This window comes from Hemitrygon akajei, chromosome 25 (assembly GCF_048418815.1).
Source record: "Hemitrygon akajei chromosome 25, sHemAka1.3, whole genome shotgun sequence".
NCBI lineage: Eukaryota > Metazoa > Chordata > Chondrichthyes > Myliobatiformes > Dasyatidae > Hemitrygon > Hemitrygon akajei.
The window spans coordinates 52,159,043-52,303,221 of record NC_133148.1 but is presented as its reverse complement, the minus strand read 5'-3'; the positions used below and the strand labels follow the sequence as shown (position 1 = coordinate 52,303,221).

General features: G+C 42.6%; 1 long non-coding RNA gene across 1 annotated transcript; it reads right to left on the bottom strand.

The window, feature by feature from the left end:
• Nucleotides 1–34,296: 34,296 nt before the first annotated feature.
• LOC140716630 (uncharacterized) lies at nt 34,297–131,722 on the bottom strand. The gene is made up of 3 exons (XR_012096335.1): nt 131,624–131,722; nt 47,105–47,206; nt 34,297–35,051 (listed from the first exon to the last, which is right to left on the bottom strand). It is a non-coding gene; the product is annotated as an uncharacterized lncRNA (long non-coding RNA).
• Nucleotides 131,723–144,179: the final 12,457 nt, after the last annotated feature.

Sequence of the window (144,179 nt, the reverse complement as noted above, 5' to 3'; positions counted from 1 at the left end):
GAGGTGGATTTAAAATGTGATGAGGCCAACTCCATCATCAAGACTTCACTGGTTCCCTGAACAGTGGAGGAAACACAGGAAACTAAAGACAATGTGGCATCGTATCACAGAGGCAGAAGTGAGAACCCTGAAACACACCTGGGGCACAATGGAGAAGATGGCCAAGTACAGACAGAGATGGAGGACCTTCATTACGGCTGTAAACATCAGCAGCATAACGGGCAGTAATTAAATGAATTTCTGTCCAAATTGTCATCTGAGTTACAACACACAGGATGAAATTGTCACTGAGGGAAACTAAACGCATATGTTGCAAATCAGAGACCAAACTCATGAAAATAGATGACAAGCAGTACCTATGGAGAGAGAACCAAAGCAATATGTCAGGTCAAAACATTTCTCCAGACCTGAGGAAGTTAGAGATTTATAAAGGTCAAAATAAATTTATTAAGAGACTACATGTATGTCACCATATCAAATTAAATCAAGTTTAATTATCCTTCAACCGTACACAGATACAGCTGAATGAGACAGGGTTCCTCTGGGGCCAAGGTGCAAAACATAAGCACATTGAAAATAGTGAGAAAGAAATAGTGAGTTCAAGACCCTGAACGAAAATTCCAGCAAATTGTTGATTCCCAGAAACCCAACCTGTTATTCCACTGATTCAACACTAGAGGGCTTCAACTGAGCATGGATGCCACGCTACACCACCCTTATCTGGACTGCAGCAGCAGGCAAGCCTGCATCTTGAGTACTATTCCTCACTAAAACTGAAGCTACACTGCTACTTTCCTGTCTGTCTCACCACCAAACAAGGGAAACAGGCTTGAGGCAACCAATGTTTAACAGGCTCTTACAATCGCAAGAGAAACATTCAAGACAGTCACTCATGCTTTCACTGCACGCTGCCTTTGTGCCCCAGTGTCTTTGAGTAGCAGGCAACAGCACAGTCTGCATCCAGTTCAAATCCACTAAACTCAATCCAGCTCCTCCAATCCGCTGGCCTGCTCCTTCCTGGACCCACCAACAAGACTCTCCTGCTCCAAAGTACTGGTCGGTTCCTATGGCACCCTGGCTGGCTACTCTGAACAACAAGCAGCTCCCTGATGTGATAGACCTGCTGTACACATAGTTCATGGAGTCCAGTATAAACATATACAATCCTGAGATTCAATTTCATGCAGCCATACTTAATAAATCTATAATATAATAGCCATAATAGAATAAATGAAAGACCATAACAACTTGGGCCTTCAACCAGTGTGCAAAAGCCAACACACTGTGCAAATACAAAAAGAAAGAAGTACCAATAATAAATAAACAGTAAATATCGAGAACATGAGATGAAGAGTCCTTGAAAGTGAGTCCATAGGTTGCAGGAACATTCAATGATGGGGCAAGAGAGGTTGAGTGAATTTATCCCCTTTGGTTCAGAGCCTGATGGTTGAGGGGTAATAATTGTTCCTGAACCTGATGGTGTGAGTCCTGAGGCTTCTGTATGTTCTTTCTGATGAAAGCAGTGAGAAGAGAGCATGTCCTGGATGGTGGGAGCTTTCCTGCAACAACATCTTATGCAGATGAGTTCATTTGTGGGGAGGACTTCACCCGTCATGGATTGGACCATACCCACTACTGTTTTTAGGATTTTCCATTCAAGGACATTGGTGTTTCCATACCAAGCTATGATGCAGCCAGTCTGTGTGGATTTAATAGTTGAAAACTAAATACAGTAGCAGAAAGAAATCCATCTCATTCTGATCTCCACTCCCCATGGAGAAGAAAAGACAATGTGAATAAATTCATACAGACGCTGTTGCTCCAATTTCCTGAACAAAATTTTCTTAGCAGAAATAAACAATTCTCCAGAGAAACTGATTACATTCTATGTTTCTGTGATAAAGTTTATTGATACATCCTCGAGTAAACAATGAACTTGGAAATGCTTTTCTACACCAGTCCCTTCTAATGTCTCTCTGCTGTTCTTTATATAATTTGGACAGGGTCACCTCCTGTGATTGTTTTCCAAAGTAACACTTACAATTGATTTTCTTCTCTGGCCCTGTAGAGATGGAGACATAGAATGATACAGAAATGGAAAAAGTCCCTTCAGCCCAGAGTCCACACCAACCATCAACTACACAGTTACATTAATCTGACATTAATGACATTATTTAAATTCTCCTCACATTCCCATCAATGTCCACCTCAGGATTACCAACCCCTTCCCCCACCTTTCTATCTTCAGAACACTTCACCTGTACACCGAGGGTGATTTGCAACATCAGTTAACTGACCAACCAGCACATCTTTGGGACATTGCAAGAACCCAGAGCACACTGGGCAATCAGGAGCAATCACAGGGTCAATGTGCAAACTCCATATAGACAGCAGCTTCTTGTTTTGAGGACCAAGCAGAAAACCCATCAGAAAAGACAGCCGTTGACACTATTTCTACGTGACAGTATTACCATACTCTCTTAGAAATTCGTGAGTCTATTCTTCTAGTCTAACACACTACGAACTGCTGTGTCTCCATCCTGTGTTCAGGGACAATTAGAGATGGATAAAGAAATTGCTTGTTTTGGTGGTGATGACAATATCTGTAGCAGGATAAAACTTCTAAAAATCACTGGATCCTGCTAGTAAGTCATGGCCACTGGCTCTCCATGACTTAATTCCTTTGAATTTTGCTGCAGTAGAGTTGATCCCGAGGATGACACAGAAGGTCACTCACTTGAGGGCTGTACCATTATTCAATATTGATCTGGCCTGGCAGAGTTCATAGCACATTGTAAACAATTTCATAAATTGGGTGAGTCTCAGGACCCGACCTTGGAATTTCTTCACTTGCTTCTTGATACGGGTGTTGGAGGGGGGATGAATCACTGTACAGCTGAAGACTGATTCTGTCTTCCACTCCTGTAAACTCACGGTCAGAAAGTGTCTGGCACTGAACATCCAGCCCTGCTCCAGAGCAGTCGGTGTTGCACTGGTGTTGGATCACAGTGGTGCCTTTCTCCCAGGTAAAATTTATTTGGCCCGGGCAGAATTCAGAGACCACAGACTCCAGCGTGACCATTTTCCCATTCTTGTTCTCTTCCTGAGGTGGAGGCTGTCAGGATTTTGAATAAAGTCTGACAGTTCTGTGGATTAGAAATGGAAATGCTCAGAATCTTACTGGAGATATTTCTATTGGTTGAGTTAGGTCAAGACAGATCATCAGTACATGACAGCTGCATTTAATGCAAATAGAATAACAGAAACACCCAGGACTGAATCATGTGTCTCATATTCCTGTTAGTTTTGATTGAGAAAAGAAAATCAGAATAAAGGATGTGCTCACTAAGTTTCGAATCCCTTTCTACTTACTGTACCAGTTGGTTCACTGTGAGATGGAGCTCTGTAAGACAGAGAAGCATGCAGATTTCTCAGCAGAGACACACCTCAGTATATTCTTTGCTTGGAGACTCAGTGCCATTGATCAGTAACAATGAACACTGTGAATCAATGAGAATCCCTTTCTCCATCTGGGATGAGCCTGGGATTCACTCAGTTTAATAACTTCACATCCCGACATTCCAGTCTTACCGTGGTTGTGCCTCTCCCCATCTCTGCAATCTTCAAACCCACACATACTTCAGAAAACATCGTATTCTTTCAACTCTACTTACTCATATACCTGCACTATTTCTGCTGGTGCCTGTGGCTTTAGCATTCTTGCTGACAAACTCTGAATCCTCTGCCTCTCTTGAAATGAGCAACCATGGTCAGAGTGTATACTTCAGTTAGCGACTGATGATCTGGTTTTATGTGTTTCAAGCCCAAGCTAGCAGATGGTACTTTAAATTCCAATAATAAATGATTTGGGATTAAAAGAGACCATTGAAGGATTTGTACTGTTATAAAACCCATGCAGTTTGCTGTTGTTCCACAGGGCAAGAGATCAATCATCCATATCTGGTCTGTGACTCCAGACCTGCAGCAATACGGCTGAACCTGAATCACCATCAGAAATGAGGCAGCAAGTCCCTCAGTTCCAGAGCGATCAGTGATTGATAGGAAATGATAAATGAATAAAACATCTCTTTGATCAGGCTTTGGGTCACCTGTCCTCTGGCAAGTTGTGAGAGGACTTTTTTTGGGGAATGGTTGTTGCAAGACCATTCATACATTTCAGTGATGCTGAACCTGAAAATACAGAAGCCTAGTCTGTGTTCAGTAGCTCACTGGTTGAGATTGGAGTGGAGGACAGTGTGTTCAGAGGGGGTAAGTTTCAAAGATGAGAGGGGTGTGTGCTGACTTCGAGAACGTTCATGTCTCATTGGATGACTGTCAAGCCTTTTAACCAATGGTGACAGGATCAGAGTCAGGTCAGGCACCGGGTGGTTCATTGTGTCTGCCTTCCCTTTATTCTGATTGTTCCCCTCTCTTCCTTCGGCAAGGAGCCTGTGGTGGGAATGGCCTTTGTGTGTTTGATATTGCTGCACTCTGGGAAATGCCACTGTGCTGTTTGAAGGACAGTTTACATTCCGGGTCCATTTTAGTTCTGGTTTCCTGCTCCATTTACTTACTGCCCGTTATGCTGCTTGTGTTTGGAGAAGCAATGACGGCCTTCCATCTCTGTCTGTCTTTGGCCATCTTCTCTATTGTGCCCCAGGTGTAGTTCAGGGTCCTCATTTCTGTCTCTGTGGTATGGTGCCAAGATGTCTTTGGTCTCCTGTGTTTCCTCCGTCCTTCAGGGATCCAATGAAGTCTTGATGATGGAGTTGGCCTCATCACGTTCCCAATTCATCTCCAATGTTTCATCATGGTAATTGTAGCCATGTCATCCTCATGACACTGAAGGAGCAGGACATTGTTGGAGGTCTTTCTTGCTCAGAAAATACAGACGATCCTCCAGAGGATCATGGTGTGAAAAGAATTTGGTACCTTGTAATGATAATCTGCAACCACTGGGTGTCAGAGGAACACCTCCAGTTATTGACACTTCATCAGTCTGGCTGCTCATAACTGAAATCTGGGTCTCCGTGTAATAGATTCATCAGAGGCGGCGCCGCACAGCAGCAGCGGCCTTTCAGACCTGGTGTTACTTTAACTTAATTTTCTATTTTAAGTTTGATACACAATTTCCGATTAGGGCATATGGATAACAGAGCGGCTATCTACCATCGCCAGATACTACTACAATACAGATATCACCCAAAAACAAACCTTCACAAAGATCTGCTGGCTGAATTACGTGATGTCGGCTTGCTGAGGGGAACGGGCCTACAATCCTCGGACTTGCCTGATGCTGGGAGCCGGAGATGGAGATGGAGACGTCGAAAGCGTTGTGCGAGGAAGCAGAAGCGAGGCAAACGGGCAGGGGTCCGTGCCAGGCTAAAAGCAAACCCTAGCCGGCCGGCACTCCCGTCCATTCTGCTCTCCAATGTCCGACACTAAAATGGACTACATCCAACTCCAACGTAATACTCGGCAGGAGTACAGAGTTTGCTCCGCGTTTGTCTTCACAGAGACATGGCTCACTGATGGGATTTCAGACGCTGCCATCCAGCTAGATGGGCTAGCCTTGTTTCGTTCGGACAGAGATGCAGCTGTCTCCGGTGAGATTCGCGGTGGCGGTGTCTGTGTGTACATCAACACGGAATGGTGTAAGAACTCTGTTGGTTTCCAGACACTGCTCACCGTTAGCGGAGTTCGTGGCAGTTCGGTGCAGACCATTTTATTTGCCACGGGAATTCACCTCTGTCCTTATATTCGGTGTGTACATTCCCCCCAGCGCTAATGCTAAGGAGGCGCTCTGTGAACTGTACGGTGCTATTAGCGAACCGCAGAACGCACACCCTGATGGTCTGTTTATTGTCGCCGGTGATTTTAACCAGGCGAACCTTAAGTCAGTGCTCCCCAAATTCCATCAGTATGTGGACTTTGCAACGAGGGGGGAGAACGCATTGGACCTGGTTTACACAAACATCCCCGACGCTTACCGGGCAGAGCCCCGCCCCACCTCGGATACTCAGACCACATCTCTGTTATGCTAATCCCAGCATGCAGACCACTCGTCAGGCGTTTTAGACCAGTTCAGAAGCAGGTGAAAACCTGGCCAGCAGGAGCAATCTCTGCTCTTCAAGACTGCTTTGAGAACACTGACTGGCACATGTTCAGGGAGGCTGCAACCGATGGTGACTACCAACTTAGAGGAGTACACAGCATCAGTGACCAGCTACATCAGCAAGTGCATTGATGAGGTTACTCCGTCCAAGACCATCACTATACGCGCCAACCAGAAGCCATGGATGACCACAGAGGTGCGTGCGCTGCTGAGGTCCCGCGACTCCGCCTTCAGAGCAGACGACACGGCAGCTTTAACAACAGCAAGGGCCAAACTGTCCCGAGCCATCAGAGGGGCAAAGCGCGCACATGCACAGCTAATCCACAGTTACTTCCAGGACAGCAGCGGCACGCGGTGCATGTGGAAGGGCATCCAGGACATCACCAATTACAGGACAACATCACCTGACTGCAGGTGATGCCTCCCTCCTAAATGCGCTGAATAACTTCTACGCCCGGTTTGGGGCGGAAAATGATGTGGCGGCGAGGAAGTCCATCCCTCCTACGAATGACCAGGTGCTGTGTCTCTCCGTGGCCGATGTGAGAAGAACCCTGTGTAGGGTCAACCCACAGAAAGCTGCTGGACCAGACAACATCCCTGGTAGAGTGCTCAGAGGATATTCAGACCAGCTAGTAGATGTTCTCCCTGACATCTTCAACATCTCCCTGAGCAGCACCACCATTCCAACGTGCTTCAAGGCCGCCACCATCGTCCCCGTGCCGAAGAAGTCTTCAGTGTCCTGCCTAAATGACTACCGTCCCATTGCACTTACATCCATCATCATGAAGTGTTTCGAGAGGCTCGTCATGAGGCATATCAAGACCCTGCTGCCCCCCGTCACTGGACCCCCTGCAGTTTGCGTACTGTCCCAACCGCTCAGCAGATGATGCCATTGCCATCACCCTCCACCTGGCCCTAACCCACCTGGATAAAAAAGACACATACGTTCGGATGCTATTCGTAGACTTTAGTTCAGCATTCAACACAATCATCCCTCAGAAACTGATTGGAAAGCTGAGCCTATTGGGCCTGAACACCTCCCTCTGCAACTGGATCCTAGACTTCCTGACTGGGAGACCTCAGTCAGTCCGGATCAGGAGCAGCATCTCCAACACCATCACACTGAGCACGGGGGCTCCCCAGGGTTGCTTGCTCAGTCCACTGCTGTTCACTCTGCTGACCCACGATTGTGCTGCAACACACAGCTCGAACCATATCATCAAGTTCGCCGATGACACGACCATGGTGAGTCTCATCAGCAAGATTGAAGAGTCAGCTTACAGAGAGGAGGTGCAGCAGATAACCGACTGGTGCAGAGCCAACAACCTGTCTCTTAATGTGAACAAAACAAAAGAGATAGTTGTTGACTTCAGGAGGGCACGGAGCAACCACTCCCCGTTGAACATCGACGGCTCATCAGTAGAGATCGTAAAGAGCACCAACTTTCTTGGTGTTCACCTGACGGAGAATCTCACCTGGTCCCTCAACACCAGCTCCATAGCAAAGAAAGCCCAGCAACGTCTCTACTTTTTGCGAAGGCTGAGGAAAGTCCATCTCCCACCCCCCATCCTCATCACATTCTACAGGGGTTGTATTGAGAGCATCCTGAGCAGCTGCATCACTGCCTGCTTTGGAAATTGCACCATCACAGATCGCAAGACCCTGCAACAGATAGTGAGCTCAGCTGAGAAGATCATCCGGGTCTCTCTTCCCGCCATCACGGACATTTACACTACACGCTGCATCCGAAAAGGAAACAGCATCACGAAGGACCCCATGCACCCCTCATACAATCTCTAATCCCTCCTGCTGTTTGGGAAAAGGCTCCGAAGCATTCGGGCTCTCACGACCAGACTATATAGCAGTTTCTTCCCCCAAGTTATTCAAAGAATTATATAAATAAGACTTCAAAGGGCGAACGGGTCGAAATTTCCTTCGTACTTGGGCTCGCGACTGACTTTTTTTTGCTGGACGGGGTAAATAGATTGAAGGAGGATGGGAAGTAGTAATAGTAAAATTGATGAGAGAGAGAGAGGGGGAGAGGGAGAAGGAGAGAGAGAGGGATGGAAATGCTACGGGGACGCGACGCGACTTATTAGGCTACTCTCTACTGAATTTACACACCTATTTCCGATGATTACTGGAGATATGAACTCCCATCACACGATTCAAAGTCCTCGGTGCTAACCATGATACCTCCTCAATTAATACAATTCAAACTTATCAACGATTCAAGAAAAAACCTTGAAATTCAAAAACTTCTTTAATGCATTGAGACAAATACGAATGAATGACTTCAGCTGCTTTTTATCAAAATGCGGCTTTTTGAAATTTTATAATTGAATTATTTGCCTACTGTCTGCGGGTTTGGTTTAATGCGAAGTCATTACTGGATGGTTGATTCGGGATGTATAAAGATTTTGGCATAAGTTGATTTTTAACTCTGAGATGTAACCTTCTAGCTAACATTGATGAGACTCCTCAACTCTGAGGTGTAACTTCCCAGGTAACACTGATGAGACTCCTCAACTCTGAGATGTAACTCCCAGGTAACACTGATGATACTCCTCGACACTGACTCGGGCAGCGGGAGACTGGAGTGTGCTTGGGACAAACGTTACTACCACTTCTCAAGGCTCACTGGCAGCTGGCTGAGTGATGACTCGTGACTCGTCACTCAAGGACACAAGCACTCTTTGTCGCACCCCCTGAAATTCCATCTCTCACCCCCTGCGGGTGCAGGCACCCCAGGTTGGGAACCCCTGCCTTAGGACATATTACACGTCCATCTGGGTGAGGCAACAAGTCAGACTCTGTGTGCAGGCAGGAGAAATCCATGGGCGGGTGCTTGTGTTGCCCAAGCGGAAGGCTGAGTGAACGAGTACTAATGCTGCCGGGACATAACTAACCACAGAGGTCTGGTTTATTGCAGCTTCCTTAGCAGCAGCTGCGGCCGCGGCATCACTGCCGGAGAATTCATCTTTTCCCTTCACACTTGACAATTGCCAGTTGTGAAGGTAATAGAATAGTTTGGAGTAAATTTGTAATTAATTGAGAATAATCAACAGGTTTATCTGAAAATATGAGAAATCCTTTGTGTTGCCAAAATCACGTGGCACCAAAAATATCAAGAAGCAGTATCCCTGTTGCACGGGTTAGGACAAACAATACAGCTGCAACAATACAATGTGTTGAAGTAACGGTCGTGTCTCAAAGGAATCCCCAGAAAACGGCTGTGTATCCGATGGAAGAATAGAAGATCCGTCAGTAAACAGAATTAGGCTTGGGTTATGAAGAGGAGTACTGTGCAGGTCAGGACTGGCAGATGTGGTGACTTCCACTATTCGCTACAAAATCATGTAAAGGTGTGTTATTCTCAGTCTCAGGTAATGGAAGAAGAGAAACGAGGTTTAGTGCAGGGTCACGGTGGAAAGAAAGGCTGCGTTTAGAGTACAACATGGCCGCATAACCTGTACACCTTACTGCTGTAAAATGTTTCGTAGCTGCTGAATTTAAAAGACGCAACACTGCACGGGGAGCCAAAACTGTACAGAGATCATCGGATTGGGCTTTTCTTCCATAACTGAAGTGGCGGCGCAGACCTTAAACAACCAGGCAAGCCTCTTCCAACTACTGGTAATTGTACAGAACAACATGCAATGGGTCATGCACGTTGTTGCGTTAAAATGCCGCCCGCAATCTCTTGGTGTTCATGAAGAAATAATTGGAAAGGAACGGAAGAGTCAGGTATGCCCAAGGCTTGGGCAGTTGACGAAGCTGCTTTAAGAGCATTAAGGTCTGCGTTCATTTTCAGAGTGCATTAAATTTCGACAGACATGTCAGTTCAGGAGGTTGGCGAAGAGGAGATCCATTATTCAATATTCAGGAATCCACTGTCTACAATAAGACTAGATGGGATAGAGTACTTCAAAGGTGTTGAGGAAAGTTTCCTTCATCTGTACATAGAAGTCCCAACGAGAGAGTGTGTGATACTGGATCTGCACTCAGATTAGAGAATGAGACAGGGCAGGTGACAGAAGTTTGTGTAGGGGAACACTTTGCATCCACTGGCCACAATGCCATTCTTTTCAACGTATATATGCAAAAATATAGGTCTTGTCTGTGGATTGAGATTCTAAATTGGAGAAGGGTCAATTTTAATGGTATAGGAAATGATCTGGCAATTGTAGGTTGGGACTGGCTGTTTTCTAGCAAAGGTGTACTTGGTAAGCAGGAGGCCTCCAAAAGTGAAATATTGAGAGTACAAAGCTTGTATGTGCTTGTGATAATAAAAAGTAATGATAACAACCGCCGGGAACCTTGGTTTTCAAGAGATATCGAGGCCCTGGTTAAGAGAAAAAAAGGAGGTGAATCGCAGATATAGGCCAATAGGAACAAATGGGGTGGTTATGGAAATACAAGACAACGCTTAAGAAATAAATCAGGAGGGCTAAAAGAAGGCATGAAGTTGTTCTAGCAGACAAGGTCAAGGAGAATGCCAAGGGCTTCTATAGATATGTTAAGAGCTAAAGAATTTTAAAGGACAAAATTGGTTCTCTGGAAGGTCAGAATTGTAATCCATGTGTGGAGCCAGAACTGATGGGGGAGATATTATTATTATTATTATTATTATTATTATTATTATTATTATTATTATTATTATTATTATTATGCATTTGTATTTACTCAGGAGATGGACAGAGTCTATAGAAGTGAGGCAAAGTTGAATCATGAACCCTGTACAGTTTAAAGAGGAGGAGGTGTTGGTAACCCTGAGGCAAATCAGGGTGCATAGATTCCCAAGGCCTGATAAGGTGTCTCCTCGGATCCTACGGGTGGCAAGTGCAGAAATTTCTGGGGCTCTAGAAGAGATATTTAAATTATCCTAGCGACAGGAGAGGTACCAGAGAATTGGAGGATAGCAAATATTGCTCAGCTATTTAAAAATGATCTAAACATAAACTATGAAATTAAACTGCGGCGAGTCTGACAGCAGTCATGGGAAAGATATTGGAAGGTTTTTCTCCAGTCCTGATGAAGGGTCTCTGCCCAAAACGTCGACAGTTTACTCTTTTCCGTAGATGCTGCCTGGCCTGCCGAGTTCCTCTAACATTTTGTATTGACTATTGGAGATGGGATATTATGTTGAAGTTGTATATTATAAGACATTGTGAGAGGAGATTTGATAGAGGTATTTAAAATTATGAGGAGTATAGATAGGGTAAGTGCAAGCAAGCTTTTCCCACTGATGGGTTGGGTGGAACTACAACCAAAGATCACGGGTTAAGTGTGAAAGGTGAAATATTTAAATGGAACATGCGGGAAAACTTTTTTACTCAGAGGGTCATGAGAGTGTGGAGTGAATTGCCAGCACAAGTGGTGCATGCAAACTGTTTTTCAACGGTTAAGGAAAGTTTGGATAAGTAAATGGATGGTAGGCCTATGGAGGTCTATGGTACCGGCGCAGGTCGATGGGAGTAGGTAGTTTAGATTATTTCAGCATTGACTAGATGGGTCGAAGGGCTGGACTCTGTGCTGTAATTCTCTATGACTCTAATAATTGACCCTTCCCAAAAGGGAAAGCATTTCATTTCAGGTAGGGGGAGGCGATGTATTAATAATAATGCAATTCGTTCTTTGGCAAGTTGCCGAGTTCCTTGATGATGCATATACCCCAAATACAGTCCAGTGGGTTAAAAAAGCTTATTTTGGGATACCTTATGTCCCTTTTCAGCCACGGGTATGACTAAGCCAACAAGTGTCTCTTTCATTATCGATTCGGGTGGGAGAGGAAATAAGCAGATCATCGGCATATTATAGAATTCTACTTTCCCCGGTTGGCGGAGGATGCTTAAATCTTGTCTGACGGCTGCGGCGTATATCGAGGGCTCTCGGTATACCCTTGAGGCAACTTGGTCCAAGTATATTGTCTAACAGTGGCTGTAAACACAAACGAATACTGCCTATCCTTATGTAATGGGATGGAGAAAAACAGGTCAGAATAGAGATCTTTAACAGAATAACATTCAGGTGCGGCAGGAATCCTGAAGATTAGAAATGGGTACTACGGGAGAAAGATTTACAACTACCGTGTTGATAGCCCTTTGTTCTTGTACAAAACTCCACTCAGTATCACGGTCTGGTTTCAGAATTGGTAAGATAGGAGGTGAACAGCATTGGTCTTCAAACGTACTTTGCGTGTACATTGCAGAATGTACAAGTTGCTCGAGATTTTAGACTCTTGGTTGGTCAGGACATGAGGGGATATGGCGTGGGGAGGCAGGGGATTGGGGCTGAGAGGAAAATTGCATCAGCCATGATGAAATGGTGGAAAAGCTCGATGGGCCAAATGGCCTAATTCTGCACCTATATCTTATGGTCTTATGATTCTTGTGTATCAGCCACAGGGAGGAAGGTACCTGCGAAAGCAACAAGGGTGTGGAATGCTCAGGAAGGTAAGGGGAAGCAAACAATTTAAACTTTGGAAAGGGGCAAAGATTACACATCCAGCTTGCGCAGAATAAAGCTGCAAAGGAGCATTAGTATTATTCAGAGCTATACACTGTGTGGGGGTTAACTCCTGTAAACTCGTAAGAATTGGTCTTCGTAGTTCAAGAGTCGCAGTGGGGAGTTTGATGGCAATAGTGACATGAGGCGTTGAACTTGGCAATTTAAATTTCCTTTCCTCATTCATTGACAATGCCGACGCTCTCCCTGCTGGACCGTAATAGATGTGTCAGATTAAAGAACGATTTTCTGCTCTATTAAGTACAAAGAGGACCTTTAGATAATGATCCGACCGAGATGTTTTAATGTATTGGGCGATGCAATGTAAATGCATCGGAGGTTTTCATGTCAGAAGATGTCGTAGGCAGTTTAAGAGTGTCTGTACTGCTGGAGCAGAGCTGTCCTGCAAGTCTATTCTGACTGAAGACTCCCGTGTGTCACGGAAACGGAACTCAAGTTATATTTTCTCCCGGTTTTTATTTTGCATACACACAGTGACCTCTCCAAAATGACTACTTGACGGGTTGCCCATCAATGGCAGCCATACACTGTCCCATTAACCACGTTTCCCAGGTAACGTTATCGGTGTCACTATTACTGGGGATTTCAAAAGTACTTTCAAAAACATCTGAATATCTCCAGGCAAGTAGATAGATAGATAGGCATCCGTTAGTCTCGTGAGACCATGGATTTGCACCTTGGAAGGTTTCCAGGGCGCAGGCCTGGGCAGGGTTGTATGGGAGACTGGCAGTTGCCCAAGCTGCAAGTCTCCCCTCTCCATGACACTGATGTTGTCCAAGGGAAGGGCACTAGGACCCAAGCAGCTTGGCACCGGTGTCACCATAGAGCAATGTGTTGTTAAATGTCTTGCTCAAGGACACAATACGTGGGCTCAGCTGAGGCTCAAACCAGTAACCTTCAGATCACTAGACTGATGCATAGACACGCCCCAAGGCAAGGGTTATAAATTTCTCAGATTTGTCCCAACCAATTATGGACGGCGCGAGGTTTCTTGATGGGATTAGGGGCAGCCTGTATCATAGGCTGCACTTCGGACGGGGTTCACGGCCGGATTACCTCCCTCTCTTTGACTTTGGAGGAGTTTTGGTGTGCAGCACTGGATATGTTCCCAAGACTTGGTGGAAAAGCATTCCGTGTCCTCATTCCATTTGCAACAACATACTTGTGTGAATCTGGATTCAGTGCTCTTTCATCAATCAAGACAAAATCTAGGAATCGCCTGAATCCACAGGCAGACCTGCGGATCGCAGTCAGCAAGAAAGTTCCACGTTTTGACAAAATCATGAATGAGAAGCAGGAGCAAAGAAGTCATTGAATTTTATGTTCACAATTGGGATTGATATTACTGTTTACATTTTTTTCTGAATAAATTAGAATCTAATTGCTCAATTTATATTTGCATTTTATGCACTGAGATAAAAGCTTTTTTTTTCTTCAATTTGTTCACCCGCAGAAGTGTATGTGGTTCAATTTGTGGGTCAAAAATTAGAAATTAGACTTCTTCATCTTCAAATGTGATATTACATTTGTAGGGGTTGCAAACATTAATCAAACATTTCCTAGGGGTGTGGGGCATAGAAAAGGTTGGGAACCACTGGGTTATGTGACATTATGTCATGTTTAGATTTAGAGAAGATTCATTGTTCAATTTCTGAATCTCATCAAGACCTTCAAACATAGTGGGGACATTTTCTGAATTATTTTCAAAAACTTCAATTCGCTGTTTAAACTCAGATGTTGGCTATTATTAATTTGTATTTTATGAAAAGGTATTTTACCTTCTTTTCTCCTTAATTAACAGTTTTGGTCTTCTTTTGGATTCTTTTTTTTTTTGTAATAAATTAGTATAGTTCAATCTAACTATTGATTAAATTATATGAATACGGGATAATGTAATTGTAATTATGAACAGATATAATGTAATTGGCAGTCTTAAAAAATCTTTTTTGGCCTTTTCTATAAACTTCCTTGTACTCTGTATTCTTCTATGTCGAAACTAATAAAAATATTGGAAAATAAAGGAGTATAAAGCGAGTTGAGCAGAGGGCTAAGCATGCAACTGTGCTGATGGAGTTTGGGAGGAGATGACAAGGTGGTGAAGAAGGCATTTACCATGCTGGCCTTCATCAGTCAGGGAGATTATGTGGCAGTTATGTAAATCGTTAATGAGGTCACACTTGGAGTATTGTCAACGGTTTTGGTCACTGATATAGGAAAGACATTGTCAGGCTGGAAATGGTACAGAAGAGATGTACAAGGATGCTGCCTGGACTAGAGGGCCTGAGTTATAGGACGAGGCAAGCCATGCTGGTTCTTTATTATCTGGAGCACAGGACAATGTGGGACAACCTCAGAAGTTTCTTAAATCATGAGGGGTATGGAATGCTGGACGGTCATAGGCTTTTCCTCAGGGTTGGGGAGTCCAACACAGGAGGGTACAAATAGAAGATAAGAGGGCAGAGAGTAAAAAGAGATCTGAGAGTTAACTTTATACCGAGAGTAGTTAGTACCTGGCAGCTTCAATGGACCTGACCTGCTGAGTTCCTCCAGCATTTTGTATGTGTTGCTTATTGATTTGTCAGGATTGTAAACAGGTTTTGTGCTTCTATTCCCTGAGAGCTGTGGAGTTGATAGATAGATAGATAGATAGATAGATAGATACTTTATTCATCCCCATGGGGAAATTCAACTTTTTTTCCAATGTCCCATACACTTGTTGTAGCAAAACTAATTACATACAATACTTAACTCAGTAAAAAATATGATATGCATCTAAATCACTATCTCAGAAAGCATTAATAATAGCTTTTAAAAAGTTCTTAAGTCCTGGCGGTAGAATTGTAAAGCCTAATGGCATTGGGGAGTACTGACCTCTTCATCCTGTCTGAGGAGCATTGCATCGATAGTAACCTGTCGCTGAAACTGCTTCTCTGTCTCTGGATGGTGCTATGTAGAGGATGTTCAGAGTTATCCATAATTGACCGTAGCCTACTCAGCGCCCTTCGCTCAGCTACCGATGTTAAACTCTCGAGTACTTTGCCCACGACAGAGCCCGCCTTCCTTACCAGCTTATTAAGACATGAGGCGTCCCTCTTCTTAATGCTTCCTCCCCAACACGCCACCACAAAGAAGAGGGCGCTCTCCACAACTGACCTATAGAACATCTTCAGCATCTCACTACAGACATTGAATGACGCCAACCTTCTTAGGAAGTACAGTCGACTCTGTGCCTTCCTGCACAAGGCATCTGTGTTGGCAGTCCAGTCTAGCTTCTCGTCTAACTGTACTCCCAGATACTTGTAGGTCTTAACCTGCTCCACACATTCTCCATTAATGATCACTGGCTCCATATGAGGCCTAGATCTCCTAAAGTCCACCACCATCTCCTTGGTCTTGGTGATATTGAGACACAGGTAGTTCGAGTTGCACCATATCACAAAGTCCTGTATCAGTTTCCTATACTCCTCCTCCTGTCCATTCCTGACACACCCCACTATGGCCGTGTCATCAGCGAACTTCTGCACATGGCAGGACTCCGAGTTATATTGGAAGTCTGATGTGTACAGGGTGAACAGGACCGGAGAGAGTATGATTCCCTGCGGCGCCCCTGTGCTGCTGACCACCGTGTCAGACCTACAGTCTCCCAACCGCACATACTGAGGTCTATCTGTCAAGTAGTCCACTATCCAATCCACCATGTGAGAGTCTACTCCCATCTCCGTTAGTTTGTGCCTTAAGATCTTGGGCTGGATGGTGTTAAAGGTACTAGAGAAGTCAAGGAATGTAATCCTCACAGCACAACTGACCCCCTCTAGGTGAGAGAGTGATTTGTGCAGCAAATACGTGATAGCATCCTCCACTCCCACCTTCTCCTTATACGCAAACTGAAGAGGATCCTGGGCGTGCCTGGTTTGTGGCCTCAGATTCTGTATTAAATTGTTGGACTTCCTCCTCAGGACACTCCCCATCAGGTCAAGTGAGGGGATTCTGTGCAACTTGCTAGGGTACTGCAGACTTTCACAATGTACCTGGACCAATCCTTCAATGTGTGTACGCTAATTCCTCACCAGTGGCTGGCTTTGGACACAGTCTCTCTGTGTTCATTTGGCTGAAAACAACAGTTCACTGTAGCATGTTTTTCCAGTTAGTTTGAAATTGCTGTGAACAATTTTTTTTCAGGCACTGTAGCACTGACTTTGTAATGGTAAAAGAGAGGGCAGGTAAGTGATCCAGAGAAATAGATTGCCCTTATACAAAGAAAAACATTAGCAATCTTGCAGACATCTGGGACCTTTCTTCACTAACGGAGATCCAAAGATAACTAGCTCTGGTTCCAGCTCACTCTCTCACCTCTTTATACTGGTGATCTCTGTTCTACTCTCTCAGTTAGCATGAAGAGCATTTATCCAAAATGCTGATAACCTATTTCCCTCCAAAATCTCAGATTCACTTGGACCATTTACGACACCATCTTCCGCTTTCTAGATCCATTTACAATTACTGCAAAACGACTAACTCCCACAACTACCAGAACAACACTTCTGATCAAATTCTTTCATGAAAGGATGCCATTCCTTTCTCTCAGTTTTACAGTCTCTGCAGTATCTGTTCTTCAGAACATCTGAAATGTCATCTTTTCAGAAAGAGCAGCAGCTTTCAACTCACTCTCATGCTGTGGTTGATAGAGACTTGACCCACATCTCCTCCATTTCCAGCAGTTCTGCACTGAATCCATCTCCCTCAGACAGAACAGTGAGAGAGTTTCCTCACCTTTCATCCCACCAGGCTTCACCTCCAGCAAATCACTCTAAACATTTCCAGCAGCTACAATGTGATCCCACCATTAGCCACATCTTACCCTCCCCAACTATTTGTTCTCCACGGGGACCACCCTCTCTGTGATTCACTGGTTTGTTGATAACTCTCCCTTCCCAGGCATTTCCCGTGCAATTGGTGATGGTGTAACACCTTTCTCTACACCTCACCACCATTCAATGACCTAAACAGTCTTTCCAATGAGGCTCAGATATCCATGCACCTCATCTATTGTTGACTATTGCATTCACTGCTCTCAAGGTGACCCAAGTACTGAGTAGGGAACCACTTTAACAAACACCTGCACTCCAGCCACAATGGCCATCGATAGCTCCCATTTGCAAGCCATTTTAATTCCTCTCCCCATTGCCACAGCAAACCATCTGGTCATGGCATCGTTCAGTGCAACAGTCAGGCTAAAAGCAAGCCAGAGGAATAGAATCTCATATTCTACTTGAGTTATCTACAATCCGATATCAAGAATATTGAATTCCCCAATTTCAGGTCAACTTCTCCTCCTCTGTCCCCTCTTCTCTCTCATCCTGATCTACCCAGATCCTCTCATGCACATCATTAATTCCAAACTCTCAAACACCAACGAGACCACAGGGAAATTGTTTATTTCTGACAAGCAAATTTTAAGGGAGATCAAGCAACAGTGCCATGGTCTCTTGTTCATCGTGGAGAGTGGACATTAGAGAGAGATGGATTTTTTTCTGATACCGTACTTTTTTTCATTTTTTTGTAATTTATTTTTTATTGAAGTTCATCATCAAACAAACATTTCCATAAGATGTATTTCAGACATTGTACATATATATCATATAATCATATATATCACAAATCTCCACAAAGTATTTATCTGAGGTATACACTTATAGAAAAGAGTGGAAAGAAAAAACAAGCAAAAGGAAAGAACTATGTATAAGTAGGGAGTGATCTTTTTTTTTACAACAGATTCATTGATTTGTGAGGATACAATCAGACCTATGAGGCATTATGCAGTTAAACCATTTTTTCCAGTATGAATCAAATTGTTCCAGCTTATGGTTAACAGATGCTGTTATCTTCTCCATTTTGAAATGTCTATTGTAATTTCCATCCATGTATTTAAAGTTGGGCTATCCTGTGATAACCATTTCCTAGTAAGAGTCTTTTTACCAGCCAACAACAGTATATTCATTAAATATTTATCTCTTTTCAACCATTCTTGAGGTATATATCCAAAATATATGGAATTACTCTCTAAGGGTATTTCACATTTAAAGATGTCTTGTAGGGCATTGTGTGTCCCCCTCCAATAGTTTTTGATAACAGGGCAGTCCCAAAAAATATGATAATGATTTGCATTTTGATTTCCACAATTTCTCCAGCAAACAGGGAGGTTACTATCATAATGGGATTTGTGAGAGGGTGTATTAAAATATCTTATCAAGTTTTTCCATCCAAACTCCCTCCATTTCTGTGAACTGTTACACTTCCATTGATATCTCCATATTGTTGTCCATTCTTCCTCAGATATAATTATTCCTCCTTCTTTCTGCCATTTTGTTTTAATGTATGAAGTTGAATGTGTTTTAAGATTTGACAACCCCTTATACATGCTTGAAATGATTCTACTACCATTATCTGAATTATATGCTTTTCTAAAGAGCTCTATCAAGCATGTGTTTGCCTTGGTTACATTTTTAAGTGTCTTATTAATATATTGTCGCATTTCAATCTTAAAATGTCTAATTTCCTCAGCTCTGGTGAAAAATTTGTGATATTAGTTTGTTTCTCTGCACAGATAGTGGCTGTCCAGTAATTTCAGTAATTTTTTTATCTCTTATTTGCAACATCTGTAGTAGTTTGTCTTTCAGTGATGATTTCATTCTTTCTGTTGGAGTTCAGATGCCAATTTTGTCTGAAGCCAATATGATCCGAAAAATTTGTTGCCCTGCAGTAATACCAGCAACCACTAGGGGTCAGAGGAACATCTCCTGATATTGAGCCTTCAGTTAAACTGGCTGATGTAATAGACTCCGAGTGTCAGTATAACAGTCAGGCAAATAGACACTGCCGGACGGTGTGGATGAAACAGTGCACAGGGGGATTCCATTGTGCCAGAAGGTCCTGAGACTACAGGAGCTCTTCAGATGAATTTGTCACATTGAAAGTGACAGACAGGGAAAGGAGAGGGTTTTCATTCATCAATTAGTATCTCACAGATGGGACATTTTACACAATCCCTGCTTTCTCTCGCTGGCTTTTTCGTCAATACATCATAACCTTGCAATAATTTGCATTTATACAGAGTCTTGATTTGAGCTCTTGTTCATTGGACTCTATTTTTGCTATTTTACGGTTGTTTCGACGATCGTTGACATACATGAGTTGGCATATTCGGTGATGTATATAGTCTACTCACCGACAGTCCATTTCTTTCACTCCACCACTGATGTACAATGATAAATTGCCTGTACAGTGCTTCCAAGAGTTCCTCCTTCTGATTTTCAACATGAGCAGGTTTTGCTTATTTATTCTATCTGTTGTAACCCAGATGCTCATGGACTATACTCATTCAGGGATTCAACAGCTTCTTTGACAATTTGAAGACAATTTGACCGGAAGCCTTTGTTACCTTGCAGTGATAAACTGCAACCACTGGGAGCTAAAGGGACATCTCCAAATATTCAGGCTTCAATCAAACTGATTGTTGTAATATTAACCAACAGCCAATGGGTGTCAGTGTATCAGTCAGACTGAGAGGGTGGAGAATGTGGATGAAACAGTGCACAGGAGGATTCCAGAGCATCAGGAATTCTTGAGTCTGCAGGAGCTCTTCAGATGGATATGTCACATTGAAATATGTCTTTCTTCCACATACTAAATGCACGATTGTTGTTAGGTTAATTGCCCATGGGAAATTGCAGTTGCATTTGTAGAGTCAGAGAGTCAAGGATTATGGAAATAGGCCTTTTGGCCCAACTCGTCCTTGTTTACCAAAATGCCCATCCAAGCTAGTCACATTGACAGCATTTTCTATCCATGGGAAAGTTTTCTATCCATTGCCCTCTTGATTTTATGCATCTCTATAAAATTACCACTCAATCTCCTGCAATCCAGTGTTTTTCACCATAAATAAGATGGAGATTGCTAGAGATTTAATAATCAAGTACAGTAACAAAAGTACATCCCATCTCACTGTTAGTTTGACTCCTCACAGTGATTGTGAATAAATTATATGTTCTGCAGTTTGTATATTCACACCAATGAAAGTCCTAGTCTAGACAACCTCTCCCTTTAACTCAGTCATGGCAACATCCTTGTAAATCTTTTCTGCACTCTTTCCAGATTAATAACATCTTTTCACCAGCAGGATGAATAAAAAAAATGAACAAAATACTCCAAATACAACCTCACCAGCACCTTGTACAATGCCACCATGTGCTCCCAATTTTACACACAATATCAACAGTCTTCTACACCACCCTGTCTACATGTGACTCCACTTTCAGTGACCATATAGACCATAAGATTTTGGAGCAGAACTATGCCATTCAGCTGATTGGGTCTGATCCGTCTTTTGATCATGGTCAATCTATTTCCCTCTCAGCTCCATTCTCTTACCTTCTCCCCATAATCTTTCACGCCCTGACTTATCAAGAATTTATCAACCTCCATTTTAAACACACTCAGACCAGGCTTCCATAACTGCTGAAGAAATTGTTCCTCATCTCTGTTTTAAATGGATGTCTGTCTGTTCTGAAATTGTACCCTTTGGTTGGTTGGTGGTACGGTGACATCAGTGCTGGACTCCAGAACAGAGGTCCCCGGGTCCAATTCCAGTTGGGGCTTTCCCAAGTATGCTTTCTATCCGTGCCAGGTTGAGTGTTGAGTTTGAAACTCGACCTCGTAAAATAAAGGAAAATATTGCGAAATGTCTGTGTGAGGAGTGGCTTGCCACACAGTCTTTCGTTCTGCGCCTTGTGAGGCAGGAAAATGCCTGACACTGGCCTCTCAGGCCTGAGTCGACGTCATCGTCGTCATCATCATCATCATCACCCTTCGTTCCTAGACTCCCCCACCATGGAGAACATCCTCTACACATGCATTCTAATCTAGGCCTTTCCATGTTCGATAGGTATCAATCAGATCCACCCCGCCCCCATTCTTCTAAATTCCAGTGAGTACAGACCCAGAGCTATCAAATGCTCCTCATACAATAAGTCTTTCAATCCAGGAGTCGTTTTCATGAACCTCCTTTGAACGCTGTCCAATGTCAACACATCCTTACTTAGATAAGTGGCCCGAAACTGCTCTCAATCCTCCAAGTGAGGCAACACCAATGCCTTATAAAGCCCCAGAATTACATCCTTGTTTTTATATTCTTGTCCTCTGAAATGAATGGTAACATTGCATTTGCTTTCCTCAGCACTGACCTACAATTTAAACTTTGGGGAATTCTGCATGAGAACTCCCAAGTCCCTTTAAAGCCCCTTTGTATCTTGGATTTTTTGAGTATTCTCCCTGTTTAGAAAATAGTTTACACTTTTACTCCTTCTACCAAGGTGCATGATCACACTTCCCAACAGTATATTCAATCTGCCATTTCTTTGCCTGTTCTCCTAATCTAAATCCTTCTGTAGCCTACCTGCTTCCTAAACACTACCTGCCCCTCCAGCTATCTTTGTATTGTTTGCAAACTTAACCAAAAAGCCATCAATTCTGTCATCCAAGTCATTCACACAATGTAAAAAGAAGTGGTCCCAATACTGAACCCTGTGGAACACCATTAGTCACTGGCAGCCAATCAGAAAAGGTTCCCTTTATTCCCTCTCTTTGCCTCCTGCCAGTCAGCCAATGCTCTATCCATGCTAGCATCTTTCCTGTAATACAATGGGCTCTTATCTTGCTAAGCAGCCTCATGTGTGGCACCTTGTCAAAGGCCATTTAAAAATCCAAGCACAGAATATCCACCGGCTCTCCCTTGTCTATCCTGTTTGTTATTTCCACAAAGGATTCCAATGGATTTGACAGACAAGATTTCCTCTCATGGAAACCATGATGACTTGGCCATTTTATTACATGCCTCCAGGGATGTTGAAACTTCATTCTCAACAATCGACTCCAATATCTTCCCAGCCACTCGGGCCAGGCTAACTGACTAACCAGGCTAATTGATGAAGAAATAGCAGTAGATGTAGTGTATATGGATTTCAGCAAGGCATTTGATAAGGTACACCATGCACAGCTCATTGAGAAAGTAAGCAGGCATTGGATCCAAGGGGACATTGCTTTGTGGATCCAGAACTGGCTTGCCCACAGGAGGCAAAGAGTGAGTGTAGATGGGTTATATTCTACATGGAGGGTGGCGACCAGTGGAGTGCCTCAGGGATCTGTTCTGGGACCCTTACTCTTCGTGATTTTTATAAGTGACCTGGATGAGGAAGTGGAGGTATGGGTTAGTAAGTTTGCTGATGACACAAAGGTTGGAGGTGTTGTGGATAGTGTGGAGGGCTGTCAGAGGTTACAGCAGGACGTTGATAGGATGCAAAACTGGGCTGAGAAGTGGCAGATGGAGTTCAACCCTGGTAAGTGTGAAGTGGTTCATTTTGGTAGGTCAAATATGATGGCACAATATAGTATTAATGGTAAGACTCTTGGCAGTGTGGAGGATCAGAGGGATCTTGGGGTTCGAGTCCATAGGACACTCAAAGCAGCTGTGCAGGTTGACTCTGTGGTTAAGAATTCATATTGTGCATTGGCCTTCATCAATCGTGGAACTGAATTTAGAAGCCGAGAGGTAATGTTGCAGCTATATAGGACCCTGGTCAGACCCCACTTGGAGTACTGTGCTCAGTTCTGGTTGCCTCACTACAGGAAGGATGTGGAAGGTTGAGTGAACTTGGCCTTTTCTCCTTGGAGCGACAGAGGATGAGAGGTGACCTGACAGAGGTGTATAAGACGATGAAGGCCATTGATCGTGTGGATATTCAGAGGCTTTTTCCCAGGGCTGAAATGGTTGCCACAAGAGGACACAGGCTTAAGGTGCTGGGAAGTAGGTATAGAGGTGATGTCAGGGGTAAGACTTTTACTCAGAGAGTGGTGAGTGCATGGAATGGGCTGCCAGCAACGGTGGTGAATGCGGATACCATAAGGTCTTTTAAGAGGCTTTTAGATAGGTACATAGAGCTTAGTAAAATAGAGGGCTTTAAGTAAGCCTAGTAATTTTTAAGGTAGGGACGTGTTCAGTACCGCCTTGTGGGCCGAAGGGCTTGTATTGTGCTGTAGATTTTCTATGTTTCTATTATATTCTTTCTTCTCCCTCTCTCCTGTCTTGAAGAGTGGAGTGACATTTGCAACTTTCTAGTCCTCTAGAACCATGCCAGAATCTAGTGAGTCTTGAAAACTCATTGTTAATATCTTCACAATCTCTTCATTTGCCTCTTTCAGAAATCCATCTGGTTCAGGCGGCTTATTTACCTTCAGACCTTTCAGCTTCTCAAGCACCTTTTCCCTTATGCTCCATTACACCTCTGGCAAACTGCTAGTGTGTTCTACAGTGAAGACTGATAGCAAATATTTATTCATTCCTTCTGCCATTTCCTTATCCCTCATTACTACGTCTCCAGTGTTATTTTCCAGTGTTCTGCTGTCTACTCAGCTCACTTTCACACTTTCTATATCTGAAAACTCTTTTGGTATCTCCTTTGGTATTATCGGCTTACCATCATATTTCAACTTTTCTGTCCTTATGGCTTTTTTAGTTGCCTTCTGTAGGTTTTTAAAGCATCCCAATACTCTCGCTCCCCACTTGTTGTTACTCTCTTATATGCCCTTTCTTTTGCTTTCATGTTGGCTTTGACTTCCCTTATCAGCCATGGGAATGTCATCCTGCCTCCAGAATACTTGTCATTGCTCCTCTACCATCATCTCTGTTAGTGTCCCCTTCCATTCATCGTTGGCTAGCTCATCTCTCATGAGTCTGTAATTCCCTTTACCCCAGTGAAATACTCCACTGGGGCAGGAGCTGACTGTACTCAGGATCATCCGGGAGGCTGAAGACATTGTTGATGAGACTATTGAAGAGGTGGTCACATCCAGCGTACGGGCTTCACACAGTAGATGGGTGACCACTAGGCAAGATAAGGGGATTCAGCAGTCGTTGTAAGGTTCCCCTGTGGCAGTTGGCCTCAGCAACAAGTATACTGCTTTGGATACTGTTGTGGGGTATGACCCATCAGGGCACAGCAGCAGCACCCAGGCTAGTGGCACTGTGGCCGGCTCTGAGGCTCAGCAGAGAAGGGTAAATTCAGGCAGTACGAAAGTGATGAGGGATCTGACAGTTAAGGGGATGGAGAGGGGATTCTGTGGCAGCAAAAGTGACACCAGGGTGGTGTGTTCCCTTCCGGATGCTAGGGTCCAGGATGTATCAGAGAGATGGCAGGATATTCCCAAAGGGGATGGTGAGCAGCCAGAGGTTATGATCCATATGAAATATTGGTAAATGTTAGTATGTAGGGTTATGTAGGGAAAGAGGCTGAAGAGATGGACCTCCAAGATAGTAATCTCCAGATTACTCCTGATGTACGAACTAGTGCAGGTAGGAATGAGATGATAGCACAGATGAATGAGTGACTGAGGAGGTGGTGCAGGGGACAGTGTTTAAAGTTCTTGGATCATTGGGACCTTTTCTGGGAAAAGCCTGAACTGGATAAGAGAGACGGGATCCACCTGAACTGGAGGGGAATGAATATCCTGGCCAGGACGTTTTCTAATGCTATCTGGGAGGGTTCACAGTGTCTGGAAACCGAGCACCAGTTCAGTAACTGAAGTATTGGACAAGAAGGTAGATGTCAGGGAAAGTATTGATATGCAAAATCAAAATAACCTTGGTATGATGAGACACATAGTTTGAAGTGTCTGTGTTTTAATGCGAGGAGTATTATGGGTAAAGGGGATGAACCTAGAGCATGGATCGGGACACGAAACTACGATGTGGCCAATACAGAGACTTGGTTGAGAGAGAGGCAGGAATGGGTGATTAATGTACCAGCTTTTCAAAGTTTTAGAAAAAATAGGGAAGGAGGTAAAAGGTGGGGTGTTTGCCACTAAGGGACAATATCACAGCTGCACTGAGGGGAAACATAATGGAGGATTCAGAAACTGTGTCCATTTGGGTGGAACTCAAGAATAGGAAAGGTGCAATCACAAGACGGTCAGACAAGAGGAGGAGCTGTACTGGTCCTGGTGTTGGGTAATGAGTCTGGCCAGGTGTTCAGCCTCTCAGTGGATGAGCAGTTTGTGAACGGTGAACACAACCCCTTAACATTCAAATATAGTTATAGATAAGGACAGGTATTGTTATTGCAGGAGATTCTTAAACTGGATAAAGGCAAATTATGAGAGCATCAGGCGGAACAAAGAAGAGCTATTTGGGAAAACCTTTTTTAATGGCAAGTCCACATCAGACGTGTGGAAGGTGTTTAAAGATCAATTGCACAGAGTACATTAAATGTATGTTCCTGTTAGAAGGAATGTCAGAGATGGAAAGATAAGAGAACTTTGGATGTCATGAGAGGTGATGAATTTTGTCAAGAAGGGAGAAGCATGTAGCTTCAAAAGTTTGGATCAAACGAAACACTTGAGGAGTATAAGGAAACCAGAAATGAACGAAAGAAAGGAATTAGGAAAGCTAGGAGGGGCCATGAAAAAGCCGAATCCCAAGGTATTCAACACATACATCAAGAACAAGAGGATAACTGGGGAGAACACAAAGTACATTGCAGATGCTGGGGCCAAAGCAATACATACAACACGTTGGAGGAACTCAGCAGGTCGGGCATCATCCGTGGAAATGAGCAGTCAACATTTTGGGCTGAGACCCTTCATCACAACTGAAGAGGGAGGGGGCAGGGGCCCTATAAAGAAGGTGGGGGGAGGGTGGAAAGGAGAAGGCTGGTAGGTGCCAGGTCAAAAACCAGTAAGAAACTGGGATGGGGGAAGGGAGAGGGTGGGAAATACCGGAAGTTGGAGAATTCAATATTCATGCCAAGGGGCTCCACCACTAAGCATCACTAAGCACATCTTTCTCTCTTTACCTCTCTCCGCTTTCCACAGGGATCATTCCCTCCATGACTGCCTTATCCCTGTAAGCATAAGTGCTACACCTGTCCCTACACCTCCTCTCTTACCACCATTCAGGGCCCCAAACAGTACTTCCAGGTGAGGCAACACTTCACCTGTGAGTCTGTTGGGGTCATCTATTGCATCCGGTGCTCTCGGTGCAGCCTCCTCTACATCGGCGAGCCCCGACGCAGATTGAGGGACCGCTTCATTGAGCACCTCCGCTCCGTCCGTCCGCCACAACAGGCAGGATCTCCCGGTTGCCATCCACTTCAACTCTGCTTCACATTCCCATTCAGATATGTTCATACATGGCCTCCTCTACTGCCATGATGAGGCCAAACTCAGGTTGGAGGAGCAAAACTTCATATACCGTCTGGGTAGTCTCCAGCCCTTTGGCATGAACATTGAATTCTCCAACTTCCAGTAATTCTCTCCCCCTCCCTTCCCACATCCCAGTTTCTTACTGGTTTTTCACCTGGCATCTACCAGCCTTCTCCTTCCCACCCTCCCCCCACCTTCTTTATAGGGTACCTGCCCCCTCCCTCTTCATTCATAACGAAGGGTCTCGGCCCGAAATGTTGACTGCTCATTTCCACGGATGCTGCCCGACCTGCTGAGTTCCTCCAGCGTGTAACTACAGAGAAGGTAGGGCTACTCAAGGATAAAGAGGGGAACATTTGCTTGGATGTGGAGAAGGTGAGTGAGGTACTTAATGAGTACTTTGCTTCAGTATTTCCTAGAGAAAATGACACGAAGGTCCAGGAGATCAGAGCTGAGTGTATAGATATGTTATGGCATTTAGAGATTAAGGAGAAGGAAGTGTTGTACATACTAATGAGTATTAAAGTGGATGTCCCCATGGCCTGATGGGATTTACCCCAGGTTATTGAGTAAGATTGCTCGGCCCTTAACCAGTATCTTTGTTTCCTCTCGAGGCACAGGCAAGGTCTCTGATGACTGGCAATTAGCTAATATTGTACCTTTATCTAAGAAGGGAACAACGGAAAATCCTGGGAACTATGGAACAGGGAGTCTCGCATCAGTTGTAGGGAAATTGCTGGAGAAAATTCTTAGGGATAGGATATATGAGCATGTGGAAATCCATGGCCTAACTAGGGAAAACCAGCATGGCTTTGTGCAGGGCAGGTCGTGGCTTACCAACTTGATTGAGTTTTTTGACAAGGTGACAAGACTGACTGATCAAGGTAGAGCAGCGGATGTTGTCCACATGGGTTTTAGTAAGGCGTTTGATAAAATCTCTCCTGGGAGGCTAATCCAGAAGATTCGGATGCAAGGGGTCCATGGCAAATTGGATGTTTCAATTCAGAAGTAGCTTGCGCAGAGAAGAGTGAGGATAGTGGTCAAAGGGACGTATTCGAGCTCCAGGTCTGTAACTTGAGGTGTTTTGCAGGGATCTGTGCTGATACTTCCGTTGTTTCTGATGTACTGTATATAAATGACCCGGATAAAAATGTAAATGGGTGGGTTAGTAAGTTTTCAGATGATGCCAAAACTCGTGGAGTTGTTGATAGTGTAGAAGACTGGCAAAGAATAGAGCATGATATAGATATGGGCAGAGAAATTGCAGATGGAGTTTAACCCAGATAAATGTGAGGTGTTGCACCTTGGTAGGGTAAATGCAAGGAGACAGTACACTGTTAAGGGCAAGACCCTTAATAGTGCTGCTGAGCAGAGAGATTTTAGGGTGCAAGTTCATAACTCCTTGAAAGTGGCTACACAGGTGGATAGGGTGGTTAAGGGTGCTTATGGTATGCTTGCTTTTATTAGTCGAGGCATTGAGTTCAATAGTCAAGGGGTTATGTTGTAATTTTATGGAATTCTGTTTAGGCCACATCTGGAGGAATGGACACATTTCTGGTCACCCCACTATAGGAAGCGTATTGAGGCTTTGGAGAGGGTGCAAAAGAGGTGTAACAGATTGCGGTCTGGTGTTGAGTGAATGTGCTATCATGAGAGGCTAAACAAACTTAGATTGTTCTCTTTGGAGCTGTGGAGGCTGAGGTTTACAAGATTATGAGATGTGTATGTAGAGTCGACAAAGTATCTTTTTCCCAGGGTGGAAATGTCTAACACCGGAGAGCATGCATTGAAAGTGAGAGGAGGAAGATTCAAAGGGGATGTAAGCAGTAGGTTTTATAATCAGAGAGTGGAGGATGCCTGGAATGCACTGCCTGGTATGGTGGTGGAGGCAAACACATTAGAGACTTTTACGAGACTTTTGGATAGGTACATGAATATGAGGAAAATGGATGGATATGGACATTGTGTAGGTAGGAGGGATTAGTTTTAGGGGATTTTTGATATACATTTTAGCTGGCTCAGCTCAACATTGTGGGCTGAAGGGTCTGTGCCTGTCCTGTACTGTTCAATGTTCTGATAATCTGACTTTAGCTTCTCCCTTTCAAATTGCGGCATGAATGCTATCATAATTTGATAACTGGCTCCTAAGCGTTCCTTTACATTGAGCTCCCAAATCAAATCTGGTTCATTACACAACACACAATCCAGAATATTTGATCACCTAGTGTGCTTGAGCACAAGCTGTTATAAAAATCCATTTCATAGGCATTCCACAAACTCTCTCTCTTGGAATCCAAATTCAGCAACAAACCTGATTTTCCCATTCAATGACTATCATAACTTTGCTCTTTTGACTTACAGTAATTTGCAGTCCACATCTTGGCTGCTGTTCGGAAATCTGTATATTACTCCCTTCAGGATGTTTTTACCTTTGCAGTTCCTTAACACTACCCACAGTGTTTCTACATCATCCATGCCACTCCCTCTGCCTACTTACCTATCCTTTTGATATCCTTGGATGTTAAGCTCCCAGCTATAATCTTTATCCAGAAATCTGAAATCCAGCCCCCTCTACTAGTTTCTCAACCATACTTTCATCTGCCAACTCATTCTATTTTTATCCTCACAGGCATGTGGCACAGGCAGAAATCCAAAGATTACTGCACTGGAAGTCCTGTTTTCAGCTTTCCAATTGAATTCCAAGGCCCCTCTGTTCCACAACACCTTCCAGGACCCTATCGTGGAAGTCCTACCTGGTTTAAATTTCCAAAGTATTACACCTTGCACTTCCCTGAATAGAACTCCATTTGCCACTCTTCAGTCCACTTATTCAGCTGATCAAGATTCCACTGTAATTTTGATAACCTTCGCTCCTGACTTTACCGTTTATTGTTCAGCGGGCTGCAATCATTGTGAGAGGTCATTCATTAGTAAAACAGCACAAGGTTTAAAAAGAGCTTGGGTGTTTTCAGCACTTTACAATGGTTTGTGATCAACACAAGACGTCATTCATTGGTGACGCAGTGTGACGTTTAAAAAGAGCTCAGATGCTTTTGGAACTTTTTGTTGGGCTACAATCAGTGCGAAAAGTCATTCGAGGGTGACACAGCAAAAGGCTTAAAAAGTGCTCAAGTTTTTTGGGACTGCAATCATAACAATTTGTGAGGCACTTCACAGGATGAATAAAAAGAAGAAAGGTGAAAGTGGATTGGCCCCTGTGGATTGGCTGAGTGAACAGTGTTAGAGTGGTCAGGCTTTGACGAAACAGGCTTCCTTGAAAACTGGCGTGGGAAAACACAGTCGGATATTCTGAGTAAGTTTATAGTAAGTTTATTTTTTCTGTTAGTACACACCACCAAATGCTCTTGACAATAGATCCAGAGTTATAATAATAAGTATAATGCGCTGGAAATAGTCAGAGGGGATGGCCTACCAGGATGCAGCCACAGTGACCTGTTCTCTGGCACTGAGTCTGTTCCAATGGCTCAGAAGGGAAGGTGAGATTGTGGAAGAGGAGTGAAGCAGTGATAGGGGATTCCATAATCAGAGGAGCAGACAGCAGATTCCATGGATGTGAAAGAGACATCCAGATGGTGTGTTGCTTCACAGGTGTCAGGGTCAGGGATGTCTCGGATCAGGTCAGGAGCATTCTAAAGGGGAGAGTGAACAGCTGGAAGACACGGTATATATTGGTAACAATGACATAGGTAGGAAAATGAGGGGGTCCTGAAGAGAGACTATAGGGAGCTAGATGGAAAGCTGAAGAACTGTATCTCCAGGGTAGTAATCTCTAGATTGTTGCTTGTGCCATGCACCAGTGAGGGTAAGAATAAGATGACTTGGCAGTTGATTGTGTGGCAGAAGATTTGGTGCAGGGGCAGTGTTTCAGATTTCTGGAACATTGTGATCTCTTCTGAGGAATGTAAGACCTGTACAAAAAGGACAGGTTACAACCTGAACCCGAGAGGGACCAATATCTTTGCAGACAGGTTTGATAGAGCTGTTTGGGAGGGTTAAAACTATTTTGGCAGGGGGTGGGAAGCAGAGTGATAGAGGTGAGGATTGGGCAGTTGGTATACAACTAGATGTGGTGTGTAGTGAGGCTGAGAGGAAAGGACAGGCAGACGATAGGCAAAATTGAAGTCATGTGAATGAGTTAAAGTATAACAGGGGGCCAAAATCAAAAAGAGTGATGAATACAGGACTGAAGGTGTTATGTTGGAATGCACACAGAATATGGAATAAGGTCTTTTAGCGCAGTTAGAGATTGACAGGTATGATGTTCTGAGCGTCACTGAGTCATGGCTGAAAGAAGAGCATAGTTGAGAGTTTAACATCCAAAGATACACATAGTGTCAATAGTATAGGTAGGTAGGCGGAGGGAATGAGGTGGCTCTGTTGGTAAAAAATGTTATCAAAGCGTTACAAAGAGGTGACATAGTATTGGAAGATGTAGTATCATTCTAGGGAGTGTTAAGAAACTGCAAGGGTAAAAGGATCCTGATGGGAGTTGTATACAGACCCCTGAACAGTAGCCAGGATGAGGGATATAGGAAGATAGTAAAGTCATGTATAAAGGGAAAAGTTACAAAAGTCATGGGGATTTCAATATGTATATAGATGGGGGAAATGAGGTTGGTGCTGGATCCCAAGAGAAGAAATTTGTAGAATGCCTATGAGATTGTTTTTAGATCCACTTGTGGTTGAGTCCAAAAGTGGAGCAGTAATTCTGGACTGGGTGTAGGGTAATGAACCAGATTTGATTTGGGAGCTTAAGGGAAAGCAACCCTGAAGTAAAATTATCATAATATAATAAATTTCACCCTGCAGTTTGAGAAGGAGAAGCTAAAACCAGATGTATCAGTATTATAGTGCAGTAAAGGGAATTACAGACACATAAGAAAGAAGCTGATTACAGTTGATTGGAAGGAGTCAGTAACAGGGATGATGGCAGAATTGAAAAGGCTCGAATTTCTGGGAGAAATTTGAAAGGCATAGGAAAGATGCATCCCAAAGATGAAGTATTCCAAACGAAGGATGAAACAACCATAACTATGAAAGGAAATCAAAAACAGCACAAAGGAAATGAAAGGGCATATAACATAGCAAAAACCAACAGAAGGCTTGCTAACTAATATGTAGCTTGTGCTGTGTATGACTGTTTGTACTGTGTTTTGCACCTTGGCCCTGGAGAATCACTGCTTTGTTTGTCTGTATTGATGGGCATTTATGCCTGGATGCATCACAATAAATGAACTTCAACTTGAAAGCAACTAAAAAAAAAAGACATAAAGAGAGGACATGAAATATAAAGGTAAGCTAGCCAATAAATTAAAAGATGGCAACAGTTTTTTCAGATATATATCGAGTAAATGAGAGACCAGAGTGGACATTGGACCACTGGAATATTACGCTGGAAAGGTAGCAATGTGGGCAAAGAAATGACAGGAGATCTTAGAAAATATTTTCTGTCAGTCTTCACTGTGGAACACACCAGCAGAATGCCAGAAATGCAAGAGTGTCGGGGGGCAGAAGTGAGTGTCATTTCTATTACTAAGGGGAAGGTGCTTAGGATGCTGAAAAGTCTGAAGGCACTTAAATAACCTGGACTGGATGGGCGACACCTCAGGGCTCTGAAAGAGGTAGCTGAAGAGACTGTGGAGGCATCAGCAATAATCTTTCAACAATCACTAGATTCTGAAATGGTTCCAGAGGACTGGAAAATTGCAACTGTCACTCTATTCTTTAAGAAGGGATAGAGGCAGAAGAAGGGAGATTATAGGCCAGGTGGTTAATAGTTAGTGCTGACTCAATGGTTAATAATGGTTAGTACAGACTCAGTGGTTAATGGTTTGTACAGAAGCCTTGTAAATGTTCCTGGGGTTAAACATCAAAAGAGATAAGTGTGACCCCACTACAATCTGAAGGGGAATGCAGACCTGAATCACCAGTGATTAATGTTCTTTACCAGACACTGTCTGTCTCACTGTTTTCTGATTTTATTTTCTATGCTCTTGCACATTCTAATAGAAAATGTGACTTCCTTGGGACTCAGCCCCCGTTCATCATTAAGAACTTTTGTGGCTCACTTGTGGACGTGGTCAGCCTGCAATGCAAAATAATTGGACAATTTTACCCAAAAGCAACCACTGGCATTTACAGTGTGGCTTTAATATAGGAAATCATCAGAAGGTGTTTCACTGGAGCATAAATCAGATGTCAGGTCATAGAAGGACAGAGATGGCAGGTGAGGAAATGTCTGGTCAGAGGAGGAATCTGGAAGCAATGCCTCAGTCCAACGGGATGATGTGCTGAAATGGTTTACACCACAATTTACTGACTCATTGAGACGGCTGACACAGAGTGATGGAAGAGTGAAGGGAAGGGAACTGGCATCCATAAGATGGATTTAAATTAAAGAGGAAGAGAAAGACACGGACTGCAGGTTTAAATTCATTAGAATGAATCTGTGGACTTTGAAGAAGCTCCACAGACAGAGTAATTGACAGTAGGACTGGACTCCCATATGGAGGAGGGTGAGAGGAAACTCAAGAATAATTTTAGAATGAGTTCATGGGAAAACATCAGTAAAGTCCATGTAAATTATTTAATTCATTTATTTATTTCTTGGCACACAGCGTGGAATAGGCCCTTCTGGCTCTTCGAGCCACACTGCCCAGCAATCACAATTTAATCCTCGTTTCATCACAGGACAATTTACAATGACCAGTTAAAGCACCAACTGGTATGTCTTTGGACTGTGAGAGGAAACTGGAGTACCCAGTGGAAACCCACACATTCTCGGGGAGAAATTACAAATTCCTTACAGGCAGCGACAGGAATTGAACCCCAGGTCGCCTGCACTGGAAAACATTCTGTTAACTACTACATGACCATGCCGCCCCAAATGCTGGGTTCCCCAGCCTGTCTGATGGATTTGTTGATCAAAACTTAAACTTGTGTTGGGTCCTGATGTTTTTTCAGCCTAAAGTTCTTCAGAAGTCAGAAAGGGCATTAAAACCCATTTCTTATGACTGATGATTACTGGTAGCAGACATTCCATTCAAATTCCATTGCTTAAATTAACCAACAAAATAGTCCCTATTCGAGCAATGTGATACCTGCCACTGAAACTGGGAGTTTCCAGGAGATACACAGACAACGGCAACCCACTGAACAATTCCATGTATATAAGTAAATATTTAAAAACAAACAACATAAGAGAGTTAAGCTACAATGAAAATAGGGTATAGTCCAATCTAACACCTGAAAGTGCAAAATTTCCAAAATGATAAGGGAGCACCATCCCAGTACCTTCCCTGGGACAGTTATTTTCAGGTATTGTGAGATCTATTAATCTGTTCTCACCAGAACAGATACATAGTTTAAAGAGACAAATCCAGTTCAGGTGATATTATTTTATTCAAGGTGAACACAAAAATCAAATAGCAAGCTACTGGCCCAAGGCTCTTACAGGAGTAAAACTAGACATTTTACTGTCCAGATGTCAGAAAGAAAGGTTTAGTAGATATCTGAACTTGTAGACCTCATCGGCTGACAACCTTACAATGACAATTGGATGACAGATCATTGAATCTCTCTGAATACGCAAGTTTGTTATACTGGATCTTAAGGGCCTGAGAGTTTTCAGGTCAATGATAACCCCCAGCTCAGTGATTGTGGTCTGTGTTGCTGCTTCAGTCTAAACTAGATTCACCAGGCAGCCTTCGTTCTCTTTAATAAACATCAGCTCCAGCATGTCATACTGGGATTCTGCCCACAGATGTAATGTTGACAAGGCAGTCTGTGGCATCTTTTAGTTTCTCCTTATTTTCCACTTTATTGCTGCCAATTCACAATTATCTGATCACCTGAACTAGAGTCGTCAGGATGGACTTCTGTGCTCAATTTGAGCAAACACACTTTCAGTTGCTGGTAGGAGTGTCCCGAACATAAAATGCAGGTGTACATACATTTGAACTGCTCATACCCATAGCAAAATCAATAAATCAATCAGCTACAGTCAATTATCATTAGAGTGAGCCTGTTTCTGACACGTGGCAAATGCTCTGTAACGAGGAGAGGGTCTTGCTGTCTCTGTGTCTTTTGTCCTTTGGTTTTGATTCATTTTGTCTCATTCTGTGTGATAAACGTGAACCTGTTGGTTGGTGCAAAGCACAAAGTTAGAATTGTATTTCCATATGTAAAACAGTGTGTTTATTCTTTTTAGTAACACAGCTCCACTGGGAGGGCCCCCTGCTCAAATTAAACCTGTCTGTGAAACCTAAGAGGAAGTGTAAGGACTGAGTGTTAATGTTATCGCAGAGTTTCAGACATCTGTCAGCTATTAATAACAAATGGTTACTGAGCTTCAAGTAAACCTACAACACAGAACAGTACAGCACAGGAACAGGCCCTTCAGCCCATGATGACTGTGACAACCAGAACACCAAATTAATCTAAACTGAACTATCTGCACGGAATCCATATCCCGCCATATCCTGAATGGTCGTGTGCTTTTTCAAATGTTTCTCAACTGTACTATCATGCTGATTCACCACCACTCCTGCCAGTGCATTCCAGGCACCTATCACTCTCTGTGTAAAAAAATACAACCTCCTTTGAATGTTACACCCCTCACCTTAAAACCCTTTTGGATATGACATTTTACCCTGGGAAAATGACTCTGACTGTCGACCCTATGGATGACTCCCCTACTTTTATAAGCCTCTATCAGGTTGCCTCTCAGCCTATGGTCCAGAGTAAACAGTCAAAGATTGTTCAACCTCTCCTTACAGATAATATTCTCTAACCCAGGCAACGTGCTCGTGAACGTCCTTTACACCCTCTCCAAAGTTCCCACGTCCTTGCAATGAAGCAACCAGAACTGAAGGTTCATGAAGTTTCACCCAGGTTAATGCAGGCATGAAAACCTATGAAAACCTAAGTTGGACAAAAAGCAATCTGTACTCTCCTCTTACACAGTCCCATGAAATTCTTCCAGAAGGGACACTGTCTCCTTGATGCTGGAATGTACTGGATTTGACTTTTGGGCTCTTTCCTGTGAAAATGGGAGCATTTTTTACCTTATTAGTAATATGTGAATGTTTTAGCTGTTACCCTGGATACGAGGGTCATGAGAAGATTGAAAGGCAAAAATCACAGATGATAAAAATATCTGATAGGGTGGAGGAGAAAGGTGGATTAGTCTTTAGGAGAGTAAAATTGTTGTAAACAATCATTAATCATCCAATCTGGATTATCATCCAATTTGGATTATCTATCCAGAGAGTTGGTAGAATATGGATCTCTCTCCCACAAAAGTGAAAGTGGAGAAAAGGAACAGAAGGAGAACTTAACTCAGTAGCACAAAATGGAGTGACTGGAGGTTCCTGCAGAAAATAAACAATGGCATGAAATAATTGGTCTGAATCTGCTCCTGTGCTGTATGTTTAATTTAAGTCTGTCTCATACCAGAGTCATGGGAGAGAAACAAAATTTATAGTGTTTCTTTCCTTCACTGTGGTCCTCTCCCACTCTCTTTATCTCTTCCCGGACATTCACTCTCCTGTTCCACAAAGCACTCACTGCATATCCACATCATTTCCCTCTCATTTCCTCTTTCCCCTTTCTGTCACCCCGCTCATCACTTCCTCCCCATTTCTTTCTCTCCCACTTCATGTCTTTTATCCTCTTCCTCCTTCACTCTCTCTCTCTGTATTCCTCTCTTTATTTTCCCTTCACTTTTCTATCCATCACACAATCCCAAACACTTTCTCAGGAACTGTTGTTTGCTAACAGTCAGGTATATCAGATCATCAGACACAACTAGTTTCTGCCTTCATTCCCATCAGTATCAGAAGCAGGTTTAAGATCACTGACATATGTTGTGAAATTTGTTGTGTTGTGGCAGCAGTACAGTGCAACACATAAACATCATAAATTACAATAAGATACTTGTCTATATAACTCATGCAAATTGAGAGCAAAAACAGGAGGTAGTGTCCATAAATTGATTCATTGCCTGTTCAGAAATGTGATGGCAGAGGGGAAGAAGCTTTTCCTGAAATGTTGAGTGTGTGTCTCCAGGCTCCTGTACCTCCTCTCTGACGGTAGTAATAAGAAGAGAACATGTCCTGTGTGATGTGGGTCTTTAAGGATGGATGTGGATTTTTGAGGCATTGCCTTTTGAAGATGTTCTCAGTGCTGGGGAAGATGGTGCCCGTGATGGAGCTGGCTGAGTTTGCAACTCTCTGCAGCTTTTCTGATCCTGTGCAGTGGCCTGTCTGTACCAGACAGTGATGCAACCACATCGAATGCTCTTCATGGTACATCTGTAGAAATCTGCTAGAGTATTTGGTGAAACACCAAATCATCTCAAACTCCCAATGAAATTTAATCTCTAATGTTCTTTCTTTGTCATTTCATCAATAAGTTGAACCCAGGATAGATCTTCAGCGATGTTGACAGCTGGGAATTTGAAACTGCTCACCCTTTCCACTGCTGATCCCTCAATGATACCTGGTGTGTGTTCCCCCACGTTCCCTTCTCACAGGCACAATCAATTCATTATTCTCACTGACACTGAGTGGAAGGTCGTCATTGAGACACCGCTCAACCAGCCAATCTATCTCACTTCTGTACACCTCCTCATCACCATCTGAGATTCTGCCAACAACAGACAAATGTGAACATGGCATTTGAGCTGTGCCTAGCCACACAGTCATGGGTGTAGAGAGAGTAGAGTGGAGCATGTTCCATATCTCAATTCAGAATGGGACAAAGAGGTAATGGGAGCTAGAATGGGATAGCCGGCTGTGAGATTTTTAACTTACAGCTGTAAGCGGAAAAAGTTTTAAACAATCTGTAATGAATACAAGCCAATGGTAGGTCGAGGCAGGTGCACATGAAAATGCTCAGGTGTGGTGGGAAACATAAGGAGGTAAACTGCCCACAGAGGTTGTTGTTTGGTGAGCTCGTGTTTCAAGAGAGGTCTTGTTTCTTCTGTGTCAGCTGACTGACACAGATTCCATAAGGGAATAACCAGTCCAGGCAGACAGAGAAAGAATGTGGAACATTAACTTAGGGTGAGAGACCACTGGCAGGTTTGGGTTCTAATAAATTGTAAGGACATATTTAAGCTAAAAGTCTCAATGTGCTGCAGTTAATGGGGAAAACAGGGATACAGAGGGGCAGATATTACACTGCTATAGAGTAGAGATCTAATAGACCACATCTGGGGCACTGGCTGAGATTCTTGGCATCACCCCTCAGGAAGGATGTGTCTTCCTTGGAGAGGGGTTGTGTGGATGAGGCACAGTGAAGTGCTACTGGGAGTGGGATAGAATATTAGGTCTGGTCTCCTGATCCCTGAAGCTTGGGAGATTGGGGAGTTTGAAAACATTCAAGAATGGTGCAAAAGAATAACACAAATAATCTGTTACTTCAGGATATACAGGTCACTGGAAATCTGGAAGTTTCCCTGGGAAGTGTTCAAGACTGGGGGTTGGTGAGAGGTGTCAGTCGAATTTTCAAAATTAATAGAATTTTGTTTGAGTTCAATTATTAAAATATGTGGAGCCAAGGAGGATAAATGGAGCTCAGACACAGGTCAGCTTTAGAAGGAATAGACTGGAGGGCTGAACAACCTCCTTCTGACACTCAGTGCACGGGATAAATTTGAACAGAATTTCTGTGTGCAGCTGTTGATTTACCAGAAACACATTTCATATTTTCATTCTTGACAGGTGGGTGAAACTGGACAGTGATATAGGGGATATTTCCCTTTCAGCATCCTGTAGGAGCTGTGGTTTGACTTAATCTGAACAGGGGGCCTTCCAGAGGAAATAGGCTTACTAAAAAGAATAAGCTTGCTTATTACAAATACATTTTTGATTAAGGGACCAATACCAATAAACAATTCTTGTATTACTGAAAAGAGGATTGACTAATGGACTGAAAGTCTGAAGGGAGAAGGGGTCCAATGCAAGTATGGAGCCATCAGTCCTTTGGGGAGTAACAATATAAAGCTGACTTGAACCACACTTAAATATTGGGTTCTATGGGAAGAAAACAGAGATTGGCTCAGATTGAAGGTGGTGCTTATTTATGCTGCAAGCAGGAAATCTGTGCCCTGGCCCAATGCCATTATACTGATGGTTCCAACTAAACTGTTCCAGTACAGATACAACACTGACATCTGCACAAAAATGGGTAAAAATTGCCCAGTATGTCCATTCTCGAAATACAGGGCAAATCTAATTAGGCAATAATGGCCCAATTCATCTACACAGTCTTCAGTAAAGTGATGGAAGCCATAGTCGACAGTATTGGAAAGTGGCACTTACTCACCAAATAACCTAATCACCAGTGATCAGTTTAGGTTTTGCTGGGACCATTTGGTTCTTCATTGATCAATTTTGTTGTCTTATCTGTTGCTATCAATTCCTCTGACAGTACATTCCAGATACCAACCTCAATTTTGCCTCATAAATCTCATTTATACGTTTCCCCTCTCATCTGAAACCTCTGACCTCTGGCGTTTGACATTTCTACTCTAAAAAAATGTCTGTGATTATCTATGCTTCTGATAAATTTACATACTTCTGTCCGTCCATCCCACAGAACCCAACACTCCAGAAAAACAGTCTAAGTTTATCCCACCTCTCCTTCCAGCTAATATGCACCAATCCAAACAACACTTGACCGAATCCACTCTCAACCTTCTCCAAAGCATCCACATCATTCCTGTAATGCATTGACTAAAACTGTACCTGCTCCAAATTTGAAATTAGCAAACAAACTCAAGATAAGCTGGACAATTTTGGAAGGGATCCCGTATCAGCTGAAAATTCGGCAGAGGCTCTCCCCGTGGATGCTATCAAAAGCCTTTTCAAAGTCCATGATATTTATGTACAGTTGTCTCTACCACTGGGTGTTCTGCTCTGTGGTGTTACGCAGCATGAAGATCCGGTTGACAGAACCTCCATTCTTCCTGAAGCCAACTTGCTCCCTTCTTCAAGCACACATCTATAGCATCTGTAATCCACTGGACAATGACTTTGGTGAGAAAAAAGTGTGATGCCACACCAGCTGTTGCAATCATCTTAGTGCTCCTTTCTTGGGCAACCTTGCTCCCTTTGTCCAGTCCGTGTCCCGCACTTGTCCCCATTCCCAGATTATAGTAGACAGTGGAGGTTGCAGGATGACTGTTGCAACTTTTGGTTCAGCGTTGAACATTACGGATTTCAAATTGTCATGTACTGGAGCCTTGCTGTTTTTTTAATGAGTTAATCACAGTAACAATCTCTTCTTTCCTGGGTGGGTCCGCATTGATGTCAAGGTCCTCTGCATCTACTGAGTAAATCTCTGAAATACCCTGTCCATCATGCTTCATACTCTTGTCAAAAGCAGACCGTTCTTACCTCTCATGGGGATACTGGATCTAGCTTGGAACTTTCCGCATACCAATTGTGAAATCTTGTATCTATTTTCCTGATCACGTTGACAGGTCGCTGCTGTAGCCACCATGCAAGGACTTCCATGTAGACACTTATCCACTCTTAGAAACTCTTCAATTTCTTGCTAGCTTCAGTGAATGCCAATTGAATTTTCACCTTAAATTCGTGTTGACTTTGCATTGAACACATTCTCCCTAATTTTCCATCTTTCTTCTAAGGCTGTCCATGTTTCCAGCTGTATCCATTCTGTTTTTCTTTCCAGCTCTGTAATGTAGACAAGCCTCACTGATCACCTTGAACACTGACACGATCTGTTTCCACACTGTGTTGATCTTGTCCACTGACACATCCTCGTCAAGGCCTGAAATCTGTTCCTTAAGTTCAATGATGATGGAAGATCTCACACTGGTGTCCTTGAGCTTCTCAACATCAAAATATCTTTGTACATGTGCTCTGGTCCCAGTGCTTCTCAGCTTGAGTTTTATCATGTTTACAACAAGGTAGTGATTACTTCCTACATCTGCTCCTCTTTTTCACCTTCACACCCTGCAAGGATTGTCTCCATGTACCACTGATGATTAAAAGGTCAATCTGGATCATGTCATGTCCATTGTGTAAGCACCATGTCAGTTTGTGGATTTCAAGGTCTGGAAAGAGGGTCCCTCCTATGACCAGATTGTTCATGCCACAGCATTCCACCAGTCTTACACCATTGTTATTCATCGTTCTACATCCTTATGTACCCATGACCCTAGTGAAGTGTAAGTTGTATTTTCCACTTTGCCATTTAGATCTCCCATGATGATGATTATGTCATGGCATGGTGTTAACTCTACCTCTGCCGTTTGTAGAAGGTGTCCTTTTCTTCAATGTCACTCTTGTTGTAATTTGGAGCATAGCACTGGATCACAGGCATGTCTACTTCCTTCACTCACAGCCTGACTTTCACCAGATTGATTGGTTTTAACTCCAGTGGGCACTTCTCAATGCCGTTCTTCAAAATGACAGCTACACCATCATGATGCTGACCATCTTCCCTTCCTGACTATAGAACTGTTTCACCATTTTCTGCCTTTAGTCTGCCAGATCCTGCCCAACTGCTTTCACTGACACCAGCATATGTTGGCTGTAAGGACACAATACTGTGGGTATTTGTGCAAGCTTGCCAGTGTTGTACATGGTTCATACATTCCAAAAAACATGTTTGGTTTTGGTCTTGGCAAAGTTCATGGCTCTCTTCACCATGCCTGTTGCTTTCTCTCTGTTTTCACTATTGTCAGCCATGCAAGTCCCAGCTGGTGATTAGGGAATACCATAGCACTCAGATGTAGAAGGATTCTCCATTGCTGTTTCTGTAACTATGAAGCAGTCGGTGATGAGGATGGTTTGGACACAAATGCTGGAGTATCCGAAGCAAAGATCAAGACACGGAATCAAACTGGATCGAGAACTGAGCACAAAACAAATGATAGATGATATCAGGAGTAGGGCTTACGATTGAGCACTAAACATCAGTTCAGGTGTTCTTTAAATACTCAATTCTCAGTGCCCAAAACATGATTGCCAATTAGCGGAATCATCCTGAACCTTAAAGGGGCTGCAACCAGCTATTTGTACTCCAGAGAGTTCAAGCATCTAAATCCTGGAAGCTGGCATGGCTGGCAGCATCTCAAAACAATAACAATTTTTCTTTTTGACTCATCAGGTTCACTAACGCTGACCTGAAACTCTGAACCTGGAGGAACACTGGACCACTCTTAGTCTGGCCTCTGCTCTTTGAACTGTTTGGCATGGGTGACCCTACCAAGGCACTGACTCAAGCCAACATAGATCTCAGGGTCACTGAGGCACTCAAGCCTCCAAACCCTACAGCAAGGTTGTGGTCATCTTGAAGGAAAAAGAAACACCATTTTGGTTGGTGCCATGATGGGGTTGTTGTTATCAGGTGGACATAAAAGGTTTGGAAAGTTCTCCACTATCTGTCCCAAAATTGATCCTTCAACCAGCATCACAGAAGGTCAGTTCTCTTTATACATCAATGCTGTTTCAGAGAGGTTTGCTCTGTGTAATTCAGGTTCCACCTTCCCTTTGGGACAACAGAGACTCTACTTCGAAAGGCACTTCATTGAGTGCAGAAACTGCTCTGGTTTGCCATGGAGTCATGAAAGCTGCTGAGTGGTGGCAAATCAGCCCGAGAGGGGGGAGCTTTGGTTTGATTAGTAATTCAGTCAGTGTGGTTTATACTTTACAGAGGATGCAGGATTTGGGACACTCAGTATTTCCGTACCCAGGATGGGTAAACAGAATTAGCCACCTTGCTGATCTCCACCTTGGATGCATTCCCCTCCCCGTCAGTTTCCTTTCAATACAGATCGTTCTGCATTGCTTGTCTGACAACCTACTGGGGAGCATCCTGTTACTAGCAACAATGACTTCTCCTGTTGTGTGGCTTCCACTCCTAAGTTCCCTGCAGGGCTTGGCACTGAAATTCATGGTACCAGGTCCCTGAAAAAGAAAACGTCTTAAAAGTGTAAATTCCACCCATTTCTACCAGGAATCTCTGTTTAACATTGATTCTTGTGGTGTGGCTGCAGTCAGAAGATGGTGTAGTAAATCTTTTTGTTGCTTAATACATTTTCCTGCAAAGACAGTCTCAGACTGTGTCTCTATGGAGAATATCTGACCATTGACTGGTGTCTCTCAGTCCCTGTCGCTGGGACTCTGTGTGTTTCAGTTTACACAAACTGTTCATCGCTGAAATTGATGAATCGATCAGAGTGTGACAGATCTTTAATCCGGATCTGGTCACTGCCGCTGACCCGCCGCCTGTTGCAGAGACAAACATCTTTTGGGGAATTGAAATCGCTGCTGTGGGCGGGGACAGGAAGCTGCGCCTCTGGTTTCAGTGTGTGAGAGCCTGTTCAAACCGCGGCTCCCTCTCTCACTCACAGCCCACGTCCCTATTTAAACAGCGCTCACTGCGGCTCCGGACAAAGCCGGCCTGAGCTGAAGCCGCCGATCTCAACAGTGTCCAAGTCCGGCTCAGTGTTCAGGGCGATGGGGGTCGTTCCTTATCTCTGTCTCCTCCTGTCTTGTCTGGCAGGTGGGTGTCCCGCGGCTTGTCGCCCTCCCGGGACCGGCTGTTTCTCGGAGGCTTTGTGAATCTCTGCCCGTGAAACATTTTATTAATTTCTGCTCTTTTTTATTGACAGGTGTGCGGTCCGAAATCGTGCTGACACAGCCCGAGTCAGCGGTGGCAAAGCCCGGACAGTCCCACACACTGTCCTGTGCGGTCAGAGGGTTCGATATCAGCAGCTACTACATGAGCTGGGTGAAACAGGTCCCCGGGAAAGGGCTGGAGTGGCTGGTAAGGTATTATAGTGAAAGTAGCACCAAGTATTACGCGCCTGGAGTCCAGAGCCGGTTCACCGCTTCCAAGGACAGCAGCAACTTTTATCTGAAAATGAACAGCCTGAGACTGGACGACTCGGCCACCTATTACTGTGCGAGAGACACAGTGAGAGAGACCGGGACTGGACCGGGACAAAAACCCCAGCGAGAGCGCCTGCCCTTCGGGCGCTGAGGGAAAGGGCAGCAGTGATCGCCACAGCTGTATCCCGGTCGTTCTGGGCCACATCCGCTCGTCCACGCAATGGAAGGCGGGTTGTCAGCGGGGATTCCCGAGAAGAGATGCTGGATGGATGGGCCGAGGGGCTCAGCGGATCACTTCAGAGGGCAGCTCGGAGCCAAGCGCCGTGAGTGGGAATGGGGTCACCAATCGACCTGGTCAGGTGTCGGTCCTTCGTCCACACGTGACAGTAAATGGTCGGGCTATGAGGAACATTAATGATCAGAGACACTTTGGTGTTCTAGTGCGGTTTGACTGTGGATTGACTGTTCTGGGAGACAGTGAGAGGGGCGGAGGTTATCGTACGGCGGTGTATCACTGTGACTATAACTATGGAGCACGGTGACGGGGAGCTGAACAGAAACTGGTCCCGACAAAGGAGCGTCTGCAGCGCAGTCTGTCTCCACGGATTCCGCATTGCTGCTTCCCAGAGTGAAATCCCCGAAGCCTGACTCGGACTGCTGGGCGCAAATATCCATTTCTGGACAATTAAAAGCCTAAATGGATTCGACACTGATTCGGGGGCATGGTGGGAGCTGTTGCCCGCAAACAGGGAAACTGTGAAAATGCCTGTTTTATTGACACGCCATGAAGAGACAAGGACGGAGTTTGAGATGGAAATCCAGGAAGCGGCTGCTCCCGGTCCGAACAGGGATCATGTTGACATTTTGCTGAGATTATTGGATGTGACGGGCAAGTGAAGTTACTGCACTGGGTGAATGGGGAGACGGAGCACTGTGACTATCTTGACTACTGGGGCGGAGGAACCTCGCTGACAGTGACTTCAGGTAAGACCAACTTCTCAATTGTATCTTCACGCACAAGAATTTTATTTATTTACGGTTTTGGCGAATTCTGTGATTTAACTGAAATCAGTGAGATATTTAGAGAGAGTATATGCATCTCCCCGAACCGGCGGGTTTCTCTAGAGCCCAGTAACAATACAAGGGTACATACCCCACCCCACCAGTGAACTGTCCCCAGACCGGGAACAGGCTCAGGGGAATGGGGTTGGATCTTGGCACCAGACTGTGCCTTGACACCGGCCGGTTGTGCTGAGTGAGCTCAGTGTTTGGTTCAAGTCTGGCTTCTGATCCTCAGCACCAACTGAAGCCACGTTCAGGGGCTGAGCGTTTCAGTGCAGTTGAACTCGTTCCCTGTCAGTGACAACAATGGATCTGTTCAGTGTCAAGTTATTGGGATCGGGTTTTACTGTCGGCTGCTTTCATGTTGAAGGTAATGGGATTGAGACATAATCTGAGGGAATGGTTACACATGTATGATCTGGTTGATGGCTCAATATCCCCAGGGTACAGGTGGGTGTCAGTCCCATCATGTAATGTCCGGTGTGAGGTCCGTCCCGGGATACAGCAAAAGAATCGGCGATATCCCAGGATTAATTGACGGGATTAAGGTTTTAGTTTTATTCCCTGATGGCTGAGGAGGTGGGCTACGGTGGGGGAGTTGGGAAGGCAGCGAGGAAGTGGTGCAGGAGGGTAAGGCAGGGAATTGAAATCACAATTCCTTCACACATTCCAGGCAGCCTTGCATTGGTGGGCGGGGGAGGGGGAAGTGGTGCAGGTGGGGTGGGGAGGGAAGCGTTCAAGTCAATAATGTGTAATAGGGGAGCATTTAAGTCATGGTTTCTTGATGAACGTTTGTGATCTGGAACACACTGCCTGAATGATGGTGGTGGCCAACAGCGAGTGTAGAGAGGGAACAGGACGAAATCCGCCTTTTGTAGGGATACAGGGAAGAGCAGAGAGACCAATGGGTTTATTGGGTTTGCTCAGCTAAAGGGAAGCACAGACACTATCGGATGAATGGCCTCACTCTCTGCTCTGTCATTCAATGGAATCAGTATTTATCTTGTAAATCTGGGAAATCCTTCCGCAAAGGGATTCCAACAATCACCCCAGAGTACACAGAGCATGAGTTAAATGCAGATTACAGCTCCCATGTGCTATCCTGGCAGCCACAGATTAGATACAAAGATCCTTCTGTACTGTCCCATCCCTCCCAGGGCAGGGGCAGCAGAGTTTAGACACAGAGTGAAGCTTCCCCCAACCTGTCCCATCACACACTCACCGGACATGAGTTGAACTTTACTGTTCAAATGAACTGCTTATTCTCAGTGCACAGACAGAGCAACTGCTCTAATTTCTTGCCCTTCTCCATCCCCCGACTGGGTTTGCTTAAGAAAAGGTTTCCCACGTTAACCAGTGTTGCTGGTGATTCAGTAAAAGTGGTTGTGAGAGAAAGTGCTGACATTTACAGACACCTTTCGTGGTGTCCCCGAGCTCTTCACAGGCAATGAAGTAGTTTCAAAGTACAGCCCTGTTTTAGAGTCGGGAATGTGGAGCCACTCTGCACACAGCAGAATCCACAAACTGCAAGGTGAGAACGATCAGACAGTCTGTTCTGGTGATGTTATTGAAGGAGAAATATTGTCCAGGACACCGTGGACACAGTGATCCAATGGACAGGCACAAGGTTGGATTCGGAGTGATGACTCAGTTCACCATAATCTGCAGTAGATTTGGATCTGTGGTCAGATTTCCAACATCTTAATAATTGGTATTATTTTTAAATCCAGTCATTAGTAATGATGACCCTTCAGTTTTACTGATGCCCCTCGGGGAAGGAGATCTCTCATCCTTACCCTTCGAGCCTATTTATGACTCCAGACCCATCAATGTGTTTGTCTCCAAATGCCCTCTGAATGGCAGTTCAGATGTGTAATTTACGGGCAAAGCCCAGATCCCAAAGGATGAATAAATAAAATTCCCATCTGTTGTTCATACTACCCAATGTTCTATCCACTTACTGCAATACAGACTAAAATCAGACTGTCTCCCCCGATCTACTGATTCAACATCAATCATTTTGTACAAATACTCAAGTGTCATTAATTGAAAATTTCTTCTGAGCTGATCCAGCCAGATCGTTCCCCTCTTCACCCCAGCACCCTGTGACCCACCCAGATCCAGTTCCCCTCTTCACCCCAGCACCCTGTGACCCACCCAGATCCAGTTCTCCTCTTCACCCAGCACCCTGCTGTCAGTTTGATGGGTGTTTTTCTAAAGACCCAGAGTACACTGATCCAGACAGAACTGTACTTACCACCTGCTGGTCCCGGGATGTAAAAGATCCTCAGCTGCAAATCTCACCGACTGACATTATTGTGCCTCCTGCACTGCCAACACTGAGCAGCTCAGGGAACATCTGTGGGGTGAGAAACAGAGTTAATGTTTCACATCAGTGACCCTTCACCAGACTCTGTCAGTCTGATTTCTTCCAACTATGCTGCTTCCAGTTTTATTTTACTGGATTTATTTTGATAGAATATCCCAGAGCCTTTCCCAACCCAGCAAGTACTTCTGCAGTGTGTCACTTCATATGGGGGACTAAACCTGCAACTTGTCTACATCTTGTTCCCACAAACTGAACTACAACATGACAATCTAGTCTGTGTTTTGTTGAAAGGGAATGGTCACTTTTAGCCAGCAATTCCTAAAGCTCCCCACCACTGTGAATTCCTCATCTGGATCTTGATTGTGCCGTAGATGAATAGACAGACACTATTTGGTTGTAGGTCGTCCAAATGGTCCCAGATGCTTGGTCCAGCAATTCTGTTGTTTTCAGGGGTTAACGTCGACAAAGAGCAGTGAGGTTCCTCAGACCTCAGCTGACCAGCCCGTTCCTGAGCTGCTGTGTACCTGGGAGGCTGAGGACAGTGTGGGTGAAATGTTGCTGGCTGTGGCTGGCAATTCCAAAGGGAATCACCAGTGTTCAGCCACTTACACTGGAGTCAGTCTCAGAGTTCCACAGACTACTGTACCCCGGGATTTACTGAGTGACAGATGCCTTCAGAGTTGTTACCACACTCTACCACATGACACCAGGTCCTGCTGGAATTCCCAGGGTAACACTGGGAAATCCACCTCCACATTTCCCTCACAGGCTGGACTTGACAAAGGATCACATTCCCCATTCATCTGACTGGGGATTCTGAGCCTTGGGAAGGGATTTAGTCAGGAATGATTTCTGGCAGATTATTATAGTTTAGTGCATTTCAGATGTATAATTTTAAGCAAGATATGCTAAATTAATTGTTGCCACAGGAAGTTACATCAACTTTAATGTTTCCCAGACATTTCAAATCTGTTAAATTACATGACAGAATTGACACAAGACAATCCCTTCCCCACAATTACCAAGCATAGAAACATAGAAAACCTACAGCACAATACACCACAATGCTGTGCCGAACATGTACTTACTTTAAAAATTGCCTTGGGTTAGCCATAGCCTTCTATTTTTCTAAGCTCCATGTACCTATCCAGGAGTCTCTGAAAAGACCCTATCATATCTGCCTCCACTACCATTGCTGGCAGTCCATTCCATGCAATCACTACTCTCTGTGTAAAAAAATACCCCTGGCATCTCCTCTGTACCTACTTCCAAGCACCAAGTGTCAGAGTGTTCTGGACCCAGAGTCCCAGCAGGGTGCTGATTGAGGCTTTTTAATGCTGATGCCCCGATACACCTCACCACAAGCCTACAGCATCCAGAAACCCAGCGGCGTCCCACCTTTCCCTGTGTAGCAGTGTGGGGAGAGTCCCAGCAGGTTAGAACCAGCACAATTCAGCCCGGTCTGTGTGGACATGGTCCAGTTGGCACCGTGCCCTGTGCTTTCTCTCCTGTGACACTTCACCCACAGCATAGGTCAGCTTGTTCCTCTGTTTCACAGAAGTTGTGTCCCCGGTAGGGAGTCTGACATCAACATTTCACTGGTTGTTTCAGGCTCAGTCTGAAAGGAATGAGAAAGGGACCATTTCTCTGTTCTGCCTGTCCTGTCAACCTGAATCAACTGTATTTGCTCAGGAAGTCAAATGTTCTGAGTTCACAGTCCCCAGAGTAACCTGGAAATGGTTCTAAACAATGCAGCTGTCATTATTGACCAGTCAAATTATATTGATTCCTATTTACTTGTTATATTTATTTACTTGTATTTATTCTATTTGAAACCCAGATTTCAATATTTTATGGTCTTTGTCCCGGAGTGAATACTGTGAACTGAATATCTCATTATTTTGCTCCTGATTGAAATTGGAACCTTCCCACCACTCCACTTCTCCTCCTAATGTTGGGTTTACTGCCCTTTCAATAGCAGAATCAATCTGAAGCCTGTGTGTGTCTGTTGACCATCTTACTGTTGGACAACAAAGTCCTCATCTTCTGTAATTCACACTGTCTGACACATACTCTCCCACTAGTCTCCTACTCCCATAGTTCCTGCATGTTCTGCTGTGTCCACAGTCTTTTTGGGTGATTTTAACCTCATCCATCAGCAACAATCTGTCACTGACAGAGTCAATCATGAGGTAAATGATGTCACTTCGGTGGGTCAGAACAAACCCCATCGACAACACTGTCCAAGGTAATTCCGACAACCGGTCAAACCACATCTCCTCAACATATCCACCTCTCAAAGCTGTCAACTGGTCAATTAATTAATTGATCTTGATGCTTTTACCTACCTTGGTAAGTCAACACATCTCATTTTCCAGTGAATTGAATTGAGAACCAATGCTTTCAAGTGTATTTTGCACCTTAAGTGGCTGGGAATTGACACCACCCGCATTTCCTCACAGGACTCTCTGGGCTGGTCGTTCAGTGAGAATGTCACCTACATCTAACAACATTTTGAGATTTCTCCATCTGACCAGGAATCTCATGTGTTGGCCGACACTTCTCCACAGAGTCTGGACTAATATATTTCCACAGTTCCTCTGTCCTTTCTGATGCAAGTTACCATTCCCTCCCGGTTACTCAGTAGTTTCCACAGGCTCAGTGGGGTTGAAATTCTTGCTCATTCACACACGGTAAATATGTGAGGCAGTGTCAGCGGTATCATGTAGCCTGTTGAGTTGAATTTCAGAAGCAGGGTCCATTTCCCAACCTCCACTATATTGCACACATGGTGCTGGAGACCAGGTACCACTATATCCACACCAATCACTCCTCTCATCAACAGCAACACTGAACTGATCAGAATTATTCAAATAAGTTACTTCTAGATCTTACTTCTTCTGTAAACTCTGCTGATCAGGGGCTAACAGACTTTTCAGAATCAGGAATCGTATTTGGATGAGAGACAGATTGTCACTTTGGTATTTTGACTGAAATCCAACCAAGCGGACATTGGGTCACTGCCTCAGTCCTGCACTGAAGTGTTGGCCTGGACTGTGTGTCCAAGTTGCCACTGTGGGATTGATCCACACCCTCCTACCTCAGTGACACAGACTCACAGCTGAGTGTTAAAGTGATATTGGCTTTGTTTGATGGGGTGAATAATTTTGAGAATTACTGCTTTCTATAATGTCTCCTTTCTCTGTCGGTAATGCATTTATTCAGGGAACCATCTGTGAATTTCTTACTATTTCAGAGATCAAGTCTTTGCCATCAGTCTACATCATACCTTCCTGCAACAGAGAATCTGACCAAGGCATCAGGCTCCTCTGTCTGGTCAAGGACTATCAGCCTGAGAGCATCAGTCAGACATGGTCCACTAACAGTGGGGACATCACCACAGGAATCAAGAAGTACCCAGCGGTGTTGGGGCAAAATTCAAAGTACACGATGAGCAGCTTGCTCGAAGTCTCTGCGGCGGACTGGAAGAATAAAGTCTACTACTGCAAGGCAGGGTACAAGCCAAACGAGATTAAGACAGCGGAGTGGCAGAAACCTCAACCTCAACGTTAGTATCAGAAATAATTTATATTTAAAGCTGCAATGATGTCAGAACATAAATCTGGAGTAGGAAGCTTTGTCAGATAATGTAGGAGCATAGCAACTAACTCCTTTATTCTGCTCTTACAACGGCAGTGAGAAACGTATGAAAGTTGATATGAGTGCGAAACTGGGTATCAGGATCTGCCTCCATTGTATCTGCTCCATTGTCTAATTTCAGGAGTCTCTCCACCACCCCCTCCCACTAAACCCTCCCTACACATACAGAGACCGCTGGCCCATCATACCCCTGCACACAGAACAACAATTTAAACTTTACCCCACTACTCCTGCACTTTCCCCTCCACCCTGCAGCTGCCCCCTCTTTTGGTAAAAGCAATCACTTGTGAATGTGATGAAGGAATCCACCCCACTGCCCTTCTTTAATCATCTTCTCACAGATCTGAACCAGCCTTTGCAGTTACTACAAAATAATTCCCTCCTGTCCATCTGTTCTTCTTTCCCATTGAAAGTAAAATTGTGTTTCCCAAACTCACCAGTGGAAACAGTACCACACCATGTCCTCCTGCTCACAGGAGCTGGTATCAGTCATTCTCCATTAAACAATTAGATCACGGCAGGTCTGCACCTCAACCCCATGACCCACCTCTCTGCATTATCATAGCATAGTGGGACACACTGCTGGGAGGCCCAAGTGATACACCCAGCCCTCCCAGTCACTGGTGTGAGCCATCAGATCATCAGATCAGCTGTAAATTAACACCATTCTTGAGAGGGCTGGAACTGGGGATCTAGCCCATGATGAGGGGGAATGAAGTCAAAAACACGGGCAAAGCAATCATGTACTGACAGATATTAAATGTGTTCCAGCTCCGAAGCTCAGCTCCCTTGTTCCATCCCGGGAGGTGATCCACAGTCAAGCAAACGTTGTCCTAGGCTGTGTGATATCTGGATTCTCTCCCGACGACATTGAAGTATCCTGGAAAAAAGCTGGATCTGCCCAAGAAGGCATCGTTCTCCCTTCTACTCAGAGATCTAATGGTACATTTGAAACAATTACTTACCTGACAGTGCCTGTGCAGGAATGGACCAAGAAACACCAATATACTTGTAAAGTGAAGCACGCACTTTCCGGTTTCAGTGGTCAGGTCAACATGACATATCAAGAGGGTGAGTAATGTCTGAAGAAAAATTAATTAACACAGCACTAAACTAGCTCACTGATACTCCCACACAATTCCTGTCCCTCCTGTCAATCTTGCTGAGTGATGTACAGATGATCTTTGCACTTTGAATCAACTCATATCACCAGCAGCTTTAACCCCATCTACTGGGCAGGAAAGGTGTAAGATTAGGGTCACCTGTCCATTGTGTTTCAATTGTTTTAGTTGTCTCTGTTTGTAGTTATATTGAAAATAAGTTAGTGAGCAAAGCTCACATCTCATGCTTTAGAATCTGGAGAAAATCTCCCTTTCCCCTTTTCACTGTCTTCTCAGTGTTAGTTCCTCAAAAAATATCTTTGCAATTTTGTATTTGCTTCAGTCCCCAGACTTTGTTTCCAGTGTTTCCTGAGAGGCTCTTCTGTCGATTGTCCACTCACTGAAATGTAGGTGCCTGGATTATTTTTGAATTGATGCCCAATCCTCGAGTGAATGTTGTGACCTTGTGTCCTCAGATCCTTGACCAGGTTCAGAGAGCACATGCATTTATCATGGCTGACACAACCTCATCTCGATAGGATGCGATATACAGAGGATAGAGAGTGGGAATATGTGGGGCTCCCTTTTTCCAAGCATGGGAAAAGAGCTGAAAATATCTAACACTTAAATCTATGAATCTTCCATTTCCAGGTGGAAACTGTTCCAGCTGTTTTTTGAAGCCTGTGCCAAGGTTCTTTTACCAGAGTAATCTCAATGCAACATTCTCAGATGGTTCAACCCGACAGTATCATTGTTCAGCAGGAAACTGTGAAATAAAGTGATTGGCTGTGTATACAATTCGTCATTGATTTCATTACAATCCACTTACTGGATTGCAGACCTGTCCCTGGTATCCATTGGGATGGAAATTTAACAGAGAGAGAAGAAAACACATTATTCAAACTGACTACCTCTCCAATCACATTTCTATTCCACTTTCTATTATCCTTGTGGCCACCTTTTTCAATTTGACTTCCCATTCCCATTCTGACATGTCTGTCCATGGTCTCCTCTACTGCCCTGGTGAGGCCAAAGTCAGGTTGGAGTAGCAACACCTCATATTCCATCCAGATATCTGGCAATCTGATAGCCTGAGTTCTAATTTCTGCAACCTCCAGTAATTTACCCCGGTTCTTTATTCCCGTTTTTTTCTAATCGCCATATTAGATACCGCCTCATTCTATCACTTCTCCTCATCTGCCCATCATCTACATTTGGTTCCCCTCCTCTTGAACACTTTCCTCCATGGTGCACTGTCCTGTCAGATTCCTTCTGCTTCAGCCATTTATCTCTTCCACTTACCCCCCACCAGCTTCTTACTTCATACCCCCTCCCCATTCACACCCTTTCCCCCTCACCTGGTCTCACCTGTCATCTGACAGAATGTATTCCTCTCCACTCTACTCACCTCTTATTCTGGCTTCTGCCCACTTCCTTTCCAGTACCGGTGAAGCCGCTCGGCACAAAAGATTGACTGCTTATTTCCCTGCATAGATGCTGCCTGACTTCCCGTTTTCCTCCAGCATTTTGTGTGTGTTGTTCAACATTTCCAGCATCTGTAGAATCTCTTGTGTTTCTGGTTGTCCATACAGTCATTCATTTGTGTACATTGTTGCTTCAGTGTGACTCAGATCCCAATTCCAGTTTCCTTGGCCAGATTCCCTCCTGTCTGACTCCAGTCAGCAAGAACTGGAACCTGTTTTTCACCCAGTGGCTGTGAGGCACGAGGTGATGAAGGTAAATGGGGATGAAATTCCAAATTGACTCAGTCAAAGGACGGATGACCCTTTGATAATGTTGGGCACAAGACAAATTGGTGAGACAAGACACAGGGGTCTACCCAGTCTGCTGTCCAATTGCAAAGTTACATTGATCCATGTGCTGGACACTGAATTCCGTCCAAAAGGGAAACTCAGTGATCCCAAGGAATGTCCAAAGGAGAATGTTTTGATAGAATTACCCAAGCATTGACAGGATTATATACTTCCTGTGGAATAACACCAGCATTCAGCAATAAGGGGAGCGATCTTGACTTGGTCAGATTTTATGAGAGGATCACATTTCCCAGGGACTGCTGAACATCAAGACCAGGCTGATATGGGACCAAACTGAGAAACCTGCAGAAAACATGTTTAACAACATCACAGTGCTGATTAAACTGGGATTCACAATTCTGTGACCCTTCAGTGTACACCTAGGTTTGCAGATTTGTGATATTACACGACAACAATGATCATCTAGACTGCATGCATGGACTTCCTGTTTTACTGGAAAATTGCTCATAATCTTACTGAAATGGGAAAGGTTAAGAAATACATATGATACTTTGTCAGATGATCCATCCCAGTCAGACTGGACAGTGTGTGTTACATCTGCTCTTTCTTCAGACAAAGACACTGACTCACAGTCTCACTGAAGGACTCAACCATGACACAAACACAATCAGCCTTCACACTAAATGTCAAAGAACAAAAACACCCACGTGCCCGAAGGTGACCAAGTGTGTAAATGGTGTACACAAAGTGCAGAGAGCTGCAATGTCCGTGAACTGAAGATCGTGCATTGGGAGACGGCCTCAACAACTTCACACAAAACCGACACTAACCCAGGACCCAACACTTGATCAAAGAGCTGTTTTATTCATTTATCATTTCCTATCAATCACAGATCGCTCTGGAACTGAGGGACTTGCTGCCTCATTCCTGATGGTGATTCAGGTTCAGCCATGTTGCTGCAGGTCTGGAGTCACAGACCAGCCGGATCAGATGGGACTTATCTCCGGAAGTTATCACAGGGAATGAAACTACAAATACCTCTGTAGACATCTTTCTATTCCAAAAAGCATTGATGAATTGAATTTAAACCCCCATCCACCAGGTTGGGATTTGAACCCATTTTGCCAGTTCATCAGCCCAGCAACTTAACAACGCACTCTGACCATGGCTGCTCATTTCAAGAGAGACAGAGGCTTCAATGTTTGTCAGCACGAAAGCTAAAATCACAGGCACCAGCAGAAGTAGTGCCCATTTATGAATGAGCAGTGTTGAAAGAATATGATGTTTTCTGAAGTTTGTGTGGGTTTTGAAGGTTGCAGGGATGAGGAGAGGCACAGCCACAGTAAGACTGGAATGTCAGGATGTGAAGTTATTAAGCTGAGTAAATCCCAGGCTCAGCCCAGGTGGAGAAAGGGATTCTCATTGATTCACAGTGTTCATTGATACTGATCAATGGCACTGAGACTCCAAGCAAAGAATATACTGAGCTGTGTCTCTGCTGAGAAATCTGCATGCTTCTCTGTCTCACAGTGAACCAATTAGTACAGTTATTAGAAAGGGATTCAAAACCAAATTAGCATATCCTTTGTTCTGATTTTCTTTTCTGAAACAGGAATATGAGACACGTGATTCAGTCCTGGGTGTTTATGTACTCTGTTTGCATTAAATGCAGCTGTCATGCACTGATGATCTGTCTTGACCTAACACATCCAATAGAAATATCTCCATAAGATTCTGAGCATTTCCATTTCTAATCCACAGAATTGTCAGTCTTTATTCAAAGTCCCGACATTGAAGAGATGTTGATGGACAAGACTGCTACCGTGAAGTGCACGGTTCTCTGTACAGATCCCGAAGATATCCACATCTCTTGGCACGTGGGCGGGAAGGAGAAAACTAAAGGAATTCACACCCATCAAGCGGAGAGGGACGGATCCCAATACAGAGTGCTCAGCGAACTCCAGATCAGTGTGGAGGAGTGGTTCAGTGGGGTAGAGTATGAGTGTTCTGCTCAGGAATCTCCTTCATCTTCCCGAGTGTCAGCACGGACCAACAGTACCAAAGGTGGGCAAGAGTCCAGCGATTAAATGGCCAGCATTAGTTACCTGAGTCAAAATGTTTGACATTTCTGTTTTCTTGTCTCTTCCAGTCGAGATAAAAGGTCCCAAGGTCAGACTGCTGCCTCCACCTCAGGAAGAGACCAAGAAAAGGCAAATGGCCACACTGGAGTGTGTGGTCTCTGGATTCTTCCCGGACCAAATAAATGTCATTTGGAAGAAAGGCAGCACCGTGATCACCTCCAACACCAGCGCTACACCGACCGCTCTGGAGCAGGGGTGGACTTTCAGTGTCAGACACTTCCTGACCGTGAGTTTACAGGAGTGGAAGACAGAATCAGTCTTCAGCTGTACAGTGAATCATCCCCCCTCCAAGAGCAGTATCAAGAAGCAAGTGAAGAACGTCCCAGGTAAGGTCCTGGTACTCACACCATCATCGAAATTGTTTACATTGTGCTATGAATTCAAGGTCAACACTAAATCACAGTGTAGTTCTGGCTTAGTTAATTGAGGGAACTGATAAAGTTCAAAGTACAAAGTACATTTATCATCAAAGTCTGTGCACCACATACAACCTTGAGATTCTCTTCTTGCAGGCAGTCACAAAACAAAGAAACACAATAGAATTCAGAGTCAAACATCCAATGTGTGAAAATGAACAAACAGTTGGACAGGTACATGGATTCGAAGGGCTCCCAACCTTTTTCTATGCCATGGACCCCGACCATGAACCAAGGGGTTTGCGCACCCCAGTTTGTGAACCTCTGGTTTAGAAGGATATGGGTCAAACAGTGGCAAATGGGACTAGTCTGGATGGGGAATCTTGGTCAGAATGGACTTGTTGGTCCAAAGGGTATGTTTTCATGCAGTGTAACTCTATAATTCTAAAATTCAAGTTGTGCAAACAATAAAATTTAAACAAACAATCAACAGAACCTGAACCGCAGAGTCCCCTAAAGTAAATCCACAGCCACGTCACCGGTTCAGCACTGCAACCGGTCCAGGAGACCGATGGCTGCAGGCCACGGCCACGGAGCCAGGTTCAGTGCTGAGGTGAGTGCCGATGGCTGCAGGCCGCAGCTGCAGAGTCAGTTCAGTGCTGAGGTGAGGGAAGCCTCATAGAGTAGTGAGCCGAATTCCTAATTCAGCTTCACCTTCAACGCCTCAATCTTTTTAATCTCAAATGGCACTGAAAAATGGCCAATCATCTGTTTGTTTCTGCATTCAACCAACATAATCCAGGCTTTCACCATAGAAATAAGTGTATCCCAGAAAATACTTTCATAACCTGAGGGGAATCTGGATCATTTTACTGGACAGGCACTCTGGAGATCACTGATACTTGTCTTCAAAATGCTCCCTCCCTCTGCCTTTGAACATAATCCTAGCCTCCAATTAGTGCCTCAATTGTGACTGAATTTCCAGCAGAGCAGCTCTCCCTCTGCTCCTGTGTGGGAATATTCAGCCTGGACAATGTGTAGAAGCCTCTGGAGGGCGGCTTGAACACACAACATTCCGACAATGCAGAGGCAAATGTTATTTACACCTTGAGGAAAAAAGGTATTTTTAAGCATTTGTGACAAAAAGTAAATCTTTCTGCTACTCCCATTTTGAAATATGAAGTGTATTTTCAGAAATATTTTCACTTGAAACTTTGCTCCTGTTCCACCGACACAATCTGAAATACTGGTTATTTTCTGTATTTGTTTTAATAAGTTGCTGGTAACAGTTCAAGTGACCATGAAACTACAAAAACAATGTAAGGGCCAATCTTGTTCATTTACGTTCCCTTAGGGTGTTTACCCTGTCTGCTCAATAGGGGACATTCCTTTCTTCACCAATGTAGATTGATCTCATCTCATCTTGATGGGACTGGCAAATCATTAACCAGAGATGAACAGAAATGCTGGTCTTGTCAGTGACAAACTCGTCTATTGGGGAATGGTGAAATAATAATTGTGACGTTTCTCCCAGATGAATGTCCAGATACCCACCCCTCAGTCACTTTAAGCAAACCTTCCTTCGAAGAGATCTGGACAAAGAGGACAGCGACCATTCTGTGTGAGGTGGTTCACAGTGATTTACAGGGATTCAGTGTAACCTGGCAGGTGGATGGAAGGAAGAGGGAAGATGGGGTGAGGACTGTGGGTCCAGACAGCAACGGAGCTGAAGATATGATCACCAGCAGACTGACAGTCCCTGCTGCAGAGTGGAACAGTGGGACTGAGTACTCGTGTGTGATAGAGGACGAGAGTTTGCCAACACCGGTGAAGAAATCCATCAGGAAGGACACAGGTACGTGTGGACAGAATTCAGTGTGAGTCCGATCTCAGTAATATGACATATTTATCACCATCCAGCAGGGTGATACACTATAGAAAATGAGAACAGGAGTAGGTCATTGGGTCTCTCAATCTGCTCAACCATTCAGTCTGTTCTCAGCTGATCATCCAAATTCAATTCCTGTTCCTGCTTTCTCCAGATATCCTCTGAGCCATTCACATGAAGAAGTATATACAATCCACTCGAGAATATATTAGATGATAATTCTTCAAGTGCTTTCTGTGGGAGAGAGCTCCACAGGTTCTCACTCCCTCTCACACGTACACAGCTGAGACTGCCACCCCTGCTCCAGGGGAGATGGAACAAACAGCACAGGATGATGCAAGTCCAGGGGCTGAGTTCCACTTTCTGTCGAGTTGCTGTGTTCAGCGACTCCCATTGATTGAACTGTATGGACTAACCTTGCTGGAAGCTGTAAAATGCAGCAGGTTCAAGATTTCCACTCCACAAATCCCAATGATGAACAGAAAGGGAAAAGCCTTTAGTTTCAGATAAAGTGAAGTCTCTCAGATTTAGAAATTGTTCATGTTGGTAAAAGACCAGAATCTGTTGGGTAAGGAGGGAATTATTGGAAGATTCATTCTAACTGAGATTCTCTCTGTTCCAGGGCGTGTTCTGACTCGTCCTCACGTCTACCTCCTCCCCCCTTCATCGGATGAGGTAGACACCGATCAGACTGTGACCTTGATGTGTCTGGTCACCAAGTTCTCTCCCGCAGAGATCTATGTGGCCTGGATGGCCAATGACACCCTTCTGAAGACAGGGTTTGTGAACCAGCCGGTGACCAAGGACCCCAGAAGAGGCTGGAACACAATGACCAGTCAGCTGAAGGTTTCTCCTGAGGAGTGGAAGAGCGGCACCACTTTCTCCTGTGTGGTGGGTCATGAGTCGCTCACAACCAACCTGTTCCGAAGCATCAATAAATCTCACAGCAAACCCACCCTGGTCAATGTCTCACTTGTTCTGACTGATAGTTTTAAATCTTGTGTGTAATACTGTGTGACTCAATCCACGAAACCCTAGTTTTGTTAGTTTTATTATTATTAATGATCAGAGAGGATTATTTAGCTGATTAAAACATGATTAAAATCTGGACCTTTCAAAATAATTAAGAATGAAATTAAGATCAAGAACCAAATTAAACTACAAACATGATTCACCACAAATCTCTGAGTTTGTGTGTACATTCACAGACCTTCTTCTGCCATGTTTGAATGGATTTCAACCCTGTCTGGGACTGCACAATGTATTAAATCTTTGTATCTGTCAATGTACTGATCCAAGTTCAATAAATATAACTTGAAAATGTCTTGGTTGTGATTTTTGGAAATGGCAAATAAGGAACTTTCAACATGAGGTGTCGTTGGTGACCCACACAGTGAGAAATCGGTGTCTTAATATCTCTGGCGTCTAAACCCTTCCTGCATCAGCTGTAAACTAATGGTCAAAGAAATTAGAACCTACGGCAGCTGACAAAGAGTTGAGAGTTGAAACCACTTACCAAACGTCATATCTGTGTCAAATATGTCGGATTGCTGTTTGAGGGCTCCTTGTCCCCAATAAGGTTGCTGCTCCTCATCTGGTGCCTGTGTGTCACTACCTAAATGAAACGTATCATTGTTGGGAACTGTTCTATTGCAAAGGTGCAGTTAAACCTCCATCTGTCATGGCAGACGGATTGCATCTGTACTGAAGGGGTACTAATATCCTAGTGGGAAGGTTTGCTTGTGCTGCAGGGTAGGGGTGGGGGCTGGTTAAACTAAAGTTGCTGGAGATGAGAACCAGAGTATAGGAACAGATCGTGGAGAGGTTGTGGAGTCAGAGTTTGTTCAGACATCAGACAAAGTCAGGAATCAAAAAGTTGAGTGTGGTGTGAGTGTTATGTACCCCTGGGGTTCATATTTTCTGTGCTCTATCAATTTAAAATGTCGGGGGAATGAGACTGGCTTTTGGACACTGTTTGGGCTGTTAGAAAGAGAGAGAGGGAGGTGTCCATTGCAATGAGAGAGACAGAAATTGCTCGAAGGATTGATGTTATGGTTTCTGTACAAGTTGTTTACCTTTCCAAGGACATTTGCCTGCTTGCAAAGTTCTTGCAGAGAGAGGAGATTGGTGCAGGTTGATGGACAGCTGGTGTCCAACATGTGGAGATAAGAACCAGGTCCACAGAGACACACAGTTTCGGACACTGAATGAGCTTTGTTGCACCTACAGGAAGATGGGGGCTTTTGGAGGATCGATTTGGGGAAATAGATCAGTGGCTCTAGCAGTGTGAAAAGGTGTGACCGGTGGGGAATCATTTGTGTGTCCACCCTCACCTGGGTGATAATTCCATCACTGAAGAATGGTCACATGTTGTTATAATCACAGTCGGTGACTTCTACAGGACTTCGGAGAACAGCAGGTATTTTGGAAGACCACGGAAGACAACGGGAATATCGATGGCATCATCTCTCTCTCTCTCTCTACAAAGCTAATCAAATAACTACCTCGAACTGAACAGAACTCTCTTTATCATCGTAAGACTCTATCCATTTACCCCCGGTCTGAAAGAGTCTAGTTTTGCTCCTAGTTCCACACACACATACACATCTCACTGCTAATCTGTTCAAATATATCTACATTTATAGTACTGTATTGCGTAGTTACTAATAAACATTATTAGTTTACAGCAATACCAGACTCCAATGTGTTTTCCATTTCTGCTGGTTCTTTGACCCGTCACGTGACAGTGGGTAATGTTCTGAGCTGCGTATATTTCAAAGCAAGTATTATTGTAGGAAAGGCAGATGAGCACAGGGCAGAGCTCAACACAAGAAATTATGATATGGTGGCCATTGGTGAGACTTGGTTGCAGGAGAGGCAAGACAGGTAGCACAGTATTCTGGGGTTCCATTGTTTTAGATGCAACCGAGTGGGAGGGATTGAAGGCGGAGCTATGGCATTACACATCAGTGAAATTGTCACAGCCGTATTCAATCAGGAGAGACTGGAGAACTCCTCTTGTGAGGCTTTACAGGTGGAATTGAGGAATAAGAAAGATATGGCCATGTTAATGGGGCTATATTGTAAACCATCCTGCAGGATGTAGAGGTACAAATTGTGGGGAGATCACAGACTATTGCAAGAAACATAAGATTGTGATAGTAGGTGATTTCAACTTTCCACATTTTGACTTGGACTCCCATACTACAAAAGGGATGTAGTTTGTCAAAATGTATTCAGGAAAGTTTCCTTAATCAGTACATAGAAATCCCAACAGAGTGTGTGTGATACTTGATTTCTTATTCAGTCTCTGGTTAAGAAGTACAAGGAAGTGCTCAGCAGGTATAGGCAGGTAGGGACAAATGAGGTACTTATGGAATATAAGAAATGCAAGGGAACACATAAGAAAAAAATAAGAAGGGCTAAAAGCAAGGACAAGGTAGTCCTAGCGGACAAAGTGAAGGGGAATCCCAAAGGACTCGACAGATATGTCAAGAGCACAATGATTGCAAGGGAAGAAATTGGTTCTCCAGAAGATCAGAATGGTAATCTATGTGTGGTGCCAAAAGTGATGGGGAGATCATCAATGGATTTTTTGTGTCTGTATTTATTTGGGAGATGGACAGAGAGTCTATAGAAGTGAGGCAAAGCAGAAGCGAGGACATGGACCCTTTACAGATTACAGAGGAGGAGGTTTACTGTCTTTAAGCAAATTAAGGTTGTGGGGAGGGGGCGGGTGGCTAGCAGAGAAATTTAAAACATCTTTAACACCAGGTGAGATACTGGAGAATAGCTGACGTTCCATAGATTAAAAAAGGCAGTAAAAATAAACCAGGAAATTTAGGCCAGTGAGCCTGACACCTGTTGTGAGAAGGCAATCGGAAGGTCTTCTAAGGGACTGGATATATGTGTATTTGGATAGACATGGACAGATGAAGGATAGTCAGCATGGCTTTATATGTGTAGGGCATGTTTAACCAATCTTATGGAGGTTATTGAGGAAGTTACGAGGAAAGTTGATGAAGGAAACGCTGTGGATGTTATATACATGGGCCTTAGCAAATCATTTGACAAGATCCCAAATGGGAGGGTGATCAGGAAGGTTCAGTCGCATGGCATTCAAAATGAGGCAGCAAATTAGATTGGATATTGGCTTTGTGGGAGAAGCCAGAGAGTGATAGTAGATGGTTGTATCTCTGACTCGAGGCCTGTGACGAGTGGAGTCTCGTAGGCATTGGTGCTGGGTCCATTGTTGTTTGTCATCTGTATCAATGATCTGGATGATAACATGGTTAACTGGATCAGCAAATTTGCAATTGACACCAAAATTGTGGCTGTTGTGGGCAGCAACAAAGACTATCAGAGCTTGTAATGCGATCTGGAAAATTTGGTAAAATAGTTTGAAAAATGGCTGATGGAATTTAATGCAGACAAGTGTGAGGTGTTACACTTTGGTAGGACTAGCTAAGGCAGGTCTTACACAGTGAACGATAGGACAATGAAGAGTGCAGTAGAACAAAGGGATGTGGGAATACAGGTCCATAATTTATTGAAAATGGAGGCACAGCTAGATAGGATCATAATGAAATATTTTGGCACATTGGCCTTCACAAATCAAAGTACTGAGTACAGGAGATGGGATGTTATGTTCAAGTTGTATAAGACATTCGTGAGGCCAAATTTGAGTTGAATTGAATTTAATTAACTATTAATTACATCCTTCATATACATGAAGAAGAAAATTCTTTAGCTGTTCGGTTTTGGTCTCTTACCTGTAGGAAAGATGTAAATAAGCTTGAAAGAGTACAAAGTTTAAAATGATGCTACTAGGACTGGAGAAACTGAGTTATCAGGAAAGATTACATAGGTTAGGCCTTTATTCCTTGGAACTTAGAAGACTGAGGGGAGATTTGATGGTGGTATGCAAAATTATCAGGAGTATAGATAGGATAAATGCAAGCAGGCTTTTTCCACTCAGGTTGGGTGGGACTAGAACTTGAGATCATGGGTTAAAGGTGAAATGTTTAAGGGAAACCTGAGGGGAAATTCTTCACTCAGAGATTTGAGAGAGTGTGGGATGAGCTGCCAGAGAAAGTGGTGCTTGCAAGCTTGATTTCAATGTTTAAGAGAAGTTTGGATGGTTACATGGATGGGAGGGGTATGGAGGGCAATGGTCTGGGTGCAAGTCAATGGGACTTGGCAGTTTAAATGGCTCAGCACAGACCAGATGGGCCAAAGGGCCTGTTTCTGTGCTGTACCTTTCTGAGACTCAAGGATTATCAGACAATGACCAAGACCAGACAGTCTGCATCTGCATTGAGTGCAGTTGAGAAGAATCCAGATTTCTGGACTCAAACATATCAGATGTAAAAGGGGCACGAGAGGGTAAATGTTGAGAGAATTTCACCTGTCACCGAGCAATGAACAAAGAGACAGAGTTACAAGGTAAGGGGCAGGACATTTGAAACTGCAATGCAGAGAAATTTCTTCCCTCAGAGGGAATGAATCCCCAGAAATCTCAGCCCTGTGGATGGAATCTGGTGGTGTGCACTTTCTCCTGTTTTCGTCTTGTGAGTTCAGTGGAGACAGAGACAGAGAGAATTAGAAGAAGAGACAAAGGATGAGATCAGAACTGTGCAAATAAAGAAATAGGTGTGTTGGACCCAGGATCGATCTTCAAAGATTTTGACACCCAGGAACCAGAAACTGCTCACCCTTTCCACTGCTGATCCTTCAATGAAGACTGATGTGTGTTCCCATGACTTCCTCTTCCTGAAGTTTACAATCAATTACTTCATCTTACTAATGTTGAATGTAAGGTTGTTGTTGCAAAACCATTTACGCAGCTGATCTATCCTGCTCTTGTGTGACTCCTCATCACCCTGAAATTCTGCCCACAACAGTTCATCAGCAAATGTATAAATGCCACTTGAGCTGTACCTAGCCATACAGTCATGTGTGCAGAGACAGTAGAACAGTCATTTAAGCACACATCCCTGAGGTTCTCTAGTGTTGATTGTCAGTGAGGAGAAGTTGCTCCTGTGCTCTCCCAGTAAGGATGTCAAGGATCCAGTTGTGGAGAAGAGATCTCGAGGCCCAGGTTTTGGAGTTTGTTGATTAGAACTGAGGGGATGATTGTGTTGAATGTTGAGCTGTATTCAGTAAACAACATCCTGACATACAGCAGGTATTATTATTGTCCAGGTGATCCAAGGTCGAGTGGAAAGCCAGTGAGATTCCATCTGCTATAGACCTATTCTGGCAATAGGCAAATTGCAGTGGGCCCAGGTCCTTGCTTAGGCAGGAGTTGTTTCTGGCCATAACCAACCTCACAAAGCATTTCATCAAAGTAGATGTGGGTGCAACTGTGCAATAGTCAATGAGGCAGCTACCCTGCTCTTCTTGGGCACAGGTATGATTCTCACTCTTTTGAAACTGGTGGAACCTCTGACTGCAGCAGTGAGATATTGAAGATGTCCTTTAACACTCTCAATAGTTGGTTGGCACAGGTTTTCAATTCCCTACCAGGTACACCATCAGGGCCTGATGCCTTATGAGGGTTCACCCTCTTGAAAGCTGTTTTGCCGTTGGTGGCCGAGTCAGAGATGACAGGGTCACCAGACACTGCAGGGATTTGCACACATGTAGCTTTATTCTCTCTTTCAAAGTGTGCTTAAATGGCACCTAGCTCATCTGGGAATGAAGCATCACTGCCATTCATGTTGTTGGGTTTCACCTTGTAGGAGGTAATGGCCTGAAAACTTTGCCAGAGCTGAAGGGGATCTGATTCCTTCTCTAAGCTCAATTAGAATTGTTCAAAGGTTCATTTATTATCAAAGCTTGTATCCACATAAAGCTTGAAATTTGTGTTCTCCAGATAGCCACGAAAACAAGAAAGAATATGAAAGTTGTTGAGACAGAAACATCAAACACACCCTTTCCCCTCCATGACCCAACAAAAACAACATCCCAATTATCAATCCCTCCCCCCAATATCCCTCTCTCCCTTCACAAAATGGAACAGGAACATAACCCCCCCCCCAAAAAAACTCCTCCCCTGCACAAAAAACTAACAGACCAACCCCCAGACACCTTGCCCTCGTACAACAAATGGAAAAGGAATGGATGATAAAAAAAACACAGAGTATAAAACGTTTAGTCTGAAAATGTCCACAGTCCATAAACTCAACAGTCCAATCCATAAACACAGAACCACAATACCATCTCTGATATCACCGACATTCATTGAAAGAGCAGAGAGGGGCACCACACGAGGCAGAGAGGCTGACCCGCTTGTCACAGCGAGCCACACAGCAACAGGCCGCTCACAGGGCATCTTGTCTAATGCAGGATCACCAGCCTAGACTGCCACAGATCGACCCCTCAGCAGACTAAAAATCTCCTGCTCCATCCACAACTTTTTCTTTGGGTATGTCTGGTATGTTCTCGAATGGACACACTCATCCACACAGGTCTTGATGAAGTTGGTGATAACTGTGGCATATTCATTCCGATTTGAAGATAAGTCTCTGAATATTGTCCAGTTCACCAAATCAAAAGTCCAGTAAGCATACTTCTGCCTTCCTTGATGATATCTTCTTGGTCCTCACTACCATCACTGTGGTCTTTAGTCTCTGCCTATATGCCTGGAGTTGAAGTACAGCCAGTTGATCACCCTTACCAAAGTGTGCCCATGGGCTGACACGGTAACCATTGTTGATGGTGGTATAACAGTGATTAAGTGTTGGCTCCTCTGTTTCCATAGGTGATATGTTAGTAGACATTGTTCAGAGACCTCCTCGAGATGTCCTGGTTTGAATACAGGTGTGCTATTTCATATTTACTGATCATGGTGCTCAGCTCTTCCAGTGACTACAGAATGCTGGCCTGAGGTAGCTGCCCCCACACCATGCCAGGATCTGCTGTACACTAATGGACTGAAATTGTTTACAATCATTCATCAACAACTCCATTATCACTGTGTCACGTATCAGGGGACTGAACCCAGCAGCATTTAATCGTGAGCAGTGTTCTTTGTAAGCCCTGCAACTATTCACTGATATTACTAATGATGTGAATGATGGGACACAAAACCGTGTCTATGAGTGTCCAGCAAATGAAAAACAGTCTCCACAGAAAATAGAATGGCAGGGAGGTTTAAGGTGTAGAGATGGAAATAGATGAAGTGAACAGGACAACTGTAACAAAGCGAGATCATTGACTGCGGCAGAGAAGTTACAGAGATGAAAGGAGAGATTTTTCATGGGAGATCCGAAAGTCAGCATCAGAATTTTCAATCTGGAGGAATCCAAGGCTCAGTCTGAACAGATATGAGGCAGCTCTTTGATTCAGGTCACTGTCATAAATGGATCTACAGACTCTCACATGCACCGAGACAAGAAGATTGCAGGAAATGTTGTCTTTGATGAGAATCTGCATCTCTCATTGCAATTCGCAGCTCCAATAGCATATTTCATTGGCATTCCAGCAGCTAACTGTCACGTAGCTGGGCAACTGTCCTGCAGTCCCTGTTGTGACCTGAAAAGGTCCGAAGGAAATAAGCTCCTTGATGTTTGATTTTGTTTTCTCAGTCAAAGGTTGTAAGCAGAGATGAGCAACCCACTCTGCAAACAAACCTGATTTCATTCCAATGTACAATTCTGTACAAATTGAGCTTCAGGATAAGTCTGAGCTGAAGTTGACAAGCCAGCTGACAGCAGATATTGTCCAGTTTGTAAATTTTCTATTTCTCATCTACAGAGTTGTCTGTCTTTATCCAAAATCCCTCCATTGAAGAGATGTGGATCAACCAGACTGCTACTCTGGTGTGTATGATTGTTGGTGCTGATCTGAGCCAGGTCCAAATCCACTGGCAAGTGAACGAGGGGGAGAAAATCAAAGCAAATGTGACCAAAAAACCGAGAGAGGAAGGAACCCGAGACACTGTGATCAGCCAACTCCAGGCCAGTGTGGAGGAGTGGGCCAGAGGGGTGGAGTACACTTGCTCTGCCCAACAACCTTCTTCAACCTCACCAGTATCAGCACAGACAAAAAGTACCAAAGGTGGGCAAGAGGTCAGCGATTAAAATGGACAACATTGGTTACCTCAGTAAAAATGTTTGACATTTCCATTGTTTGCCCATCAGTTCCAGTGGAGACAAAAGGTCCCAAAGTCAGACTGCTGCCACCACCAGTGGGAGAGACTAAGAGTGGGAACACGGTCACCCTCGAGTGTGTTGCCTCTGGATTCTACCCGCAACAAATAACCTTCACCTGGGAGAAAGGGGACTCTCTGATCTCTTCCAACATCAGTGTGAGACCAACTGCTCTGGAACAGGCGGGGACTTTCATTGCCAGCTACGTCCTGACCGTGAGCACAGAGGAGTGGAAGGAAGGCTCAGTTTTCAGATGCACAGTGTCTCATCCCCCCTCCAACACCAGCGTCAGGCAGGATGTGAAAAACATTCAAGGTATGATTCTGAGATTCACTCCACTGTTGACATCCTCTGCCACAGCCACAACCCAGGGCCAATCAAGGTCAATAGGTAACGGCAAGAGCGTCATTGTTGTAGTTGTGTGAGTGGATTAATAATGCAGAGGCAGAGAGTGGGAAAGAATCAGAGTTCATCCGATGCTTTCAAAACGTGACTCACTTCCAAACTACCAACACAAGGTCTGTCTGTCCATCAGTAAGTGCCCATCTGGGCCCCTCTGTCACATCTCAGACAGATGTGTGAGAGTGCAGAACTCCCTCAGTACTAGTACCAGGATCGCTGACCTACAGTCTGTTCCCAAGCCTCAGGACAATGGCGTGAACACACAACCAGAGGTGACTGTGCCAGATTCTAGTTTGAGATTACAAACTATTTCTCTGATGTTCTTTGGTGAAGTACAGTGGCCTTCCTATCCTCTTTACACATATCCATCAGTCCCACACTAAACTCTTCACTGCTCTGTGATCGGTCGGCTGGAGCAGAGCAAGGAATGCCGGCCTTGTCAGTGAGGGAATGATGAAATAATGACTGCAGGATCAATGTTTGCTCACCAGCGTCTCGGAAACATGAAGCAAGTCTATCTGTCAGCAGAATTGGAGGAACTGAGTTCCACTGGAGCAGGCATTGTGGAATGTAACTGGACACCAGACAGTTGCTGAGTTCCAGTAAACAGAGAGATGCACAGTACTCAGCCAGGCACAGAACTAGTGCTGAAGCAATGGTACAGAGTACACTTGTGATGCTATTGCAATGTTATCCCTTTCTCTGTCCTTAAATGTTCTCTAACCTGCTGAACACTTTCTGCAATTTCTCTTTCATTTACAAAAGTAAAAACCTTTACATTTTAGATGCAGAGAGATCACTAGTGGTCTAAACATTGGCCTGGCTGGTGTAAGAGCAGAATATTTCCGGTAAACATCATATATAAAAAAAATCCCAAAAGTTACCCTCTACAGTTACCCTTCCCCACCAGATGAGATGGAAAGAAGTTGGGTCACTGGGTTCTCTGCAGCGGAGATTCCCATGGACAGAGTGGCTGACAACTTCATTTGTCAACCTTCAATTGATGGCTGATCCTACAGCAGTGTGGTTCACATCACTGAAACAAGCAAGACTACCTGCAAGTCCTTTCTTGTTAGCTCAAAATGGAATTATGTATTTCAAGATTAAATACATCAAAATAAATTACCAACATTTCTGAGATCCTGCAGTTTGTTTTAACTTGCCAGTGTCAGGTCTGATCCCGTTGGAAACTTGTGTAGACTACTTGAGAGGTTAAATGTCAGCCTGTGTTTGTGTAATCAAAGTTCAATAAAGAAGGTATGGAAAGCATTCGGCTGCCAGTGTTCTGTGCCGGTACTTTTGGGATACAATGAGTGACTTAAAAATGAGGGGTGGGAAGTGTTGCCTGGTTGGTTCTGTTCTTCACTGTATAAGCAGATAAACAGACATTCAAGTAAATATAGGTATATGTGTATTGTAGTTTCCACTGTGCAAATGATAGAACATTCCGAAGTTCTACAGTTGTACAGATAGAACATTTGGTCCACAGTTTCAAATATACAAAGTTAATTGACAGGGAAAGGTATTTTATCAACTTTGTGAAGGCATTTGGTGAACTCATTCAGAAAGTGGAGAGTTGCAGAAAGAAGGGACAATATGTAGCCAGTGATTCCCTGGGACCTGCAGCAATGTGTTGAGTGCTGACACTATTCACTAGATTTATTCATGGTTTCGATATTGGGCAGAAACACCCGTGACCAACTTTGCCACTCACTCAAGGCTGGCAGATCTGTCAGCAGTCTGGAAGGCTTTAACTACAGGGATGATAATCGATGAAATGAATAACCAGCTCCAGGTCTTTGAACAAACTGTCTTGGAGGGACTGCTGAACATACATGCACTCCCCAGTGGAAATTATAAGTTGGGATGATGGTTAATGAATGCTAAGTGAAGATCTTGTTCATATTTTTAGCAGAGCGAAAATAGTCGATTCAGAGAAACTAGATCATTTTGTTCTGTCCAGGGGCACCCAGGTTACAAGTGACATGCTGTGAGGAAACATGACTCAAGTCATCAAGTTTACTCAAGTTTATTGCCATGTTGATCTTCATGAAACATTGACAAGAAACTAACGCTCTCACTTTCTCAATTCTTTCAGAAATCTGCACAGACATGACAGGAGAGGAGGGGAAGGAAGAACAGGGACACGTGGATGGAGATGACAATGTGCCTACAGTTGCTGCCTTTGCCATTCTGTTCATCATCAGTTTCCTCTACAGCACATTCGTCACTGTTGTCAAGGTAACTAATTGACTAACGGAGGCATCCCATGAAACCCAAACTTTCACCTTCCTTATCTCACCACATTGCATTCTCTGACACTGCAACCCCAACGACAGCACAATCAACAGACAATGCAGTCTGAGGCCTTTCACAACCGCTCGGACTTTACACCTTTCCTCTTTACTCCGAGGCTCTGGGCCTTGATAAGCAGAAGTTATGCCCTGTGCAAAAGGGATGGGTTACACCTGAATCCATGGGGGACAAAGAGATTTGCAGACCGGTTTGTTGGAGCAGTTCAGAAGAGTTTAAACAAATTTGGCAGGGGGATGGGAAATGAAGTGAAAGGGTTGAGGATCAAATTGTTGGTTTACAAACAGAGGTAGTGTGTAGTGAGACTGCTAGTAAGAAGCTGATGTTCGGGTATAATTGCAGTTGGATGAGTTGCAATGTAAAAGGGGGACAAAATTTTAAACTGTGATTAATACAGGACTGAAGGTGTTATATTTGAATGCACATAGTATACAGAATAAGCTAGATGAACTTGTAGCACAGCTGCAGATTGGCATGCATGACCTTGTGGGCATTACTGAATTGTGGCTGAAGGAAGTTTATAGTTGGGAGCTTGATGTCTAAGGATACCCATTGTATCAAAAGGACGAGGAGGTAGGCAGAAGGTGTGGTGTGGCTGTGTTGGTTAAAAATTACATAAGATGATTAGAAAGAGATGACATATTATCAGATGGTGTAGAATCATTCTAGGTAGAGCTAAGAATTTGCAAGGGTGAAAGACTCTGATTGGATTTATAAGCAGACCTGCAAACAGTGTAGCAAATATGTGGTCTACAAATTACAATGGGAGGCAGAAAATGCATGTCAAAAATGCAATGTTAAGATAATCATCAGGAATTTCAATGAGCAGGTTGATTGGGATGGATTGCACAGGAACTGCAGGGGAACCATTATTCTGGCTTCAAGATTTGCTGATGCTATATGGGAGAGTTTAAGGGATTCCGATTGGGCTGAATTTGTTAAGTGTATCCAGGAAGGTTTCTCAAATCAGTATGTGTACGGTCCAATGAAAGGACGGGCCACCCTGCTCCTGGTACTGGAGAATGAGCCTGGCCAGGTGACTGACATGTCAGTGGGTGAACGGTAACGGAAGAGTGACAACTCGTTAACTTTTAGGATAACTATCCACAAAGATAGGTATTATCCTTGTGGAACAATTTTAAATTAGCGTAGGGCAACTTACAAGGGCATTCAGCAGGAACTAAGAAGTGTTAATTGGAAACACCTTTTCTCTGGCAAGTCCACATTAGATATGTGGAGGGTGTTTAAAGAGCAATTGCACACAGTAAAGGAAAAGTATGTTCCTGTCAGAAGGAAGGATGGGGATGGAAAGATATGAGGACCCTGGATGCTCAGAGAGGTGATGAATTTAGTCAAGAAGAAAAAGATAAATTATGTAAAGTTTCAGAAGGACAAATCAAACAAAGCACATGAGCAGTATAAAGAAACCAGAAAGGAACTAAAGGGAATTAGGAAAGCCATGAGGGGCCATGAAAAGTCCTGGTAAATTGGATTAAGGTGAATCCCAAGGCATTCTATACATATGTCAATGGTGCAAGGATAACTCAGGAGAGGGTGGGACCATTCAAAGATAAAGGGGGAAATATCTGCTTGGATGCAGAGAATGGGAGTGAGGTACTTAATAAGTACTTCAGTTCAGAATTTACAAAGGAAAAGGATGTGAAGGACCAAGAGATCAGTGCTGAGTGTATAAATAAATTCGGGCATTTTGAGGTAAAGTTGGAGGAAGTATTGGGCATCCGAAAAAGGATTAAGATGCATAAGTCCTCAGTACTAACGTTGTACCTCTATTTATGAAGGGAAAAAGGATACACCTTTAAGGGCAAGGTCCTTAACAGTGCTGCTGAGCAGAGAGATCTTGGAATCCAAGTTCAAACTCCTTGAAAGTGGCTGCACAGGTCAATAAGAGGGTTAACAAGGTTTACGAAAGGCTTGCTTTTATTAGTCGCGGCATTGAGTTAAAAGGTCAGGAGGTTATGTTGCAAATTTATAGAACTCTGGTTCGATCACATCTGGAGTATTGTGCAGAGTTCTGGTTGCACCACTATAAGAAATATGCTGAGGCTTTGGAGAGGCTGCAGAAGAGGTTAACAAAGATGTTGCCTGGTTTAGAGGGCATGTGCTATTATGAGAGGCTGGATAAACTAGGGTTGTTTTCTCTGGAGCATCAGAGCTAAAGGGGGATCTGATTGAGGTTTACAAGATTATGAGAGGCACAGATAAAGAGAGTATCTCTTTCCCAATTGTTGTAAGGAAGTAGGAGGGCTGTGGACATGTTGTACGTAGGAGGGATTGATGTCTGGATGATTTTGATTTGCTTTATAGCTAGTTCAGGACAATACTGTGGGCTGAATGGCCTGTGCTGTACGAAATCATTTTTGTGCCAGATCCCAAGCAAAGGAATTTTTGTTTTTTTAGAGCAGCTGGTGATTGAGCCCACTAGGCAATTAGCTGTTCTGGATTGAGGGTTCTGCAATGAACCGGAGTTAAAGTAAAGGAACCTTTAGGAGCCAGTGATCATAATATGACAGAATTCACCCTGCAGTTATTTTGAGAAGGTGAGCTAAAGTCATACTTATCAGTATCACTGTGGAGTAAAGGAAATTTCAGAGGCATTGAGAGGAGCTGGCCAAAATTGATTGGAAGGGGACATTAGCAGGGATGATGGCAGATAAGCAATAGCTGGAGATTCTGGGAGCAAATTGAAATGCATACAATAGATGCATGCTAAAGAAGAAATATTCTAAAGGCTGGATGATGCCAGGCAGTATCTATGGAAAAGAGTAAACAAATTATGTTTCGGCCCAAGTCCCTTCATCAGTCTGAAACATGGACTGTTGACTCTTTTACACAGAGACTGCCAGGCCTGTTAAGCTCAACCAGCATTTTGTGGTGTTGCCTTAGAACCCATGGTACTACAGGAAAGATACTGGGGTGGTTAGAACCCTGGTTGATTGGCAGGCGGCAATGATTAGGAACACAGGGAGCCTTTTCTGGTTAGCTGCCGGTGACCGGTGACTATATGCGACCTCATCTTTTCATATAAAATATCAATAATTTGGATAATGGAATTGATGGCTTTTGTGACAGGTTTGCAAATGATACAAAGGTAGGTGGAGGGGCAGGCAGAGTTGAGAAAGCTTCTTATGGTGGAAGAGTCTATGACCAGAAAACACAGCATCAAAATTGAGGGGCCTTTTTTAGAAAGGAGATCTGGACAAATTTTTTTTTCAGCACAGAGTGATGAACCTGTGGAATTCGCTGTCACATGTGGCTGTGGAGGCAAATTCTTTAGGTATATTCAAGGCAGAGGTTGATAGATTCTTGATTAGTCAGGGCATGAAGGGGTACAGCAAGAAGACAGGAGATTCGGGTTGGTGGGTCTCATCAGCAAAACGACGAGTCTGCTTACAGAGAGGAGGTGCAGCAGCTAATGGACTGGTGCAAAGCCAACAACCTTTCTCTGAATGTGAACTAAACAAAGGAGATGGTTGTTGACTTCAAGAGGGCACGGAGTGACCACTCCCCACTGAACATCAATGGCTCCTCGGTAGAGATCGTTAAGAGCACCAAATTTCTTGGTGTTGACCTGGCAGAGGATCTCACCTGGTCCCTCAACACCAGCTCCGTAGCAAAGAAAGCCCAGTAGCATCTCTACTTTCTGTGAAGGCTGAGGAAAGTCCATCTCCCACCCACCATCCTAATCACATTCTGCAGGGGTTGTATTGAGAGTATCCTGAGCAGCTGCATCACTGCCTGATTCGGAAATTGCACCATCTTGGATCACAAGACCCTGCAGCCAATAGTGAGGTCAGCTGAGATCATCGGGGTCTCTCTTCCCGCCATTACGGACATTTACACTACACGCTGCATCCGCAATGCAAACAGCATTACGAAGGACCCCACGCACCCCTCATACAAACTCTTCTCCCTCCTGCAGTCTGGGAAAAGGCACCGAAGCATTCGGGCTCTCACAACCAGACTATGTAACAGTTTCTTCCACCAAGCTATCAGACTCCTCAATACCCAGAGCCTGGACTGACACCTTACTGCCCTATTGTTTTGTTTATTATTTAATGTAATGACTGCACTGTTTTGTGCACTTTATGCATTCCTGGGTAGGTCTGTAGTCTAGTGTAGTTTTTTTCTGTGTTGCTTTTTACGTAGTTCAGTCTAGTTTTTGTACTTTGTCATGTAACACCATGGTCCTGAAAAAAGGTTATCTCATTTTTACTATGAAGTACCAGCAGTAATGGTCGAAATGACAATAAAAGTGACTTGACTTGAGAGGGAAAATGGATCCACCATGATGAAATAGTGAAGCAGACTTGATGGGCCAAATTGGTCTAATGCTACTGCTATATCTTATGGTCTTAACAGAAGAGTTCTGAGGGAGAAGAGCTATTTCAATGAACTGGAGTTGATTAGAATTAGTCAACAAGGCTCTGTTTCTGGTACATTATGTCTCTTGAATTTCCTCCAATTCATCCCTGCTCCACCTTCCATAAGACCATAAGGTTTCTCTCTCTTTCTGTTCCCGTCTGTTCATTCCTCATCTATTAGGTCATGGTAGTTTAGTGAGATGGCTCCAGAGGCAGTGTTTTGCAATCTGTGTGGGATGTGGGAAGTCGGGAAGACTCCAGTCTCCCAGGTGAACACATCTGTACCAGGTGCATTGAGCTGCAGCAACTGAGAGAATTTATTAAGGAACTGGAGCTGCAGCTCGATGACCTTAGACTCATATGGGAGAATGATGAGGTGATAGACACGAGCTACAGGGAGGAAGTTACCCCAAGGTTGCAGAAGATAGGTAACTGGGTGAATGTCAGGAAAAGAAGGGCAAATGCACAACCAGTGCAGAGAACACCTGTGGCTGTTCCGCTCAATAATAAGTATTTAACTTTAGATACAATGGAGAGGAATTGACCTACCGGAGGGATCCAGAATGACGGGGTTTCTGGCACTGAGTCTGGTGATGTGGCTCAGAAGAGGAGAGAGGTTATGGGGAATGAAGTGAGGATAGGAGATTCCTTCATCAGAAGAACAGAGACGAGGTTCTGTGGGCTCGATACAGACACACAGATGGTATGTCGCATCCCTGCTGCCAGGAACAGGGATGTCACAGATCATGTCCATGGCATTCTCAACGGCAAGTGTGAACAGCCAGAAGTCTATGTTGCAAGACACTCCCAACTGCACCAGCTTCCGGGAGTACGGATATCTGGCACGGCCCCTTTAAGGGTTCAGGATGGTCCTGCTGATTGATAATCATGTATGGGCACCAAAAACTGAGTACGTAAGGAACAGCTAAACAGAGATTTGGTGCTCAATCGTGAGCCAACTGGTGATATCATTCAGCATTTGTTTTGTGCTCAGATCTAGTTTGATACCATGTTTAGAACCTTGTTTCATTTACCCCGGCAATTGGGTCCAAACCATCCTCATCAAGGACTCCTGTCACATTACAATTGAGCCAACATGGACCCAGTGGGATATCAAAATCTTTCAGGCACTGTGGTAATGAGGATTTCCAGACAAGTCCTGGAGATTCACGAGCTCCAGGTACCCATTCAACAACTTTTGCAAGGAGGAATCCAAAGTCGCTCAGGAGAGCCAGTTCGTGCTTGTATGGAGCCAGCACATCATTCAACCCCAGAGAGATTCGTCAGTGATTTGGGTTCCTGCCGTAGCTCTTCACCCAATGCTCATTCATATTTGAACTACAGCTGTCCCCAGTTCCCTTCAGAGCGAGGAAAGATGGCCCTCATTAGCTCTCTCCGGTCTGGAAGAGCCCTGGCCTGGGCCACTGCACATTGGGAACGTAGGTCAGAGATCTGCTCAGATTCAGAGGAATTCCTGGCCGCCACGAGGAAGGTGTTTAATCACTTCACCGGAGCCAGCGAGCCTTGGACCACCTGATGAAGTTTCAACAGGGTTATAGTCCACAGCTGACAATGCAATTGAATTTTGGACCTTGGCCCAGAAGAGTGGATGGAATAGGAGCGCTGTGGCCATATTCTACCACCACGGATGAACTGAAGGATGCCTCGACTTGGCAGAGCTAGCTAAGATCTTAGAGGTTTTGAAGTCTGGGAAACTTGCAGCCATGCTTATGGAATCCAGCCACCAGGTCTAAAGGAAGGGAAAAGACTCCTTTACACTGAACCCTGAAGCCTATTTCTAAGAGGGAAATAACCCTCTGTAATGCCTCACTACCGTTGCCTGAGAATTCAGACAGGATTTGAGGAGGAAGAAGTGTTCAAAAGGCAAGATGACACAACCATGGCAAACAAGGGAAGTCAAGACAACATAACAGCCAAAGAGAGGGCATTTAATTGAGCTCGCATTGGTGGGAAGTTAGAGCATTAGTAAGCATTTAAAACCAACAGAAGGCAACTAAAAAAGTCAGTAAGAAGAGTAAGATGGAATACTAAAGTTAGCTACCCAACAATATTAAAGAGAACACCAAATGTTGCTTCAGATACCTAAAGTGTAAAAGACAGGTGAGAGTGGGTATCGGACCACTGGAAAACAATGCTGGAAAGTTAATAATGGGGGACAAGAAAATGGTGGACACACTGAATAAATATCTTGCATCAGTGAGGAAGACACTAGCAGTCTGGTAGAAGTTCCAGGTGTCGGGGTCATGAAGTGTGTGAAGCTACCATAACTACAGAGGAGATTCTTGAGAAATTGAAAGGTCTGAACGTAGATAAGTCACGTGGACCAGACGGTGCACACCACAACATTCAGAAAGATTATATCTTTTCACATTATATGTCAGTGATTTGGATGTTGGACTTGATGGCTTTGTTGGAAAGTTTGTAGACGATACGAAGATAGGTCGAGGGGCAGGTAGTTTTGAGCAAGTACAGGTGATACAGAAATAGTTAAATAGATTAGGAGAATGGGCAAAGATGATGCAGATGGAATACAATGTCAGGAAGTGTATGGTCGTGCTCTTTGGTAGAAGAAATGAAACAGTTGACTCTTTTCTAAATGGACAGAAAATACAAAATGCTGAGGGGCAAAGGGATTTGCGAATCCTTGTGCAGGATTCCCTCATGATTAACTTGCAGGATGAGTCTGTGCTAAGGAACTGAACCTTTCTGAAAAATTTTCATGCAATTCAACCCCCGCCACAACTTTATAACAACGTGACCACTGGTAGGTCAAGGGCAAGCCGCATGTCGGATCTGTGCACAGGCCAATGGAGATAAAAAGGGAGGGTGGGAACATGTAGACCTCCAACCAATAGATGGTCCGCATGTTTCTCTAACCAGGTGTAAGACGGGCCTTTTTAACTAATGGTGACAGGAATAGAAACAGGTAGGTGGGAGGTTGGTTTGCTGTGTCTGCCTGACTTGTTCTCTGGTGTTTCCCTTCTCTGTCTTCCCTCGGCAAACAGCCTATGGCGGGAATGGCCTGTGTATACTTACATCCCGTCATTCTTGGAAACATCCCCTCCACATCAACCCGATCTGAGCCTTTCAATAGTCGATAATGCTCTGAGGTTTTTATGGCATTTGGCAAAAAACCTTAAGGTGCATTATCGACACTACAGACCAGAGTGTGGGTCAACATATCATGACACACATTTTTAAATTTGATCCCATATTTATATTTGTGTCAAATTTATAAAAAGTCCTGTGTTCTTAAGGAACTGCACTATATATTTAAAGCAATAATCCTGCAATCCTTTCTGCAAAATGCTATTAATTTTAAATTGAATTTCATTCTGTGAAAACTCTAAGATCAACCAACCCCTCTCTTGATTATGTCTTGTTGATTACAATATTCACAACTCCCATTATTGTGTTTCTTCATGAAAAACAACGTACTTTAAACCTGTGTGCCCAAACCTCAATCTTGATGTTATCACCTCCTGCCTCCTGGTCTTTCCTGCATTCCTCAACTATCCCATTTCTTTCGGGATATTATTATATAGTCAAAATAATGTTTGTATTATCTTACTTACAATGTCTCCTTTTACCACTGAATGTAAATCTTTTCAACTCCTGATTGTTGTCCTTGAATCAGACGATATTACAACTCTCATCGGTCTTACTTCCTCCACCCACTGCAAAGCGGATAGTCCAGCCGTCATTTCCCCTGTATACACTGAGAAATCATCATTTATCCTCACCTGCTTTTTCATATTAAAATCAGGCACCACCAATCCTCCCCCTAATCTACCATTGCCATTCTTGAAGCATTGTTTGCATTTGTAAACATACATAATGTTCATTATTTACATAAGATTCAACTATAACTTGATTTAAAATCACTTCTCTATTTTTCTGTCTCTTTGAAAACTTTATGATCCACCTCTGCTACTTCACACAGTCATGGAGACAGCCCAGGAAAAGACATTGTATCACTCACTGCCTTATTACTAATTCTTGTCCTTCCTGCTTTTCCTTCAATAGTCCATGTAAAACTTCAGAATTTCCTTTTCCCAGCTTCGATCTAGTAGCTGTTTACTTGGATGATGTTCTCCAGGCCCTTGTAGGTTTACCCAATATGTTAACACAGTTACACAGCTTTTCTTCTCAGTATCAGAGGTGTCTCTCCCAACTCCACCTTTGAATTACATCCAGTTTATTGAGCACACAGTGTGATGCTGATCCATATACCATACTTCCATAGTCCAGTATTGATCTTATTAATCCTATATATATTGCTTTCAAGGGATTCCTATCAGCTCCCCATTCCTTTCCTGTTAAACACCTCATAACATTTAGCACTTCCTTATTTTTGGTTATTATTTATTTAATATGTGTTGACCGTGTGAGTCTTTTATCAAATCAAATTCCTAAACAATTTAAAGGTATCCACACTTTCTAATTCCATACCATAAAGTTTTAGTTTCAAGTGTTATTCTGTATTCTTCCATGTGAAAAACATTATTTTGGATTTCTCTGCTGAAAATCTGAATTCCCACTTTCATGCCCAACCTTCCACCTTAACCTATGAAGTTTCCGTGTTATAAATTCTACATTCCCACCCCTTTTGCACATAGCTCCATCATCTAGAAATAATGATATTCCAATATATATCATTTATTATGATAGTAAATAATATTCTGTCGTTGGTTTACAAACAGAGTCAGTGTGCAGTGAGACTGCTCTCCACGGTGACACACCAAATCTGCTCAAGCTCCTAAAGAAATATAGCAGCTGTTGTGCCTTCTCTGAAGCTGCATCAATACATTGGGTCGTCTGGGTCTTGATAGGGAAAAGGTGGAAGAATATTCACAGGTTGCACGTGAATCCAAGGAAAATAAATATCTTTGTGGGCAGCTTTGCTGGAGCTGTTCAGAAGGGTTTGAACTAATTTGACAAGGGATGGGAAATGGAGTGATAGGGCTGAGCTTCCAGTCGTTGGTTTAACAACAGAGGCAGTGTGTAGTGAGTCTTCTAACAAGCAAAGGCTTGTTAGGGCAATAGGGCAAAATTGCAGTCAATGGGTTGAGTTGAAATGTAAAAGGGGGACAAAATCGAGAAGGGTGATGAACATTGGGGTGATGTCAAGGATACTCATTGTATTGAAAGGACAGGGAGATAAGCAGAGGGCTTGGTGTAGCTGTGTTGGGAAAAAATTAAATCAAATCATTAGAAAGAACTGACAAAGGATTGGAAGGTGTAGAATTGATGTGGGTAGAGCTAAGAAACAGTAAGGGTAAAGTCCTTGATGGTAGTTATATACAAACCTCCGAACAGTAGCAAAGACGTGGTCTACAAATTACAATGAGAGATAGAAAATGCATGTCAACAGTGCAGTGTTAAAAGAGTCATCGGGAATTTCAATATGCAGATAGATTGGGCTGGTTTGCACTTGAACTGGAGAGGAGCCAATATCCTGGCTGTGAGGATTACTGATGCTACCTGGGAGAGTTTAAACTAGTTTTGCAGGGGGCTGAGAACCAGAGTCCCAGGTCAGTAGGGAATGGATCTGACCAGAAGTTAGAAGTCAGAGAAAGTATTGAAAGGCAAAATTGAAATGACAGGTAGGATGGGTTGGATAGTTTGAGGTGTGTATATTTTAATGCTGGGTGTATTTTGGGTAAGGGTGACAGATCAGTACATGAAACTACGGTGTTGTGGCCATTTCTGAAACTTAATTGATAGAGTAGCAGAAATGGGTGATTAACGTGCCAGGTTTTTGGAGTTTTAGAAAACATAGAGGAGTAGGTAAGGGTTGGGGGAGTTGCACTCCTTATCAGGGACAATATCACAGCTGCACTCAGAGGAGACATAATGGAGGAGTCAGAAACTGAGTCCATTTGGGTGAAACTCAGGAATAGGCAAGGGGTAATCCAACTGATTGGATTGTACTATGGACCCCCTGACAGCCACTGGGACATTGAGGAGCAGATATGTAATTAGATCAAGGAGAAGTGTAATAATAATAGGGTTGGTGTCATGGGGGATTTCAGCTTCCCTAATATAAACTGGGAGCTTCTGAGTGTAAGGGGTCAGATGGGTTTGAATCTGTTAAGTAGGTTTCTTAAATCAATGTGTGAGTCTAGTAAAAGGAGGGACCAAACTGTACCTGGTGTTGGGGAATGAGCCTGGCCAGGTGACTGACCTTTCAATGGGTGAACAGTTCGGGAATCTTGACCACAACTGGTTAACTTTCAGGATAGTTATCGACAAGGATAGGTATGGTCCCTTGTGGAAGAGATTTAAATTGACACAGGACAATTTACAAGGGCATTAGACAGGAACAAAGAAGCGTTAATTTGGGAACATCTTTTCTCTGGCAAGTCCACATCAGATGTAAGACCGTGAGACAGGAGCAGTATTAGGCCATTCAGCCCATCAATGCTGTCCTTCCATTCCGCCATGGCTGATCCCGGACTCCACTCAACCCCATACACCTGCCTTCTCACCATATTCTTTGATGCCCTGACCGATTAGGAAACTATTAACTTCCACCTCAAATATCTCCATGATTTAGCCTCCACTGCAGTTTGTGGCAGAGCATTCCACAGATTCAGCATTCTCAGGCTAAAAAAATCATTCCTTACCTTTGTTCTAAAAGATTGCCCCTCAATTTTGAGGCTGTGCTCTCTTGTTCCAGATACCCCCACCAGAGGAATCATCGACTCCACATCCATCCTAACTATTCTTTTCAACATTCGGTAGGTTTCAATAAGATTGCCCCACATTCTTCTAAATTCCAGTGAGTGCAGGCCCAAAGCTGCCATATGCTTCTTATACATTAACCCCTTCATTCCTGGAATCATCCTCATGAACCTCCTCTGGACTCTCTCCAACGAAAACACATCCTTTATGAGGTATTTTGCTCAAAACTGATGACAGAACTACAAGTGTGGCCTGATTAGTGTCTTATGAAGCCCCAACATTATCTCCTTGCTTTTATACTCTATTCCCCTTGAAATAAATGCTAACATTCCATTTGCTTTCTTCACCACAGACTCGATCTGTAAATTAACCTTCTGTGAGTCTCACACAAGGACTCCTAAGTCACTTTGCACCTCTGATGTTTGAAGCTTCTTCCCATTTCGATAATAGTCTGCACTATTGCTCCTTTTGCTAAAATGAATTATCATACATTTCCCAAGATTGTAATTCATCTGCCACTTTTTGCCCATTCTTCCAATTTGTCTAAGTGGTACAGCAATTGCATTGCCCAAATAGCATAATTCCGCTCCTATATCTTATCTTATGGTTTTACTCAGGAACTGAAACATTAGCCCAACGGTGTATCACACTAAAGGTCTGAACTGTTATTCATATGTTTGTTTTGGAGTGACCTCGGAGAATAATGACAGACATCTCTTGATGGGATTCCATCTCCTGCAATGAGGACAGATCGTCTGTTATTTCGTTCACCTGTCCTCACAGGTTAAGGTCTGTGCTGCACCTTGTCACACACAATATCATACTCTCCTGTCTATATTTCAGGTTCAGCAGTGACCAGCAGAGACACGCCCCACATTCAGACAAGAAATCCCCATGTGGCTGCGATGTTTGGAAATGGAGTCTCCATCTCACTCACTCGGCAATCCGAGGCTACTGCACTGCAACTGCTCATTTCAGAATATAAACCTCTAGATGCACCGGGGATGCTAGATGGGAAATCGGGGCACAGAGCCAGTTAGGTGGGCGGAGGGACAGCAGTGGATGATACATTGGGAAAATGGCAGGATATGTGACACTGGAGGGGGTATACAAGAGGGGAGAGGAAGACAGCATTAAGCCTTGGGAATGGGGAGCAGAGGTTTGGAGTTTTATTAGTGAAGGAGAAGAGGGAGATGAGGAAATGGATATTATTGTTAAGGAGCAAGAAATTGATGTGGGGGGGGTGATCATGGTGGAGGGTGGGCTCAGTGTATTGTTCTGTCATATTTTGTAAATCAGACGTCACGGAAATCATTGCCTGTAGCATTTCTTTCATTATTCCGCTGGAGTTTATTTCATGATTTGAAATTGTATTAATTAAAAACAATCAAAATGAGAAAATGAAGTGTCTGGAGTTGATAAAACTGAGGGAAGCCATTCATCCCATCTTAGTTCCCTCATTACTGCAGTGACTTCACCTGCCTACAAGTACAACAAGTGGGTATTGCATCCCATAAGACCATAAGACAAAGGAGCAGAAGTCGGCCATTTGGCCCATCGAATCTGCTCCGCCATTCCATCATGAGCTGATCCAATCACCCCTTTAGTCCCATTCCTCCGCCTTCTCACCGTAACCTTTGATGCCCTGACTACTCAGATACCTATCAATCTCTGCCTTAAATACACCCAATGACCTGGCTTCCACTGCCGCCCGTGGTAACAAATTCCAGATTCACCACCCACTGGCTAAAAAAAAATTTTTGCATCTCCGTTCTGAATGGGTGCCCTGCAATCCTCAAGTCATGTCCTCTTGTACTAGACTCCCCCACCGTGGGAAACAACTTTGCCACATCCACTCTGTCCATGCCTTTCAACATTCGAAATGTTTCTATGAGGTCCCCCCTCATTCTTCTAAACTCCAAGGAGTACAGTCCAAGAGCGGTGAAACCTTCCTCATATGTTAACCCTCTCATTCTCAGAATCATTCTAGTGAATCTTCTCTGAACCCTCTCCAACGTCAGCACATCCTTTCTTAAATAAGGAGCCCAAAACTGCACACAGTATTCCAAGTGAGGTCTTACCAGTGCCTTATAGAGCCTCAACATCACATCCCTGCTCCTATACCCTATTCCTCTAGAAACGAATGCCAACATTGCATTCGCCTTCTTCACCACCAACTCAACCTGGAGGTTAACCTTAAGGGTATCCTGCATGAGAACTCCCAAGTCCCGTTGCATCTCAGAACTTTGAATTCTCTCCCTATTTAAATAATAGTCTGCCCGTTTATTTCTTCTACCAAAGTGCATGACCATACACTTTCTGACATTGTAATTCATTTGCCACTTCTTTGCCCATTCCCCCAATCTATCCAAGGCTCTCTGCAGACTCTCTGTTTCCTCAGCACTACTGGCTCCTCCACCTATCTTTGTATCATCAGCAAGCTTAGCCACAAAGCCATCTATTCCATAATCCAAATCATTGATATACAACGTAACAAGAAGCAGCCCCAACATGGACCCCTGCAGAACACCACTGGTAACCAGCAGCCAACCAGAATGTGATCCCTTTATTCCCACTCTCTGTTTCCTGCCAATCAGCCAAAGCTCTATCCACGTATGTAACTTTCCTGTAATTCCATGGGCTCTTATCTTGTTTAGCAGCCTCATGTGCGGCATCTTGTCAAAGGTCTTCTAAAAATCCAAATACACAACATCCACTACATCTCCCTTGTCTAGCCTACTTGTAGTTTCCTCAAAAAATTGCACTAGGTTTGTCAGACAGGATTTTCCTTTAAGGAAACGATGCTGAGTTCTGCCTATCTTGTCATATGCCTCTTGGTACTCCGTGACCTCATCCTTTTTTTAATGTATTTATTACATTTTTAAGAGAATTACATAGAAGAAATGGAATATCAGAATAGTAAAAAAAATAAAAAAATACTAACCCTCCCCCCTCCCCTTAACCCTCCCCCGTTATACCCCTATCTAAAAAAAGGAAAACAAAAGAAAGAAAGAAAAGAAAAAGAAAGATTGCCCGGATATCGGAGGATCCCCACATTCTCCATGGAGTTCAAAATAATTTTAATTTCTATTTTCCCCAATTATTTTAGAATTTTGTTTTCAATGGACCTATATATTTAATCCTATCTTCTGTAGGTAGGGGTGCCAAGTTTTCAAAGATATATCATATTCGTTTCTTAAATTATAAGTAATTTTTTCAAGTGGAATGCAGCTGAATAATTCATTAATCCAACGATCCATAGATAAATACGAGTCTGATTTCCAAGTAACTGCAATAGTTTTTGTGGCTACTGCCAATACAATTTTTATAAATTTTTTCTGATACTTATTCAATTTAGGTTTCGGTATTGTCCCTTCAATGTCACCTAGTAAAAATAATAATGGACTATGTGGGAGTTGTACTCAAGTAATTTGTTCCAGTAAAAGTCTTAAGTTTATCCAAAATGGTTGAATTTTAGGACAAGACCAAGTAGAGTGTAAAAAAGTACCAATTTCTTGATTACATCGAAAACATTGGTCAGATAGATTTGAATTTAATCTATTTATTTTCTGTGGTGTTATATATAATTGATGTAAAAAATTATATTGTACTAATCTAAGTCAGACATTTATTGTATTTTTCATACTATCAAAACATAATCTTAACCAATTTTTTCCATCAATTTTAATATTCAAATCAGATTCCCATTTTTGTCTTGAGTTATGAATTCCTGGTTTAATTGTCTGTTTTGTATCAAATTATACAGACAAGACGTAATTTTTTTAATTTTTCCTTTTTGAATTAAAGTTTCTATTTCATTAGGCTTTTGCATTAACATTGCTTGACCCAGTTTATCTCTTAAATATGCCTTTAATTGAAAATAACAAAAAAGGTATTATTTGATAATTGATATTTATTTTTTAATTGATCAAACAACATCAATATACCTCCTTCAAAACAGTCACCTATATATCTAATCCCCTTTTGAAACCAGTTATGTAAAAGTTTATTATCCATTATAAAAGGAATAAGCCTATTTTGAATTAAAGTTCTTTTTGCTAATAAAGATTTCTTTATGTCTTCATTCGTATTTACCTTATTCCATAAATCAATCAAATGTCTTAATATAAGAGATTCTTTCTTTCCCTGTATCCATATGGATTCCCAGTTATATATAAAGTCTTCTGGTATATTTTCTCCTATCTTATCTAGTTCTATTCTAATCCATGCTGGTTTTTCTTCATCAAAAAATGATGCAATAAATTTAAGTTGATTTGCTTTATAATAATTCTTAAAATTTGGAAGTTGTAACCCTCCTAAATCAAATTTATATGTCAATTTTTCCAATGATATTCTTGACCTCTTTCCTTTCCAAAGAAACTTCCTCATATATTTATTCAATTCTTGAAAAAAACTTTTGAGGCAGTTGTATTGGTAAAGTTTTGAATAAATATTGCAATCTAGGAAATATATTCATTTTTACAGCATTAACTCTATCTATTAACATTATTGGTAACATCATCCATTTATCAAGATTTTCTTTTATTTTTTTCAATAATGGCATATAATTTTGTTCATATAGATTCTTTATATCATTATCAACTCTTATACCTAAATATTTTATCCCATTTATTGGCTATCGAAATTGGGTTGCTGATTGACATTGACTATAATCTCCTTTGGTAAGGTGTAAAATTTCACTATCCCAATTTATCTTATACCCTGATATTTTCCCATATTCTTCCAATCTGAAAGATAATTTTTGCAGCAATTGCAAAATTAATTTTGTATTCTTCTTGTTTAACTCTAAAACCCACAATATCTGAATCTGTTCTAATTATTTCAGCTGATAGTTATATAGCCAGTCCAAATAGGGCAGATGATAATGGGCAACCTTGTCTAGTTGACCTTGTTAAGCGGAATGATGTTGAAATTTGACCATTTGTAACTACCTTAGCTTGAGGATTAATTTCTACCATATATTCCTTCTTAAGTTTAGATGTATAACTTATTATCTGACCCCTCAAATATGCTTTCATCGCTTCCCATAATACAAATTTATCCTCAACTGAATGTGAATTTATATCCAAAAAAAATTGGATCTATTTTTTCATAAAATCACAAAAATCTTGATGTTTTAATAAGATTGAGTTAAATCTCCATATATAAATCGATTCTTCTTTATCCATCATTATCATTGTCATTATCAAAGGGGAATGGTCCGGGAGTATTCTTGCTTTATATTCCACACTTTTTACTCTATCTTGAATATTCTTTGATAATAGAAAAAAATCAATCCTTGAGTAGGTTTTATGTCTGTTTGAATAAAATGAATAATCTCTTTCTCTTGGATTAATTTTTCTCCATATAGCAATCAGATTTAAATCTTTCATTAATGATAAAGTTAATTTTATTACTTTTGATTTTGTAACAGCTTTAGTCAACCTATCTAGAACTGTGTCTAAACAAAAGTTAAAATCTCCACCTATTAATATTTTATCATGTGCATCAGCCAAGTTCAAAAAAATCTCTTGTATAAATTTTGCATCATTTTCATTTGGTGCATAAATGTTCATAAGAGTCCATAATTCCAATAAGATTTGACAATGTATAATCACATATCACCCCACAGAATCAATTACTACATTTTGTATTTTAATTGGTAAGGTTTTATTAACCAAAATTGTGACTCCCCTCGATTTTGAATTAAATGAAGCTGCAATAACACTTCAACCCAATCTCTCTTTAATTTCTTATGTTCTATCTCTGTTAAATGTGTTTCCTGTAAAAAAGCTATATCTCCTTTCATTTTCTTAATTTATGTCAAAACTCTTTTTCTTTTCACAGGTCCATTAAGTCCATTGACATTAAAACTTAAAAAAATAAGTAAATTAGTCATTCATAATACCTTGGGGAATCTCTTTAAAATTCTCCATGTTGCTATGTGTCTCTCCCCAACCATCCAGGCAAAAAAAAAAAGAAAAATAGAAGAAAGATAACTAATATATAAGAGAAAATAACAAAATACCCCTCCCACTAAAGTTGTGAATAAAAGAAAACACAACATTACCTCCCCCAATTTACGGGTCATGGCAAACGCCATGATTGTACACGTGAATCTCGCAGCCATCGATCAGACGCTCTTCCAGCTCCCCCGCAGAAAAAAGAAAAGAAAAAATATATAAGTGAAGAGTAGAAGAAGAAAAATTTTTTTAATGTCTCTACTCCCAATCAACGTTCTTCAGCTATTTTCTTTTTTTTTCATTCTTTTTCCCCTTCTGTCATATACTTAAAGTATATTTATATTCTTCTACTTATAAATGACCATCAAATTCAACCTTATCGCAATCTTCATCTTTAATCCATTTCGTTTCAGTAATTTTTTACTGCATCCCACGAATATTAGGTAGTTCTTGTACAAATTTCTCCACTTTCTGATGATCAGTAAAAAATCTTCTTTCTTCGTCATCCAGGAAAATTATCAATGTTGCTGGATACCTCAATATAAATTTATAACCCTTTTCCCATAAGGATTTTTTCACTGGATTAAATTCCTTCCGCCTCTTCAAAAGGTCGTAACTTATGTCTGGACAGAAGTAAACTCTTTTCCCTTCTATCATCAATGGCCCATTTATCTTTCTGGCACCCTGAGCAGCTGCCTTCAAGATCTTTTCTTTATCTTGATATCTTAAACATTTAATCAAAATTGATGGTGGATTTTGATCTTGTTGAGGTTTTGATCTTAGAGCTCTATGGGCTCTTTCAATTTCGATTACTTGACTTCCCTCTTCCATTTCTAAAACTTTTGGAATCCATTCTTGGAAGAATTTTATTGAATCTTCTCCGTCTATACCTTCTTTAAGATGAACAATTTTAATATTATTTTGTCTACTAAAGTTTTCAAGCACATCCATTTTTTCCAACATCCATTTTCTTTTTGATGTCCAGGCAAGAATATTATCTTCTATCTTATCTATTCTTTTGGTATTTTTCCCATTTTTTCTTCCATCTTTTTAACCTTCTTGTCCATCTTCTTTTGTTTTTCCACCATTCTGTCAAGCGTAATCTGTATATTTCAAATTCTGTTTTTATTATTTTTAATTCACACATTATTTGTATCAGGACTTTTCTTACGTCTCCTTTAATTTCCTCCTGTTCTTCTTCCTCTTCATCTGTATTTTCAAGAGAATCTGATTCTACTTCCGTTTCACTTCCATTTTCACTTCCAGTTACAGTTGGGACTTGTAGTTTTGTTTGTACCTGTATATGCGTACTCGCTTCTTCACGCATGCGTTGTTCATGCCGTTTCTTCTTAGAGACTGCTGATATTGCCGCAGCTTCCTGCCCTGCATCATCGGAGGTAACATGTCCTTCTTCTGGAGGAGATCCAACTTGAATACAAGGCTTTGCCAAGGTGGCTGGGCCTTTTTCCCTGCCGTCTCGCGCAGTCTTCAAAGTAGTAGTTTTCTTCTGTTTCAGTTTAGGAGGCATATCCAAAGGTAGTTCTGAGTTGTTTATAAGTAGTTTCTAGAAGGTATTTATTAATTCTTCTTCACTTAAACTTTATTTTATTACTTATTACGAGGGAGCTGAATTCCCAACATCTCGCTCCTACGTCATCACGTGACTCCCCCCCCCCCCCCTAAACCTCATCCTTGACAATCGATTCCAACAACTTCCCAAACACCGATGTCAAGCTAACAGGTCTATAATTTTCTTTTTGCTTCCTTGTCCCCTTCTGAAATAGTGGGGTGATATTTGCAAACTTCCAGTCTTCCGGAACCAGGCCAGAATCTATTGACTTTTGAAAGATCATTGCTAATGCCTCCGCAATCTTCACTGCTACTTTCTTCAGAACATGAGGGTGCAATCCATCTGGTCCAGGAGATTTATCTACCCTTAGACTATTCAGCTTCCTGAGTACTTTCTCTGGTGTAATTGTGACTGTGCATATTTCTCTTCCCTGACACCCTTGAATGTCTGGTATATTGCTGAAGACTTCCTCAGTGAAGACTGATGCAAAATACTCATTCAGTTCATCCGCCATCTCCTTATCTCCCATTACAATTTCTCCGGCATCATTTTCTATCGGTCCTATATCTATACTCACCTGTCTTTTACTCTTTATATACTTGAAAAAGCTTTTAGTATCCTCTTTGATATTATTTGCCAGCTTCCTTTCATAGTTCATCTTTTCCCTCTTAGTGACCTTCTTAGTTTCCTTTTGAAAGCTTTTAAAAACTTCCCAATCCTCTGTCTTCCCACTAAGTTTTGCTTCCTTATATGCCCTCTGCTTTGCTTTTTGTTTGTCCTTACCTCTCTTGTCAGCCACGGTTGCATCCTTTTTCCATTCGAAAATTTCTTTTTCTTTGGAATATATCTGTCTTGCACCTTCCTCACTTCTCGCATAAACTCCAGCCACTGCTGCTCTGCCGTCCTTCCCCGTAGTCTCCCTTTCCAGTCAACTTTGGCCAGTTCCTCTCTCATACCACGTAATTTCCTTTACTCCACTGAAATACCGACACATTGGATTTCGGCTTCTCTTTTTCAAATTTCATAGTGAACTCAATCATGTTGTGATCACTGCTTCCTAAGGGTTCCTTCATTTCCATCTCTCTAATTACCTCTGGTTCATTACACAATACCCAATCCAGTACAGATGATCCCCTGGTGGGATCAACAACAAGCTGTTCTAAAAATTCTACAAATTCTCTCTCTTGAGATCCAGTGCCGACCTGATTTTCCCAATCCACACGCATGTTAAAATCCCCTACAATTATCATAACACTGCCCTTCTGGAAAGCCTTTTGTACTTCCTGTTGTAACTTGTAGTCCACATCACTGCAGCTATTTAGAGGCCTGAAGATAACTACTATCAGGGTCCTTTTACCCCTGCAATTTCTTAGCTCAACCCATAAAGATTCTGTACCTTCCGATCCTATGTCAACTCATGCTTCTTTTGGAATTTATTTTTTTATTGAAGTTCATCATCAAACAAACATTTCCATAAGATGTGTTTCAGACATTGTACATATATATCACAAATCTCCACAAAGTATTTATCTGAGGTAGACACTTATATAAAAGGATGGAACGAGAAAACAAGCAAAAGGAAAAAACTATGTACAAGTAGGGAGTGATCATGTTTTACAACATATTCATTGATTTGTGAGAATAAAATCAGGCCACTGAGGCATTATGTAGTTAAACCATTTTTCCCCAGTATGAATCAAATTGTTCCAGCTTATGATTAACAGATGCTGTTATCTTTGCCATTTTGTAAACGTCCATTGTAATTTCCATCCATGCATTTAAAGTTGGGCTCTCCTGTGATAACCATTTCCTAGTAAGAGTCTTTTTACCAGCCACCAACAGTATATTCATTAAATATTTATCTCTTTTCAACCATTCTTGAGGTATATATCCAAAATATATGGTCTTACTCTCTAAGGGTATTTCACATTTAAAGATGTCTTGTAGGGCATTGTGTGTCCCCCTCCAATAGATTTTGATAACAGGGCAGTCCCAAAAAATATATGATTTGCATTTTGATTTCCACAAATTCTCCAGCAAACAGGGAGGTTACTATCATAATGGGATTTCTGAGAGGGTGCAATAAAATATCAAGTTTTTCCATCTAAACTCCCTCCATTTTTGTGAACAGCTACACTTCCATTGATACCTCCATATTATTGTCCATTCTTCCTCAGATATAATTATCCCTCCTTCCTTCTCCCATTTTGTTTTAATGTATGAAGTCGAATGTGTTTTAAGATTTGATAACCCCTTATACATGCTTGAAATGATTCTACTACCATTATCTGAATTATATGCTTTTCTAAATAGCTCTATCAAGCATGTACTTGCCTTGGTTACATTTTTAAGCATCTTATTAACATATTGCGCATCTGTAAATATCAATAAATATTTTTTTTTGTAATAAGTGTTTCTCTTTAAGCATTTCAAAACTGAACAGTGTTCCTTCTTTCATCAGGTTGCAAAGAACTGTTATTCCTTTAGCTGTCCAGTCCTTAAATCTAGCATCCAATTTATTTGGTGTAAAATCTGAGTCATATGCACACCATTTAAGAATTGCAATATCTCCCTCTAGAATATATTCTTTTATAGTAGTTTTCCATATTTTAAGAGTCAATTTCACCCATGGATTATCAATAGTATTTATGTACCTTTCCAGGTTGTTATCAGTCACTGGGGATAGGAAGTACCCGCTCCTCAATGTTTTTCCATTGAGTGTCATATGATGGGTTGCACCAACATATCACAGCTCTCAACAGTGCTGCAAAATAATAATCTCTAAGAGAAGGTAGGCCCCATGCCCCCCCCTTTTCCCTCGCTAATTGAAAAGATTTGAGATGAACTCTAGGCCTTTTACCCTGCCAAATATACCTTGATAACATCTTGTTTCATTCATTAGATTGATTTTGATTAATTTCTATTGGTAGGGTCTGAAAGAGATATAACAGTCTGGGCAGTATATTCATTTTAATAGACTCAATCCTTGAACTGAGACTGAAAAAAGGAATCAGGTTCCATCTTGCCACATCTTCCTAAATTTTTTTTATATAAAGGCTGATAATTACATTTTGATAATTTTGACAAATCTTTTGGCATAATGATGCCCAAATATTTGAAAGACTCTGTTTGCCATGCCCAGGGATATCTACTTTCAATTTCTCTTAATGGGCTGTAGTAATATGAAAGTAATTGGGTTTTATCTGTGTTGATCTTGTATCCTTATAATAGACCATATTGTTCAAAGGATTGCATCAATTTAGGTAAAGAGTGTGTTGGTTGCCCTAGATAGATCAAAATGTCATCTGCATAACAAGCCAATTTCTGCTCTGTCCCTTTAATAGTAATTCCCCTGATATCTTCATTTTGTCTGATGTATTGAGCTAATGGTTCCAGATATAATTTGAAGATTAGCGGTGACCATGCACAACCCTCTCTTGTGCCCCTTTCCAGGGTAAGACTACTTGATCAATATCCATTAATTTTAATCCTAGCAGTAGGGTTGTCATATAGTTTCTGTATAGTTTTAATAATTGTGTCTTGGAAACCAAATCTATATAAAACTCTGTAAAGAAAATTCCAATTAACCGAATCAAATGCCTTTTCAGCATCCACGCTTATCACTATTGCTTCGATTTTATTTTTTTGTATATGATCCATAATGTGAAGTGTCCTTTGTATATTGTCTTGTGTTTGGCATTGTCAAAAAGTGTATTAACTTTCTTATGTAAGGATTTTGTTTCATAGGTTTTTCTATTGGAAGAGTCTAAGTTTGGTTGTAATTGTAAATTTAAGTCTCCCCCACATATCAGGAGACCTTCTGTTTCCACTACCATAATATCAGTAATTTTCTGAAAGAAACCAATATCACTTCCCGGGGGTGCGTATATATTCAATAGTAGTAACCAAATTTCTGTCTATATTCCCCCTTACCAGAATATATCTGCCCTCTTTATCTCCCATTTCAAATACTTTTTCAAAATTTAGCTTACTTGAGATAAGAATAGCTACTCCTATCTTATGTCCTGATTTATATGAGAAAAACAAATTAGTGAAGCCCATTCTCTTTAGTTTTCCATGCTCATTATCACTTAAATGAGTTTCCTGTAAATATATTACATGGGCTTGTTCTTTTCTCATTTTGGATAAAATTCTATTACATGTGATTGGATTTAATAGCCCACTGACATTAAAAGAAATGAATTTTACCTTGTCCTTAACCATCTGTATTTATCTGTCAATGTATCATTGAAATTAGAATAAAACTTAATCGCTGCAAATTTGCTCCATCATCTGCCTGACCTTCCTGACATCCTTACTGCTCACTACCTTAGATCTATTTCTGTTTTCCCTCTCCTCCGCTCCATCATTCTGGTTCCCATCCCCCTGCCAAATTAGTTTAAACCCTCCCTTACAGCTCTATTAAACCTACCTGCCAGGATATTGGTCCCCCTAGGATTCAAATGTAACCCGTCTTTTTTGTACAGGTCACACATGTCCCAAAAGAGGTCCCAATGATCCAGAAACTTGAATCCCTACCCACTGCTCCAATACCTCAGCCACGCATTTATCCTCCACCTCATTTCATTCCTACTTTCACTGTTGCATGGCACAGGCCAGTAATCCCGAAATTATTACCTTTGTGGTCCTTCTTCTCAACTGCCTTCCTAAATCCCTATACTCTCCTTTCAGGACCTCTTCCCTTTTCCTACCCATGTCATTGGTACCTACATGTACCACGATCTCTGGCTCCTCACCCGCCCACTTCAGGATATCTTGGATGTGAGCAGAAACATCCCGGACCCTGGCACCAGGGAGGCAAAGTACCATCCGGGTCTCCTGATCGTATCCACAGAAACGCCTATCTGACCCGCTAACTATTGAGTCCCCTATTACTTGGCCAGTTATTCCGATCTTAGTGGTTGGGAAGATTTTGGAGTCGATTGTTAAGGTTATAGCTTCTGGGTACTTGGAGGCACATCATAAAGTAGGCCACAGTCAGCATGGTTTTCTCAAGAAAACCTTGCCTGAGAAATTTGTTGGAATTCTTTGAAGACTTACCAAGCAGAATTGAATCAGTGGATATTGTGTACATGGATTTTCAAAAAGCATTTGTCAAGCCGCTGCAGACGAGGTTACATCACAAGTTAACAGCCCATGGTATTACAAGGAAAACACTAGCATGGATACAGTGGCTGATTACCACGAGGCAAGGAATGGGAAAAAAGGGAGCCTTTTCTGGTTGGCTGCCAATGACTAGTGGTGGGACGGTGGGACATTTTTAATGAAAAATGTCAATGACTTGGATGATGGTAATGTTGGCTTTGTTGCAATGTTTGTGTATGAATCAAGATGGATGGAGGGGCAGGTAGTTTTGAGGAAGTAGAGAGGCTACAGAAGGACTAAGACAGATTGGGAGAGTGGGCAATGAAGCAGCAGATGGAATACAATGTTTGGAATTGTATGGCCATGCACTTCGGTAGAAGAAATAAAAGGGCAGGCTGTTTTCTAAATGGACAGAAAATTCAAAAATCTGAAGTGCAAGGGAACTTGGGAGTCCTTGTGTGAGATTTCCTAAAGGTTAGTTTGCAGGTTGAGTCAGTGGTGAGGGAGGCAAATGTGATGTCAACATTCATTCCAAGAGGACTACAAGATAAAAGCAAGCATGTAATGTTGAGGCTTTAGAAAGAATTGGTGAGGCCCAACTTGGAGTACTGTGAGCACTTTTGGGCTCCTTATCTAAGAAAGAATGTGCTGACATTGGGGAGAGTTCAGAGGAGATTCACAAAAATGATTCTGGGATTGAAAAGCTTGTCATACGGAGAGCATTTCATGTACTCTCTGGAATTCAGAAGAATGAGCAGTGACCCTATTGAAACCAATCAAATGTTGAAAAGCCTTGATAAGAGTGGATGTGGAGAGGACTGTGGGAGAGTCTAAAAGTGAAGGACAGAATAGAGGGGACTCCTCTTAGAATGGAGATGAGGATGATTTTTTTTCAGCAGAGCGTAGAGAGTCTGTGGAATTTGCTACCACAGGCAGCTGTGGAGGCCAAGTCTGGACAAATTCAAGGCAGACGTTAATATTTCTTGATTAATCAGTGCATGAAGGGATATAGGTAGCAGACAGGAGATTGGGCTGAGAGGGAAAATGGATCAGTCATGATGAAATGGCGGAACAGACTTGATGGGCCAAACGGCCTAATTCTGCTCCTTTATTTTATGGTCTTAATGGAGGTGTTCTGAGGGTTAAGAGCTATTTCAAAAACCTGGGGTTGATTAGGATTAGTCAACAAGGTTGTGTTTCTGGTAGAATATGTCTCATGAATTTCCTCTGTTTCGTCCCTGCTCCACCTTCCATAAGACCATAAGGTTTCTCTCTTTCTGTTCCCATTTGTCCATTCCTCATCTATTAGGTCATGGTAGTTTAGTGAGAATGGCTCCTGGGGCAGTGTCTTGCACTCTGTGTGGGATGTGGGAGGTCTGGGAGATTTCCGGTCTCCTAGATGAACTTATCTATACCAGGTGCACCGAGTTGCAGCAACTGAGAGAATGTATTAAGGAACTGGAGCTACAGCTCGATGACCTTCAACTCATACAGGAGAATGAGGAGGTGACAAACAGGAGCTACAGGGAGGTAGTTACCCCAAGATTGCAGGAGACAGGTAACTGGGTGACTGTCAGGAGAGGGAGGGGAAATGCACAGCCAGTCCAGCGAACACCCATGGCTGTTCTGCTCAATAATACGTATTTAACTTTAGATACTATTGAGAGGCTGACCTAACAGTGGGGAGTAAGAATGACTAGGTCTCTTGCACTGAGTCTGGTAATGTTGCTCAGAAGAGGAGAGAGGTGAAGAGGAATGCAGTGTTGATAGGAGATTCCTTAGTCAGAGGAACAGATACAGATAGTCAGAGGGCACGATTGAATGTCCCAGGATGCAACAGTCAGGACTGCTAAGACTGTTCAGTATGAGGAGGACTGTGACGGTAGCAGTCACTACTCCACTCCCATTGATTCATTGGTCTGTTCAAAATCCAGAATCAGAATCAGAATAAGGTTTATTATCACCAGCAAATTTGTTAACTGAGCAGCAGCATTTAAATGTAATATATAATATAGAACCAAACAACATTACAGCACAGAAACAGGCCTTTTGGCCCTTCTTGGCTGTGCCGAACCATTATTCTGCTTAGTCCCACTGACCTGCACCTGGACCATATCCCTCTATACACCTCTCATCCATGTACCTGTCCAAGTTTTTCTTAAATGTTAAAACTGAGCATGCATTTACCACTTCACCTGGCAGCTAATTCCACACGCTCACCACTCTCTGTGTGAAGAAGCTCCACCACCGCCCCCCCATGTTCCCTTTAAACATTTCCCCCTTCACCCTTAACCCATATCCTCTGTTTTCCCTTCTCTCCTAACCTCTGTAGAAAAAGCCTGCTTGCATTCACTCTATCTATACCCATCATAATTTTATATACCTCTGTCAAGTCTCCCCTCATTCTTCTATGCTCCAGGGAATAAAGTCCTTACCTATTCAAACTTTCTCTGTAGCTCAGTTTCTCAAGTCCCGGCAATATCCTTGTAAACCTTCTCAGCACTCTTTCAACCTTATTAGTATCCTTCCTGTAATCTGGTGACAAAAACTGCACACAATGCTCCAAATTCAGCCTCACCAATGTTTTATACAACCTCACCATAACATTCCAACTCTTATACTCAATACTTTGATTTATAAAGGCTAATGTACTAAAAGCTCTCTTTACTACCCTATCTACCAGTGATGCCTCTTTTAGGGAATTTTGTATCTGTATTCCCAGATCCCTCTGTTCTACTGCACTCCTCAGTGCCCTACCATTTACCTTGTATGTTCTACCTTGGTTTGTCCTTCTCAAGTGCAATACCTCACACTTGTCTGTATGAAACTCCATCTGCCATTTTTCCAGCTGGTCCAAATCCCTCTGCAAGCTTTAAAGACCTTCCTCACTGTCCACTACACCTCCAGTCTTTGTATCATCCGCTAATTTGCTGATCCAATTTACCACATTATCATCCAGATCATTGATATAGATGACAAATAACAATGGACCCAGCACTGATCCCTGTGCCACACCACTAGTCATTGGCCTCCACTCAGAGAAGCAATCCTCCACAAACACTCTCTGACTTCTCCCATTGAGCCAATGTCTAATCCAACTTACTATCTCACCATGTAAACCTAGTGACTGATTTTCCTAACTAACCTCCTATGCGGGACCCTGTCAAAGGCCTTACTGAAGTCCATGTAGACAACATCCACTGCATTCCCTTCATCCACATTCCTGGTAACCTCCTCGAAAAACTCTAATAGAATTGTTAAACATGACCAACCATGCACAAAGCCATGTTGACTCTCCTTAATAAGTCCCCGTCTATCCAAATACTTGTCGATCCTATCTCTTAGTACTCCTTCCAATAATTTACCTACTACCAACATCAAACTTATTGGCTTATAATTTCCCAGATTATTTTTAGAGCATTTTTAAACAATGGAAGAACATGAGCTATCCTCCAATCCTCCGGCATCTCACCCGTAGATACCGACATTTTAAATATATCTGCCAGGTCCTGTGGATTTATCTACTCTGATTTGCCTCAAGATAGCAAGCACCTCCTCCTCTTCAATCTGTGTAGGTTCCATGACCTCACTACCTGTTTGCCTTATTTCCAATGTCTCCATGCTAGTTTACTTAGTAAATACAGATGCAAAACCTATTTAAGATCTCTACCATTTCTTTAGGTTCCATACATAGCTGACCACTCTGATCTTCATGAGGACCAAATTTATCCCTTACTATCCTTTTGTTCTTAATATACCTGTAGAAGCTCTTTGGTTTATCCTTCACCTTGACTGCCAAAGTATTTTTTTGCACTTTTTATACTCCTCAAGCATTTTATTTTCTCCCCGTTCCCTATACATATCACCCATCTTTCTCTTCTTCTTTATCAGATTTCCAATATCCCTTGAGAACCAAGGTTCCTTATCCTTATTCACTTTGCCTTTAATCCTGACAGGAAAATACAAACTCTGCACTCTCAAAATTTCTCCTTTGAAGGCCTCCCACTTACCAATCACATCTTTGCCAGAGAACAACCTGTCCCAATCCACACTTTTTAGATCCTTTCTCAACCCAAGGTTTAGAACCTCAACCCGAGGACCAGATCTATCTTTTTCCATGATCAAGTTGAAACTAATGGTGTTTTGATCACTGGAACCAAAGTGTTCCCCTACACACACTTCCGTCACGTGTCCTAACTCATTTCCAAATAGGAGATCTAATATTGCATCCTCTCTAGTTGATACCTCTATATATTGATTTAGAAAATTTTCCTGAACACATTTTACAAACTGTAACTTGTCTAGACATTTAACAGTATGGGAGTCCCAATCAATATGTGGAAAATTAAAATCCACTGCTATCGCAACTTTATGTTTCTTGTGGTCGTCTGCTATCTCTCAGCAGATTTGCTCCTCCAATTCTTGCTGACTATTGGGTGGTCTATAATACAACTCCATTAATGTGGTCATACCTTTCCTGTTTCTCAGCTCCACGCATATGGCCTCTGTAGACAAGCCCTCTAATCTGTCCTGACTGAGCACTGCTGTAACATTTTCCCTGACTAGCAATGCCACCACTCTCACCCCTTCATTCCTCTGCCTCTATCATGTCTGAAACATCGGAACCCTGGAACATTAAGCTGCCAGTCCTGCCCCTCCTGTAGCCAAGTTTCACTAATAGCTATATTGTTGTAATTCCATCTGTCAATTCACGCCCTTAGCTCGTCAGCCTTCCCCACAATACTCCTCGCATTGAAATAGACACACCTCAGATTATTAACACCACACACAATCCTTCTATTTGTCACTTTGCATGAACTTTTAACATCATTTATTTTCACCCCCACTCCACTATCTGCTCTGGCACTCTGGTTCCCATCCCCCTGCAAATCTAGTTTAAACCCTCCCCAAAAGCACTAACAGACCTCCCTGCAAGGATATTAGTCCCCATGTAGTTCAGGTGTAACCCATCTCTCTTGTACAGGTCCCCCCTGCCCCAGAATAGGTCCCAATGATACTGAAATCTGAAACCCTCCACCCTACACCAGTTCCTCAGCTATGTGTTCATCCACCAGAGCATCCTATACTTACCCTCACTGGCACGTGGCACAGGTAGTAATCCTGAGATTATTACCCTCAAGGTCCTGCTTTTTAACTTTCTACTGAGCTCTCTATACTCACTCTTCAGGACCTCCTCACTCTTTCTTCCTATGTCATTTGTACCAATGTGTACCATGACATTTGGCTGCTCACCACCCACTTCAGAATGCTGTGCACACGATCAGAGACATCCCTGACCCTGGCACCCGGGAGGCAACAAACCATCCGGCAGTCTGTCACGACCACAGAACCTCCTGTCTGTACCTCTAACTATCGAGTCTCCTATCACTACCACTCTCCTCTTCTTCCACCCTCCCTTCTGCACTGCAGAACTATACTCAGTCCCAGAGATCCAGCTGCTGCAGCTTGTCTGAGGTAGGTCATCCCCCCAACAGTATCCAAATCAGTATACTTGTTGTTGTGGGGAATGGCCACAGGGGATCCCTGCTCTGCCTTCCCTTTCCCCTTCCCTCACCTGACGGTAACCCAATTACCTGTGCATTGCTCCTTTTGCGTAACTACCTCACTGAAACTACTATCTATAAACTCGTCATTCTCCTGAATGATCCGGAGGTCATCCAACTCCTGCTCTAGTTCCCTAATGCAGTTTGTTAGGAGCTGCAGCTGGATGCACTTCTTGCAGGTGTCGTTGTCAGGGACACCAGAGGTCTCCCTGACTACACACATCCTGCAAGAGGAGCATTCCAACATCCTGCCTGGCATTCTCTCTACTCTAAATAAACAAAACAAAACTTCCCGGAACCCACCCTCACCTCTGCCTGTTCACACCAAAGCCTGTTGAGCCAAAGCCATCCCACTCTGCTCCCTCTCACTGAGCTGTCCACTGTATATGGTGGTCTTTTTTAACCTATGGTGCTCTACTTCACACGCCTGTGCAGTCTAGCCTCTTTTCCCCGAGCAGTGTAAAAAAAAACTTCTCTCCGAGATTCCTTTATTCTTTTAGTCTCAGCCTCTTGCTTCGATTTAAAAAGGACTGTTGAAAATTCCTCTCTTTTTTAAACCTTTGGTGCTCTACATCATGCACCTACACACTCTAGCCTCTTTCCCCTGAGCAGTGTTAAAATCTCTAAACAAATTAAAGAATTAGATAACATTAATGCAATCTCTCCAAATGTTGTTTCATTTAAAAGAGTAGAATTACAATCGCAGTATAATTTATCACTAACATATCCTATTGAAGGATATTTGCTTAAATTGAAAAGTCAATTTTATTTCTTTGTGGATAAAAATAATAAGCTCTTAGCTTCTCAATTAAGAGCAGCTACAGCTAAAAGACAAATCTTAAAGATTCGTAAAAATAATGGAGATATAGTAAGTAACCATGAGGACATTAATAACACCTTTCAAGATTTTTATTCTGATCTTTATAGATCTCAATATCCTGCAGATTCCTCTAAAATAAAGGCCTTTTCACATAAGATTAAATTTCCACAAATTTCTTTTGAAGATCAACAGATGCTTGATGCTCTGATTACCGAGCATGAAATTCAGAAAGCTATTTTATCAATGCAATCAGGTAAAGCTCCTGGACTTAATGGTTATTCAGTGGGATTTTACAAAAAATTTGAAAGATCTTTTCTCCGTATCTTTTGAAAATATTTCATGAATCCTTTGACAAGGGTAATTTACCTTCTTTTTTATGAAGCATGTATTTCCTTAATTCTTAGAAAAGATAAAGATCCAGTTGAATGTTCATCATATAGACCTATTTCACTATTAAATGAGGATGCAAAAAATCTCTCTAAAATATTGGCTAATTGCTTGGAAAATATTTAAACTAAAATTCTTTCTATGGGTCAAACGGGCTTTATTAAAGGCCGTTATTCTTTCTCTAATGTTTGGAGATTGATGAACATTATATATTCATCATTATCTAAGCAACCTCAATGTCTTATCTCTCTCGAAGCAGAAAAGTCATTTGATAGGGTTGAGTGGCCATATTTGTTTAAAGTATTAGAAAAGTTTGGTTTTGATAATAATTTCAATAGATGGATTCAAATGATTTATAAGAATCCTATTGCCATGGTCATTACTAATAGCTGCCGGTCTTCTTTTTTCTCACTTTCTCGTGGCACTAGACAGGGATGTCCATTCAGTCCTTTATTATTTAATCTTGTATTGGAGCCTTTAGCTATAACATTACATGAAGCTAAAAATATTCATGGTATCTCTATCAATGGAACCATACATAAGATTTCTCTTTATGCAGATGATCTTTTTGTTTTTATTTCAAATCTTGAGGAATCAATTCCTAATCTTTTGGAAACACTTAAAGATTTTGGTAAATTTTCAGGATATAAACTTAACTTGAATAAAAGTGAATTGTTTCCATTAAATGTTCAGGTTAGTACATATAATGATATTCCTTTTAGAATTGCTAATACATTTAGATATTTAGGTATTATAATTACTAAAAAATATAAAAATCTCTATAAAGCGAATATAGTTCCTTTAATGGACTCCATGAAATAATTATTTTCTAGATGGAATCCACTTACTTTTTCTTTAATAGGCCATATTCATGCTGTGAACATGATGATTTTACCTAGAATTTATATATTTTCCAAAATATTCCTATATTTTTAACAAAAATTTTTTTTGATCACATTGACTCTCTTATTTCTTCTTTTATTTGGAACAATAGAATACCTAGGATTAATAAGTATCATTTACAAATATTTAAAAAAGATGGTGGACTTGCACTTCCTAATTTAAGACTGTATTATTGGGCTGTGAATGTTAGACAATTATGTTTTTGGTTATATTGGCTTGATAAGAGCCAAAAACCATAATGGGTTGATTTGGAATTAAAAGCTGTTAAACAATTTCATTTAAGTTCAATTTTAGGAGCTCCATTACCTTTACAGCTCTTTAAAATTCCAAATTTAAATTTCTGTCTGGTTATTAAACAATCCCTACGGATTTGGGTTCAGTTCCGTAATTCTTTTAATCTTAAACAATTTCAGTTATCTAGTTTTTTATATTGAAATTTTTTATTTAAACCTTCAACAACTGACCCCATTTTTCTTTTATAGAAAAATAAAGGAATTCATTCTTTTTCAGATTTATTTTGTGATGGTCGACTGATGACTTTTGAGGAGTTAATTAATGAATTTTCTCTCGCTCATACACATTTTTTGCAATATTTTCAGGTTAGACATTTTTTACACAAATATTTACCTAAGTTTCCATATTTACAAGAATCTGATTTGTTGGATACCATTTTGAAATTGAATCCCTTAGTGAAAGGTTCCATTAGCAGAATTAATAATTTATTTTTGTTACAAAAAGAGAACCTATCACTAAAGATTAAACAAGATTGGGAGAGAACTTAAAATGAGCTTTGTTAATGAAGATTGGCTTCGAGTTTTGAAAAACATAATTTCTTCTTCTGTATGTGCCAACCATTGTTTAATTCAATTTAAAATTGTACACCGTTATTACTTAACAAAGGAGAGACTATCTAAAATATTTCCTAGTACAGATAACTATTGTAATAGATGTAAAACTGAAGTAGCTACTTTGTCACATATGTTCTGGTCATGTTCTTCATTAAAAAACGTTTTGAAAATCTTTATTTTCTGCAATTTCTAAAGTTTTGAAAATTAATTTACAACCTAATAGATTGACTGTTCTATTTGGAATAGTTCCACATCATATCCAGGGTATCTCATCTCAATTGTGGTCTTCCTGACCGGAGCATCCAACTGCACAGTGAGGTACAAAGGCTCAAGTACTGCAACTAATCTGTGAGTTACTGCCCACTGCGAGAGTTGAGCCAACCCATGCTTGCCACTGTCTTGGATGGTCACCCACTAGGCTCCGGGCAGATCCAGTGGATTTGCAGATGAGGATAGCGGATCATGTGGAAGACATTAGTTTCCACATTATTGATTCCCCACTTGTACCCCTGATTCTCGAGTACCCTTGGCTATCCCAGCATAATCCTCCATGGACTGGAGGGAGAGGAGAATCATTGAAACAGAACGCTGGTTTCACATTCCTCACACTAACATTATCTGTTCCTTTTACTACCCTAATTCGAGTACCAAATCCCCTCCCGGCCCTGCCTCTCAATTGCTTGGTCCAGTCATTGTAAGAGGGTTTGTTTGTGGCATGGTGTTCCAAGACCCAGACCGTCCCATGAAAAATGACCAAAAAGGGGGCAGATGTCAGTGCTAAGTAAGCCAAGACCTTCTGGTGACCCAGTCCTGCCCTCCTGGATGGACAAACTGATTCCAGACAATGGGACTGTATGAGCCCCGACACTATCGAGTCTGGATCCCACAAGAATTAGAGAGAGGGAATCTGTCATTCAAGAGAGGACCAAAGAAATATCCGAACTTTCTGGGGAATTTGCAGCCAACCTTAAGGAACACAGCTACCATGTCTCGAGTAACTGAAAGACTCCATTATGCCCAGCCTTGAAGCATATTTCCAGGAGGGAAAGAACCCTCTGTAATGCCTTGCTGCCATCGCCTGAGGATTCAGATGGGGATTTGGACTCAGATTTGGCTCGTTTCCATGAATGAGCTTTGTGAGCCTAGGGAGAGGATTCTGAGGTTGGTTGAATCACCATGGTGCCTAAAACTACTCAAGGTTCATTTTTGAAAGAAACTCCAAGGAGACAGCACACCCAAACCTGCTGAAAGCACTTCCATCTGCAAGGACATGGAGGAGGTCTTCAGCAAGGGAAAGGCCTTTACTCTTCTGGACCCCACAACAGTGCAATATCTGCTGCCTGGTACTTGTCCCTTGCAGGGTTAATTAAACATACTCTTGAGCCCAGAGAAAAGTGTAGTGGAAGAATATATCAAGGAGACTCTTGCCACAGGCCTCATACGGCCCTCCACCTCACTCACTGGCACAGGCTTCTGCTTCGTACAAAATAAGGATGGGAGCCTGTGGCCATGCATTGATTATCGAGGATTAAACTGCATAATGGCCAAAAATCGCTACCTGCTGCCTTTCATGGACTTCAAGATGCTCCAAGAGTGAGAGTATTCACAAATCTGGAACAATGGAGTGTGTACCATCTGGTACATGTAAGAGAATGTGATGAGTGGAAGACTGCATTCAATACACCGATGGGGCTCTCTGAGTACCTGGTTATGCCCTTTAGCCTCGTGAATGCTCCAGTCATTATGCATATTCTTGATAAGTATTCTTTCATTTACATTGATGATATCCTCATCTTTTCAAAGTCCATGGGGAAGAACAACGTTAACTTCAGGGACAATTTAAAGAGGCTTCTAGTGCATGGAGTTGATGTTCTGTTGGAGAAGTCGGAGTTTCATGTGATGACTGTTTCATTTTTGGCGTTCATCATCTCCAATGGCAATCTCAAGATGGAGCCTACCAAGACATACCAAGGCCCAGGCAGTCAGAGACTGGCTGCCACCATCTAGCATCAACCAAATCCAATGTTTCTTGGGGTTAGCAAATTTCTACCAGAAGTTCATAAGCAACTCCAGTCAGTGCAGCTCTGCTGATGTTGCTAATTAAGAATTCTACACACCCTTACGTCTGGACGACTGAAGCAGAGTCTGCTTTTGTTGAGCTCAAACAGTGGTTCACAACAGCTTCTATCTTGGTTTCTCCTAACCCGGACCTCCCCTTCATCATGGATGTGGACACCTCAAACAATGGAGTGGGTGCTGTCTCGTCTCAACGATCACCTTCGGATGGTAAACTACACCCATGTGCATTCTTCTCCAGGTGGCTATCCCTGGCAGAGAGGAACTATGACAACAGGAATTGGGAGCTCCTTGCAGTTCTCAGCTTTGGAGTAATGGCGTTACCGGTTTGAGAGGACCAGGAGCCCTTTTATCATTTGGACTGACCAGAAGAACCTGGCTTATATTCAGGAGGCCAAGAGGCTGAATTCCAGGCAGGTCAGGTTGTCTTGTTCTTTGAATTCATCCTGATATGTTGACTGGGGTCAAAGAACCAGAAGCCAGATGCCCTGTCCCGTGAGTTTGATGAACCAGAATGGGAGGAGCAACCTACCCCCATTTTTGCCACAAGTCACGGTGGTCACAGCAATTTGATGAGCAATCGATGCTCCTGTTCACAAGGCCCAAGCGCAGTTGGGGAGGTTCTAAGAACAGCCCTCTGGGTCAGCTCTTTGTCACAAGTTTAGTCCGGTCGCAGGTACTCCAATGGGGTCATTCATCGACAATGACCACACTGCCAGGACCCTCAGGTTTATCAAGAGGAGGTATTGGTGGCCCGGAACGTCGAAGAGGTTCGGTACTTCCTGGAAGCATGTAAGATGTGTGACTGGAACAAGGAGACTCATGCCTGATCTCAAGGGCTCCGCCACCCCCGTCCTGTTCTGGAAAAACATTGGACACACACCTCCATGGACTTTGTCACGGGTCTCCCGTCATCCAAGGGGAAGTCGGTCATCATGGTAATTGTCGATTGGTTTTCGAAAGCCTGCAAGTTCATTGCCCTGGAGAAGCAACCATCTGCAGCTGGGACAGCCAAAATTGTTCTGGTCCTGGTCTTCAGTATCCATAGATTCCTGGTGGACATTGTCTCAGATTGTGGTCCACTATAAACATCACATTTCTAGAGAGTGTTCTGTAAATTGATATGGGCAACAGTAAGCTTTTCCTCTGGGTTTCACCCGCAATCCAAAGGTCAGATGGAGTGAACTAAACAAGATTTAGAATGTACCCTGAGATGCCTGGCCTTGGAAAGTCCTTATGAGTGGTGTGACTGTTTGATGTGGGTCGCCAACATCACCTTACAGCATTCAGTGTAGGGATGTCACTGTTCAAGTGACAGTTTGGTTATCCACTGCCTCTCTTTCCATGCAAGGAGGCAGAGGTTGCGGTCCCTGAGGCTGAAGCTTTCCTCCAATGCTGAAGGCAGAAATGGATTAGGGCATGAGAAACTTTTCTGGCCTCTATCCAGAGGTCAGAGACTAAGGTGAACTGAAGTAGAAGAGGGACCCAAGTTATACCCTGAGCAACAGGTCTGGCTGTCCGCTTATAATTTTCATCTCCATGTGGAATCTAGAAAGTTGGTGAGCAAGTTCACTGGACACATCGAAATCCTAAGGAAAGTAAACCCCATGGCTTAGACCTTGCAGCTTCCCAAGACTCTAAAGATCAACCCCACCTTCCACATCTCTAAATTAAAACCTGTCTGCATCAGCCCCTTAGTCCCAACACCATCAGTCCCGCTGCCGCTCTGGGTTATTGAAGGGGAACAGGTCTTCACAGTGAGAAGACTTTTATACTTGCATACTGCTCCAGGTGTTCGACAATAGCTCGTGAACTGGGAAGAATTTCGACCCCAAGAGAGGTGCTAGGTGCCTGATAGAAACATCTTAGATCCAACCATCTTCCATGACTATCATCACCACCTCTACAAACAGACAGTGTTGCCAGCAAGGCCAACATAAAGCTAAAGAGAGGGCAGAATTGTAAAGCTAAATCATTTAATTGTATATGGTGTACTGTCTGTTATTTTGTGGTACTGATTTGTAACAGGGGAACACATCACGCAGTATCCACACAAACAAGAGGTTTTGCACCTCAGATTTCACATGTTTGGCAGGGCCAGAGACTGCCTTCCTGGACTAATGCCTCCGGCCGAACCTGAGAGGGTATCGTTCGGGATTGATTCCGTTGGATGCTGTGTGATTGCCCTGAGCATTGAACCAGTGGACTGTGTGGTTAAGTGTGTGCTAGTATGGATGCTGCCAGTGTGGAGCGGTGATGTTCATCCACGGGGTTTCCGGTAACTAATGCATGCGTGTTGAGTGGGGTAGATATTCGTAATCCTGATGAATTGTTGATTCCACTTTTAAGTACTGTTAACGTGGTAGGTAAAGTTACGATTATGGGGCAGAGATTTGATAAAATGGCAGGCACAAACTTTGTCTTAGTTCAGATTAGCGCTGACATAACGACAGTAGAACTGCCCGGTACTATTGGGGCCCCAGGAGAGGGGGGTGGGGTGTGTACTGTCCACACTTTCCGGGGGAGGAGAGTGTAAGTGAGTGGGCCGAAGCACAAGTCATGTCTCCCGTAGCTGGGGAGGAGACTTCAGAGACAGGGTTCTCTCGTTTCTGCTTTGGGAGGTGAAGGAGTGGTCTGATTTGGAATATCTAATGAGTCCCTGTCCCCCAGCGAAGTGTGAGAATTCTGAGTTAGTATCCGCTCTTACCTCTCTGGCGAATAAATGGAAAAATGCCCAGGTCCAAAGTCCCAGCTATGGTAGGTTCCGCCTATTCTCAGGAACGAAGCCCACCCCTAAAGGGGAAGAGAAGTATGAGACTTGGGCGAGGCAGACCTCTCAGTTGTTAGATGAGTGGCAGTGCTCCGATGACATTAAATGTCAGTGATTAGCTGAAAGTTTGAGGGGGTGGGTGGCTGACCTTGTGAGAGCTGGAAAGTCCCAGTACCTCGTTCTCACTATTACCACTTACATGTGAGCACTGGAAAATGCACTTGGCATGACAGGAAGCCCCATGGAGCTCATGATGGGGTTTCAGAACATGCGTCAGGAGAAGGGGGAGAAGCATTCTGCCTACCTCTTTCGGCTAGACAGGCAGCTGAATTGCCTGCGGTGCAGAGGGGCCATTCAGGCAGCTGAGGTGGATCAGTTAAGAGTGGACCAGATAGCAAAGGGCGCCCAGTCCCAGTGCCTGATCGCTTGAGGTCTCCGACTATCTCGTAAGACGTACCCCCCCCCCCTTCGTTTGCTGAGCTGATCAGAGAAATACAAGAGAAGGAGAATGTGTCAGAGGCACAGGAGGCCTCCATCAGCAGGGTAGAGTCCTCAGTAGAGGTCCCCTGTGGTGAACTGACCATGGATAGCCTGCCCGGGGAGTGGCAGAGTTGAGAACAGCAGAAGCCCTCGGTTGTACAGGTGAACAGGATGGCAGTGATTGTCAGGAACACTACGAAGAGGGAGGTCACCTTCAAGTGGGGGATGCCCTGGTGATTCTTTTCGCGGTGACGGTAATGTCCAGAGTCCCTGTGTGAGAAGCCGGGAAGAAACTATTGGGAAAAAGGGGAAGTCGACTGCTGAGTCATTCCACTTTGAGGTCTCACTGCTACCTGCAAGTTGGTAGAGAAGGTGTTGAAGCTGGAAGCTGTCTTTTGCACTGACGAGTTTGACGTGGGTTCTTCCAAGAGTACTCGTCACAGTAGCTGAGTGACTGAGGACACCCCGTTCAGAGAAAGGTCGCGGCAATTGGCCCTAGCAGAGGTGGAAGATGTTCGGCAACATCTGTGGAAGTTGAATGAAGTTGGGATCATCACTGAGTCCAGAAGCCCCGATGTGTTCCCAATAGTAATGGCCAGAAAGAAGAATGGGAAGGTATGGCTGTGTGTGGACTATAGGACTCTGAACAGGTGTGCCGTCCCTGACCAGTATACGGTCCCAAGGATCAAAGATGCGCTGGCCTGTCTGAGTGGTGCTAAGTGGTTCAGTGTGCTGGACTTGAGGAGTGGATATTACCAGATCCCCATGAGCGAGGCTGACAAAGAGAAGACGGCATTTCTATGTCCACTGGGATTCTTCCAGTTCGAAAAGATGCCAGCAGAGAGGGCTCGGGGGTGTCCTGTATCAAAGTCAGGGCACTGGGTTGAGACCTGTTGTGTTAGTCAGCCGGAGTCTGTCACCCCCAGGGAAAAACTATCCTATGCACAAGTTCGAATTTCTGGCATTGAAATGGGCTGTGGTGGATAATTTGAGAGACTCCCTCTTTGGTACCAAGTTTGAGGTGAAGACGGACAACAATCCCCTAACTTATTCCTGACCTTGGCAACATTGGATGCCACAGGCCATCATTGTTTGGTGCCATTGTCTGCCTGTGATTTCAGCCTGAAGTACTGGCCGGGAAGTAGGAATATTGATGCTGATGCTTTGTCCTGATGTGCACATGAAGGGCTGGACAGGGACGAGGAGTGGGAGAGCGTTCCTGGCCCGGGAGTGAAAGTCATGTGCCAGTTTGTCATCGCGGTGAAGGCAGATGGAAGGCAAGAGCAGGATCAAGCGGTAGATTAATTGGGAGCTTCTGATGATGCCATTCCACGTTTACTGCAACCTGACCGCTCTGAAGAGAAACCGGTTACCGGAATTGAGTCCTGGGGAAATGGCAGGTGCTCAGCGAGATGACCTGGGCATCGGTACCATTTGGTCAGCGATCAAAAAGGAAGAATCGGCCCAGGCGGAGAAGACGAAAGATGTTGCACTGCCTCCATTACTGAGAGAGTGGCCCAGATTGGAGTTGAGGAATTGGATCCTATACCAGGTCACATCACCTCTGGACCGATCTCGGTGTACCCAGCTGGCTCTGCCTGAGAAGTATCGGAGGATGGTGTTGAAGTCACTTCATGATGTTTCTGGACATTTGTGGGTTGAAGAGACCTATGGATTACTCAGAGATCGGTTTTACTGGCCCCAGATGAAGCCAGAGGTTGAAGAAAACTGCAATTCATGCATTCGACGCATACAGAGGAAGACACTGCCTACGAGGGCAGCTCCTTTGTCACAATTGCAGATTGCGGGGCCCCTTGACCTGGTGTCTATGGATTTCTTGTCAATAGAGCAAGATGCCAGCAACACGGCGAATGTCTTTATCATCACAGATCACTACATCAGATATGTGCAGGCTTTCCCTACCAAGGATCAGAGGGTGTCCACGGTGGCCAAAGTGTTTTGGAAAGGTTTTTCATTCATTATGGCCTCCCCAGGCAGATACATAGTGATCAGGGATGGGATTTCGACAGGAGGCTCATCCATGGACCAGCTGGAAAAATGGGCTGAAATGGGCAGATGGAGTTTCATACAGACAAATGTGAGGTATGGCACTTTGGAAGGAAAAACCAAGGTAGAACATGCAAGGTAAATGGTAGGGCACTGAAGAGTGCAGCAGAACAGAGGGATCTAGGAATACAGATACAAAATTCCCTAAATGAGGCATCACTGGTAGATAGGGTAGCAAAGAGAGCTTTTGGTACATTAGCCTTTATAAATCGAAGTATTGAGTATAAGAGTTGGAATGTTATGGTGATGTTGTAGAACACAATGCAGGAAGGATATTAATAAGGTTGAAAGAATGCAGAGAAGGATTACAAGGATGTTGCCAGGACTTGAGAAACTGAGTTACAGAGAAAGGTTGAATTGGTTAGGATTTTATTCCCTGGAGCATAGAAGAATGAGGGGAGACTTGATAGAGGTATATAAAAAAATGATGGGTATAGATAGAATGAATACAAGCAGGCTTTTTACACTGAGGCTAGAGGAGAAAAAAAAACAGACATGGGTTAAGGGTGAAGTGGGAGAAGTTTAAAGAGAACATGGGGGGGGGGGGGCTTCCTTCACTCAGAGAGTGGTGGGAGTGTAGAATGAGCTGCCAGGTCAAGTTGTAAATGTGGGCTCCCTTTTAACATTTAAGAAAAACTTGGACAGGTACATGGACGACAGGTGTATGGAGTGGTATGGTCGAGGTGCAGATCAGTGGGACTAGGCAGAAAAATGGTTCAGCACAGCCAAGAAGGGCTAGAAGGCCTGTTTCTGTGCTGTAATGTTCTATGGTTCAATGAGTTACTGAGCATGCTTGGAGTCACGAAGTCCTTATCACCCGCAGGGTGATCCCCAGCCTGAGAGGTTTAATCGGACCTTGCTAGACATGCTCAGAACCTTGGAGGTCAGCAGGAAGAGCAGGTAGAATCAACATATTGGACATCTGGCCCACTACTACAACAGTACCTGAAATGAAGCTACTGGGTACTCGCTATAGTATCTGATGTTTGGGCACGAGGCGAGGTTGCTCATTGACCTTTGTTTTGGGATGGAGAACGAAGACTTATCTGAAGTATGTGTCTGACATGAGAAGGTGTTACACGAGCAAGGCGGTGGACGAACCCAAGTGCAGAACACGGGCGCAGAGGCAGAGTTGGGAGGCATTCTTGATGTAACAAGCATGGAACAATGAAACAAGGTTACTTATACCAGAGTGAACCATGAACTGGCAGCTCCTTGTTGCGAGTATTAGGCGGAGCGCTGCAGGATTGATAACACTTTCAACCTTGAATGGTCCCAGGAAGCGAGGGGAGTTTCCTATGCTTGTTCTTGAGCGGGATGTCCTTGGAGGAAAGCCACACCATCTGCCCCGGTTGGTACTCAGGCACCGGAGTCCAGTGTTGGTCGGCCGTCTTCATATTGCGTTTTGCTGATCTAAGAAGGGCCGTGCGTGTCTCCTGCGAAACGTTCAGGCACCGATCGATATGGTCCTGAACCGATGGTACTGCAATCTCCTCTTCTTGTGCGGGGAACAGCGGGGGTTAGCACCACAGGGAACACTCAAATGGAGACCTTCCAATGGTACAGCTCACCAGAGAGTTGTGGGAGTACTCAACCCACGGGAAGTGGTCGCTCCAGGTCAACGGGTTGTTTGCCGTTACACAACGTAGTGTCACCTCCAGGTCTTAGTTGACCCGTTCTGTCTGCCCGTTCGTCTGGGTGTGGAAGCAAGATGACAGGCTGACCGACGCACCTAAGCCTTGACAGAAGGCCTTCCGTACCTGTGAGATGAACTGGGGACCACGATCGGAGACGATATCTGTGGGGATTCCGTGGGGGCAGAAGACGTGGCAGACGAGAAGATCAGCAGTTTGTTGAGAGGAAGGGAGTTTAGGAAGGGCTACGAAGAGCACCACCTTGGAGAACCAGTCTACCACAGTGAGTACGGTGGTGTTCCCATGTGAAGGGGGTAGACCGGTGACGGAGTCCAGGGCGACGTGTGACCAGGGACAACCAGGGACAGATAGAGGACAAAGTAACCCCGCAGGTGGCCGATGAGAGACTTTTTCCCTGGGCACAGATGGAAATTCCGAGAAATGGGAACGGGTATCTGCCTCCGTGGACGGTCACCAAAAGAGTCTTTTCAGGAGCGCTAGGGTCCAAGCATTTCCAGGATGGCAGGTGAACCGAGATGTGTGCCCCCATTGGAGAACCTGAGGCCTGACGGAAACTACAGGTGATCGCCGGGGCCGGGGTCATCCCGTTGGGCTTCTTTTACTTTGGACTGGATCTCCCAAGTGAGAGTGGCGACCACGTAGGACGGTGGGAGGATAGTCCCTGGACTGGAAGTGTCCTCCTTGGAGTCGTATTGGCAGGAGAGTGCGTCCAGCTTCCCGTTCTTGGACCCCGGACGGTCTGTAATGGAAAACTTGACCATCCAAAAAATAACGCCAACAGGCCTGGGGCCAGAGTTCAAACGTTTGGCAGTCTGAATATACCCCAGGTTTTTATGATCAGTCCATACTACAAACGGTTGTTCTGCCCCCTCCAGCCAGTGCCTCCATTCTTCCAATGCTAGTTTGACCACCAGGAGTTCCCGATTTCCCACGTCGTAATTCCGCTCGGTGGGGGACAGTCAATGAAAATAGAAGGCACAGGGGTGAAGCTTTTCATCCGAACTTGATCGTTGGGACAGGAATGCTCCTATCCCAGAGTCAGAGGCGTCCACCTCAACAATGAATTGACGGGCTGGGTCCGGATGGACCAGGATGGGAGCGGTGGTGAAACACCTCTTCAGGTCAGTGAACACCGAGTCAGCTTCGGAGTCTCAACAGAATGGGGTAGTAGGTGAGGTAAGCCGGGTAAAGGGGGCCGCCACTCGACTGTAGTCTCTGATAAATCTGCGGTAGAAGTTTGCAAACCCTAAGAATCATTGAAGTTCTTTGCGAGTCGTGGGCCTCCAGTAGGTAGCCCTGACTGGCGAGGGCCTGTTGTACGGGATCCGTGTCCGCTGGGTTCATTATGGCCAGTTCATTCTGTTACATGAGCAAGGCAGTGGACAAACCCAAGTGCAGAACACGGGCACGGAGACAGAGTCAGGAGGCATTCTTGATGTAGCGAGTGTGGAATCGGTATCCAGGAGCAATGCTAGACTTAGAACTGGCAGTCCTTAGAAACATGAAACAGGATTACTCACACCAGAATCAACCACAAACCAGTAGCTCCTTGTTGTGATCACAGGATTTTTATCTGCAATTGCTGATGGAAAGCAAGTGTTTGTAGTTTGTGGAACCTGGGAATGATTGGAAACTAAATGAGGTGATTGAGGCCCAATTCCTGAGGTAAATAGCCAAGCGGGCGACTGTCAGAAGGGACCATGACAGAAGGGAGCTGAAAAGGGCTTATGAATTAGCTGGGGTCCTGGCTGCCAAGCAGAATCAAAGAAATAAGAGGAGGTATCATCAAAAGGTTAGGATCTCCCAACTCATGCCGGGAGATTGAGTCCTCACAAAGAATTTGGGGCTACTGTAGTGGAGAGCCAGATGCCAAATGTACCAGTTTTCCAGGTGAAACCAGAGGATGGGAATGGTCAAGATTCTCCATCGGAACCACCTTGTGCCCCTGGGATAAGAGATGCGTGTTGACCCAGAGCCCAACCTGGAGCCTACACATAGTAAGAGGACTCTGTGGTATCGCTGGGTGACTGAACGGCCAATAACAGGAGAGATCAGACTGGCTCCCACCCCTAAATGGGGTACAGACTTGGAGGATGAGGAAATAGGGGTGTGCTATTTGCCGCATTTGCTAACTCCCCACTGATTGAAAAAGAGATTCCCAACCCTTCTCCCATTGAGTCAGGTGAAATCTGGGGGGGGGAGGGTCTATCCGTGGACCCCTGGGGGGTTGAGCGGGACCCCACAAGGAATGAAGTGGGGCTCGGCCAAGGGACAGAGGAGTCTGAGTTGCAGGAGGGCACGAGGAATAGATCGCCGAAGGCCTCTCCAGGTAGACCAGAAGTACCCCCAGTACTGAAGAGGTATGTGAGGGGGTACGGAGGTCTTAAAGAATCAGGAGAACTCTGGATAGGCTGGTCTATGTAGCACCAGGGAGCAGAGCGGTGCCCCTACCGCTTTGGGGAGCTGTGTCACTGCCTTTTGCAGCCGGGTTGGACTTTGTGTTTTGCAGGAAGGAAATGAATAAATTTGGTGGGGGGAGCGTGTAACATCCTGGGAAAGGTTTCACTGCTAATGTAATGGTTGTTCTGTAGCAGCAGTGTTTGGGCTATGACTAGAGTTAATGGCTTTGGAATATGCACTGTCCATAGAAGGGAGTGTTTTCTCTTGTGCCTGTGAGCGAGCGGTTCGCGGTCTTTTGTTCACTGGAAGATGGAGAGAGAAGATGCCAAAATGAAGAGGTTGTAGACTGCAGGATGAAGTGGACTTGGAATGTGGCTGGGAGTCGATGATGCCCGGGGGAAACCAGTGGAGGACTGACAGACAGGAAACCGTGAGCTCCAATGTGCACATTAGACTGTTACATTAAAATGGGCCCGTTTCCTTTTGTTTCCCTTTACTAACCCTCTAGTCAATTTAAAAATTGTAAAGCTAAATCGTTTTATTGTATATGGTGTATTGTCTGTTATTTCTTGATATTGATTGGTAACAGAGGAACACATCACGCAGCATCCACACAAACAAGAGGTTTTGGCCTTCAATGCAGGATTGAACATTTCTAGACTGGCATAGAAAGGGCATTAGGTATTTTGAAGATCTTTTCATAGATAAGCACTTTGCAACTTTAGAACAATTCTCTGTAAAGTTTGGCCTACCCAACACTCATTTCTTTAGATATCTCCAAATTAGACATTTTATCAACCCTTTAATACCAAACTTTCCTGAGGTACCCGTTAAAAATGTTGTGGATTTGCTTCTTCATGTGAATCCATTGGGTAAAGGTTTAATTTCTACCATTCCAGATATGTTAACGATGTTGAAGCGAGCTCCCTTCAACAAAATTAAAACTGTCTGGGAGCATCTTTGTCTGATGAGGTTTGGGATTCAATTCTCGTCAGTTAATTCAACTTCTTTATGTGCTCGCCACTGCCTTTTGCAGTTCAAGGCGATACACAGGGCTCATATATCTAAAACAAAATTGTCACGGTTCTATCCTGATATTAATCCCTGCTGTGATAAGTGCAAAGGGGGCAAGGCCTCTCTTATTCATATGTATTGGGCTTGTCCTAGCTTGGAGAAATTCTGGAGTGATTTTTTTAAAACTTTATCTCACATACTTAATTGTTATTTGGAACCTAACTCTCTGATTGCTCCTTTTGGTACTTCGGGAGAAGTAAACATGCATTTAACTCCGACTAAGCGTCGTACATTGTCTTTTGCCTCTCTTTTGACCAGACGTGCAGTCCTTCTTAGGTGGAGAGATGCTGCCCCACCCACTCATGCTTAATAGCTGAGAGATGTTATGTTCTACTTAAACCTTGAAAAGATTCATTATTCACTCTTTAATTCAGATTTAAAGTTCCAAAAGGTGTGTGGACCTTTTCTTGAATATTTTCATAATTCCCATTTAGATTCATGGTGCATCCCTTCCATTTTTGCTTTTGCATTTAAATCCCTTACTTTCAGCTTCATACGGTTAAGATTTATGTTTTTTTTGATGTGTAAACAGATTATAGGTTAGGTAGTAGTCAATATACCTTTTTATAAATACAGCTCTGTGGTGATATAGTTCTGATTAACTTTTTTATATATCGTAAGGTTGGCTTGGAGTTGGGTAGTGGGAGGATGGGGTGCTAACTTTATACGATTCTACTATGGGTGATTTGCTTAATTGTTATGAATTGTACTTTGATACATTTGTTTTGCACTGTATAAACCTCTATTGTTTTTTTGTTTTGTTGCATTGTAAAAACACATAAAAAATTAATTTAAAAAAACAAAGAGGTGTTGCATCTCAGATTTCACATGTTTGCTGGGGCCAGAGACTCTCTTCCCTAGACTAATGCGGCCAGCCGAACCTGAGCGTTACAATTCATTGTGGGTGTCTAGGGTGTGGATGTGAAAATGGAGGTATTTGAAAATTATATGTAATTCAAAATGGAGCTTTCTGGATACATTATAACTACAGAATTGTCCTGCTGTTACATTTCATAGTCACAACAAGGGCTTTACCTGTGATGGACAGGCCTGTATCCAGGACTTTTTGTAGGCTTTTCCATTCAAAGGGTTTCCATACCAGTCCGTGATATAACTCACACTCTCCTCCCACTGGTTCCCGTCCCCCACTACTCCCCTCTGCCCTCCGCACCTCCCTCCCTTTAGTTCATGCTCCACCTTCATTATCTTCAGCCTTTTGTCACTCCCACCCTCACCTACAACCTTCCAGCGGTGTTCCCACTATCCATCCCCCATCTGCCTGTAAACCCGCTCACCTGGAGGCCCCTATCACCAGACAGCACTTGCTCTACCCCTCCCCTCGCCTCTTTACACCGGTCACCTCCCCTCTGTCTTTCACTCCACGGGAAGCGTCTCAACTTCAAACGTCACTTCGCCATTTCCACTCGAGATAGAGCGTATTCTAAGCGCAGGGGCGTTTGGGTAACTGACACCTCCATTTCATCATTTGTAAATCGCAACTTACATTAAACATTGCTTTCTTTTTTAAACATCACAACATGTGACCATCAAATGCAAATTCGCTCCCAATATTCCCCGAGACTTCAGAAATGCCGTACGGAAGAATAATTTATACGGCAATGACTGGTAAACATCACCGTTCGGCGCAGCCGTAAACCTGTTGCGCTTTTGTTCCCAAAATTTTCTGTTTTCAATCATAAAACTTATAACCTTCACAAGTTTACAGCTTTTCTGAAACATCCACTTTAATTTGGTAAAGTTTTGGTATTTTTAGGTCTCCGCCACTAAAAATAAAGTTGACCGATGGTAGAGCAAGTCCTATGATGGATCTACGCCAATACCAATGGAGAGGTGGGGATGGCGAAACGCGCGCTCCTCCAAACAACCAATAGCGGCAGGCGGTCTGCATGATTCACTAATCCTGTGAATGACGGGTGAGAGGACCGAAGGTCCTTTTAACCAATAGCGGTAAGAATAGAAACAGGAAAGCGGGACAATGGTTCACTGTATCTGCCTGACTTTTACTCTGCTGACTCCTTTATAGGTTTCTGAGGCTTTTATGGCGGTGAGCAAACAGCTTTAAGGTGCATAACCGCCCCTTCTGAACGTATCTTGACCCACGTATTTCATTTCAACCCATATTTCTATTTGTATCAATTTTTATTAAAAAAGACCTGTGCTCTGAAGTAACTGAATTACTATTTCAAGCAATAATCCTGTGATCCTTTCTGCAAAATGCTGATAATGTTAAATAGAATTTTATTCTGTGATAGCTTTAAAATCGACCATTCCCTCTCTTGATTATATCTTGTTGATTACAATATTCACACCTCCCATTGTTATGTTTCTTCATGAAAAACAATTTATTTTAAACCTTTGTGCTCAAACCTCAGTCTCAATATTATCACCTCCTCCCTCCTGCTCTTCCCTGCATTCCTCAACCACCCCACTTCTCTCTGGATACTATTTTGAGTTGAAATAAGGTTTGTATTTTGCCATATGCAATGTCTTTTCTTGCCTCTGAATGTAAATCTTGTAGGCTCCCAATTGTTGTGCTTGAATCAGACAATATTACAACTCTCATCAGTCTCACTTCCTCCACCCACTGAAAAACGAATAGTCCAGTTGTCATTTCAGCTGAGAAATCATCATTTATCCTCACCTGCTTTTTCATGTTAAAATCAGGCACCACCAATCCTACCCTAATCTACTATTACCATTCTTGAAGCATCTGTGTACATCTGTAAATACCCATAATTATTATTTACATACTATTCAACAATACCTTGATTTAGAATCACTTCTTTATTTTTTTGTCCCTTTTGTAATAATTTAGGATCCACCTCTGGTGCTTCACACAATCATGGAGACAGCCCAGGAAAAGGCTCTGTATCACTCGCTGATTTATTACTAATTCCTGTCCCTTTCTGCTTTCCCTTCAATCGTCCGTGCAAAACTTCAGAATTTCCTTTTCCCAGCATAGGTCTAAAAGCTGTTTACTTGGATGATGTTCTCCAGGCCCTTGTAGGTTTACCCAATAGGTTAACACAAGCTGTGTTCTGCTCAGTACCAGAGGTGTCTCCCCCAACTCCACCTTTGAATTATATCCAGTTTATTGAGCACACAATGTGATGCTGATCCATATATCATACCTCCATAGTCCAGTATTGATCTTATTAATCCTGTATATATTGCTTTCTAGGATTTCCTATCAGCTCCCCATTCCTTTCTTGTTAAACACCTCATAACATTTAGCACTTCCTTACTTTTGGTTATTATTTCTTTAATATGTGTTGACCATGTGAGTTTTTTTATCAAACCAAATTCTTAAAAATTTAAAGGTATCCACAGTTTCTATTCTAATCGATAATCAATTAAATGGAGTGATGAGGCTGAGGATCGAGTCGTTGGTTTACAAACAGAGGCAGTGTGTAGTGAGACTGAGAGCAAGCAGAGGCTGATGACGACAAAGCTGCAGTCAATGGGGTGAGTTGCGGTGTAAAAAGGGGGTCAGAAATCAAAAAGGGTGTTGAATACCGGATTGAAAGTGTTATTTTTGAATTCACTCAGTATACAGAATAAAGTAGATTAACTTGTAATGCAGCTACAGATTAGCATGTATGACATTGTGGGCATCACTGAATCATGGCTGAAAGAAAATTATAACTGGGGACTTGACGTCCAAGGACACACATTGCATCGATATGGTAGGCTGAGGGCATGGTGTGGCTGCGTTAGTAAAAAAAATAAATCAAATAATTAGAAAGAGGTGACACAGGATTGGAAGATGCAGTATTGTTCTGTGTACAGCTAAGAGACTGCAAGGGTTAAAGACCCATTTGGGAGATATATCCAGACCTGCAAACAGCAGTAAAAACGTGGTCCACAAATTACAACCGGAGATCGAAAATGTATGTCAAAAGTGCAATGTTAAGATAGTCATCAGGAATTTCAATATACAGGTAGATTGAGACGGGTTGCACCTGAACTGGAGGGGAACCAATATCCTGGCTTTGCTGATGCTACTTGGGAGAATTTAACCTAGTTTTGCACAATGTGAGAACCAGAGCCCCAGGACAGCAGGGGAAGGATCGGACTTTAAGTTAGATGTCAGTGAAGGTATTGAAAGGCAAAACAGAAACAACAGGCATGATGGGTCGGATAGTTTGAAGTGTGTATTTTTTAATGCTGGGAGTATTATGGGTAAGGGTGCTGAAATGAGAGCATGGATCAGTACATGGAACTACGATGTTGTAGCCATTACTGAAATTTGGTTGTGAGAGCGGCAGGAATGGGTTATTAATGTACCAGGCTTTTGAAGTTTTAGAAAAGATAGAGGAGGAGATAAAAGGGGGGTGGAGGTTTGTATTACTAATCAGGGACAATGTCACAGCTGCACTCAGAGGAGACATAATGCAGAGGTCAGAAACTGAGTCCATTTGGGTGAAACAGGAATAGGCAGAGTGCAATCACTCTGATGGGATACAACTAGGGGACATAACCTCAAGATTTGGGGAGGTAAATTTAGGATGGAGGTGAGGAGGAACTGCTTTTCCCAGAGAGTGATGAATCTGTGGAATCCTCTGCCCATTGAAGCAGTGGAGGCTACTTCAAAAGATATATTTATGACAAGTTGGATAGATTTTTGCATAGTAGGGGAATTAAGGGTTATGTGGAAAAGGCATGTTGGTAGAGATGAGTCCATCGCCAGATCAGCCGTGATCTTATTGTATGGCGGAGCAGGCTCGACGGGCCAGATGGCCTACTCCTGCTCCTATGTCGTATGTAGTAAAGACCCCCTAATAGCCACCAGGACATTGAAGAACAGATTTGTAATCTGATTAAGGAAATGTGTAAAAATAATGGGGTTGTTGTCAAGGAGAATTTAAAATTCCCGAATATAAACTGGGACCTTCTTAGTTTGAGGGGTTCAGATGGGGCTGAATTTGTTCAGTGCATCCAGGAAGATCTCCTAAATCAACATGTGCTTGGTCCAATGAAAGGAGGGCCATTCTGTACCTGGTGCTGGGTCATGAGCCTGACCAGGTGATTGACCTTTCAGTGGATGAACAGTGACCACAACTCCTAATCTTTCAGGATCTTTCAGCCTACTGTGCTATTCCATGCCCTCACTTCAGGAAGTCAGATTACCTGGCTGTACTTCTCCTCCCTGAGTATAGGTAGAGTCTGAAGACTGCAGCACCAGTCGTGCGGACCGAGAAGATATGAACAAGGGAAGCTCAGGAGTGCTTACAGGACTGCTTTGAATCGGTGGTCTGGACCGTATTCAGGGATTCATCTCCGAATCTGGATGAGTATTCTGCAATTATTACCAACATCATTAAAACCTGTGTGGATGAGTGTGTGCCTACAGAGATTTGCTGTACATTCCCAAACCAAAAGCCGTGGATGAACTGGAGGTGCTCTTCTGCTGAAGCCTAGATCTGTGGCATTCAAGGCTGGCAACCCAGATCTGTACCAGAAAACCAGATATGACTTGCAGAGGACTACTTCAAGGGTGAAGAGACAATTTTGAATGCAGTTGGAGGCGGCATTGGATTACAACAACTCTGGAAGGGTTTGTAAGACATTACTTCCTACAAAGCTAAACCCAATAGCATGAATAGCAGTGATGCTTCACCACCAGAAGAACTCAACATCTTCTATGCCCGCTTTGAAAGGGAGAATATAACTACAGCTACGAAGATCCCTGCTGCACCCGGTGACGTCGATGTTAGCCTGTCTTTAAAGGGAGTGAACACTCGCAAGGCGGAAGGCCCTGTCGGAGTACCTGGCAAAGCTCCGAAAACTTGTACCAACCAACTGGTGGGAGTATTCCAGGACATTTTCAACCACTCACAGCTATGGGTGGAAGTTCCCACTTGCTTCAAAAAGTCAACAATTAAACCCGTGCCTAATAAGAATAATGAGAGCTGCCTGAATGACGATCACTCAGTAGCGATCACTTCTACAGCGATGAAATGCTTTGAGAGGTTGTTCATAACTAGATTGAACTCCTGCTTCGGCAAGGACCTGGACTCACTGCAATTTGCCTATCGCCACAATAGGTCAATTGCAGACGCAATCACAATGGCTCTTCACGTGGCCTTAGACCACCTGGACAATACAAACACCTTTGTCAGGATGCTGTTCATCGATGAAAGCTCAGAATTTGACACCATCATTCCCACAATCCTCACTCATAAGGTACAGAACCTGGGCCTCTACTTCTCTCTGCAATTGGATCCTCAACTTCCTAACTGGAAGACCACAATTGGTGATAACATTTCCTCTCGCTGACGATCAGCACTGGTGCACCTCAGGGGTGTGTGTTTAGTCCACTGCTCTACTCTCTCTATATCCATGATTGTGTGGCTAGGCATAGCTAAAAATACCATGTATAAATTTTCTGAGGATACAACCATTGTTGGTAGAATCTCAGGTGGTGACGAGAGGGCGTACATGAGCTGGATATGCCAACTAGTGGAGTTGTACCACAGCAACAACCTTGCACTCAACGTCAATGAGACGAAAGAGCTGATTCAGGAAGGGTAAGATCAAGGAACACGTACCAATCCTTGTACAGGGATCAGAAGTGCAGACAGTGATCCATTTCAAGTTCCTTGGTGTCAAGATCTCTGAGCACCTAACCTGCTCCCAACATATCGATGCAGCTATAAAGAAGGGAAGACAGTGACTATACTTTATTAGGAGTTTGAAGACATTTGTTATGTCAACAAATACACTCAAAAACTCCTGTGGATGTACTGTGGGTGGGCGGTTGCTACTACACAGGACTGAAAGAAGCTGCAGAGGGTCGTAAATTTAGCTGGCTCTATCTTGGGTACTAGCCTCCAAAGTATTCAGGACATTTTCAAGGAGCAGTATCTTAGAAAGGCAGCGTCCATTATTAAGGACAACCAGCACCCAGGGTATGCCCCTTTCTCACTTTTACCATCAGGTAGGAGATACAGAAGCCTGAAGGTACACACTCAGTGATTCAGGAACAGCTTCTTCCCCTCTGACATCTGATTCCTAAATGGACATTGAACTGTGAACACTACCTCACTTTTAGAATGTATATTACTTCTGTTTTTGCATGATTTTTAATCTATTCAATATATGTGTATTGTGATTTTTTTTTCTTTTTCTTTTATACTATGTATTGCATTGTACTGCTGCTGCTGAATTAACAAATTTCACAATACATGCCAGTGATAATCAACCTGATTCTGATTCTGATTGTGATTCTATTTGTAGTCCTTGTGGAAGAGTTTTAAATTGAGGTTGTGCAATTTACAAGGGCATTTGGTAGGAACTAATAAGTGTTAATTGGGAACATCTTTTCTCTGGCTGACCACATCAGACATGTGGAGGGTGTTTAAAGAGCAATTACACAGAGTGCAGGAAAGGTATGTTCCTGTCAGAAGGAAGGATCAGCATGGAAAGAGAAGAGAACATTGGATGTCTCGGGAGATGATAAATTTAGTCAAGAAGAAAAAGAAAACATATGTGAAGCTTCAGAAATCAGAATCAAAATGAAGCACATGAGGAGTACAAAGAAACATGAAAGGAACTAAAGAGAATGAAGAAAACCAGGAGGGGCCATGAAATGTCTTTGTCAAGTAGGATTAAGGTGAATCCCAAGGCATTTTATACATAAATTAAGAGTAAGAGGATAATTCGGGAGACGATGGGACTACTGAAGCATAAAGAGGGGAACATTTGCTTGGAGCAGAGATACTTCATGAGTACTTTGCTTCCGTATTTACCAAGGAAAAGGATGTGGAAGACCAGGAGATCAATGCTGAGTGTATAAATACATTACAGCATTTGTAAATCAAGGAAGCAGAAATGTTGGGCCTCCTAATGCGGATTAAGATGGATAAGTCCTCTGGGCCAGATGGAATTTACCCCAGGTTATTGAAGGAGGCAAGAGGTGAGATTGCTGAGGTCTTGATCAGTATCTTTGTGTCCTCTCTCCAGAGTACTGGAGAGCGGCTAATGTTGTACCTGTATTTAATGAGGGAAGAAGTGCAGATTCTCAGAACTATAGAGCAGTGAGTCACATGTGAGTTGTAGACAAATTGCTGAAGGAAAATCATAGGGATAGAATACCTGAGCACTTGGAAACCCATGGCCTCATCAGGGAGAGCCAGCATGGCTTTGTGCGTGGCAGGTCATGCCTTACCAACTTGATTGAACTTTTTGACAATGTGACAAGACAGAGTGATGAGGGAAGGGCAGTGGATGTTGTCCACATAGATTTTAGGAAGGCTTTTGACAAAGTCCTTCATGGGAGGCTAATCCAGAAGATTAAGATGCATGGGATCTGCGGCAAATTGGGTGTTTCGATTCAGAAGTAGCTTGCGCATAGAAGACAGGAGTAGTGGTTGAAAAGACATTTGAGCCGGAGGTTTGTCATTAGTGGAGTGCTGCAGGGATCTGTGCTGAGGCCTCTGCTGTTTGTAATGTATATAAATGATCTGGATGAAAATGCATATGGGTGGGTTAGTAAATTTGTGGATGATTCCAAGATTGATGGAGTTGTGGATAATGGTGAAGACTGGCAAAGAATACAGCATGATATAGATCTGTTGCAGATATGGGCTGAGAAATGGCAGATGGAGTTTAACCCAGATAAATGTGAGTTGTGACACCTCCGGAGGGAAAATGCAAGGATACAGTACAGGGCAAGGTCCTCAACAGTGTTGCTGTGCAGAGAGATCTTGGGATCCAAGTTCAGACTCTTGAAACTGGCTGCAGTGGTCAATAAGGTGGCTAACAAGGTTTATGGAATTCTTGCTTTTATTAGTCAAGGCATTGCATTCAAAAGTGAGGATGCTGCCTGGAAACTCAACGTTAGGACACACCTGGAGTATTGTGTATGGTTCTTGTTACCCTACTATAGGAAGGATGTTGAGGCTTTGGAGAGGGTGTAGAAGAGGTTTACCAGGATGCTGCCTGGTTTAGAGGGCATGTGCTATCATGAGAGGCTGTTTAAACGGGTTGTATTCTCTGGAGCGTTGGTGGCTGAGGGGAGACCTGATGAAGATTTACAAGATTATGACAGGCATAGATAGATTGCATGGAAATTATCTGTTTCCCAGGGTTGAAATATCTATTACCAGAGGGCATGCATTGAATGTGTGAGCGGTAGATTTTATACTCAGAGAATCGTGGGTGCCTCGAATGTGCTGCCTAGGATGGTGGTAGAGGCAAATACATTAGAGGCTTTTAAGAGGTGTTTGGATAGGCAAATAGATGTAAGTAAAGAGCGATATGGAGATGGTGCAAGTAGGAGGGAATTGTGTTTGGGTGATTTTGATATTCTTTTTAGCTGGTTCAGCAGAACATTGTGGGCTGAATGGCCATTGTATTAAATCATTTTGGTGCTGGATCCCAAGGGAAGGTATTTGAAGAATGCCTATGAGTTTGTTTTTTAGAGAACTGTTGTGCCTTTTTGATCAGGATGGAGGAGTGCAGGGACCAGGTGAGATTCTCGGAAATGGGGACACCAAGGAATTTGAAGCTTGATACCAAGGAATTTGAAGTGCCATTGATGTAGATGGGGACGTGAGTGTGGCACCTCGCATGCCTGAAGTCCACAATGATCTCCTTGGTCTTCTGGGTGTTAAGGGCCAGTTGTTGTCAGCACACCACGCGGCCAGGTGCTGGACCTCGTACCTGTAGGCTGCCTCATCATCCCCTCTGATCACCGTGGTGCCGTCTGCGAACTTGATCATGGAGTTAGAAACATGTGCAGGAGCGCAGTCGCAGGTGAAAAGGGAGTACAGAAGAGAGCTCAGCACACAGCCTTGACGCACGCCAGTGTTCAGGGTGAGAGTGGAGGAGGAGAGGTTGTCTAACTTAACAAATTGAGGTCTATCAAATATTGAAATGCCTGGAAAGAGTGGATGTGGAGATGATGTTTCTTATGGTCGGGAAGTCTAAGAACAGAGGTCACAGTCTCAGAATAAAGGATCATCCATTTAGAACAGAGATGAGCAGGAATTTCTTTCGCCAGATGGTGGTGTATCTGTGGAAATCATTGCCATAGACAGCTGTGGAGGCCATGTTATTGGGTTTATTTAAGGAAGAAGGGACATTGGGAGAAGCCAGGTGATTGGGGCTGAGAGGTAAATTCGATCAGCCATGATGTAATTCTGGAACAGGCTCAATGGGCCAAATGGTCTGATTCTGCTCCTATATCTTTTCTTATGTTCTTAGTCAGGACATAAAACATTAGCCCAACTATGGATCACCCATAAGGTCTGAACTGGTATTCAGATTCTTGTTTTGAGGTAACCTCGGAGAATACTGACAGACATCTCTTCATGGGCTTCCATCTCCAAGAATGAGGACAGATCACTGGATATTTAATTTGCCTGTACTCACAAGTTAAGATCCGTGTTTCACCTTAACACACAGAATATCATACTGTACTGTCTATATTTTAGGTTCAGCTGTGACCAGCAGATACATTGAACAGAGAACATAGAAATCTACAGCACGTTACAGGCCCTTCAGCCCACAATGTTGTGCTGACCATCCAACCTACTGTAGAAACTGCTGAGAATTTCCCTATCACATCGTCCTCTAGTTTTCTAAGCTCCATTTACCTATCTAAGGGTCTCTAAAAAGGCCCTATTATATCCGACTCCACCACGAGCGGCAGTGTATTCCATGTACCCACCGCTATCTGTGTGAAAAACTTATCCCTGATATCCCCTCTGTACCTACTTCCAAGCACCTTAAAATTATGCCCCCTTGTGTTAGCCATTTCAGTCCTGGGAATCTCCTCTGCACTCTTTCTATAGTATTCACGTCCTTCAGACTTGTCAGGTGACCAGAACTGAACACAGTACTCCAAGTGGGGTCTGACCAAGCTCTTACATAGTTGTAACATTACCTCACGGCTCTTGAACTCAGTCCCACAGTTCATGAATGCCAATACATCATGTGCCATCTTAACAACACTATCAACCTACGCAGCAGTTTTGAGTGTCCTATGTACATAGAAACCAAATTCTCTGATCCCCCACATTGCCAAGAGTCTTACCATTAATACTATATTCTTGCTTTAAATTTGACTTACCAGAATGAACCAATTCACACTTATCTGAGTTGAACTCCAGCTGCCACTTCTCAGCCCAGTTTTGCATCCTATCAATGTTGCACTCTAACTTCTGACAATCCTCCAGACTATCCACAACACCACCAACTTTGAGTTATCAGCAAACTTACTAACCCAACTTTCTACTACTTTATCCAGGTCATTTATAAAATTCACAAAGAGGAGGGGTCCCAGAACACATTCTTGCAGAATATCACTGGTCACCATCCTCCATGCAGAATATGAACCATCTGCAACCACCCTTTGCCTTCTGTGGGCAAGCCAATTCTAGATCCACAAAGCAAGGTCTCCTTGGATCCCATTGCTCCTGACTTTCTGAATGAGCCTCACATGGGGAACCTTATCAAATGCCTTACTGAAATCAATGAAAACAACGTCCACTGCTCTACCTTAGTTTATGTGCTTAGTTACATCCTCAAAGAATTCAGCCAGGCTCCGAAGGCCCGACCTGCCCATGACAAGCCATGCTGCCTGTCCCGTATCAGATTATGTCTCTCTAAAGGCTCATAAATCCTGCCTCTCCGGATCTTTGCCAACAACTTGCCCACCACGAAGTAAGACCCACTGGTCTATCATTTCCTGGGTTATCTCTACCCCCTTTCTTGAACACAGGAACAGCATTTGCAACCCTCCAATCCTCTGGTACTTGTGCCATCCCTGTTAATAATACAAAGATCATCACCAGACACTCAGCAATCTCTTCCCTTGCTTCCTGCAGTAGCCTGGGGTATATTTCATCTGGTCCTGGTGACTTATCTAACTTAATGCTTTCCAAAAGCTCCAGAACATTCTCTTTCTTAATGTTTATATGTTCAAGTGTTTCAATCCTCTGTAAGTCATCCCCACAATTGCCAAGGTCCTTTTCCCTGGTGACAACAGAAGTAAAGTATTCATTAAGTATCTCTGCTACTTCCTCCGACTCCATGCACACGTTTTCACTATCACACCTGATTAGTCCTATTCTCACTTGGCTCATCCTCTTGTTCCTCACAAATTTGTAGAAAGCCTTGCGGTTTTCCTTAATTCTACTTGCCAAGGCCTTCTCGTGGCCTCTTCCAGCTCTCCTAATTTCATTCTTAAACTTCTCCCTGGAAACCTTGCAATTTTCTAGAACTCTATTAGTACCTAGTTTTTTGGCTCTTTCATGAGCTCTTCCTTCTTAACTAGATTTTCCACATCCTTTGGTTCTTTTACCCTACCATCCTTTCCCTGCCTGAATGGAACATACCTATGCAGAGCACCATGCAAATTTTCTCTGATCATTTGCTTGGGAATGGGGAGCAGGGCATGAGAGTGCGGTTTGTGATGGAGAAGAGTAAAGTGAGGAAGTGGTTATTGTTATGTAGCAAGAAGGTGACCTGGGGAGGGTGGGCTCAGGATCTTGCCCTGTCATATCTTGTAAATCAGATGTTACGAAAATCATTGGCTGTAGCTTTTCTTTCAATTTTCCCCTGGAGTTTATGTCACAATTTGAAATTACGTGAATCAAAACAAAGAAAAGGAGAAAATTGAGTGACTGGAGTTGATAAAACTGAGAAAAGCCATTCTGCCCATCTTAGTTCCCTCATAACTGCAGTGATTTCACCTGCCTCCAAGTACAAGTGGGTAATACATCCTGGGACAAATATCGGAGAGATTTCCAGCCTGTAATATATGAGTGTAGCTCCACAAGTACTGCTCATGCTCACAAGGGATTTCCCACAGTGGGAATACTGGGGTGCTTCACCCCGAGAAAGATATTCAGGACAACACAGAGGCTCATTGGAAGAATTTCTCAGAGTCTCTTCTCAGCAGCCCATGGAGTAAGACGCACTTTGGCGCTACTCTTTCCTTTTACAACTTACTTTCCACTGCTAGTTTTGTTTAAACTTTGAAGATTTATTACTTTTGTGAAGGATTTACTATTTAATTACGATGGCTGGAACCCAAACTGGAATCAAATTAAGAGGTGGCAAAATGGTTTCCGAAGGTGAACAAACTAAGGAGGCAGAGGAAGTCTCTGCTTCAGAAAGAATGTTTTCTTTGATGCAAGATATTAAAACCAGGGTCGGAATGGTGGACACTAAGATTGATAAACTGACGAATGGTAATGAAAAGCTTGAAATAACCGTCTCTGCCGTCCAGGAATCTTTGAGGAATCTGGAATTTCAATAGCAGATGCTTAAAAAGGATACTAATAGAATCGGAAGAGAACAGGAGACAGTGAATCAAGTGATTAAAGAACAAGAATTAAAGATATCTAATATGGAAAAGAAAATTGTTAAGGTTTCTTCTGAATTATTGAAAGTTAAGAAGAAAACAATTGATCTGGAAAGCTGAAGTCATAGGATGAATTTACGCATACTGGGTTTGTCTGAAAATTTGGAAACCGATGAGCCATTAAAGTTTTTATGTATATGGTATACTCACCTTTTAGTGAGATACTCGAAGCTCCTCTGATGATAGAGCTCACTGAATCATCTGCCTGAAGCCTTCGGTGGAGATGAAATGTTGCCCGGTGATTTTATGTTTGCATTACTTTGCTACTAAAGAAGCAATTCTTCAAGATGCTAGGAGGCGGGGGAAGCTAATTTATAAAGGAGTAGAGATTCATATAGTTGAAGATATTGCCAGAGAGGTTTTAGGAGGTATTAGGAGAGGAGATAAAGTGCATAAGGTTTTGTTGTATGCAGATGACTTGTTATTTTATATTTCAGATCCTAAGAAATCTATTCCTTCTATGTTATCTATATTTTCTGAACTTAGTAGTTTCTCTGGAGAGAAATTACGTTTGCACAAAAGTGAGTTATTTCCTATTAATAACTACTTGGATCAATATGATCAAATTCCTTTTATCATTGCAAAAATAACTTTACTTATCTTGGTATTGAAATTACCAAAAATTTTAAGGACCTGTATAAATATAACTTTCTTCCATTAATTGAACACACGCAACAAATACTTTTAAATGGTCTCCTATGACATTCTCATTAATTGGTCGAATTAATGCTATTAAAATGATAGTGTTACCGAACTTCTTATATGTATTCCAAGCAATCCCTTCCTTTGTTCCTAAACTGTTTTTTGATAGAATAGACTCTAATATTTTATCTTATATTTGGAATAATAAAAATCCTAGATTGAGTAAACATCTATTGCAGAAATTTAAAAAGCATGTCGGTATAGCTTTGTCAAATTTTAGAATGTATTACTGGGCAATTAATATTTGATATATTTCATTTTGGGTTCATTATTCAGATATACATGACTATCCTTTATGGGTGGATTTGGAGAAAAACTCGTTGAAGGGGTATTCTTTGGCCTCTTTACTGGGAGCTCCTCTTCCATTTTTGCTTTCTAAGATTGGTAGTTGAGACTTCAATCCCATTATGAAACATACATTAAGAATTTATTTCACTTTCATACATTTCTTGAGTTTAGGGTAGTTGTTTAATAACTTTGTTCTTTCTAGTAGAATCCATCTTAATTATTTTTTAAGCCATCAATTTCTGATCAGACATTTTTAATTTGAAAAACTAAAGGAATAATAACTTTTTTAGACTTGTTTATGGGGGATTGTTTAATGTCTTTCACTCAGGTAGTGGACAAATATGACTTATCTAATGCACACTTTTTTAGATCTTTACAGATTAGGAATTCTTTTTACGTAGCTTACTTCCAAATTCTCCCTCTGCTTATTCACCCAATATGATAGTTACTCTTTTTTAGGTTAAACCATTTTAAAAAGGAATGATTGCTATAATTTATAAATCGTTATTTAATTTGCGAAAGGGATCTAACGATAAAACTAAAGGTGCATGGGAATTGGAATTTTGAGAATCACTTTTAGATAATCAATGGGATAAAGTTTTTCATTTGGTAAATACTTCATCTATTTATGCCCGTCATTCCCTGATAGAATTCAAGGTAGTACATCGGGCACATATGTCAAAGGATAAATTAGCCAGTATCTTTCCCAATATTAATCCTATTTGCGACAGATGTAATATTGAGGTGGCTACTTTAACTCATATGTTTTGGTATTGCATCAAGATAGATAATTTTTGGAAAGATGTCTTTAACACTTTATCAAAAGTCTTGAATTTGGACCTACAACTGAATTTATTTACAACAATTTTTGGGATCACTCTACCAGAAGCCGGATATATTCCTGTTTCCACTCAACAGATGATAGCTTTTACAACTTTATTGGCGAGGAGAGCCATTTTGCTTAAATGGAAGGACTCTAATCCACTTACATTTTTTTTTTATTGGCTTACCTCCATTATGTCCTGTCTAAATTTAGAGAAAATAAGAAGTCAAACATTTGATACATCCTTTAAATTTGAAGAAACCTGGCGACCTTTTATTCAATATTTTCATATGGTTTGATTTATTGCTCTTCCAGTTAGCTCCTCGAAACTTTGTATTTGATCAGAAAGTTTCTCTTTTTTCCTGCTTTTAATCTCAGTATGGGCTGCCCAGTCCCTTTTTTTTGTTTAGTGGTTTTTTCATTGTGTATATAAAAATTATAAAAGTTCTTTATCTTTTTATTTCTTTTCATGGAATGATAAGAGGAGAATTGATTATCTTATTTTTTATTATATACTAGTAGATAAAACTATATCCCATAAACCTATAAAACTGTGGGTACAGTAGCTTCTTCATTGCACACACAATCTCCCTTCAATGTCCCAGCTGAAAGGCAGCACCTCTGTCCCTTGGTGCCCTGGAAAAGAACAGAACTCACTGTCGAGTCCAAAGCCTTTGGTCTTCCCAGTGTTTAGCTGAAGGAAACTTTGTGCGTTCTGCAGTATCGCCCATCAGAGAGTGTGGAGGTATTGGTACAACTACAGGTGACAATGTTTTAATGTGATGTGAGCAAGAGAGAGCATTTTGAGAAAATATGCTATTACAGGAAAATACAACAGATACTGGGGTAAAACACACCAGGAGAAGAAAACATAAACAGGTACTAGATTAATGCAAACCAAGAATACAATAGAATGGATTCCCCATGTCCATAACCTGGAGTGCATGTGTCAGCATGACTGATCAATACAACTGTTGCCAGAGTCATTCCCAATGCCTTATCTGAAGGAATTCTATCACAGGAGCAATTTATCAATGAAATTCCATGGAGACAATTGAATACAATATCATGACGTAACTACATAAACTAATAAACAGTAAAACAAACGTGAAATATTATTAACACTAAATTAATTTCATTGCAATTTAATTAAAAATCAATCCCAATCCCGTGGGATCGATCTTAAAAACAGTACGGTGATGTATTTGTCATGATACAACATAACAATGGATGACTTTTAGTTATTCATTCGTGAGATGTGAGTAGAACAACATTTCTTTCCCATCCCAACTGCTCTCGAACCGGGTGGATTACTGAGCCATTTCACAGGGTAGTTAAAGGACAGTTATATTACTGTGGGCCTGGAGACATATACAGGCCAGACCAGGTAACGTCAGCAGATTCCCTTCCCTGAAACACGTCAGTCATGCGTTTAGATTCCAATCCATTTCTCAAAGCCACAGTTACATGTTTAATGAACTGACTTTAAACATCCCAGCTGCTGTGATGTGATCTGAACTCGCGTATGAACATCACACACCCAGCTTCATGATTCCATTCTCAGTAACTATCACTCACTCAATGCTATATCTGTTGTTCAGCAACCAGACTCACGCCCACACTCAGATTTTAGCCAACTACAAAGGCATTGATGTGCAACAACTGAGGATCCTACCTTGCCACTGGCCTCTGCTCCCCTCTGGGAATGTCGGCTCCCGACCCTGGCCTGCCTCTCCTTCTTTCCCGCCATGAGAACGTGCTGCCGGTCCTTCAGTATATTTTACACTCTTCACTGCTCACAGCAACAGCTTTGTCTTCTGCTTCCTGTTTATGTCTCTGCCCCTCTCTCTCTGTCAGCTAAGGGCTCTGCCAGCCTGTTTGTACAACGTGCAGGCAGCTTGTCACAGCCAGCTTCTGACCTTGTGTACTGTGGGGTGGGAGGGAGAAATGAGGCAGCAAATTGAAGGTCTGAAAAGTCTGAAATGAGCTTAGAGAAGGTGGAAAGAGAGAGAGAAAGGTCAGGTAGAGAGAGAGAGAAGCAAGGAAGGGAATGGAGGGAGAGAGCACAGAGTAAAAGGGACAGACCCTCCAAGACCAGTGTACTGGACTAATGCACAAATACAAGCCATGTTCCTCACTGTGCTTTGGCACTGGGAATCTCCCCCATTATGTGAATGTGTGTGTCTCCAAACCGTATCCGATTATACTTTCACACAACACTGAATAAGGGGGCACTTCCCTGGAGATGGACTGAGAATTGTTCCTTTGAATTTATTCTGGGTCTTTGTCCAATGACTGTTGATACCTGGATGAAGGAGTCCTCTCATTGATGTGAATCAATCCCATATTCCCGAGTATTAGATGGCAGGTGACACCAAAATAGATGGTATTGTAGGAAGTGGACATATTGTACATTGCTGCGACCTTGCACACGGAGCAGGAACACACACAAAATGCTGGTGGAACGCAGCAGGCCAGACAGCATCTATAGGAAGAAGTACAGTCAACGTTTCCGGCTGAGACTCTTCGTGAGCCCTGACGAAGGGTCTCGGCCCAAAACGTCGACTGTACTTTCAACTATAGATGCTGCCTGGCCTGCTGTGTTCCACCAGCATTTTGTGTGTGTTGCTTGAATTTCCAGCATCTGCAGATTTCATCGTGTTTGCGTTTTTAAATTCACAGGGAGCAGGAATTCAGTTCTTTGGACCTTTCAGACATTTTCTGGGACAGATAGGATATGTACAAATAATTTTGCACCTTTATTTAAGAAGGGCTGCAAATAAAATTAAAAGCTGGGATCTATAGACTGATAAGCCCAATATCTTTGGTAGGAAGTTAATATAATAGGGCAAGTATTCGTGGGAAGTTAGATTGGAAGATTTTAAAAACCACCAGAAGGTAACAAAACAAATTTTAAAGAAGCAAAAGATGGAACACAAAAGTCTTAAAGAGGATACCAAAAGTGTCTTCAGACACAAAGTGTAAAGGAGAGGTGAGAGTGGATATCAGACCACTGGAAAACAATGCTGGAGAGGTCGTAATGGGGATAAGGAAATGGTCGATGATCTGTATAACAATCTTGCATCAGGCTTCAATGTGGAAGACACTAGCAGTATGCTGGAAGTTCAAGAGAGTCAGGGGGCAGAACTGGGAGATGGTGCCATTACTAGGGAGAAGGTTCTTGAGAAACTGAAAGGTCTGAAGGTAGTTACGTCACCTCGTCCAGATGGTGTACATTGTTCCATTGTTTAAAAAGGGTTCTAAGAGTAAACCTTGCAAATATCGGCCTGTAAGTTTAATGTCAGTGGTGGGTAAACTAATGGAAAGTATTCTTAGAAATGGTATATATAATTATCTGGATAGACAGGGTCTGATTAGGAACAGTTAATGGATTTGTGCGTGGAAGGTCATGTTTGACAAATCTTTTAATTTATTTATTTATTACATTTTTAAGAGAATTACATAGAATGAATGGAATATAGAATAGTAAAAAAAATAATATTGACCCTCCCCCCCTAACCCTCCCCCCTTAACCCCTATCTAAAAAAAAAGAAAGATAAAAAAAGAAAGGAAAGAAAGAAAGAAAGATTGCCTGAATATTCCGGGAGGTTCCCCACATGCTCCATGGAGTTCAAAATAATTTTAATTTTAATTTTTATTTTCCCCATTACTTTGTAATTTTATCTTCAAAGGACCTGTATATTTAATTCTATCTTTTGTAGATATGGGTGCCAAATTTTCAAAAACATATCATATTTAATTCTTGGATTATAAGTAATTTTTTCAAGTGGAATGCAGCTATATATTTCATTATTCCAATGATCCATAGTTAAATATAAGTATGATTTCCAAGTAACTGCAATAACTTTTTTGGCAACTGCCAATGCAATTTTTATAATTTTTTTCTGATACTTATTCAATTTAAGTTTCTGTATTGTCCCTTCAATGTCACCTAGTAAAAATAATATTGGGCTATGTGGGAGTTGTACTCGAGTAATTTGTTCCAATAAAAGTCTTAGATTTATCCAAAATTATTGAATTTTAAAACAAGAACAAGTAGAATGTAAAAAAGTACCAATTTCTTGATTACATCGAAAACATTGGTCAGATAGATTTGAATTTAATCTATTTATTTTCTGTGGTGTTATATATAATTGATGTAAAAAATTATATTGTACTAATCTAAGTCAGACATTTATTGTATTTATCATACTAACAAAACATAATCTTGACCAATTTTTTCCATCAATTTTAATATTCAAATCAGATTCCCATTTTTGTCTTGATTTATGAATTCCTGGTTTAATTGCCTGTTTTTGAATCAAATTATACATACAAGATGTAAATTTTTAAATTTTTCCTTTTTGAATTAATATTTCTATTTCATTAGGTTTTGGCATTAACATTGTTTGACCCAGTTTATCTCGTAAATAGGCCTTTAATTGAAAATAACAGAAAAGGGTGTTATTTGATATTTTATATTTATTTTTTAATTGATCAAACAACATCAATACACCTCCTTCAAAACAGTCACCTATATATTTAATCCCCTTTTGAAACCAGTTATGTAAAAGTTTATTATCCATTGTAAAAGGAATAAGCCTATTTTGAATTAAGGTTCTTCTTGCTAATAAAGATTTCTTTATCTCATCGTCCATATTTACCTTATTCCATAAATCAATCAAATATCTTAATATAAGAGATTCTTTCTTTTCCCATATCCATTTGGATTCCCATTTATATATAACATCTTCTGGTGTATTTTCTCCTATCTTATCTAGTTCTATTCTAATCGATGCCGGTTTTTCTTCATCAAAAAAAGATGCAATAAATTTAAGTTGATTTGCTTTATAATAATTCTTAAAATTTGGAAGTTGTAACCCTCCTAATTCAAATTTACATGTCAATTTTTCCAATGATATTCTTGACATCTATCCTTTCCAAAGAAACTTCCTCACATATGTATTCAGTTCTTGAAAAAATTTCTGAGGCAGTTGTATTGGTAAAGTTTGGAATAAATATTGCAATCCAGGAAATATATTCATTTTTACAGCATTAACTCTACCTATTAATGTTAATGGTAACATCATCCATTTATCAAGATCTTCTTTTATTTTTTTAATAATGACAAATAGTTTTGTTTATATAAATTCTTTACATCATTATCGACTCTTATACCTAAATATTTTATCCCATTTATTGGCCATCGAAATTGAGTTACTAATCGACATTGACTATAATCTCCTTTGGTAAGGGGTAAAATTTCACTTTTATCCCAGTTTACTTTATACCCCGATATTTTCCCATATTCTTCCAATCTGAAAGATAGTATTTGCAGCGATTGCAATGGGTTTGTTAAATAAATCAGAACATCATCAGCAAATAAATTAATCTTATATTCTTCTTGGTTAACTCTAAAGCCCATAATATCTGAATCTGTTCTAATTATTTCAGCTAATGGTTCTATCGCCAATACAAATAGGGCAGGTGATAATGGGCAACCTTGTCTAGTTGACCTTGTTAAGCGGAATGGTGTTGAAATCTGACCATTTGTAACTACTTTAGCTTGAGGATTAATATTTAAGGTTTTAATCCATTTTATAAAAGATTTTCCTAACTCATATTTTTCCAATACCTTAAATAAAAAATCCCATTCCAATCTACCAAATGCTTTTTTCTGCATCCAAGGCAACTGTCACACTCATTTCCTCTCTTTTTTGTGCCAAATTAATTATGCTAAGTAACCGAGTTATATTGTCCGTTGATTGTCTGTTTTTAATAAAGCCTGTTTGATCCATATGTATTAATTTTGGTAGATATTTAGATATTCTATTAGATAAAATTTTTGCTATTATTTTATAATCTGTATTCAACAAGGAGATAGGCCTATATGATGTTGGTTTTAAAGGATCTCTATCTTTTTTTGGCAATACAGTTATGATCACTGTCGAAAAAGATTGTGGGAGTTTGTGCATTCTTTCCACTTGATATATTAATTCCATAAAAGGATGGATTAATAAATCTTTAATTTTTTTATAAAAGTCAGGCGGAAAACCATCTTCTCCTGGGGATTTATTACTCTGAAGTGATCCTAAAGCTTCTTCAACCTCTTTTAATGTAAAGGGCATATCTAATCCTTTCTGTTCTTCCAAATTTAATTTTGGAAGGGTTATTGGTGATTAAAATTTATCTATCTCAGCAATCTTATTTTGTGATTCTGATTGATATAATCAATATAAATTTTTCTAAAGTTTCATTAATTTCTAAAGGTTTATAAGTAATTTTATTTGCACTCATTCTAATTGCATTTATTGTTTTAGAAGCCTGTTCTGTTTTCAACTGCCAAGCAAGAATTTTGTGTGATCTTTCACCTAATTCATAATCTGGACATATCAAACAGAAAAGGTAATTATGATAACTGTTTGACAAATCTTATTGAATTTTTTGAAGAGGTTACCAGGAAAGTTGATGAGGGTAAAGCAGCGGATGTTGTCTATATGGACTTCAGTGAGGCCTTTGACAAGGTTCCACATGGAAGGTTAGTTAGGAAGGTTCAATCATTAGGTATTAATATTGAAGTAGTAAAATGGATTCAACAGTGGCTGGATGGAAGATGCCAGGGGTAGTAGTGGAGTATTGGTAGTCAGGTTGGAGGCCGGTGACTAGTGGTGTGCCTCACGGATCTATACAGGGTCCAATGTTGTTTGTCATATATATTAATGATCTGGATGATGGGGTGGTAAATTGGATTACTAAGTATGCAGATGATACTAAGATAGGTGGTGTTGTGGATAATGAAGGAGGTTTTCAAAGCTTGCAGAGAGATTTAGGCCAGTTCGAACAGTGGGCTGAAAGATGGCAGATGGAGTTTAATGCTGATAAGTGTGATGTGCTACATTTTGGTAGGAATAGTCCAAATAGGACATACATGGTAAATGGTAGGGCATTGAAGAATGCAGTAGAACTGAGTGACCTAGGGATAATGGTGCATAGTTCCCTGAAGGTGGAATCTCATGTGGATAGTGTGGTGAAGAAAGCTTTTGGTATGCTGGCCTTTATAAATCAGAGCATTGAGTATAGGAGTTGGGATGCAAAGTTCAAATTGTACAAGGCATTGGTAAGGCCGAATTTGGAGTATCGTCTACAGTTCTGGTCACCAAATTATAGGAAAGATGTCAACAAAATAGAGAGCGTACAGAGAAGATTTACTCTCTGGGTTTCCTGGGTTTACCTGGGTTTCAGCACCTAAGTTACAGAGAAAGGTTGAACAAGTTAGGTCTTTATCCTTTGGAGTGTAGAAGGTTGAGGGGGGTCTTGATAGAGGTATTTAAAATTATGAGGGGGATAGATAGAGTTGACGGAATAGGCTTTTTCCATTGAGAGTAGGGGAGATTCAAACAAGAGGAAAAGTTGAGAGTTAGGGGGCAAAAGGTTAGGGGTAACATGAGGGGGAACTTCTTTACTCAGAGAGTGGTAGCTGTGTGGAACGAGCTTCCAGTAGAAGTGGTAGAGGAAGGTTCAATATTGTCATTTAAAAAAAATTGGATCAGTATATGGACAGGAAAGGAATAGAGGGTTATGGGCTGAGTGCCGGTCAGTGGGACTAGGTGAGAGTAAGCGTTTGGCACAGAATAGAAGGGCCGAGATGGCCTGTTTCCATGCTGTAATTGTTATATGGTTATATGGTAATACACCCAGGTTCTGAAAGAGGTGGCTCAAGGGATTGTGGAGACATTAGTAATGATCTTTAAAGGAATCACTAGATTCTGGAATGGTTCCAGAAGACTGGAAAACTGCAAAAATCACTCCACTCTTCAAGAAGAAGAGAGGGAGAAGAAAGAAAATTATAGGCCAGTTAGTCTGACCTCAGTAGTTTGGAAGATGTTGGAGTCGACTGATAAGGATGTGTTTTTGGAGTACTTGAAGATACATGATAAAATAGGCCGCAGTCAGCATGGTTTCCTCAGTTGAAAATCTTGCCTGACAAATCTGTTGGAATTCTTCAAAGCAGAACAGACAAAGGAGAATTGGTAGATGTTGTGTACTTGGATTTTCAGAAGGCCTTTGACAAGATGCCACACATGAGGCTGCTTTACTAGTTACAAGCCCATGGTATTACAGGAAAGATACTAGCATGTATAAAGTAACAACACACAAAATGCTGGTGGAACACAACAGGCCAGACAGCATCTATAAGGGTTCCCCTTCAAGGGTCTTGGCCCGAAACGTCGACGGTGCTTCTCCTTATAGATGCTGCCTGGCCTGCTGTGTTCCACCAGCATTTTGTGTGTTGTCGTTTGAATTTCCAGCATCTGCAGATTTCCTTGAGCATGTATAACGTGGCTGATTGACAGGAGGCAAAGAGTAGGGAGAAAGGGAGCTTTTTCCAGTTGGTCGCTAGTGACTAGTAGTGTTCCACAGGGTTCTGTGTAGGGACTGTTCCTTTGAACATGTAATGTCAATGACTTGGATGATAGAATTGATGGCTTTGTAATAAAGTTTGCAGATGATCTGAAGATAAGTGGAGGGGCAGGTAGTTTTGTGGAAGTAGAGAGGCTACAGAAGGATTTAGACAGATTAGGAGAATGGGCAATGAAGTGGCAGATGGAATAGTGTCAGGAAGAGTTTGCCCATACACTTTGGTAGATGAAATAAGAGGGTATACTATTTTCTGTATGGGGAGAAAATTCAAAAATATGAAGTGCAAATGGTCTTGGGAGTCCTTGTGCACGATTCTCTAAAGATTAATTTGCAGGCTGAGTCAGCGGTGAGGAAGGCAAATGCAATATCAGCATTGATTTTAAGAGGACTAAAATAGTGTACGCAGCCTATCAGCAGCCTCAACACAGCTCTACGAACAAACTAAAAGTACAGAAGGTATAAGCGGAGTGGCAATTGTCGGGACTAGGCCAGTGGCAAGAGTAGAAGTGACGGGTTTTGGCTCAAAAGAGGCTTCGGCTCGGAAGAGGCATCGGCTCTGTGTAAAGCTTCTGTTAAGGTTTCCTTTTTATCTTTTTTCCCTCTCTTGCTGTACTATTTAAATGGCTGTGGTGTATTCTTCGTACCGGATGTTAGATCGTGGGAGACCCAGAGTCTCCTGGGGAACTACATCTGTGTGAAGTGCATCTGGTGCAGCTCCTTGAAGACCATGTTAGGGCTCTGGAGCAGCAACTGAATGACCTTCAGCTTGTATGGGAGAATGAGGATATAATTGATCAAAGTTACAGAGAAGTAGTCACCCCAAAGTTGCAGGAGGCGAGTAGCTGGGTGACTGCCAGTAGAAATGGAAAAAGGCAGTTAGAGCAGAGCACCCCTGTGGCCATTCCCCTCAAATGTATCCGCTTCGGATGCTTTTGTGGTGGATAACCTCCCGGGAGAATGCTACAGCCACCAGATTACAGGCACTGACCATGGGTCCGTGATGCAGAAGTGAAAGAGAGAGAGAAAAAGGGAGCGGTCGTGATAGAGGATTTGATAGTGAGAACAGACAGGACATTCTGTGAGTGTGAACGGGACAGCCGGATGGTATGTTGCCTCCCAGGTTTCAGAGTCAGGGATGTCTTAGATCGCATCCACAAACATTTTGGAGAAGGAGGGGGAGCAGCCAGATATCTTGGTACATATTGGTACCATTGACATGGGTCCAAGCATTGCTGGTAGAATCTCAGGTGGTGGTGAGAGAGCGTACAGGAGTGAGATATGCCAACTAGTGGAGTGGTGCCACAGCAACAGCCTGGCACTCAACGTCAGTAAGATGAAAGAGCTGATTGTGGACTTCAGGAGGGGCAAGACAAAGGAACACATACCAATCCTCAGAGGGATCAGAAGTGGAGAGAGTGAGCAGCTTCAAGTTCCTCAGTGTCAAGATCTCTGAGGATCTAACCTGGCCCCAACATATCGATGTATTTATAAAGAAGGCAAGACAGCAGCTATATTTTATAGGAGTTTGAATAGATTGGTTAAGTCAACAAATACACTCAAAAACTTCTATGGTTGTACTGTGGAGAGTAATCTGACAGGCTGCATCACTGTCTAGTATGGAGGGGCTACTGCACAGCACCGAAAGAAGCAGCAGACCAAGGAGATGGTGGTGGACTTTAGGAGATCTAGGCCTCATATGGAGCCAGTGATCATTAATGGAGAATGTGTGGAGCAGGTTAAGACCTACAAGTATCTGGGAGTACAGTTAGACGAGAAGCTAGACTGGACTGCCAACACAGATGCCTTGTGCAGGAAGGCACAGAGTCGACTGTACTTCCTTAGAAGGTTGGCGTCATTCAATGTCTGTAGTGAGATGCTGAAGATGTTCTATAGGTCAGTTGTGGAGAGCGCCCTCTTCTTTGTGGTGGCGTGTTGGGGAGGAAGCATTAAGAAGAGGGACGCCTCACGTCTTAATAAGCTGGTAAGGAAGGCGGGCTCTGTCGTGGGCAAAGTACTGGAGAGTTTAACATCGGTAGCTGAGCGAAGGGCACTGAGTAGGCTACGGTCAATTATGGAAAACTCTGAACATCCTCTACATAGCACCATCCAGAGACAGAGAAGCAGTTTCAGCGACAGGTTACTATCGATGCAATGCTCCTCAGACAGGATGAAGAGGTCAATACTCCCCAATGCCACTGGCTTTACAATTCAACCGCCAGGACTTAAGAATTTTTTAAAAGCTATTATTAATGCTTTTTGAGATAGTGATTTAGATGCATATCATATTTTTTACTAAGTATTGTATGTAATTAGTTTTGATACAACAAGTGTATGGGACATTGGAAAAAAAAAGTTGAATTTCCCCATGGGGATGAATAAAGTATCTATCTATCTATCTATCAGAAGGTTGTAAATCTAGTCAGTTCCATCTTGGGCACCAGCCTACAAAGTACCTAGGACATCTTTAGGGAGCAGTGTCTCAGAAAGGCAATGTCCAGAGCCCAGCACCCAGGGCATGCCCTTTTCTCATTGTTAACATCAGGCAGGAGAAACAGAAGTCTGAAGGCACACACTCAGCGATTCAGGAACAGCTTCTTCCCCTCTGCCACCCGATTCCTAAATGGACATGGAATTTTTGGACACTACCTCACTTTTTTTTAATATACAGTAATTCTGTTTTTGCACATTTTAAAAAATCTATTCAATATATGTAATTGATTTCCTTGTTTATTTTTTATTTCTTATTGCATTTATTATTATTATTATTCCTCTGCTAGATTATGTATTGCATTGAACTGCTGCTGCTAAGTTAACAAATTTCACATCACATGCCGGTGAAAATAAACCCGATTCTGATTCTTATTCTGAAAGGAGAATTCAGAGAGCTGGGTAGAAAGCTGAGAAGCAGGAATTCCCAGGTAGTAATTTCTGGATTGCTGCCTGTGCCACGCGTCAGTGAGGGTAGAAACAGGATGATCTGGCTGATAGATGTGTGGCTGATAATTGAATTGAATTGACTTTATTTCTTTTATCCTTCACAGACATGAGGAGTAAAAATCTTCGTGTTACATCTCCATCTAAATGTGAAATGTGCAATCACAGTAATTTATAATAATCTATAATAAACAGAATAGTCAATGAAACATAGAAATACACTCAGATCAATGTGAGTTAATCAGTCTGATGGCCTGGTGGAAGAAGCTGTCCTGGAGCCTGTTGGTCCTGGCTTTTAAGCTGCGGTACTATTCCCTGGGTGGTAGCAGCTGGAATAGATTGTGGTTGGGGTGACTCGGGTCCCAATGATCCTACGGGCCCTTTTCACACACCTGTCTTTGTAAATGTCCTGAATCATGGAAGTTCACAACTGCAGATGCACTGGGCTGTTAGCAGAGTCCTGCAATTAAGGGAGGTACAGTTCCCGTACAAGGCAGTGATGCAGCCAGTCAGGATGCTCTCAATTGTGCCCCTGTAGAAGGTTCTGAGAATTTGGGGGCCTATACCAAACTTCCTCAATCGTCTGAGGTGAAAGAGGCAATTCGGCAGCTCAAGGTAAAAGAACCCTTTGGAACAAGTGATCACAATATGATTGAGTTCAACTTGAAATTTCTTTCAGTGGAGTAAAGGAAACTACAGTGGTATGAGAGCGGAGTTGGCCAAAGTAAATTGGAAGGAGCTGCAGGCAGGGATGTCAGCAGAGTGGCAATGGCATGCATTTCTGGGAAAAATGAGGAAGGTGCAGGACACATGTATTCCAAAAGTGAAGAAATAATCAAATGGTAAAATTATACAACCATGGCTGACAAGGGACGTCAAAGCCATGTAAAAGTAAAAGAAAGGGCATACAACACAGCAAAAATTAGTGGGAAGATAAAGGATTGGGAAGTTTTTAAAAACCTACAGACAGCAACTAAAAAATTCATTAGAAGGAAAAGATGAAATATGAAAGCAAGCTAGCAAATAATATCAAAGTGGATAGGAAAAATTTTTCAAGTATGTTAAAAATAAAAGAGCAATGCAAGTGGATTTAGGACCACAAGAAAATGAGGCAGGTGTAATAATTATGGGGGACAAGGAGATGGCTGAATAAGTAGATACTTTGCATTAGTCTTCACTGTAGTGAACACCAGCAGTATGCTTGATGTTGTAGTGTGCTAAGGAAGAGAAATGGGTGCAGTTACAATTACAAGAGAGAATATGCTCAAAAAGCTGAAAGACCTAAAGGTACATAAGTCACCTGGACCAGATGAACTGCATCCTATGGTTCTGAAAGAGGTAGTGTTACAGATTGTGGTGGCATTAGAAATAATCTTTCAGAAATTATTGGACTCCAGCATGGTGCCAGAGGACTGGAAAATTGCAAATGTCACTCCACTCTTTAAGAAAGGAGGAAGACAGCAGATTGGAAATTATAGACCTTAGTGGTTGGGAAAATGTTAGAGTCAATTGTTAAAGGTGAGGTGATGGAGTACTTGACGACATGGACAAGAGAGTACAAAGTCAGCATCATTTCCTTCAGGGAAATTCCTGCTTGACAATCCTGTTGGAATTCTTTGAGCAGATTACAAGTAGGATAGATAAATGGGATGATTCAGTGAATGTTGTGTATTTGGACTTTCAGAAGGAGTTTGACAAGGTGCCACATATGAGGCTGCTTACCAAGTTAAGAGCCCATGGTACTGCAGGAAAGTTACAAACATGGTTAGAGCATCAGCTGATAGGTAGGAGGCAGCGTGTGGGAATAAAAGGATTCTTTCCTGGTTGGCTGCCAGTGATTAGTGGAGTTCCACCTTAGAACCATAGAACACTACAGCACAGTACAGGCCCTTCAGCCCTCCATGTTGTGCTGACCCATATAATCCTTTAAAAAAAGTACTAAACCCACACTACCCCATAACCCTCCATTTTTCTTTCATCCATGTGCCTGTCCAAGAGGCTCTTAAATACCCCTAATGTTTTAGCCTCCACCACCATCTCTGGCAATTCATTCCAGGCACTCACAACCCTCTGTGTTAAAAAACTTACCCCTGATGTCTCCCCTAAACTTCTCTCCCTTAATTTTGTATATATGCCCTCTGGTGTTTGCTATTGGAGCCCTGGGAAACAGGTACTGACTATCCAACCTATCTTTGCCTCTCATAACCTTGTAGACCTCTATCAAGCCCCCTCTCATTTTTCTACACTCCAAAGAGAAAAGTCCCAGCTCTGTAGCTACTCCCAAGTACCTTAAATCTGTGTCCTCTTGTGGCAGCCACTTCAGCCCTGGGAAAAAGCCTCTGAGTATCCACATGATCAATGACTCACATCAGCTTATACACCTATATCTTATACATCTTATTCATTGACAAGGTGCCACACATGAGATTGCTTAACAAGCTATGAGCCCATAGTATTACAAAAAAGGATTCTATATGAATAAAGTAGTGGCTGATTTGCAGGAGGCATAGAGTGGGAATAAAGGGAACCTTTTCTGGTTGGCTGCCGGTGACTTGGTCTGTGTTGGGACTGATTCTCCTTACATTATATATCAATGATTTGGATGATGTAATTAAGGCTTTGTTGCAAAGTTTGCAGATCAGATGAAGACAGGTCAAGAGACAGGTAGTTTTGAGGAAATAGAGAAGCTGCAGAAGGACTTAGACAGATTAGGAGAAAGGGTAAAGAAATAGCAGATGGAATACAGTGTCAGCAAGTGTATGGTCATACACATTGGTAGAAGAAATGAAACGGAGATAAAATACAAAAAAATGAGGTGCAAAGAGACTTTGGAGTCCTTGTGCAGGATTCCCTAAAGGTTAATTTGCAGGTTGAGT